Raw genomic sequence first — 144,179 nt, forward strand, 5'->3', positions numbered from 1 at the left:
TTTCTGTCTCGATGTGCCCTGTGATAGACTGGCGTCCTGTCCAGGGTGTACCCCACCTCACACCCAATGTCAGCTGGGATCGGCTCCAGGGACTTGCTGTTGCAGATGATGGATGGATAACCGCACTCCAATGGAGACTTTTTTTTCCATCTAAAAAACATACATTTATAGCATAATGATATAGAAAAGAAAAACCTACAGTCTATAATAATTTTACAAGAGAAAAAAAGCTGGGAAGGAATCTTATGAACTACACAAATTAAGATGCTGATTGAAATCAATTTCATTTTTAGGTTCTGACTCCTCTGAAAAACCACCTGAAGGACACTGGGTCTGCTGCTGGGTGGACATATTGATCCAACCTGACACTTTTGACATTTGAAAATTTGTCCCAAAAAGAAGCCTGTAATATGTGTAATTAAAATAATTAACTTAAACAAGTTTTGTCTTAGTATTAAGTCAAACAGCTTGAAACTCCCCATGGCAAAACCCTGCAGTATACATATTGGGATAAGCACTACTTACCGATATGTAACATGTCTTAAACCATATGTATAGCAGATTGTGTGATGCTCATATATATTTTAAAGTCATTTTTCATTTAATGTTTACATTCTCACTGACAGATATATAACGGATAATGTAGAGACAGTGGGTCATTATTATTACACAGCTTCTCACTTGACCAGTTTCGACAAAGATTTGGCTGTTTGTAGCAGCTAATATACCAAATTCTCTTCAAAGCAATTAAGACGCCATATCAACTGGCTTTTCATGAATAACCAAGCCGAAGTGTTTTGTACATTGTAGAATTGTGAAGGGAATAAAGAAAGCTTTAGCGTAGCCATCTCTAATATGAATAATCAAAACTTTTTTAATTCTAGTTTATTTATTTCTAAATGGAATAAAGCAAATTATTAAAATATCAAAAATACCAACTTCCCAACATGGATTTTTGTTTAACAGGATATTTCCCATATAAATAAAACAATGCATCTGAATGTATAATGGTAACTGGATTAACAGGGAAATATTGAAAACCCATCAACTCAAAAAAGGGGAAAACATCATATAATTTTATTCACATCTTTTATTGGGTTAGGTTGTCATGGAAATCATGGAACCATGGAAAACATGGAATCATTTATTGACCGCCCCTCAGACGCAGGACAAGATGGAGGGTGGACTCCTTCTGGATGTTGTAGTCGGAGAGGGTGCGGCCATCTTCCAGCTGCTTGCCAGCGAAGATCAGCCTCTGCTGGTCAGGGGGGATGCCCTCCTTGTCCTGGATTTTGGCCTTGACGTTCTCAATGGTGTCACTGGGCTCAACCTCCAGGGTGATGGTCTTTCCAGTGAGGGTCTTGACGAAGATCTGCATGCCTCCCCTCAGACGCAGGACAAGATGGAGGGTGGACTCCTTCTGGATATTGTAGTCGGAGAGGGTGCGGCCATCTTCCAGCTGTTTGCCAGCGAAGATCAGCCTCTGCTGGTCAGGGGGGATGCCCTCCTTGTCCTGGATCTTGGCCTTGACGTTCTCAATGGTGTCACTGGGCTCAACCTCCAGGGTGATGGTCTTACCAGTGAGGGTCTTGACAAAGATCTGCATGCCTCCCCTCAGACGCAGGACAAGATGGAGGGTGGACTCCTTCTGTATGTTGTAGTCGGAGAGGGTGCGGCCATCTTCCAGCTGCTTGCCAGCGAAGATCAGCCTCTGCTGGTCAGGGGGGATGCCCTCTTTGTCCTGGATCTTGGCCTTCACATTCTCGATGGTGTCACTGGGCTCAACCTCAAGGGTGATGGTCTTGCCAGTGAGGGTCTTCACAAAGATCTGCATGTTTTCACCTGTGAGAAATGATGATTCCACGTTACTACCAATATCCTTTTAATCACAAAGTATACTGAAGTCTAAATGGGTGTCATTAAATTGACCAGTCTACTATGAATTAGTGTCTCTTATCAGCATCTCGTATCTACATTTTAATATAATGACATTTAGTTAGACTTATTGCTGTCATGATAACATTAATTATTAAATCGTTTAACACGTTTTTCATATAAATACACCATCATTGGTGACATTAACGTTACTTGTTGTTTTAGCTTAACCATGAGCGATGAAATAGAGTCCTGCACTGATGAACACACTGATGAACATACCGGTAGGAGGCCGGTGGTTCCAGCACTAGCGCCATTTTGAAACCAGGTATTGTTGTTTTGCCTTCGTTTTGTTAAACTAACGTCACCCGCTAATGGACGATCTGACTAGAAATGTACCATTGTTACGAACTAGGTAGCGTTAGCAATTGTCTTTAGAGCTATTGTTCATCTTGAGGGTTGATACATAAAGTAAAAAAATCTAGCAAGGTATTCGCAATGTAGCGTTATGTCATCTAACGTTAGGTTAAAGATGACGTTTAAAAACGTTATTTTAAGATTGCTAGCTAACGTTAGCCTTTACGGTCAGTTTACGAAGCGGTGAGCTAACGTCAGCTGTTAAAAAAAACTAACAAAATTGACAGCAGTTAAACTGTGTGGAGAAAAAGACGGCAACCTCAAATATTACTGGTAATGTCTTTTAAACGATCGATTGTACTTACAATGTGTTTCAGTAGCTTATCTTGTCCTGCTGTCTGTCTGAGTCACCTCCCTCTGACTGTGCGCACTGCTGCTGTTGCCAGGGGGACCGGGTCATATATACTGGAGACGCGTCATCGATGGATATTCATCCGCAATTGAAAATAGTTCCCATTTCTAGCACACCATATAGTTTAAACATTCATAGTTTATGTCTGTAATTCATTTTTCCAACTCTGGGGCTGATAGTCACCCAGTGTTTAAACGAAAGGCCTAGATAATATGCTAGGTTTTTATTAAGAGCAGGGGTCTTCAACATTTCTTGAGGCCGAGGACCCCTTAGCTGAAAGAGAGACAGATCAGAGACCCCCTAATACAAACAACAGAGTCGCACATTAAACTGGGCCTAACAGCTAGGGCGGCCTAAAGCCTATACACACAGCTTTTTATGGTGCATACAACACTTAGATATTACAATGATCATTATTAACATATTCATATATTTATACATCCTATGTTAATGTTAAACATACACCATTAAGGCACATTGAATCCTTCAGCTCAAGTGTATCTGGGCATGGCAACCTTAGTGGCTTCCTTGCCAATAAGCCAGTAAGGCTATCATCAAGGCTGTGCAAATGTATTTAATCAGTTTCCCCGGATTTATCTTTGCTAATCATATGTTGCATTCATGTTAATGTATATTTTCAGAGATATTTTTGCAGAACATTGGAAAGTTTATCAAAACAATTTGGCCTGGGGGTCCTGGACCCCATGTTTAAGATCTCTGTGGGAGAATATAGATCCTTCTGATCTTGATGCACAAACTTAAGCTGATCGTCAAGTCAGAAATTCTATAAGATACATGCCTTTGGTAAGAAAAACAACTGACACCCGATTATCCAGATAACAGCATTGAACTGCTTTACTTTTGGATGAGATGGTAAATAGCACAGCACTCTCCCTGTGGTATCAATAATCCCCACTCCTCACTGGAGACATCTCTAACATTAGCCTGTCTTGTGGGTTCAAATGTAGGCAACATTCTCAGTGCTTGAGTGCCAGTTTGTAACTGAGTTGTTACTAAATGCACATGGTCATATAGTCTCATTTACATGTTAGGATACACATTGGAAAAAAATCATGTTTTTTCTGCCATTGATTCTTACTAATGTCTTGACCTTTTAGCACATTACGTTTTTATTTTATTTTATTCCATGTATGTCCAAACTACCCAACCTCTGCCTAATAAAGGCAAGACAGTCTACAGCGTGTTTGTACTGATATCTGATGTGAATATGCTGCATATTTTATACCTTAGTAATACAAAATGGTTCCCTCTTCCTCTCATGGAACACACAAGCTCACACTGTCAGATGTTCCAGGTGAGGACATAAGAAAACCCTGCAAAGTTAACCACATGTTCCTGTTTCCTTATGCTGAAAATAATGTTGGTCATAGTAAAGGAGTCTTTGTTCTATTCAGTTTGCATATGCCAAGTCCTGACTTTTAATCTCATCTCTTCCCTATGTCTATTTAAATCATACTTTCCCCCTGGTATGCCAGCACTTTTGTACTGACAATATATCTCACTTTTTTAAATTGATTTTAGTATTTTTCCTCCTAACCAGTTGGTTCTTGAATTCCATTTTTGGATCTATTGGTTAATACCTAATCTGGTTTATTTGCCTTTTTTACATGTCAACCTCTTGACAGTAGATGGCACCATATCCTCAGTAATAGAAATCCCTTCTACCGTATATGACTGAGGTTGGCCTCAAGCTCTACACAGACCCTCTGCAGGAGCATTACAGTTCATTTACTGAGTAGGAGCCTGATTATAGTTTTTATTTACCCACTATTAATCCATTTATATGGCAGATACTGTGCTTGACATGGACACTCCTTAATATGGGCATTAGGGAAATTGTAAGACTACTGGTTTGATTACCTTTCTACCCATTATGTATCTTACACCATACAACTAAGGCTTTGTTTATAAATGGAATTAATGACGGAATTGGATTGCAAGTCCATGCTATACAGTGTATGAGCAGGAAAATATTTTAGATGTTTTTTTTCAGCTTTTAGATTGGCTGATTAACCACAAACTTACAGTCAGCTTAGCATTAAAACTCATTGCATTTCCTTTCATAACAGCTTCGTTTTTACATTTTCCAGGTCATATGCTTTGTGTATAGAGCAAGAGTTATAGTGACAAATGCTACTAAGAATTACTGCATGTTTGAGTTTCATAAGAGAGATGCCTAAGGTTCAATTATGTATCTGACCTCCCTACTTCATTCAGAAGCATGTACCAGGGCCTTTATTACTGCAATGTCTGCACGTTGAATGAACACCAGGAAATTAAGTTTAATCCTTTATTAAGTGATGTGCAGCAAACTTTTGGTCATGTAACAGTTAACACATTTGACTTGTGTAACAACTTTAAAATACAGCATGTATAGCACATTTAATTGAGGGAAATAAGGTCAAGAACATGGAATCACTTTACTGCCCACCCCTCAGACGCAGGACAAGATGGAGGGTGGACTCCTTCTGGATATTGTAGTCGGAGAGGGTGCGGCCATCTTCCAGCTGCTTGCCAGCGAAGATCAGCCTCTGCTGGTCAGGGGGGATGCCCTCCTTGTCCTGGATCTTGGCCTTGACGTTCTCAATGGTGTCACTGGGCTCGACCTCCAGGGTGATGGTCTTACCAGTGAGGGTCTTGACGAAGATCTGCATGCCTCCCCTCAGACGCAGGACAAGATGGAGGGTGGACTCCTTCTGGATGTTGTAGTCGGAGAGGGTGCGGCCATCTTCCAGCTGCTTGCCAGCGAAGATCAGCCTCTGCTGGTCAGGGGGGATGCCCTCCTTGTCCTGGATCTTGGCCTTGACGTTCTCAATGGTGTCACTGGGCTCGACCTCCAGGGTGATGGTCTTACCAGTGAGGGTCTTGACGAAGATCTGCATGCCACCCCTCAGACGCAGGACAAGATGGAGGGTGGATTCTTTCTGGATGTTGTAGTCGGAGAGCGTGCGGCCATCTTCCAACTGCTTGCCAGCGAAGATCAGCCTCTGCTGGTCAGGGGGGATGCCCTCCTTGTCTTGGATCTTGGCCTTGACGTTCTCGATGGTGTCACTGGGCTCAACCTCGAGGGTGATGGTCTTACCAGTGAGGGTCTTGACGAAGATCTGCATGCCTCCCCTCAGACGCAGGACAAGATGGAGGGTGGACTCCTTCTGGATATTGTAGTCGGAGAGGGTGCGGCCATCTTCCAGCTGTTTGCCAGCGAAGATCAGCCTCTGCTGGTCAGGGGGGATGCCCTCCTTGTCCTGGATCTTGGCCTTCACATTCTCAATGGTGTCACTGGGCTCAACCTCCAGGGTGATGGTCTTACCAGTGAGGGTCTTGACAAAGATCTGCATGCCTCCCCTCAGACGCAGGACAAGATGGAGGGTGGACTCCTTCTGGATATTGTAGTCGGAGAGGGTGCGGCCATCTTCCAGCTGCTTGCCAGCGAAGATCAGCCTCTGCTGGTCAGGGGGGATGCCCTCCTTGTCCTGGATCTTGGCCTTGACGTTCTCAATGGTGTCACTGGGCTCAACCTCCAGGGTGATGGTCTTACCAGTGAGGGTCTTGACAAAGATCTGCATGCCTCCCCTCAGACGCAGGACAAGATGGAGGGTGGACTCCTTCTGGATATTGTAGTCGGAGAGGGTGCGGCCATCTTCCAGCTGCTTGCCAGCGAAGATCAGCCTCTGCTGGTCAGGGGGGATGCCCTCCTTGTCCTGGATCTTGGCCTTGACGTTCTCAATGGTGTCACTGGGCTCAACCTCAAGGGTGATGGTCTTACCAGTAAGGGTCTTGACAAAGATCTGCATGCCTCCCCTTAGACGCAGGACAAGATGGAGGGTGGATTCTTTCTGAATGTTGTAGTCGGAGAGGGTGCGGCCATCTTCCAGCTGCTTGCCAGCGAAGATCAGCCTCTGCTGGTCCGGGGGGATGCCCTCCTTATCCTGTATCTTAGCCTTCACATTCTCAATGGTGTCACTGGGCTCAACCTCGAGGGTGATGGTCTTACCAGTGAGGGTCTTGACAAAGATCTGCATGCCTCCCCTCAGGCGCAGGACAAGGTGGAGCGTGGATTCTTTCTGAATGTTGTAGTCTGAGAGGGTGCGGCCATCTTCCAGCTGCTTGCCAGCGAAGATCAGCCTCTGCTGGTCAGGGGGGATGCCCTCCTTGTCCTGGATCTTGGCCTTGACGTTCTCAATGGTGTCACTGGGCTCAACCTCCAGGGTGATGGTCTTTCCAGTGAGGGTCTTCACAAAGATCTGCATGCCTCCCCTCAGACGCAGGACAAGATGGAGGGTGGACTCCTTCTGGATGTTGTAGTCGGAGAGGGTGCGGCCATCTTCCAGCTGCTTGCCGGCAAAGATCAGCCTCTGCTGGTCAGGGGGGATGCCCTCCTTGTCCTGGATCTTGGCTTTCACATTCTCAATGGTGTCACTGGGCTCAACCTCAAGGGTGATGGTCTTACCAGTGAGTGTCTTCACAAAGATCTGCATGTTTGCCCCTGTGTAAAATTAAGATACAATAAGTAAGGATATAGAATAACATCTTAATTGGTAAAAACAGGTTACATAAAAATAAAGACTCAGTTATGTATGAATGAATATGAATGTCATCTGGATCCCTTTAATTACTCGTTGTACATTTTTAAATGTTAAATATAAGATGCCCGAGTCCAAATGAGTTATCTTTAAAGCTCAAATACTGAATAATTATAAATAAGACGATAGTGTGAAGCGCGTAACTACCGGCAGTTCAGCAGCCATTCCGGGTAGAGGCGCCATTTTGAGCTCATATTGACCTTCCTTTTGTTCAGCTGTCGCTATTCTCTAATGGCCGATAACGTTACTGGAAATGTTGAGTCATTGCTGTAGCTAACATCAGCTAACCGTGAAATCGACGGCGAAAGTCGTAAGCAATCTATATAATACTAAAAAAATAAAATAAAGTGTAACACCAGCTGAACAGCTTGAACGTACTTCATCGTCAATTCGTCTTCTACATTTTTTTGTAAGCGAAGCTGTGAAGCAAAGGCGCTGGTCACCGAAGCAATTAAAAACACCCACTGTGTAAATAGTTCGAAATATAATAATAGTATAACTTCAAACAAAGAGAAAAGGTGTACTTACTTTGAAAAACGTAGTTGATAGTCTGTACTGTGGTCGCGTTGTGCCTCTTCCTCTTGGCTTCCGCTGTAGAATACTGCAGTACAGACAAACCGTGTATTATATACCAGTCTGCATACGTCATCCGTTAATATCCATCCGCCCTTGAAAATAGTTCCCGCTGCTCAGAAGCGCACTATTTCAATAACCGTTATTCATTTAACGTTGTTATTTGTATTTATTTATCATATGTTTATTTATAAACGTACGCGTTTAGTCAAAATGGCATGCTTGAAGACGATATTTGACATATCCTACGCGGCGGAATAATATCTCAGTGCACTACGGCTCTGGCTGTAGAATTTGCTAGAACCACCGTAGCAACAGAAACCTTCCCCGAGCTTCTGATTGGACTGCACGGTTGTTTGTTTGACCGGCGATTGGTTGCTGTGTTACAGTAAGTAATGTGTTTGATAAGTGGTGGTTATGACTATGGGTTTATAACACAGGTCTATTTAATAACTGAAGACCTAAATAGATCAAGTTTTGTGTAATTCTAGACTATGATGGTATAGCCTTACAATGACTTTCCCCATGTGCACTATTTATATACACGAAAGAAGGACGTGTGCAGACAGAAACGTGACCGTTAACAGACGGTAACGTGATCGGTAAACATGTGCTACCAGCTGCTGGAGCAGCAGGGTGAAGCCTTTGAGGCAAAGAGAGACATACAGCTGCAAACTAACCTCATTTGCCCACCTCATTTCATTAAGTCGCAATCCTCATCCACACCAGGCTTCATACTACACACAGACCATTTAAATAAATAATACATTCATGAATTATAGCAATGCATTTATAGCCTGGTTTTCTGAATAACCATGACCTAATTACTGATCTAAGTGAGGTTTGATATCCAGAGTTAGCCTACTGTTTCTAATTTAGATAACATCAAGTGTTCTTCCAGAGTGAATGCAGTGGGGTGCTACTTTTCCTGCTTATCAGGGTGTGCATACTGTACAAAAAGGAGATTGTCAAGTCACCAGTCCCATGAGCAAATGTGTAAGGCAGAAATAAAGAAAACATTCACAAAAAGACCATGTACAGCGTTAACACAATTCTCACACGAAGCCTCCAAACATTATGTCTCCTGACTAGACACATGATATCTTTTCGCCTTGTAGGCATATTGTTATTTTAGTCTCTCAAGCTGACTCACTACATCAGTTCATAGGATGAATTTAATGTAAAGATCGTTGTATAGCTTCCTTGTTATAGTTTTAAGCAATGTATCCCAAAGAATAAAGGTAATGTATTATTCAGTTTATTGTTTAACAGGAAAGGGCTTGATCTTATTCTCTTGAGCATGAGACCAAATATTCCTGCTGTGATGCCAACGCCCAGGTGATACTGGAAAACAGTACAGAGTTTTTGTGTGATGTTTCTGGGAGTGAAGTCACCCAGCTCATACAACATCTTAAACATAAATAATTTCCCAGTCTGGGATCATTAAAGTAATTATTTTCTATTCTATCTGGGAATTAGGTTAGTGGTTTCCAAAGTTGGTTATGGGAACTAACACAGGGCCCTGACAAGATATTAAAAAGTTTTAAAATAACGTGGTGTTAATTTGACTCCCCACTTTTAGCTCCCACCATTATTTCAGGCTACTGTGGCGCTGTAAACTCAATTTAATCAAAGAGCAAATGCTCAGACGGGGGTCTGTAGCCCACTGGGATCCTATTCTTGGGTCATAGATATGATACAGCTGGGAGAGTCCTAATTTATGTATTTGGGTCACAGCATTCCCTTACCCCACCCCTCCTGCACCCTGTCATATGACACCTAACTCGTGATGTATTACGCCAGTGCTTTCCAGCACAGAGCTAGGCTCTGGCTGAACTAGTTTAACCTCTAAAGAATGTGTTTGTGCAAGTCTGCAGTACTTTGCCCTGCCCCTTGCTTGGAAAAATTATGGACTGCCTCAAAGTGTTCCCGGAAAAACAATCTTTAAGTAGGACATAGGCCAAGCTGAGCACTGTGGGAGCTGACACGATTATCACATGAAATAAAAGTGTTGATGGGTTGGAGGAATAAACTTGAAGGTATCTTTTCTTATAGATGCCCAACTTTAAACTGAATTGACGTGTTTAATGACCACATCACTTGCTGTGAATGGGTTAAAAGCAGAGAGGCTGTCAATGTAAACGTGACTTGTATCAGTGATGGACTTTGACCGGGGCCATTGTGTTTTCTTCAGCTGGGTCATTGGATGCGTTTTGGGTTGGGCGTTCAGTTCCACGTCAACAGGTTTCACAACTAACACATCACACCAGTTTCACCAGCACTTAAACTTAGATAGTTTTATCTTTATCTTGTTGACGTCAAAGTGACTACGGTAAGGCTTACCATCCCAGAATACACAATTATTAACATATAGTACATCCCTCATGATTATTATTTATTTTTGTACCCACAGAATGGATATTGTGAAACACACAGGCAGCTGCCACTGTGGGGCTGTCAGATTTGAGGTCCTGAGCTCCCCAGACCTCCATGTTTTCCAATGCAAGTACGATTATTAAATGAATGATATTGTGTTTAATGTTTGTATGACAAAGAAAACAGGGTTGTCCTAGAAATATATCATTTTAAATCTAAATTTAATTGGTAGTACATTTTTAGGTTTGGGTAAAACAAAACCAAAACTATCATGTAAAAAAAAAATTCAAACAAAGTTTTGTGGCATATACACTAAGTGGCCATCAATATATAATGATTTATGTGTGTTTCTCCAGCTGTAGTATTTGCACAAAGAAACAAAACCATCACTTCATTGTTCCAAAAGATCAATTCACACTTGTACAGGTAAACTCAAGAAAAACATTAGATAAAATTTAAATAATAATAGAAAAACAGATCTGAGCATTTCTAAGTGAATTCTTTTTTTCCCCTCCTTACCAGGGGTCAGATAATCTGACCACATACACGTTTAACACTCACGTTGCTAAACACACCTTCTGTAAAACCTGTGGTGTTCAAAGCTTCTACTCTCCACGCTCCAACCCTGATGGATATGGTAGGACCGCTGACACAAAACACTCTCAGTATTCTCATGTGTTGTAAACTTACATCCTGCTGTGTTTACTCCAAACTAACCGCCCACTCTACTCTTTAATGCCCCATATTTACAATATTTGTTGGAAAAAAAGAAATGTTTAGTTCATAATGAGAAATAAATGGTCTATGTTGGATAACAACTATAACAGGAAACCACCTTTTGCTTTGTTGAGCCCCTGAGACAGTTTGTTGTTTTGGTCATAAGCAAATCATTGAGTTGTCCTTTGTTGTGGTTGTTCTCTCCCCAGGTGTTGCTCCACACTGTCTGGATCCAGGGACTGTCCGCAGTGTCACAGTGGAGACGTTTTGTGGGGAGAAGTGGGAAGAAAGCATGCAAGCTCACAAGAGCATCAGAGACATGTCTAAGCCTGCAACAGACACACAGCTGAGGGAATCTGAATAACACCACTGCGATATAAGAATCAAGATTTTTTTTTTAATCAGCAGTATTACAAAAATACTGTACAGTATATTCAACAATCTTTGACATTATAAGCTGAAAAGAGCGTAGTGTTGTTTTATACAGTGTAATGACAATAAAGACATTTCTGGAGCAAAAAGTCATAAGAAGTTTATTCAAACTTATTCTCAGCTTTATTAAAGCAATTATTACCTTTCTGGCGCACAGCACTTAGTAAAAACTGTGAACCCTCGTCCCCCTGCCTGACCTCTGACTTTAGTGTGTCATACACTTATTAGGAGCATTTTAAGATTACAAAAGAAAAGTGTATACATGCCAGAAAGGTAAGAACTGCTTTAATGGAAAGTGCTTACAAAAAAAAATATCCTGGCTACTTTAGCCACTAAAGTACTGAAGAAATCTCTGCTTACAGTTAGCAAAACAGCTCATCAGATTTGTAAACAGCTACTCAATTCACTCTCACCACAGTAATCGTGTAGTTAGGCAGCGGGACACCTAAACAAGGGTAACAATCAGTGCATTTGGAAGAGCTAAACCTAATAGATCTTCAGGTTCTTTGGTCCTTGCGGGATCATCTGGAATGTATTGACGAACATGTACCTAGAGAAGGTTATGTAGAGGTAACGAAACCACAGGAGTTGAGTGCGGTGACAAAGCATGGCATCCTAAAGTGAAAAAAGGGGTTATTGAGGTACCATGAACCCTAACATCCCAATGAATTAATGTATATATTTCTTTATATAATATAAGCTGGATGAGACATACACGATTCAATCAACTCCTCACTTTGCTGTAGTTTCTGTAAAAAATATTATCTCTAATCCTGCTACTTCAGCACATATACTGTATATAGCCTTGTTCAAATGTGCTAAATGTGTGCCCCCTCTAACAGTAGACACGTCTTGGCAACAGACTGTCTATTTCGAGGCTTACTTTGGCTTGCCTGTAGCCCTGTGAGCCTATAATACAGTGGAGGCATGAGGGCAGCAGCCAGCTGAAGGGAAGCTCCAGGAAGGACAAGTACTTCCTGAGGAGGCCAACAGTCACCAGGGAGAGCAAACAGCAGTCTGCAGGGACAGACAGAGATCCAGTTAGCTCTTAATATGTTACACAGTTAACTAGGCCATTCTCATTCAAATGTTCTTAAGCAATGTCATGTCGGTAACATAATGCAATACAATCCTCCTATGTTATACTATTTTTTTCCCTGAGCTGCTTCTGTGTTGCAGTATGTTGGAATTAAGAATATGAGAACAACTAGTACTGCTGCATGGGAGTTAAAGTGGTTGTGTGAGATATTGTCAGGGAAAAAAAAAGTACAAATAATGTACAAAAAGCATGAGGTTGTGCGGCACAAGAGTCCTTAAGTTGTTGGTACTGAATGTTGTTTTGTTATAAAGCCGGGTGAGGAGGCTTATTGCAGTCACGTTGGGCCTAATTCTCTGCTGCCTCCCCTCGAGGCTGCAGTGAGACCAGTGGAACAGGTGATGCGTAAATACTTGGTAACAAATAACCAGTGGGCGTGATTAATGACAAAACTGCGGACTAAAGATGGGAAGGCAGACTGAAGTCCTAGAAAAAGAGTGTGTTTGCTGTGGCCCCCAGGACTGACATGATAATGTCTCCCTGCTGAGATCTCATATATGATTAACTTCTCTGGCCTGCTACGCTTGTTTCTTATCAAGCTGTCTGCTCAAACTTTAATGTGGGTGTGCTCCGAGGGCCTTAATGTTTGCCTAACTAGCAAAGCAATGACCTCCAGGCTTGTTGTAACATGTTTCCCTCTCTGTCCTACTTTTCCCTTCACATCCCCTGTGGGCATCATCATGAGATCTTTCAGTTCAGTCCATCTGGGCTGAAATGAAAAGACAATTAGGCATACATTTTGATCACGCCTAGACAGATGTAGAGACATCACAGTTTGAAACTATGAACATCTGGAATGAAAGTATGTGTATCATATGTAGTTTGAGGTGAAAAACAAGCTGTTTGTATTGCAACTGGTGTTTCTAGTATCTAACTGGCTTCATGCTGCCACCAGCAGACCAATATGTATACACACAAAACTCATGCAACCATGGGAACAGAAGAGGGCGCTGTTCATTAACAAAATACACAGTGTGACGGATTTTCTATGGTGCTTTACAGTATATGTGCGGACTGGAGAGGGGATGTTACACGTGAGGAGGCCATTTCTGTCTTGGCTGATTTTGAAGCAGTATCTTTTATTAAAGTGTCACTTGGAGCTTGAAGTTCCACTCAGAAATGTTTTCTTCTTGTTCCGACTGTTAGATAATATATGGAAAATGTACTTTTTTTCAGGAAAAAAACACATCAGACACACATTATTGTTCTAGGCAGACTATTTCTATACATCTGGAAGGGGACATTTAATAATTAATACAATTTCCTTTTCCAGGCTTGTATACTCATCATCATCATACTTCCCGTATCTAGTGAAAACTGTTTCTGGGATGAAGTTGTAAAAATAAAAAACAATGTAAAGAAAACACTCTTTAGCAGGGCTCGGGAGTTTTTACTTTTACTGACGACTTTTCTTGATTGACCAGTTCATCCAACCCATGAAAGTTTTCTTTGTGTCACACCTACCATTGGGTACTTGTCCAGTGGAAGCCAGATGGCTGTAAGAGGAGAAAAGAACAATGTTAGTAACACACTGAAACATCAAGGATACCAAATTATTGTCAAATACTAACATGGTTTGTGTTGATAACCTCTACAAAAAAATGGCCACGGTGAGATGTTTCTGATGTAACAGAGATCAGAGTTTTGGTTACGCTGATTACAACACATACTTGTAAGAAGTCAATAACTGTAAGTCCACAGGAAAGGCCATGCAGTAAGCACCCATGCTACTGCTAAATATCTACTGTCATGTTGTGAGTACTGGAGTTTTTTTTTTTTTTTTCCAGTGTAGCAAAAACATAATTCTCCATTTCACGTTCCTCTGTCACTACAGTAAGTCGCCTTCAAGTCTTGGTACGAGCACAGTCCAAAAACCACAACCCAACAGCACACCACTGAGACTCTGTGAAACTAGTGCTCAGCCCCTCTGGGTTCCAGTCTAATGGGAATCATGAGATGGGATTTGGAGAGCTCACATCTTATCAACAGATGAGTCCCACAGATTGACAGAGGTCCGTGAGGAAAAAGACTGTGACTAACACGGCAGACAATCAAGGCATCAGTGCAAAATGGGGACAGGAATGTAGACTTCATAGTGCAAAACACATTTTTTTAAACCAAGTGTCTGATGCAACTTGCTCGGTTGGCCTCTCCAAACCAGAGCTGCCCTCCTACCTCACCACTTCAGGGACAGGATTTACTGCTGCTCTCTGGGAGCAAAGCCGAGTGCCTCTGAGGACTCTGTTTGGATGACCTCTCAGCTATGTAACAGGCCGATTCTAAAAAACACGGTGTGTGTGTGTGTGTGTGTGTGTGTCTTTGTGGGGAAACATTTGGAAAGATGGTTGTTGATGTGAGTCTAAATGTTCTGCATTTTCCTGGACAATGTTTTATGGTTGTGGAGTGGGCTGGTTTCTGTGTGTGTAAACCACATAATATCCCTGAGGATAGCATCTTTAAATTAAAGGATTTAAAAAAAATAAATCTGTTTTTGTGATGGCAAAGCCTTAAAGTTCAGTCAGTACCTGACAGCTTTATGGATGGCTACGTGATTGGCGTGGCCGCTCACTCCGCTTCCATCGAAGGTCAGCACCTGAAATAACAAAATATCTCATTGTGTGGGTGAAAAGCCAGAATCTGGGTATGTGAAAGTGGATTTAAATAATCAGAGGCAGAAGATTTTTCTTGGGTTAGTTGAGGGGGTTCAGTGTCTGACTGTGGAGCAGCTTGGCAGCTGACAACTGATATTTAAAAGCCTTTTTCTGTGTGCATGCTTGCACACCAGAAGAAGCAAGTGAAAAAAGAAATCAGGTCAAAGGGAAAGAAAAAGTGCTTGACTTGGCATTTGCTATGCTCAGGCATATTGTACCATGACTATGTCTTTGCAATCAAACAGAAGTTGAAGCTCCCCACCACATCTAAGTAACTAGTGAATCTTCTCTTCATTCTTGCTGGCTTGTGAATGGAAAAGAAAAGGGAATGAAGTGGTGTCAGACCTAGGGAACAAGTTATTCAGTTTAAGAGCATGAACAGTAACAGCATTTTTACATTTAGATGTTTATCTAATTTTTGCTGCATTTATTGGAGAGAGAACACGATTCTATAGCCTGCTTTTTGGTCCAGAGGCATTTTTCGCTGCAGAGCCCGACAGGATGGGAGGAGCCGGTGTGTTTATTTGTCGTCTTTGATAACAAAAAGAGATCAGTGACTACAGCACAGAAGAACCCAGCTGTGTGTAATCATTTTTCCCGAAAGAAGTGTGTTTAGTTTTTCCAAAGCTGCTGTACTTACTGTTTGTCAAAGCGTTTGACTATTTTTGCCGTCGAGATAGACCAGATGAAACTGCTTTGATTCTCAATTAACCACATTCCCATTTGCTAATAGTGCTGAACTTCACTGGGGCAGATGACAATCTCTAGCTGAGCACAGACATTAAATACAAACTTTCTACTGCAGCAGAGGCCATTTCCCCTCACTTTTAGGGAGGTTCAAAATACAGTCCGAAAGACGCTGGCTGACTGGATTATCACGCAGACCACAGTGAAACAGGGATAATGAGCCAGAGAGCTGCTGCGCCAAAACATATGCTCAAAACAAGACGAAAAAATCTATTTTGTACACAGAATGGCAGGGGAATTGTGTGTTAACATCAAACAGGAAATGACACAAAAACGACTGAAAGGCATGACCGTACCATGTTGAAGGAGTGAGCTCTCATGTGCTTCACGATCAAAGAAGAGACCAGTGAGATGCTCCATTCTGCTTTGGGATCGTCTGGAAGTTTTCTGGAGGGCAAAAAAGGGGACTCTGGTTATTTAATTACAGTTAAGTTACAGTAATATTACAACAGCGTTTTAGTGAGAAACAGGAGTGCGTTTGTCTGTGATGTAACCTCACTGTGACTAAAAGTCATTTCTACACAACATGCTGGGTGTTTCTTAGGCTGAGCAGTACTATTCCTTTCCGAGCAACAGATTTCTACAGTGCAGATTCAACCCAGCATTGGAAAAAGCGCCGTTATGGAATGCAAACACAGGGGAGTGCTGGGAAGCCGGGGGGTTAAGGGTCAGGCGGCCTGTAGCATCGTGTTCATCTGAAACTACAGCCTGGAGAGAACACAGAGCACATCAGAAACATCACACATGGTCAGCTCAAGCTCTTGGCCTACTAAACATGCAAAGATTCCCCTTTTGGCACGAGTAAAATCATTTTCTTCTCAGTTTAGAAAATAAAACACGTTTCTTTCTATGGTTGTTCAACATCCCCCTTGAACTCAAGAGAAACCAGCCACAAAAATGCTTGAAAACCTACTCAAACATGCTCAGATATGAGTTTGGCCAACGCAGTTCATATAAAAAACAAAGTCCTGAGGGTTGCATGAGAAGTGGAGTTTGTTCACCAGTTATGATTTCTCTGATTAATTATCAAAAACACAACTAACAAGGGAAACTGACATGACTGCACAACAGTTTGAAATACTAAAATAATAAATTGGTTTAATGAAATAAGCAGAAAGATCAATGACGTGATGTGTTGTTCACTTGGCGTATCACATAGGTAGCGTGACAGTGCATGCATGTGTGTATATAAGTGCATACATAAAGTGGGGGTTAGGTGCAGGGGTGAGACAACTGTTGCTCCCCTCCCCTTTGTTGCAAACAATGAGTCAGGACAGTTAAGCTGGTTGAGGGAAGTGATGGATTAGGCCACAAATCTATTGGCTGCCAGTGATGTAAGGGTCAGGCTTTGGTGTGAGGGGTGATGGGGGTGGGGGTCACAGGGAGGAAGGGTGGAGGGTTGGGGGTTCAGAGATAGTTTAAAACGGTCTGTCATCGCGTGAATGCACTGCTGTCACGCTTTGATGCCAGTAGCATATCATAAGGACTGTGTGTGTGGGTTTTTTTGGACTACAATTGCACAGTGAATTTTTTTATTTTTTTGAAATTCGGTTAATATCTTTTTTTAGTTTGTGAAAGTAAAATATACAGCCATATAGCTTAAAACATCAGAATAAGCCAATTAACTAGCAAAAAAAGGGAAAAGGGAACAGTTACAATAAAAAAGAGACTGCGTCATTATTGGGACCTGGTGAGCAAACATGGCTGTGTGTGTTTACATCGAAGGCAGCTAAGCCCTGGGTTTGTCTTTAAGGGTCATAAATGCAGCAAAGAAAATATTCCTGTTTCAAATTATACTGTTCTGTCCTGCCCAGCAAAGAGAAGGACAACTGTTAAACGCTGAGTTGACTTCCATTGTTGAACAAGCAGTCTGTCTCAGTGAAATGAATCTTGTCTAAACCAATGTTAAATGATACCTAAATGAATAAAACACAGGCCTAGTGTTCTAATTTCTGTCTGCTTTAGACCGAAGGCTGATGCAAATAAGAAGAGAATATTGTGGGAGTTTGAAAAAAGGGTGTGGATGTTCAAACCATCGTGAGTTCGCAGCAACACTCTAGTACTATTTGTTTTTTAACGTTGCACTTTTTTCTCTCACCGTTATATTCAGTCATTTATTATTTTAGACTTTTTTTCTTGCACTGAGCCTGCATTGAGGGGGAGAAAAAAAAGAAAGAAAAATGAACAAAAGATACAAGATACCTGACCTTTCTCGAGCAGGATGCGGGCTGAGTGTCAGTTTCGCCATGGCAACGGTGCAAAATGTCCTAAAGTAACCTCCCCAGCTCCCCTTGTTTAGCTTTGCATGTGGATGTCTAATTGCTTGCAGGCATCTGTATGCAGTTGTTGAATTTTAGCCCAGTGAGGGGATTCAGTGTGTGTGTGTGTGTGTGTGTGTGTGTGTGTGTGTGTGTGTGTGTGTGTGTGTGTGTGTGTGTGTGCGCGTGTGTGTGTGTGTGTAGGTGTGTGTGTGTTAGAGAGGGCTTGTCTAGTCTGGTCACATGGACCACAGGCCTGTGAAACTACCAGACATCTGTCCACACAGTTAGATTATACGTCCTGCTGGGTGAGGCTGAGATGCCACTACATAGTAGGCCCACAATATCACACTGTAATAAGGCAGTTACAACTATTAACATCAATAGACATGCGTGTTTTCATGATTTTGAGACTATTGTTTTTGCAGTTTATTGAAAACATTTACTCAAGTTGAGGAAATGATTGTTCAAGACAATAACCAGGAAAAAATGCTCTTAGTTAAAGCTGCTTGATTATGGCAAAAATCCTAATGATAAAATTGAGATCACGATAATTTAAAATGATTACACATTGACTTTGGATACATCATGCATTTATTGAACTTTCAAAAAGAAGTGCCTTATTAATGGTGAATATTTTCTTCCACTTTAAATATAGTTCAACTAGAAAACAAAACAAAAAGTAAAAAAATAGATAAATAAATACAAAAATATATATGTATGCATATATACATTTAAATAATATAAAAATACATACAAGTAAATCAGATCAGCTGTATGGTTAGAGTATGCCCACAACCTATTGAAAAATACTTTTGACCAAAATAAATTAGATCAAATTTGTTCTAGTGTGCACCCACATCCTACTGAAAACTACAAAATATAGTGAACATTTTGGTTAACTATATTCAGCGTATATTCAACAAAACAAGAGCATCATTGTGAATCGGAATGCGGCTCAATTGTCTTGTTTTCAAAAAAAAAAAAAAAAAAATCGACCAATCGTCCAGCCCTAGTCTTGTTTTGAAAGTAAGTTGTGCTGGGAAAGAGCTTTCTAATGTAACTAAATTACACTTTGTTGCTGGCTGCAGCATAGTAAATGGGAAAAGCAACTTTTTGACTCTGCAGACGCCAGTGTGTTCCTGTGACCAATGTATCCAGGATAAAAGAACAACCAGAGCTCAGTGGCAAGGCTGGAACATCTCACCACTATTCACCACGCCTTGCCATGTGCTTAGAAATTAGCGTGGGCTATTTTTACCACTGATCAATGTATAATTAAACCTTGAGTGGGGATAAGGTGTTACTGCAGTGAATACAGCTCCCCTCTCCAGAAACTAGTGATGAGCTCTATGCTTACATCCATACTGAAGAAGGGAAACGGTTGGATTTGTGCAGTGAGCAGCTATAACTGAGTCCAGGGAGTAGACAGAGGTCAAGCTAGAGCAAGTGGAGGGGCAGCAGAGCGTGCTCAGATCGAGCTTGATCACAAAGGCTCCAACATGCACTGGGGCCCCAGATACTGTCAACACAGCTGTCCTATTCAGTGAGCATTAAAAGGGAAAATCCTATTTTAAAACAGAATTCACGTGTTATTCCTGTTATTCCATAGGCTACAGTTGAAAAAAAGACAGGATTTTAAATGCCATGACAAGACCAAATGACTCATTAAGATTGATTTTTTTTTAAACTGTAACAACAAAGAGAACTAAAGTCCAACTTAACAGACAGTGACATGTGTCAAGACCGACTTTCCAAGGTATGGCACACTTCCTGGTAATAGCCAGCTTGGCACAAACTCAAGGCAAATATGTTGAGCCCATAAACTGAGGATGTGCTCTGGGTTTTGTCCTTTGATAGCATCACATGAAAACCTCTGGTCTTATGCCAAGGTGCTCAGTTTCATAGCTAAGGTGCTTGTTTTAGGCTTGATATTATCTTTCATGCTAAACACTAGAGATCAGTACTGTCTGCAGCTAGGATACTGTATATGAACTACACTCCCTTTGAGTCGTCATCTTTTAACTCTTATCAAATTGATAAGATGCATAGGGCTTTTGTTTCAAATTCAAATGTTCTAGTTAATATTCTATTTGAGATGTAAACACAATCAAAAGACTGTAAAGTTCCGATACCAGTATTGGCAATGCCTCCGATACTGCCTAAAATGCTGGTTCCGGTATCGGTGACGGACATGTGCCACAGTTAATACGCAGAAAATACTATACAATGTGTCGTTATCAATTTACCAATTTTGTAACTGAAATGTGATCAAATCGGGTCCCAGTTTCAACCCCTGTCTTGTGAGGTAAATGTATAATATATAAGATATAAACATGTACTTTTTTGTACACAATAAAATGACCAGTAAGAAAAAGGGGGAGAGGTCAAGTCAAGGATGTGCATCTGCACATATTTGGGCAGAAAAGGTTAAGACCAAAGCCAAAGTGTGGCTAGCCATGTACAGACACACAAAGAGAAAAACAGTTCGAAATGACCTACATTAGCAGCGCTCAGAGCATCGCCAGAATGTATCCCACAGTCCTTGGCAGTTGACTTCAGTAGACAGTGGACAAGAGGAGGAGGAGGAGGAGGAGGAGGAGGAGGAGGAGGAGGAGGAGGAGGAGGGGATAAACAGAGGGCAAGAGCAGAGAGAGAGAGAGAGAGAGAAAAAGAGAGAGAGAGAGCTTGGTTGTGAGTGAGTTGGGCTCTAAAAGTGCTGATTAGATGTGTGTTTTGGGCAAACAACAGAATACACAGAAAGGGAAAATGGGCTACACTCCAGTTCAGCAGAAGTGCAGACAGCACTAAGATCAAAGTTCAGCCATATTCTGTGTGCACAAGATGATAAAACTGTGAAGTCACACACACACACACACACACACACACACACACACACACACACACACACACACACACACACACACACACACACACACACACACACACACACACACACACACACACACACACACACACACACACACACACACACACACACACACACACACACACACACACACACACACACAGTGTTCTCTAGGGCAGACAACCTGGGCAGGCTGCCAGCTTATTACTGTGAGTTCCAGGTTAGTGCCAGAGTGCATACAGCTCTCCTGGTGAGCCAACATGTAGAGACTCAAATGCTGGCAGCCCTCAGTTTCTTAGAAACTCAAAACATTTTCAAGGGAAGCTGCAGGGTTGGGGGACAAAATCCCCCTTTTCAACATCACCTTAAACCACGTCTTTTCCGTGACTTGACCTTGCCAATAGCCAGAGCGGGGAGACTGAAAGTCTTACAGCTGCATCAACAGCAAAACATATACAGAAAGAAAAGAAGAGTGAGTTCCCAGTAGATTTTGCCAACAGTACTGTCCAAAGTTGTGGCTCCCAGTTCTGCCCCCTGCTTCGAGTGTGAAATGACAATGGTTATAAAAGAAGTCTGTTTTAACTTGGAGGCATTTACAGACACGCTGAAAGAATTACAGCTGTTCCTATACATCAATTATTCCTTTTCAATTGCTGTCAAAAATCCTTTTCATGCATTTTGACTAATAGTACTCCAAAGCTAGCCTGGAAACCAGACAAATATGCCGAGCTCATTTCATATGTCTGGCTCCTCTACCATTCAGACGGATTTCCAGCAACTTGAGATCTGACAGGATCGAACCGCCTATCTCTCAAATGTTGGACGACCCACTCTCCCACTGAGCCACAGTCGCCCTGTGGCGACTCACATCAAACTGTCAAACTAGGCAGTGTCAATCAAATATGAAGCAATATTATGTGACTGTACTGCCTATTTCTTGCCTAAAATGTTTTCTGAAACACATTTTAGTGTACTGAATTGAGAAAGTTTGTGACCTAGCCACCATTTTTTCCCTAGTCAAAAAAAGGCCAAGCACCGTTTCAACTTGCATATGTCACTCAGCACTCAATGTTTCATTGCTCTGACTGGTTTTAGGTATATCCAATTATATGCAAGGCTAATCTAAAAGCTTCTTTCACACATAGATGAAATGACTGGATTAACTATTCAGGCATTGCTAGTGATTTTCACTGTTCACACATGCAGCCACTTCGAGAAACATTTTTGCCCTTTGAATTTTCACACTTGCCATGGCAATGCAAGAATCGATGGGGGAAGGGACAGTCCAACGGTGCTTATCCCTGCAAGGTTCCTGCTTGCATTCACAACACAGCCATACCAGCAATCTCCCTGGAATGTTACTAGGTCCTGAGGCGGCAAAAAGGTAATACAGATTTCCCTGCACATCGATCCCTGCTCCCATTCACACACGACTCCATGCAAGGAATGTCCCTGCACATTTCAGCTTAAATTGAATAAGACTCAGTGTTAACTTAGCCAAAGAGCGTGGTGACGTTTGTCAGGTCGAGGTTCATGAGACGACAGAGAAAGGCAGCCAAGCACACAGCATCTGAGCTGTACAGACCAGCGCAGCAAAAACAAACGCTCGTCTTCTATTTTATTAAAGTAATTCACATATAGCATTGTTATGCATTTTACTCTGCTGACGTGTGCCCCAGTAAAAATGGATCTGGACCTTTGAGAAAGATCCACTTAGAAAACCATTGGGGAACCACAAACACATAGCGGCAGCTTGTTAGTAACAGATTGGGGAAAATGTATTGTATTTTGTGTGCCATGGATTTTTTTTCTTTTTTAGCCACAGTACTGACAGAGGTATAGAGTACATAGTGTGTTTATTGACAACTAAACTAGTTAGTCAAGTAAATTTAGTTAGTCAACTAATAAACATAGTTTCAATTTGCTTAATTATAATTGAATAACTTGCTTTACTATACTTTAGTAAAATATATAAACTGTAGATAGATAGATGGCCATAGATAAGCATCATTTTGGAATTCAGAAGCTTTTTGGGGGCCTAGTGTCCCACAGTGAAGCCCTATCACTGCCTCTGAGGCCTACTCTTTATTTCCCCTGTGACACAGACGTGGTAATACATCAGGTCAGGCTGGGCCTTGTTTCCGTTGACACTGGGTGGTTAGGAGGGATGGCTTCCAACAGGCAGACATGCAGAGACTTGACTCCTGAACTGAGGGCAGCATAAGTATATTTTTTCAAATGATGTTTCAAGCTAACAATTAGCCTCAGCTTTAAATCCCATTGAGAGTCAGGACATGGACATGTACAGTACAAACATGTTGAACACACAAATCTGAATATTGAACTGCACAAATTGTTGAACGCCAACACAAACTCAGTGTTTTCAACATTGAAGGCACACAACTGAAATGCTGTAACTTGTATGTGGTGTGTTTGGTGCAGACGGCTGCTTACTTATGGTCCACTATGGTGATTCTGGAGTCTGGTATCCCCAGCACGGCACAGCTGTTGAGAAGTTCTTGTTTACGCTGAGCTCCTTGTTTGTAGTAGTTTCCTGTACAATATTTGGAGGACAAATCAGGTTACAGATATACCGCAATGAAAGGAAAATCGATATGTAAGCAATCAAACATTTTCAATGATTTTGAAATAGAAATTGAATAAAATAGAAAAAGAGAAAATATAAATCCCATCTTGATGTTTGGCTCTAAATGAAACACAGTGCTCCAAAGATGTGTTTAATTAATGTTTAATAGTTTTAACCGGCACTACAATGCGTTTAGTTTTTAAAGATTACATTTTCACTTCAATGCTTCTATGGAGCTCATAATTTAACATGCAACTACTGTAGATGCCTTCAGTTCATCCAAGAAATGCTTGTTTATTTAATTTTCAAGGTGATGACCCCTGTTCCTGGAAAAATTGGTTGCTGTTGAAAACTGTAACTCAATGTGATTCTCGAATGTTTGTGCAGCCTTTACCTTATTTCTTTGATTTTCACATTTTACCTAAAATTCAACCACTTTTGGTCTAATGAAGTCTCCCCAAACTCCAGTGGAACAAACTGCTTTTCTTAACTTTAACAGTAGCTAGGTTGTGAATAAATGATTAATCACATGTTACAACTAACTGAATCCTGATTGTTTGAAAGGTGGACAAAACATGGTATAATTGTTGTTTTCATCTCTGTATATTTTCAGTATTCATATGATATGATAGGAAAGATATTTTTACATTTAAGGAAAAATTACAAAGTGCTTATGCTCAATCAAAACTAGGTAAATAGATAGATCTTTATTGTCATTGTTTTTTCAGGACATTGGAACACAGTTTAGCAGCTTACAAGTACTGGCAAAATAAATAGCAAAATATAAAAAATAAAATATCGAAATCAAGATAAATATATACACGTATAAACGATGAGGTAGTACAAAAAAGGTGCAAAAGTAGGTGGGGGTGTTTTAGCACTTTGAGTTCTTGGGGTGTGGGTTTCTTGGTCTTCGGTCTCGACAGGTGATGGATGAAGGGGAGGAGGGTCTGTGCATTTTACGGCCTGTGTGAAGAAGCTGTTTCTCACTTACATTAAGGCAAGATATTACATTTGGCCACAGCCCCTCATCTGTTATTGCCAGATATTAAGTCAGACACAAAAAACAAGAATTATGCATCTGTATCCTTACAGTGATTCATTAACGTTGTGGTGCAAACAACAGTGTGCTTCCAGCCTACCTTCAGATAAACACAGCAAATGAACGCTGGCATCTGATTCAACGAGCCGTATGATCGTCGGCGCGAAGAACATGCATTCATCATCCGGATGCGCAGTTACAAGCAGAGCCCTGACGCCGGCGCCGCCTGGTTCTCTGCTGGTTAAAACCTTCACTACATGTTTTAACGACGTCCCTAATGTTCGTCTGTGTCGACAGTAAATGCATCTTATCCAAATCAGATAGAATAAAACTATGCAGACAACCAGGCAAACACTCATTATTTTTGACCGTTACCGTAAACAATCCGTGTACAGACAAATGTCGAACAAGCAAATGGTTCCACGTGTAAAAAAACCCATAAAGCAGTCTGTTTGATTTATGATCTGGTATATTTAACGTTACCTCGTGTTTGAAGAATTGCAATAAGTATTATAAGAAAGTAAAAAAAAGCAACATTTGTCTACTTTAAGCCCCACAATAGTGTGTTTCACTCACTTGGAGTCACTAAATTAGAAAAAAATACCCAAATGAATAAATGAATACGATACAGAATATTTTTCAGCACATTTGAATAAAGATGACATAGACAAATGTAAAAGTAAATCACACAAATTAAGCGAAAGGTGTTTTTCTGAAAAGTGAAAATTACAAACACCAGGAACGTTACTGAGTTTGAGGGAAAGCTTTAACTGTCACACTGCATTATCCTCGCAGGTGTATACAAATAAAAAAATAAAAAAATATCAAGTATTCATTCAAATAGTGACATAACAGTCCACTCACTTCCCAAATTTAAATAAGATAGTTTTATTGTACATACACATTGTCGAGGAATGCCAGCACCCCATGGAGTCAACTGAGTAGGGACACGTTATTTTCCGCTGTCAGGACATCGACCGACAAATGCGGCGCAGCCTTCAGTCTGCCCAGTCGTCCACAGCTCATAACCCGCGGATTTACAGTCAACAATTGACACATAGTTCTGCCCAGGGATACCATTCTCCCCCATCGGTATATTTTCTAAATATGAGGTGAGTACAAATTGCTAATACGCAGCAAAGCAACACGTGTAATTAGCACGCAATTTAAGTCCCCGGTCTACGATGAAAATCTGCCTTGCAAGATGGCGACGTGGTTGAGAATTCAAAGGTGAAATACAGGCTAAGTTAGCTAGCTAGCGACAACAACAACAACATCTTAAACGTTGTGTTACTACACTGAAGTGCTAAAGTAGCATGTGCTCTTAAGCTGACGTTTATTATTGTGCTTGTTTTGTGAGGGGGATATGCGGTAAAGCTCTCAGTTTGGGAAATAGACACATCCCCCAAGCTTCAATTCCAACTGCGTTTATATGACAGTGGGCTGTAAAAAGACAACAATAACAACAACAACACAGAGCAGCAGTATTTCTCACTGCTAGGCCGTGTATGAGGACACGAAGTTCACCATGGCTGCTGGGTTTGCATGGAAAACATTGCGAATGCTTTCTAAAATTAACTTCACAAAGAACTCCATCGTGAAACAACTAAAGCTAACCCTCAGTATGTTTATTAGCCTCACTTCGCATGTCTTAACTCTCCTAATGCCTTGAAAAACACGTCGAAAAAAGCATTTAAAAACGGGTTAAATTGAAATGATAGAAGAAGGGGAACACCAAGGAGCAAATGTACTGCAGCCTCAATTTATTTTATGTACTTACATGCTCCATGCCAAAACTGATGAGACAGGGATACATCAGTTGTATTTTGAAAAGGTCCAAGAAATGATTCCTATCATAGATTTCTGCAGAAAGTTATACAAAAGCAGTGATAAAACTGAGAAACAGGTTATTGATAGTCAGGCCACTCACCAGGACTGCAGCTGCTGATTCTGGTGATAAGCATATTAATATCATCCTGCTTAATCATTAGCTTTGTTAATGAAAAGGATTCATGGATTTGATGTATTGGTAAACAGGGAGGATGCTGTGACACAAGTGGGAGCACAGAGGAACAAGCCCTCCCTAGCAGCATCCGTGCACCAATTTGTTTTGTATATTAAATCAAATCAGGCTAGATGAAATTATATAAGAGTAAATCAAGTTCCGGAAAACAGTAGAGCAGTAAATGTAAACAAAAACAGCTAGTTGGCAAGGATACTGTTTTGCTGCTGGGTGCTCTTTGAGAGTTTTTCTCAAAGACTTTTGAGTTTTTCTTTTGTTGTTTCAATACGTCTTCCTCTCAAATTTGATCATTTGCCTTGAGATGATTTACTCTCCCTTAGTTTGTCTCAAAGCCAAAAAGGGCTGCTGAAAATGAGACTTGGCTTCATACATTTAAGAACTAATTCATAGCCTGTCTGGTGTTGGCATTGTGTAAAAACATGGAACACAACAACCTTTGTTACTGCTTTTATGGTTTACAAAGGCATACCAAAAAGTTATGTTTATATATATATATATATATATATATATATATATATATATATATATATATATATATATATATATATATATATATGTATGTTTATATAAAAACAGCACTCTTTAGTTAGTTTTACGATCAGCAACTGAAAACAACAAGACCCTGGGGATATTTTTAGTATCATTTTTGAAATTGTGAAAGTGTATCTGGCATTAAAAGACCCACCAAACTATGTGGCCTGCGGATTGAAATAAAATAACAGCGTCCCACCCTGGTTATGGTGGCAATGGTTGTAGCTTTTCCATCCCTGAAGTTAGCATCATAATGTCTTGGCATGGTGGCCATGCAGTAAATCTTGCAGAGCTATAATAAAATTGCTAGAGCCAGCAGAACACAGATTCATGTGTTGGATCCTTGTGAAGATGGACAAAAAGGGCAACAAAAAAAATCAAGTGATGAAACAGTTTCTGTGTGTCTGCGTGTGTTTGGTAGCATGTTTTTGTTGCCTGTAAATGATCCAACCAAATACAAAAAGTATTTGTTTTTTCAGTTGAAAAATACTGACAATCTTTGCTGGCTCTGTCCTCTTCTCTGTAGATTGCTTAACTGATCCAGGCCAACATGACTTTGCACAGCTAAAACAAACGTGATCATTTCCATCCAACTAACATGTTTGTTTAAATTCAAATCAAGGATTGATTTATTAATCTTAGAAGAAACTTGGCTACTTAAAACCTGAGGAATCTAAAAAATATTTTAACTGTGAAATGACACACTATGACAATCCCTTTTAATAAACAACATATTCTACAAAAGATGAAATTGCAAGGTCAATTGATAATAATATAGTATATCTAAGTAAGTATATCTGACACAACAAATTTGCTATTATGTATAAATTGTGTTACCGGAAACTACCTTAATATTTGAGCAATTGGTGTACATATCTTTAGATTACATTTGGATTGGTTGTTTTATTTTTATTTTCAAGTCACACAGGGATTTTGTTAATAATGGTAAATGGACTGCATTTATAGCGCGTCTTTCTACTAGGGGTGTTGATTCTTTGGACGACAATATGATATTTGCTGATATCACAAAGTCTGTCATGATGCGATTTAGGACGCACTCACACTGTCCTTCTGCACTGGGCCAAAACCGTTTTTTCAGCTAAAGCCTAGTGCGTTTGAGCAGTGTGAGTGCACCTGCTCCGCGCATAACTGCGGACAGCGGTACGTCCACGTCCTCGCCTGAGAGAGGTGGGCTTTTGTAGAGCCCGTTTGCACATGCACGAGCATGCGCACGTGTACGAGCACGAGGCCTACGGTGGTTCTGACGTCCTTTATGTTCGCCTGTTCGGACATAGAAAATGGAAGACCATGCGCGGACATTTAACAGCAACAACAATGGCGGCGAAAGGTTCACGTTGGTGTGATGCAGAGGTGGAGTGTTTACTGCAGATTTGTTTGGATGAAAATATTAAAAAACAGTCGGACTTTGTAAACAAAGCTACGCATCGCGATGACGTCAATCAATGCGTGTGACGTGTTACGGCGTGATGACGTATGGACAGCAAGAAGCATTTGCGCGAGGCCCAGGTAGTGTGAGTACAAACGGGCCTTGGGCGCGGGGGAAGAGGGAGGGCGGACAAGTACCCTAAAGCACGGGGCACGGTGCGGAAGGACAGTGTGAGTGCGCCCTCAGTTCGGGCTTGCAGTTGATACGAGACTATATTTAACATTATCAGTGAGATGGGTTTATATCAAGTCAAAAGGCAACTAAAATATGAATTTGATAAAAAAAATAAACAGATCTATTATTTGCTGTAAAGTGCCACATTTCTCATATGCAAATGTTTTTTTTATCAGTTACCTTGATGACCTTTCAAATAGTGCCATGGGAATTTAGAAATAAAGGTTTATCTTAAAGATGATATGTATCGATGTTTTCACTTTGCATTGATAAAATGGGATGTTTAATTTACTCGAGGGCTGGGTGATCTGGCCAAAATCATTCTTTAGGTAATCTCATATCTTGATAACGATATATATCAAAATATAGCAAGTTTTCTCAGAATCCTAATCTCAATGAGACTGCCTGATATAAATAAATAGATAAAATCATTCATAAAAAGTCTATATGAAATGTGTGAATTAAATACTTTCAATTATAATACTTGTAATATTGGAATTCTCTCATTATATCAAGAACTTTAGACCAAAATTAACATATTCAGTTTCAAGGGAAATTAATGTTTACATGCATGAACACAAATAGTGTGATGTAAAAATGCTAAATTATTATATTGAATTATTGTCCAGCCGTCATTGGATCATTGCACCCCTACGTTTTACCTTGCTGGACATTGGACTTTGCAGTTTGCCTCCTCACTCATTCACATACATTCATACACCAGCAGTGGCGGAGCGGCTATGCAAGGTGCTGGCCTGCTCATCAGGAGCAACTTGGGTTCATTGTCTTACTCAAGGACAAATCAAACAAGCCAACAGGTTGATTGAAGGACAACCCGCTTCACCTCCTGAGCCACAGCTGCCCCAAATTATGTAACTAAACCTGTGTCTTTCAAATACCAATGGTTAGTGATTCTTCAACGGCCTACATTTTCCCTTTTGAAAAGCATAATCTTTTTTCACAAGAAAGACATTCATTTGAAAGTTTTTTGTATACATTGTCATCAACAATACCCACTTGTAGCAGACGGCCTTCGCATTATTAAGGCATTTCAGGGTAACACAAATTAACCAGTTAAGGTTGGGGAAGATCTGAAAGTTTGATAGACGAAGGGAATCTGGTCTTAATAATGTTACAACAGATCCACTCCACATGTTTTTTAACAGCTTTAAAGAACATAATAGTCCAGGCTGATAAATTCAACAGCAAAGTCATGTTGATTCAGTTATTTGTTTTCGAAGAACAGCTCCTTGTTCCTTCCAACCATCGAAATATTGCTTTGTTTTTTTTGCAGACCTGCAGCTGCACAGCCCAATTTTCTTTTGCACAAGTGGTTCCAAAATCATCCTTCCACTTTTGGATTAAAAGCCTTGATTTAAACAATTATCCCTGTGAGATAAAGTAAGAGCTGAGAGCTAAGCTGGTTTCTTTTGTAATGATAGATCTAAAACAGACAGAATCAGAAAACAAAAGACAGACATTTTGAGTCAATCAGCATCTACATTGAAAAAAAAACATAATATTGACCGACCAATAGTATTTTGGATTTGATTCTAACCTTATTACTCACACTTGCAACAAGAGTTGATATCAGCAGGGCAGATCAGCCGTTCTTTTGGCCTATATTGGCCGGTATGGAAGCTGGAATATTCAAGAAGTGATACTGGACACTGGACAGCACTGATTTTCTTGGTAAAATAAGACAGTGTTCAGTGTTTAAACAAAGATACTATCATAAGATATTTGGTGCTCCCTCGTGTTGTGTCTAGTGTTTACGTAGTGCACACCCCATGCTCAATAGACCACATGATAACTCATCACTGGCTCTACACTCTTAGCGCTTTTCGACTGACAGGGAACGGTTCTTGAACTGGTTCCGTTCAGAGTTATATGAACCTTTGGTGCTATCTAGCGAACAAGCCCGCATTTCCATCAGTTTTGTGTGGAACCATTCAAATGACGGATGCGTCAGCAACTGAGGATGTTGCACCATGCACAACAGCAGCAAATGTAATATTTTGTGCAGTGAGCCTGATGGGTTGTGTGTGTTATTGGGGTGCATTGATGACCTTAATGTGCCAAAATGCAGCACCATTAATGCGGAGTGCTACTTATTATTAGGTTCCATGTAAAAGTTATTTTGAATGTTGGGTGATTTTCTCAACCAGTCACATTGTGTTGTTTACTTCGGAGGATTGCAACAACACAGTGGTCTGCTGTGTGCAGACGGAAAACTGTTTCCCTCCTTCATCCTCAACAAAAGCAGCGCAGGTAGCAATAGCTACACTACATAGTTAACTGTATACCAGAAGGAACTCAAATCCATTCAGAGCATTTCACTAAAAGGAAACTCGATAAAATATCTGAGAGTTGTTCAGCTTTTCCTCGTCAGAAAAAAACAGGAGGAGACACTTTTTATTTTGTCTCCTGGCCCGAGTCTCCAGAGTTAACCTCTGTCACTTCACTCCGCAGCAGAAACAACGCACGGGACTCCTCCTCGGGTCTTTATTTGTTCTCAAACTGAAAACTGGAGCTGCTGTACACTTGATATCTTCACACATATCTTGATAAACTTTATCTCTCCTCTGCTCTGATCACTCTCTCTCATCCATAACATTTTCATGTCATTTATTGGTCACACCCACAGAGAAGAAGGCTTTGTTGCTCTATCTTTGAATGATACTCCCACTGATGTTGAACCGGTTCACACTGAAAAAAGCTTTTTTCAGTTTCCAGTTCGGAACAAACTTTACAGGTTCTGAACCAGATTATTTTTGTTCAAAATGCTCCGGCCGGTTCAAACTTTAGTGCGCGAACCAGAACTATACCTGTTCCCTGTTAGTCAAAAAGCGCTACCAGGTCCCTCAAAAATGCAGTATTTTTTGACAAAACCATCCAGTTTTGTCCATCTGACATATGATTTAACCATAGTTGGACAATTCTTTTTCTTAAAAATGCTCATCATGCAAAACTATATTTAAGATGTCTTTATGTATTCATCTTAATGTCTAAAATGTGACTTATGCATTTCTGTCTTGGTGCAGGTGGTTTGTGACTCCAAACATGGTGTAGCTAAAACCTCTGAAGCAGCAGCAGCCCGCTAGCACTGAGCCAGGATGTCCAGTAGCTCGGGCTACCCTCCCAGCCAGGGGAGCTTCAGCAGCGAGCAGAGCCGGTACCCACCACATTCTGTCCAGTACACCTTCACTGGCGCGCGCCACCAACAGGTAAAACCTTCCTTCTGCGTTGATTATTTGAGACAACCATTGTCTTTTTCATAATTAATTCAATTTTATTTATAGTGCCAAATCCTAACAAAAGTTATCCCTACACACTTTACATATATAGTAGGTCTAGACCACACTCTATGACTTTATAATTAACAGAGACCAACAATTCCCCCCTGAGCAGCAACAAGTCAAACTCATCTCATCTCATCTTCATCTGCTTATCCGGGGTCGGGTAGCGGGGGCAGGAGCTTTAGTTTGTTCCTTTAACAAGTCGAACTCTCTTTAATAATAATAATAATAATAATAATATTTCTATACAGTATTAATCCAGCAATCTCGTGTACACAGTGGCTATGAAACCCTTCCTTTTAACAGACAGGAACGTCAGATAGACCCAGCTCGATTAAGGACGGCCATCTGTCTTGACCGGTTAATTAGGCCAGCACTCTCTCACTGGAGGCCTTTACATGTTGATTTTACTCTAATATAAGGCATGAGTGCAGGTTAACATATAAAGAATGTCAATGAGTAAAAATAATACTATATAGTATAAAACTTTTCCTAAAGTCACAAAGGGCTCTAAAGGGAAAGTATTGACAGTGTCCTCCTAAAAAAAGAGTGATTTCTTTCTGTTGATGAGTGCATAGCTTCTTTCAACATCGGGTTGTGTTGTTATTGTCGGCCTTCCGGTTTCTCTTTGTGAATGATGAATACCGCCTTCCACCTGCTGGTAACGAGGGTTATTTCCTCCCACTTGAGACGATGCAATAGTCAGCCTTTGTTGCCTCTAGTTCTTAAAAATTGGCTTGTGTCCCTGCTTTTTAGGTATCTAAACTATTTTAATGTTTTAATTTTTCAGCTTAAGTGGTACTATACAAGGAACACAGTTACTAAATACAATGACATGGTTACATTTGCAGTATGGCTACTTAGAGCCACCTTTTTATTTTTCAGATATAACAAAGAAAAAATACACAATTCACACATGAAATAGTCAAGTCTAGTTCCTGTCCATACAACAAACAAACCTCCCAGTTCCCCCACCCCAGGTACTGGACCCGAGCCGATTTTAATGCACCCAGCATATTCAAATATGAGTTTGCAGATTCATACATTTATAATTAATATATCTAGGTTAACAAAAGAAAAAGATGACTAGCCATAAATAATAATAATAATAATAATAATAATAATAATAATAATGATAATAATGATAATGACAATAATAACAATAATTAAAGAAAAAAACAAACATAAGATACGTAAACACATTGGGTTGCATGGAAATGTCAGCAGTTTGCCATGCCTTCTACAAAGGGAATAAATGGCTGCCAAATGAGATAAAATTTACTAGTGGACGCTTTTACAGTGTATCTAATTTTTCTAAATGAAAATGACCATCCATTGGCCAAATGTTGGGGGGAAAGCATCTTTCCATTTTAACAGGATAAGCCTCCTAGTCTCCAAGGAGCAGAAGGCCATCATGCTTAATGGTAAATGGACTTATATACGTACTTATATAGCGCCTTTCTAGTCTTCTGACTACTCAAGGCGCTTTCACAGTGTTTGTCACATTCACCCAGTCACACAGACATTCACAGTGATGGCAGTGGACATCTACATACCATCTAATCTAACCATTCAAACCACATTCACACACCCATGAGCCGCACGAGGAGCAATTCGGGGTTCAGTGTCTTGCCCGAGGACATTTCGACATGTGGACCGAGGGAGGTGGGGATTGAACCACCGATCTCTCAAATGTAGGATGACCCACTCTCCACTGAGCCACAGTCGCTTAGAAAAAGGGACATCCTCGGACCCACACCAAACAGTGAAATCAGAGGAGATGGGTGTGTGGCAGGAGCCTGCCTGCACAGATCACGCGTAGTAGAGCTACCTTTTTACTGTAGGTTTCTAACCACCCCTGGTTCAGTTCAAGGTGATACGTTGTAATTGTTGTGTAGGAACTCGATTTTCTAATAAGCGTTGGGTGCTTTGAGCTTGCTGGGTTAGGTTCACACTTACACAGAGCGTCACTGTTGAATGCTTACATGAAGAGCTTGTTGAAGTGAAGTGCAATAACAAACTAATATGTAAAAAAAAAGCTAACGGGACTACCCAGAGTTTATTTCCATGCTACGATTCGCTTCGTTACAATACAATATTACTTTATTGTCAGAGCAAAGTCTAAAATTTGTTTCTCATCGCAGCAGCTCCATTTACAGCATCACAGAGAATATATCTTTGACTTTGTCGAACAAAGCCCTTGGGCTGAACTCTAAATCGAATAGGTAACGTGTCTGCTGACCGGAGGTGACAGCTCCATCTAGGTCGCCTGGTTCTGTGTGGTTTCAGCCCAGGTTCTGGCTTTCACAAACCCATCTGCTGCAGCAACAGTGTTTCCAGTCTGCTAGTGACTAGTCTTGCTGTGGTGGCATTATTATTAATGTTAATATTTTGTAATGATTATGGTTTATTAATATTTCAATTCTAATAAGACTAATTCCATGTAAAGAAATTCATTAAACTATTAGTACAATTTCAAGGGTTTTCAAGTTTATAAAGTAAACTAAAACAAAGTTTGTCATCAAATTAAAATGTATTAAACGAAATGAAATGAACAATAAATCACAATAATCATGGTCTCAATACTGAACAAATATTGTATTTGTGATATTAAGTATAAAGATTGTATCGTATTTTATTGCAGCTCTCTTAGTTCCCAGTTACATGTTCATTTGACTGTTTTGAATATTGGATAATGTTTGTTGTGTTGCTGTGGATGGCATACTTAGAAGCTTACTTTCACAGAAAACTGTCAGCCGTACAGTTCTGGACATTTGGATTGTTTGCTTAAAATCTGGGACAAAGCTAGAGTTATGAAATGTTTCCTGTAACTGCATTTGCGGGTTCAGGTTTGTTTGGACACGCTGTGCTGATACCATGTATGTGTTCTTTACCCAATAGCTTTTTGATGAAGACTTTGGAGTATTAAAAAAGTTTTAATAAATTGTCTTAACATCAACACAATTAATTTTAGTTAGGATAGATAGATAGGAGCAGCCCTACTGGTTTCATTAATTTCATTGTGCTCTGCTTAATGAGATGTTTGTACGGGGGGTGAAGTCTCGCACCACTTCCGGGCCAGTCCTTGTTCCAGTGATAGATGTGCAAGCCTAACATAATATTAATGAGGAATAAGCATCATTAATTAGTTTTATAATATTTAGCAAATAGACCTCCAGATGCTGTCATTGTGTCTATTTACTTGAACTCAAAGCTGAAGTTGTTGAGTGGTAAAAATGCCAATACAGTTCATTAAAAACCTTTTTCTTTATAAGACTGAGTAGAGCTGAAAGCTTACAGGAAAGGAAGGGGGGGGGGGGGGTTCTCCGGCCGGAATTCAGCTGGGGACGTTGCTATTAAATGGTGAGTGCCTATAACCCCCAGGCCTCCAGGATGTCCCTCAGACAGCTTTTAATAGCACTCAAAGCCCAATACATAATCAGTGTTGTTACTTGAGAAAGTTGAGATAAGTAAGACTTGACGCCATAAATGATGCTTCAGGTCACAGTTGAGTGAGTGTAGATAGCTGTATTGATTGAAACTGAAGTGTATCTGTGGCATAAAATGGATGTGTTGCCCGGTGTTGACATGTATTGTACCTTAATCCGATTTCTTTATAAATTTGTTTGTGGTGTGCCTTCAGGATTTCACCGTCCCAGACTATCGGACTCACATGCAAGATCCACAGGGTCGGAGGAGACCATCTTTACTGTCTGAATTCCACCCTGGTACTGAAAGGTAAGGCCTTACCTTAAATTCTTTAATATTAGCGTTTGCATTGTAGAATACTTTATCCCTTTGCACTCACACAGCAATGCCATGGATGTCCACAGATTACAGTTTGGGAATCATCTAGTCAGCCAGATGTAGCTTCTGATGCGTCTGTAAATTTCTTGTTTGCTTCTGTTCCTCAGGCCTCCAGAGAGACGCCATGGTTACGAACAGCAGTTTCACTCCATGTCAGCCCAGTCTGAGCATGAAGCCTTGGAGGCTAAACGCCCTCGCATGGAGACTGTTGCTGAGGCCCACATCACCCGCACGCCTCCCAATGCTGGGGGTATTGTGCTTCCCATAACCCATACAGTACAAGACAGCCTAAGAGCCAGTGTGGAGGTCAAAAAGGTGGGCCCTGTTCATCTTCACCTATTTCGTTTCAGTTGCATTTTTGTTCTTAAAGAGACAAACCTGAGTTACTCACATCCGGGAGAACTTAATTTGTTTATTTCTTCATTTTCTGTAGTTGCGCACTAATGAAAGACACCGTGGTTTATAGCACCTTTGAACTTTGTGTTTGTGTATACCAAGGATCCAGCCCGCGAGGGAATATTTACTGGCCCTTTGAGTAGAAGCCTTTGTAAAAAAAAAAAGTAATTCATGGCCGTAGTGGCCGATGTTGACCGCTGTCCTCAGCGCGTCAAATACTGGTGCTCTGGGAGACTTGCCCCATGCTCTCCCTGTAGGTGCACAACCCCCATCACTCCATGCGCTCCTGTTACACTCTTCACCGTGGGTTTCTGAATCCTCTTGACAACAGTTTGCCAAGCTCTGCTCTGTTGTTGTTGTTCTTGCAATCGTTTCAGTCTGGTTCAATCCATGGTTATATCACCACCATAATGTTTCTTTCTACTCTGAAAAAAAGAGGTTGTCACAGAAAACCGGCAATTCACCAGCGAATGGACAGAGAAGTTTTTGTTTATAGCTGTCACGGTGAAGCCTGTGTTTACTCTGCAACCAGTGTATATCGGTGTGTAAGGAGGAGTATAACTTGATAAGGACTTTTAAGAAAAATCATGCTAACTTCAACACCACTTTCCCACTGAACTGTAAAAAATACTATTAATCAAGAAAGTTTAGTTTTAGAGTATTAAACTGGTAAAGTAACTAGTAACTAAAGAAATCCGATAAATGCAGTGCAGTAAAAACTAGAATATTTCCCACTGAATTGTAGTGGAGTAGAAGTGTAAAGTAGCATGTAAAGAAAATACTCAAGTAAAGGACAAGAGCAAGGTTGTTGCACTTTGAGTTGGTCTATTACTACTTCTTTTGACCAGTTGTTATGCTGTTGCACTTTGAGGCCTATTACTACTTTTTACATTGATAAAATAAAGAAAATATATGTCACTGTAGTGTTTTACGATATCCATTAATGTGGTGCCCATATTTTCCCGGCCACTCATTTTGGATCATTTTTGTCAACTGACCCCCATTCCAAATTAATTGAATAGCCCTGGTGTAGGACTATTCAAGATAGATACAGTCACTATCAAAAGGTAGGATCTTTTCAGACACCACCTCACTGGCTGCATGTTGAATTTTAAAATTTGCAGACTAGAATTCTTTTTTTTGGCATTGATATAGTGTTATTGATATCGGTATCGATTCTTGATCCATTCCCTTATTGATTCCTGATCGATATTCCTTGTGGAAAAAGTCAGCCTACAAAGGTTTAGTTGAACAATTTTACTTTTCATTTAGGTTTTCTTGGTCAAAGAAAGAATTTGCTAAGCCTGCCTGCTTGGATGTTATTATAACAGAATATTTTCCCTCTGTAATGAACCTGCTACTCAGTTAGGAAGCACACTAGTGCATTGAGTGTCAAATACATAGCATTCCTGGAATTTAAGCCCATGTTGATTAGAAAGATTTTTCTTCGTCCTTACCTTCTTGTTTCCAGCAGTGTATGAGTTTCGTTGATGTTACTGTTTTGCAACACGGGCATCAATAAAGGGAATTGATAATCTTAGTGGCATATGCTTCCAATTCCAATTTGTTACTGTACCTCGATTCCCATCCCTATTCAGGTTTGTACAGATCTTGACTTGTAGCTTTTTTGAAAACTCAATAAATTATTTTGTTTTTGGCAGGATACTCAGTTTACTGTGAAAGTGGAGTCACCGTCCTCAGTAGGACCGGCACTACACCTGGGTGATGAGCAGGACGCTTCTCCTTCCAAACTATCCAAGGAGGAGCTGATACAGAGTATGGACCGTGTGGACCGAGAGATTGCTAAAGTGGAGCAGCAGATTTTCAAGCTGAAGAAAAAGCAGGTTGGTTCCAGAGTAAAACTTTTTGTCTCTGAACATGCATCCAGTGCAATGGATTTTGTGTTCCAAAATTTGGCACAAGCAATGATTTCACGTTTCCATTAAGCAATAACCCATGAGAGACTGAACTACAATGGTAGTTGTAGAACAGCAGTGAGGAGTTGTTTACAGGGATCCAGACTAACCTTTTTCACTAGGAGCACTGTGGCCCCCAACTGAGTGCAACCAGACATTTTGGGGGCGCAACCAAAAATTTTAGGGGCACAACCAAAAGTTTTAGGGGCACAACCAAACATTTTAGGGGCACAGACTATACATCAATTATACATGCAGAAATTATAATTTTTCAAATTCAGTGGCACAAATTTTTATTGTGCTCTTTTGAAGATGCAACATAGAAGGTAAACTGGCAGCACCATCACTGTCATGACGGTAGCTACAATATATGTTTATATAAAAAAAAAAAATCATCCATTCAGAATAAGGGGTGTGAGGCGACGATACACGATATTATGTCCACGAGACGCGACAATATTTTAACACTTTTTTTAAATGTCAGTATTTTTCTTACAGTGGGGTTGCCGTCTAAAAGGGCCCCGCATGTCAACATACGGCACTGCTCCACAGAGAGCGAGATAAGAAGCGGTGTGACAACCGTCACTCGCTCATCTCACAGAACAGATGCGTTTCCATTTTATTAAGTTGATCGACTCACCCAAGTTTTCTCCCGCTGTACATGTGTTTTAAACATATGAACCGTATCTACACTGACTGATCAGATCAGTCTGTGTGTCACTTGCTGCCTCACTCGCTGCGCTGGGCGGAGAAATAAAGTCAATGAATCGGTTAAACACTGTTGCTTTATTCCCATAGAGTCGACATGAAAACTATTTTGGTTCAGTAAATTTCTGCTGTCACTCTGCTCGGAAGGTGCCGACAGACGGCAGAGACAGTCTGTCCCAGCGGCACTGTGATTATAACTTGTAGCCTGATGTTAATGAAGCTGCGGGGGCTCACATGTTTTGTGTTTGTGTCATGGTGGTAATGGCACTATCTTACAGTACTTACATATTGTTAGCCTCTTACGTATTAATATGGAGAGACATCTGGTTGCAGTCGCGCACACTCAAATGTTGGTCGCAAATTGCAACCATTTGCTCGCAGTCTGGAGCCCTGGTTTAGCAAAATTTCTTGTTTCTTTTCACAAAATTATTTGTAATTATAAACCACCAAGAAGAAGTTGTAAATGCCTTACAGTTGTTTTTATTTAGTGTAATAATTACATTTTGAAACAACAGTATTGACAGTGACGGCACCTCATATGGATTTTACTTACACTGCCATGAATCTGTTCTCTTTTTTATTTATTCTTTAAACTGTCTGTGTGAAAGGTACAGAGATGCATTAGGGGGACAGATCTGTTGCACCTCAGAGCTGGCAGCAGAGGTAGTCACAGAGCCGCAGAAGTGACGATCTGACGTCTGTGTGAATCGATCAACTGGCAGGGCAGAACGACACACAGTAGTGATGCGCAAGTCGACCCACAGACAGGTTAAAAAGCGTCAAAACAGCGTCCCCAGTAGCCTAAATCATTATTAACATACAAAACAATTATAGTCCACCTTCTCTTCCCCTCTTTTGTTTGTTTGAAAGCAAATTTTCCTTTTTTGTTTGTTTGAAAGCAATTCACCTGGGCTATAAGATACTTTTACATATTTAACAAGCTTGTTACCATCATCAATGTCTCGTTCCAATAAGGTAAAAACTGAATTCTAGAGCGACAGGCTTATTTTTTCTATCTAGTTTGTGGCTTGTTTTCTCCTGCTATCTTTTTTGGTGTTCTGTCTCATTAGATAGGAATGTAAGATGAGCTTTGCATGGAAAGAGTATCAGTTTTTCAGTACATTGTTTCCCAAGATTTTCAGGGATTTATTTGTTTATTTGAGGTATTTCAGGAACTCCTAATCTCTGTAACCTGGTAGTTTACATAACCTTTAACTTGTAAACATTGACCCACCAAACAATCACCAGTTCAGACCTGCAGTTCTGTAAAAAAAAATGTTATACTTGAACAAGCCTGTTGGGAGTAATCTGATAATGCCTGCATGGGCCTTGGGTATCAGAAGCTGAGATCAGAACAACACAGTGCAGATGCAGCTGTGCTTTCCACCATTTTCTCCTTCTGAAAACGAATCAGGATAAAAACCATACAAAATGTTTAATTAGGTCGTGAATAGAAGGAAGGAGGCTATCTTTTTTTCTCTGTGTATTTTGTGTTCTGTTCTATTGGTCAAAATGTTTTGTGTTGGTGTTGTCTCTTAGCAACAACTGGAGGAGGAAGCAGCAAAGCCAGTGGAGCCAGAAAAGCCAGTGACCCCTCCCCCAGTGGAGCACAAGCATCGCAGCATAGTCCAGATCATCTATGATGAGAACAGGGTTAGTCATCTGCTCACACACCAACAACACGCATTAGTTCTCCTCTGTCATTTTGTTTGTGTTCTAAACAATTGCAGCTATTATTTTATCTAACATCTCTGCATTCTCAAAGCTTGAAGAAGCTTCTTTTATTGTTCCACCAGCCAGGGTTAACCAGCTAAAATTGTGCGGAGCCACGCGAAGCTGAGAACACATGCATTTCCGCTGTGTCCTCACAGCAGGGGATAACCATGCCGATCATGGCCAACCGATGACAATCTCCTCCCCACAAACCAATCCACTTTTCCCTAAACTGATGGCTGAACATGTGTCTTTAAGTCTGTCTGTGATCAGCTCTAAATGCTCTTGTTGCTTCTAACTGAATCTCTGTGGTTTGTAGTTTAGTTTCACTCTTATGCCAAGTCTATACTGCCAGACTGTCATAGTACATAAACTGTACTGTTTAAACCACACAACTAGCTTTCTTGTAACTGGGACTCTTGGAGTCGTTGTGGTTTTCACACACTACATGACTGACCTCTGACACAGGGTCACACACTACAAGATGTTTCACCAGGAGGAATCCCTGATCTGATCTCTAGTCTCTACACTACGTTTTATCACGAAAACACATGTTAGAGGTGACACAGCACATGACATAATACCATGTGCAAGACAGGATTTATCTGTTCTAACAATCTGCTGGCTTTCATGTAGCCATGATTTTTAATATGTTTTTTTGCACACGTTCACAAGAGCCTGTTTCACTGCGTATGTACTATTTTCCTCTAGGTTCCTATTGTTACAGATGACCTCTCACCAGATTTTCCCTCAACCAGTGTTTTGCACTTTCATGGGTTGTAGCTCCCGGTGAGACTCCCCGACAGGTTCAGATATTTAGCCAGGAATATATCTGGGTTTCGTCTGCGATGACTCTAATCTGAGGCTTTTGTCTGGGAGCTCCAAAAAGTGTTGGCGAGTTGAAGATCAGGGCTAAAGTTGTGTACAGTGCACTAGTTGGTCCTTTTAAAGTATCAGCCTTATTTTACTGTGCAAGTGAAGTTAATGCAGATACAAACTGAACATTTTTTCTTGCTGCTGATTTACATTGAAGTTGTCCGCCGGCTAACCAGCAGGAGGCTTTTACTGTGGAGCAACTACAGGACATTAATTAGTAGAATTAACATCTCTACTTATAGTTTTATAGTTCTATTTTTCAATAAGAAAAGAGGTGTACATGACCAGATATGGCTAAATCTGCCTCCTGTCAACAACATATATTGGAATGTATTGTGGTTTATGCATTCTTGATGATTTGTAGTAGTGTTAAAGTTTACAAACTTGCACTACATTAAAAGATTGTTAGGTATTTCCTAATTTATTGTATAGCGCAGAGGCAGGCCTCGTTATCTCTATGCGGCTGAAAATGGGGGAATGAGTCAGTTTGTTTTTATGGAGGTCACTGTAGTTCATGTCTGTCAGCCAGTGTTGTGGTAGGAGAGCACTGAGACACGCCCTCCTTCTCAGTCAGTTATTAACCCTTTGGGCTTTCAAAGCTGCTGCAGCATTGCACACATTATTTAGTCTTGGAAGCCGTGCTTGTTTGTCTCAGACTGTAGACGTGGGCTTATGATGATCTTGAATAAGCTGTCTGTCCTCACTGATGCAGGGAAACTATTGTAGCCAACCTAATTAATTATGTTGCAGAGGGAACATTCTTTTCATTTTTTTTCTTGTATCATTTATTGCTAGCTGCTCACTTTTAGATGCAGAGGCAGACTTCATGAGGAAATGAATGCATCTAAAAATGATCAAATAAGGAAATATTTTTTTCTACTCAGGCCTTAAGGTTATTATCTAAGTTTATTTTGAGTTTATGGTTTTCCTGAATCTTTTCCGTTGTATGTTACAAATCACATCCTCGATCAGTAGCTTAACTGGAAAATATGAATTGCTATAATGGGTAATGTTTTAACAAATGCATGGACATGTTTAGCTACTTTATTAACTGAAGCTTCCATTTATGCTGTACCCACAACAACTCTTATAATTATTATATAACTATCAGTGTAACCCACATTTAATGTTGGTCTTCAGATGGGAAGTTTTTCCAGGTGAAATACTTTTTGTAGGCCTTGTAATTAGGATATGATCTCTTTTTCCTTTTTCTAGAAAAAAGCTGAAGAGGCCCATAAAATACTGGAAGGTCTTGGTCCTAAGGTTGAGCTGGTATGTTAATTAATGGTTAATGATATTTTCTGTTCTTGCATGAGCTATAAGGGCAGTCATGATTTTCTCAGTAGCATATTACTGCTTGACTAATGGATAATGATAATTCATCGCCTGTCCCTGATCTGCTTTCTCCCCCCTCAGCCCCTCTACAATCAGCCGTCAGACACAAAGGTGTACCATGATAACATCAAGACGTGAGTATCTACATTTCCTCCATAGATTCATTTCATGAACATCTGTCGGCCCTGAAAAGTTTGAGAACTTTGTAGCAGACATGGTGCTTACCACGGTGATAGGACAGGGACCGTCTCATCTGAGGAAAGTTTCGGGTGTAATGCTGACCTCAGCAAGATAAACCCAGCTGATAATTCTGTCTAATGTGATTGCTGAGTCAACCGATTGAGTTGCTAGACTGGCAGCAAGGAGAGTGACTCAGAAAGGAAGTGAAAGAACATGCGTGTCTGCATTAGGTGTGTTTTAATGTAGGGCTGTGTCGGGGTTGAAGGCCAGTCTGTCTAGATAAGTCCCTTATCTGTGTGTGCCATGAGAGCGACCCATCTGGCTCAGTCTTTTATCAGGACAGAGACCACCTCTGTGTGAATCTGCTATACAGGCCACACTCTGAAGGTCAGCTCTCTCACTATTCTCTCCCCACAGCCGCCATCGTGCATCAACAGTGTGCCCAGTATTTTGTAGTTGCAACAGTGCAAATAAACAATGATGTCCATAATGTTTTTGGTGTAGGTGTTGGAAAATAAATCAAGCTCTAATTTACAGAGGTGCACTTGTAATAGCTGAAGGGACTACTAATCTCTTGCCTTTGTACTGACTGGATCTTTTCAGCTGAAATAAAAGGTTTCCTCTCGACACTTTTTTATGTGTAATGCAAGCTTGTATGCTTTCTGGTAAATATCAAAATAACTTTGCTAATGAATAACATACTTGATATTTCACTGATTAAGTATTGTTCTCTTTTAGCAACCAAGTCATGAGGAAGAAGCTGATCTTGTTTTTTAAGAGGAGGAACCACGCTCGTAAACAAAGGGTAAGTGTCCCTGGTGTTAGAAAAGCATTGTGGAAGTTCCAAGTATTCGTGTGAGTGCACACAGCATTAGAGGCGGCACCTATTTCCCTGGTCAGTGTACGGTCACATCATACCTGACGGTTTGAACTCCGCTCACCTCAGCTGACCAGGGGAAATGCTGTATTATTGGGATTGGTAAGATTTTGATAAGTGGATCTTCCCTGTTCATCGACATACTCTGGGTGCTGTTTTGATGTACAGTTGCAGTTTTTCTGGTGTTAACGCTTGCATTTTTCAGTCTCACACACTCGGAGAGAACAGTTTGTATTACACAAGGCATGAGCAATTTAACTGCAAACTTTTGCTCTAAATCTTGAAACTCAGTTCAGTAAACTGTAGTTGTTTGAATGTTCATGTTGTTAGACAGCTCACAGAACATTTAGTGCTAATTTTGTATAATTCCTAAAATAAGAAACCTTTCTAACTACTAGGTGTCTGTATGGCAGAAATTGTGGGTTGCAGTGTCTACCGCCATGCCAGCAGCTCTGTCAGCGAGAATAATATTGACCATGGTCACTGTCTTAGTTTCGTGCGTTAGCGTGTTAGCATTTGCTAATTAGCACTAAAAAGTACTGCAAAGAATAATGGTCATGTTATTAGTTTGCAGGAAGTATTGAAATTTTTACCTGATGATAAAAGTTACGGGATCCCTAAAGTCTTTACAGTTTATCCAGGAGCGACATGAATGTCTGAACCAAATTTCATGGCAGTTCACCCAATAGGTTTTAAGGCAATTCACTCAAACCACTAACCAAGTTAGTAGGCTATTCCCTGGGGACCATGGATATCTACAAAAGTTAATGGCAGTTGGGGCGGCCGGTGGCTGAGTGCTTAGAGCAGTCGCCCCATGTAAAAAGGCTGAAGGTCCTCAAGGCAGCGGCCGCGGGTTCGACTCCGATCTGCAGCCCTTTGCTGCATGTCTCACCCTCTTTCTCACCCCATGCTGCATGTCTCCCCCTCTCTCTCACCCCATTTCCTGTCTGTCCTATATAATAAAAGGCTTGAAAACTGCCAAAAAAAAGTTCATGGCAATCAAGTTGTTGAGATATTTCAGCCTCAGCCAAAGTGGTGGACCGACATTTCCACCCCTTGAGCCATGCTGGCACATGGGATAGGTTGGCCTTCAGTGCTTTCTGAGAAGAAGAAGCTCTCAGAGAAATCTCTTAGGTTTAGGTGACCAAACTACTTGGTTAGGTTTAGGAAAAGACAGCAGTTTGGGTTAAGAAAACCTTTCTGGCAGAAAGCCCCAAAGGTCTTCCCCTATGTGCTCCATGCTGTTTGCATGGCTAAAAGAAACAATGCATTGATGTATTTACAGTACAGGAAATGCCTTGGTTTCCCCCATTTGTTGAAACTACTGTATGAGCTAAGAAAAGCTTTTATATGCAGTATAATAATAAATATAGTCACATCATAGAACAGATCAGAGAAATGGGCCAGCCAAATGACTGTCTCTCTGTCTCTTCTCAGTAACCTGTGATATACAATACTTCTTAATCACCCCATATTAATACACAAGCTATTTTTTGTATTGCAATGGCTCAGTGAGCCCCACCTTTCACTGCCTGTTCCCCGTCTGGGTCAGACAGACCTTTTGGACTCTGAACAATGGCAGAGTGCACATGGCCTCATACCAAGAGGAAGGTGAATTGTTTTTCCCTCACTGCAGAGAGTGGAAATGAGGCCGTATTGTCCTCCCAATGCAGGAATCTCTCCATATCTTCACTAAACATTTAACTCTTACTACTCCCTTTTGATTTTCGTTTTTCATACATTTAAATTACTAATTTTAGCAGTAAAAACCAAATAGTTTTTGCCCGTTCTCCTGTAGAATTAGAATTGATCAGCCCAATTGTAAATAAACATACACGTGTCTGCTTCTGCAACAGAATTGTAATGAGCTTTTTAAAACTGTTTACGGAATAGTTTTTCAGAACAAGCTGTGCCCTGAGTTGGGCAATGTTAAAGAGACGCAAACCCACAACAAACAAAGCCAGTTCCTGAGCAAGTATGTAGAATTAGAGAGGTCACAGCCATTGTTGCTTGGTAACCCAATTGTTAGATTTTAATAATTGTGTTTTCATTTAGATCTACTTTGTCTCTTCTGCTCAATGATCACCAACATACTTAAATCAGCTGTGCCTCCAACAAATCTGAGAATTTCTTCACCATTGTACAAGTTGCATCATAGCAATGCTCATTTGGCATCAGTTGTATGTACTCAGGATTCTGTGTATGAGAGGCGTGTCTGTGATTTAAAAATGCAGGGTATATATGTTCGCGTATGTATGTTCCCTGTCGATCATTGCATTGGCAGGAAGTTATTTTGTTTTTATTTTGGCTCATACTGTAATGATGGCTGCCCACTCCTGATTTAGCCTTTTCCATGCTGTGTACACAGGAACAGAAGATCTGCCAACGCTATGACCAGCTGATGGAAGCATGGGAGAAGAAGATAGACCGAATGGAGAACAACCCCAGGCGCAAAGCCAAGGAGGGCAGAACACGGGAGTATTATGAAAGGCAGTTCCCTGAAATCCGTAAGCAGAGAGAGCAGCAGGAGCGCTTCCAGAGGTAATAGTCCACATCCCACAGTAATACTAATATCACTTTTGCTTTACAGTTCTCTTTCTCTATACCATAGTGCAGGGGTCCGCATCCTTTTGAATATAAAGTGTTATTTAATTTTCTTTTTAACCAGTGTGTCACATCAACATTAAGCCTGTCATCGTCTACTGAGCCTGCTCCAGCAGTGTTATTATCTTCTATCCTGATATAGGTCACCAATATATATCATAATATAGCATGATTCCTGGCAATTCAATACATACATAGTCTATATGAAATAACCACATGGTAAAGGCTATTTTTGTTTACTCCATTTCAGCAAAACAGTAGTGCCTCTATGCTTCGCTCCCATGTGCAAGGATCAGAATGCGAAACGCAAATATTGCAGAAACAGTTCTGTTTTTTGTCAGTGGGCTAGAAACGATTTTCAGAAATATATTTGATGATTATTTCCTCAGTTGATTTAATGTCTGTAACATTTTGGAAACTTTTGAAAAAGGTTTACATATTAAAACCAGCAGATTTAATTTACCAACATTCGTACACTCTAGAGCAAACAGCAAATATTCACATTTTACAAGCTGGAACCAGTTTCTTTTGGCATTTTCTATCAAGATATTCCTTGAAAATGAATCAATCATGTTTCAGATACATTTTTGTTGATTGGTTAATCAAGTAATTGTTGCAGCTCTAATAGAGACACATCAATGGCTGGTGGACCAACTTTAGCTTGATTTTTAAGGCCACTTATAATCTAGTTCCACCATTACTTGCTGCTTACATCAATAGAAGAACAGAAAAAGTGCTGATCGTGTCAACAAGGGGGTCGTCGAGGGGGGATTATGTTGTTCTGTTGTGAAAAAGCACTTTTAGTCAGTCAACCTGGTCCGTCAAAGGTGCAAGAGAATGGTATTCAATCCCAGAACATATCAGAGAACTTACACATACAAATCCTTTACTAAGCAGTTAAGACAATGGATGATCATTACATGTACTGTACATGTCAGCACTATAACTACATTATTTGTTATGAATTTGGTGTATTGGCTAGCAGTCTCAACATACTGTATATTTCTTTTATTTCTTTTTTCACTGGGACTTTGTATTTTATGCTGTTATTTTTCATTGCTGCCTGTCCTGTTTGTTCTGTGATTTGTTTCTGTTTTGTGCTGTGGAGTTCTGTCCTGCTTATGTTGTTTTTTATCTTGTTTATTTCTATTTTAAAAATATTTTTTCTAACATTGATGCCAGGGGACTAAAGATGAAAATTAACCTTATGGCTAATTTTGGTATTTTTAAAATCAATGTATGATCATGTCTGTCATTCATTTGCACCATCCCTTTCTTAAACAAACAGAATTGAATTAAATTGAATTGAAATGAATTGCATATTATAATATAGGGCTACACGGTGGTGTAGAGGTTAGCACTGTCGCCTCACAGCAACCGGGTACTCCGGTTTCCTCCCACAATCCAAAGACATGCACGTGTTAGGTTAATTGATGACTCTAAAATTGCCCGTAGGTGTGAATGGTTGTCTGTCTCTGTGCGTCTCTATGTGCCCTGCGATAAACTGGCGTCCTGTCCAGGGTGTACCCCGCCTCACGCCTGATGTCAGCTGGGATTGGCTCCAGCACCCCCCGCGACCCCGACCCCGGGATAAGCGGTTGAAGATGAATGAATGAATGAATGATGCATATTGTTACGATTTTATTGCTCAGCACCGTTTCTAGTTGACTCCCAGATTGGACAAAATGGAAGTGGATTATGAGCGTTTGCTTGTATTTCATAGCCTTGTGAGACCATCATGATGCGAGCTCCATTGTATTTTAAGGGCCACAGGTCAGAGTCGGACCCACGGCCGCTGCCTCGATGACCCTCAGCCTCTTTACATGGGGCGACTGCTCTAACCACTGTGTCACCGGCCGGCCCGATATTGTGCCTTTATCTGGAAATCTGCGTTACAAAAATGGCAAATATCCTTTACCGACATGTTGTTTATTTTCTGAGCTTTGTTTGTAAGTTATACGCTTCGTTGATCTGATCTGACCAGTATTTTCGCCCCTTCCCAAAAGATCTCCAAACCAGAGTTCCCAGATGGTTATGCTTAGCAAATGAAAATCATGCGAATCAATTCATCTAGTGTAGTCAGGTTATGTATTGCATACAGTAGACGAGACTTGTAGCCACACCCAGACATTAAAACTGTCTCCACCATTTTTAAAGTTTCTGTTCAGCTATCACCTAAATAAAGAGCACTGTGTGCTGTGTGGTGACCTACTTTGGGCAGAGACCCTCTCTGTCTGGGTGCCTCTGGAAAGGGTGGGACACGGGGTCATGGTCCAGAGTCTTTCGCTGATGTATTGTATTTTCATTGAAAAGTAAAGAGTTTGCCTGTCAGCACTGTTTGTGCAGACTGATAGACCGTGGAGGGGGAAGTACTTCGTAATAACTGATCACAGAGATAATTTTATTCATCAATAATGGGTACAATCAAAGTATGTGTTAACAATGTGACTGGTTGGAAAAGAAACAACTATTGATAAGTCATGGAAGCCTGAAAGTTGTATTTCCTGTAAAAAGAAGTCTGCACAGCATACAGATTTAATGTGACATTTGAAATTCAATTGTAACATTTGTAACACAATGTCTGTTTTCTGCAGGGTTGGACAAAGAGGAACAGGCCTTTCTGCAACAATTGCAAGGAGCGAGCATGAGATTTCTGAAATCATAGACGGCCTTTCTGAACAGGAGGTGGGTATTATCTGGAATGCCTTTTACATTTATTACACCTAGATGTCAGCAGCCTAAATAGAAGGGTCACAGTTTTTTGTTTTCTTCGTTGTGTTTCACTTACTACGTCATCTTGAATACATTTCATCTGCATAAGTCACGAACGCTGGGAGCAGATTCCCATAAGCAGAAATATGGTTGTCCGTTCTCTGATAGAGTAACTGTGGCCACTTTCCCTGACCATGTTCCACAGAACAATGAGAAGCAGATGAGACAACTGTCAGTCATCCCTCCCATGATGTACGACTCTGAGCAGAGGCGGGTGAGGTTTATCAACATGAACGGCCTGATGGATGACCCAATGAAGGTGTACAAAGCCCGGCAGTTCATGAATGTTTGGACCGAACACGAAAAGGAGATCTTTAAAGAGAAGTGAGCTATTTTCTGTTTTGTTGGTGGCATAAGATGTGTGGGTCACAGTTTGTCTTGTCTGAAGTTCAGATGTGATTTATAGACCTTAATGCCACCTTGGACCTGCACAGATATATTTCTGGATTTGACACATGAATAACGACTGGTATCTCCTTCCAGGTTTGTCCAACATCCCAAGAACTTTGGCCTGATTGCCTCCTATCTGGAGAGAAAGGTAAACTACTGCTTGTACTATCCCAAAGTCACAAACACAATTCTCTATTGGTACCTCAAAGCGCTATGAGTTCTACAGGCTGTTATGAAGTTTCCATCATTGATTATTTAAACATTTATTTTAAGACCCCTTAGTGTTTTTTCTTTTGTTCAAAATGGGCATAATAACTTTGCACTCTGTGGGTCCATATGATCCTTCTCCCATTGGTCGTACACATATCAACTCCAAATTTTACATCTTGATGATGACAACTTAACAAACATGACAAAATGCTTAAATATGTCGCCTCCGGTTTCAATGCCATATGTTCATAACTACATACCATTTCTTGTTTCAGTGTGTCGCGGACTGTGTCCTTTACTACTACTTGACCAAGAAGAACCATAACTACAAGACGCTGGTGAGGCGAAACTTTGGAAGACGGAGAGGAAGGAACCAGGTAAACCTGAGCTTTCATTAAATATCTGTTTGCTGTTTCTGTGGTTGAAGATGATGGCCATCTCTTCTTTGTCTTCGAAGCATTAAAGATGAAGACTTAAGTTCAGTTTAAGTTAAATTCAAGTTGTTCAGTTTAAATCAAGAGCAGGACAACTGTGTGTTTAACATCTTAGATCTGACCAAAATGTACAGAGAAACAGATACATAAACAAGGAGTTTGCAATGGAAACAACTCTGCCAGGTGGCTGCGGGTGTGAACGTTTCACATGCTGAATTGCAGCACTGGGCTGTCTGGCTTCTGCCACACCTGTTTCATGTCTCCTCATCAGACTGACAGCACATTTAGTGTTCGACAGATACATGTCTCCCACATATATCACATATGCGCCACACCTCTCTGTGGTATTAAGTGCTAAGGATTTCCCCCCTACAGTCTATTGCTGTTACTATTCATGGTGCAGAGGGAGTGAACAGGAAGCACAGTTGGCACTCCCCACCTTTTCTAAGCAAGTTACACTTTGACTGTTTGACAGTTTCACTTGCTTGTTTGTCAATTCTCCTGAAGACACATTAGCATTATCTGTAAAATATACAATATGTATAATTCATCCAGTACAGTCAAGTATAGATCAATGCACGTTCAGGAAAATGTGTCCAGCAAACTGATGCTGTCGCTGTAAATTATCATTTGGCAAACTTTTGATCTGATGAAAGTTGAACCGAGTCTTCAAATGTACAGTTTGCGTTTCAGAACTACAGGTGAGGAATTTAAACGTCACAGAGATAAACCATATTACGGAAGACGTATCCCTTTCCACTCGGTGCGTTTACATGCAGTTTAAAAACCCGATAATATTCAGGTTAAGGGCATACTCCGGTTTCTCAAACGCCACGTAAAGACTGTACCCGGGGTAAAATCAGACTTCCCATACCCCGGTTATCAGGCGTAGATAACTCCTTTAGTACCCCGATTATTCAAGCATGTAAACAGCGTACCCGCATTACTATCGGGTTTTGGTGTGGACATGCTCCGTGGTTGTTACTGCCCCTCCCCACTCTGCAGCAGTGGCTTTGACACGGAAATAGAATAAACCAGGAAGCAAGGGCGCAGAAAACAACGTAAAAAAACCTCAACAATAGAGCGTTACCTTTTAAACAGAGGGTAGACTTTGTAACGACAAGAAACATCACTACCAAGAAGACCTGTTTCGGTTGTAATTCTGTCCAAACGTCGGACGCTTGTGGTGGTGCCACCTACTGTACCAGAGGTCGAGTTACTCCCGTCATTTTCCCATTCAACCCCTTTCATGTATACGAGGGGTCCTTCAATAATCCGATTATTCTCTTTGCCGGGGACACGCCTTATAAATGTGCGTCATTACCACCAGTTCTTGGAAGACACCAATACGTCACTGTAATTGTGTGTTGCTATTAGCGCTGATCTTTGTGAATTAGACTGTTTGCTTAGAAATGAGCCAGCAGTGTGCAAAGTTGTGCTCTTTTTTTGTCTTAATTTGTGCAGGTTTAGTGGCTGCAAAAGCCTAACGAGCCTTTCGAGACTTTGAATGAAAGGGACTCCAGTTTGTGTCTATGCTTGATATACTTTGACAAATAGATCTTTATGGCCACACATGCAGCAGAGATAGCAATATAGTCAAACAGACAGTCCTGTCTTCTCTTTCTTCATCAAGAAAATAATCAGCAGTTGAATCGATAATGAAAATAATTGTATGTTTTGATATACAGTATTTCAGGGGTAACATTCAGAACATATGGAAACTTGAGACAAATTTATTTCTTTAATATAAAATTTAAAATAAGAAGCTAGATTCATATGTAAGACATGACAATCCGTTTGACCCTAATGCTCTCTCTGCTTTAAATGCTGACTGCATAAAGATTTATTTGTCACAGTATTGTGACAAACTGGAGCCACTTTTCCTTTGAAGCCTCAGTGTGAAATTACTGTCAAACCTGGAATGTGGACTTTGTGGATGCCAAATTGAAAACTACAAAGTGATGGCTGTGGAGATATGTGTTTATACACACATTGTTTTTTAGGGCTTTATATAATTGTTCCAGTGGAAAAATATGCTCCATCTCACAGCTCTATGTTGGCTGACATGAAATATTGATTTCACTCATTCTGATGGATGTTTTCTCCTTGCTGGGCTTTCCCCTACTTCACTGATGCCACTTGCCTTGTACAGGACATTCTGTCTCTGTGTTGGGTACATCTGCCGTGTAGCACAGTGGATTGGTTGTAGACTGTGTCTTTACATGGGAGGAGGTGGAGGGCATGCGAGTTCATGATTACATCTTGAACACAACAATGGTTAATTATACTTTAAGTGACTCGCACAATTAGTGATTCACCTAACTTGGCAGTTTAGTCTTATTTTACTAGCAGTTCAGAGCAATGAGAGAATACGCCGTCATTTCATAAGGTGGATCATTTGTGGCTTTCTGTGCCTACACAGCCAGGATAACAGGACATACAAGTTGCTGTCCACTCATGCAGAGTTTGAAAAGCAGTGTGTTGAAGAACATATTTAACAGCTAACATAATTTTCACGTCTGTCACTGATGTAAAAGTGGTTGTAAGATGGTCTCTATCATTGCCTTTAGATTGAGGTCAGTTGCTTAAATGGCTCCGGTGCTTTTCCCAAACCACCTTGTTGTTGAGAATGTAGTGACTACTGTTTTTTTTTCTCTTTGCCTTAAAGCACACCAGGATGTAGTGTATTACTGCTGGTGTGACTTAACAAATGCAGTTTGGGTGAGTGGAATGAGTCTTTAGAGAGGGAAGGAAGAGGGCCGAGTAAGCCAGAGCAGAGGAATGTAGGGTGAGTGAGACTTGAGTGAAAAAAACCCTGCGTGAGACCAGAGTCAGCGCTGGCAGCTTATCCGCTGAGTCTGTGTGCTGTTGTTTTTTTCATTTTCCATTTCCTCTTTCTTCTGTTCCTCTGAGAGAGTGAGAGACAGAGAGCGAGAGAGAAAGCCACCCCTCTCTGAAATAGTGAGTTGGTACAGCCCAACCATCTGACAGGCCCAAAAACTCACTGGGCTGCTGTGAGTGCCAATCAAAGAGGAGTGCTCGACACGGATTACCTTGAGTGACCCTGCATAGATTAGTGCGTGCATGTGAGATGGACAATTCTTTGCGCGGCTTAAGCGGCCTGATGACACGCTTTCCCGGAATATGTGCGGCGGTGCCGGGGCCCGGCAGCCCTTCTAAGGAGCTCTGCTATGGTGCTGTCCTGCCCCTCTACTGCTACCGTTACCACCGCTATGGAAGCACTGGAGGGTAAACTCACATTTACAACACCAGTAAGCTGTTGATCACAGCACAGCAAAGGGGTTTTATGACCGGCAAATGAGCTTGCAGGTATGTGTCTAGCTTTGAAACCACAGTGTTTGCTTTTTAGTTCATACCACAACTACTCCGTTTGTTAGCCTTGTCCTGTATCTCCTCGCTTTCGTCTGTGTCGTATTTTCTATTGCTCTTTTGCTTGAGCAGCTCACTTCTTAGCCTACATATTTACTTTAGGCTTGTAGGCAGTTAAACTGAGCTTTTTTAGGCTGGCTTTTCTAGGACACATGCAGACATGATTTAATTTAAAGGTCGAGCCAAGACTATGCATGTACATATAAGTAAGGACTTTGAGAGGACAAAATGTAGTAATTAGTTAACAATGTCATATTTTATAGTGCTGCAGTGTTCATTAGGTGACACGTTGGCAGCTTTATAACGTTCCTGGAGCAAATGTGCTTCAACCTTGAAAGTATTTCCCCCCCATGTCAGCTGAATCTTAATAACTGTACCTCTGATTTAAACTGACAACAGTAAACTCACAGTACTCACAATGCACACTAATGTGGAAACCTACACAGGCTACACCCCCCCTCTGTGTCCGCTACCACTTCATTGGTCATTTTCAAAAGTAGAAAGTGCGCCTGACTACCTGGTCATGTCTGATGGTCCTCTCGCTGATATTGCTCTGCTCTGACAAAAACACACCACCTGTATACCTCTGTCAGCTGGCAGCTACATGCATACAACGTTCCAACAGTAAACAAACACTTCAACAAATATTTGTTTCTTTATGCAGCTTTACCAGAATTATTACATGCTGTACATATGCAGGTCGATTAAGGACAAACTGCAGTTCAGTGTGACACTTAATAGTCAAAAGTATTTTCTTATTGCTGTTTAGTGGACAGACACAGCATGTAGGACATGCTGGTGAAACAGTTCCCAGACACAGTCATATTTTAGAGATGTTTAGAGATTATTAGTTGTCAGAATTGTCAATGTTAACAAATTGATTGATTTATTGACGCATTGCTGAGCTCTAATTGCAATGCTGCAAAAATTCAGTTTTACTACAAAGATCCCTTAAATTTGATCTGCTGTCCAAAAAACATTTTTTGTTGATTAACTTGCTAATACATACATCTAAGTCTGTAGTATGTGTTTGTGGCAAAATGCCAGAATGCTACAGCTGATGACCAAGGACTGCCCCATAAGTCAACCTCTAGTTTATAACAGACAAGAGCAGGGGATCCCCAACATTTTCAGCTCAAGACCCAAAAGAGAAATTTAGTGTTTCCCTAGGACCCAAACTTACAAAATATACCATGAACTGACACAAATCGAGAGTGAGGGAATCACAGAATTGGTCCGCAAACCATTTTTGGTCCCGACCTTAACTTTGGGAAAGACTGGTCAAGAGCATTGACACACTTGAACTTACAGATCATTACAGATTACCACTATAATGTTTTATGACTGTTGATATGGTGCACGAGAAAGCATTATTGGTGTTTAAGACTGTAGTCATGAAGTATTATAAATGCATTATAATTCACTACGAATGCACTCATAATACACTACAGACGTGGTTCATAGACAGTGTTGCTGAACTGGTAATGTCCAGTTGTCAGTGCAACATTTTACTAGTTTGTGTGATAAGTGGTAAAATGTTCTATCTATGAAGATGTTATATATGTGTAATAATATTCCTGTTCTGATAGATAGGTAGAGATACCTTGGAATGTAATGTAACCCTCTCCTGTCTGTTGACTATTTTTGAATATTATTTCTTATACTATGTATATAAAGCAAAATGCTCCCTGAGAAATTCTTTCAGCATTGCTTGGCAGTAAAGTTTATCAAGCAGTGAAAGTAGATTTAATTGGTCTGTACAAATGATGAGCAGTTTGACCCTCACAGTGCCTGCAGTAACCTGGGTAACTATGGCTATTTTTTACCTTTCATTTTGACTGTGTATCGTTTCACTATGATCACTCAGGAATCAATGTTACCATCAACTAGATGCATTTTCCAAAAGGAATGCAGTCTACACTATGATGTGAAATGCTGCTGTTAAACATATTTGTTTACATTCATTACCTTATTACCTCATTTTATATAATTCTGTTACTAGATTTGTTTCATTTTTCTGGGTAATTGTGTCAGGTGATGATGGCAATATCCAGCAAAGACAGAAATGATGCATATTTATAATTTGGTGGACTTTTCGTTTCCTATCCCTGGAGTGAAATTGCTTGAAGCAACAGTGAGAGATTCCTCTGGTGGCCTAAGTTCTGTGGTAGGAAAGGGAAGATTGACTTGTGGCTCTGTCATTTCCTAAATCAAACAGCACTTGTGAATCAGCAAAAGAGGGGAGAAATTAAAACTCTCAAAATATTCAAGCTAGGTCAGGAAAGAACTTCATTTAAAAACACTGAAAAACCACAGAACCACAGGGCCTCATTGACTTTTGGAGAACATCTGTGTAGAGGCTCTTTACACAGTGTGGGAGAAGAGGCAGGAATGCCACGGCTCTCTGACCACCTCCAAAGCAAACACAAGCGCTCCCTGACCCAACCAGGACAGCATCTCACTGAAGGATATGTATGGGGAGGATAGCTGATCTCAAAGGGACTGGTCCCCTCTGCAAAAAAGTCTCTGAAATTGTCGAGTGCCAAAAACATGCTTTGCACACTACTGCAGGCAGGAAATGAGTCAAGAGTTTATGTCTCAATCCAAGTTTAACGTGGTCCTCTCTGCATACATGCAGTGCTCTGCAATCTGAGCTCTGAACCTGCAGGGCTTTCCTTAAAGATTTGACAATGCAGCTGAATCAATATAATGTACAATGATCCTCTGTTATTTTAGCATGCATTCTAAATATGGGTTAATATACTTTTAAGATACTATAGATAGCATCATCACAGTAATGTAGAAATTCTGGCGAGTCTCCTAATCTGTATCAAAAAGTAAATGAAAAAGAAGCTTGTAAGCAAAAGTCTTGCCAAATAAAGAGCAATGACATCAACCATGAATCAAAATTTCCAGCTTTGTCTACTCATGATTTTTAGGGCATTAACGGGAAAGCTGTGTGTGTGCTGTGCAGTTTTCTTTCCAATACAATGGATCTGGTATTGCTAGACAGATAACTCCTCTCCTAGAAGGCAAAATCTCTCTGATTATTAGCTGTCTTTGGTTAGAGCTGGCTAGCACAGCCATTTATTCCAACTGCTGTAACGGCTGCTTACTGTCTGTTTTTGTGGAGTTGTCAAGCACTTCTTTATCAGACTTAACTGTATCATATGGCGGGCAGACTCCTCGTGTGCATAACCACGTTGTAGTAAAATAGACAGACGGCCACAACCCTGTTTTCTTTAGCTGTACCCCTGTCTTCCCTCTCTTTTCCTCTGTCCATATCTTTTGCCATTGCCATTGAGCGATGCACATTCCTTGGCCCCATCTGGTACCAGCATGGGATGTTTGGCTTGGCATAGCCAGACTTGTTCCAGCACAGCGCTTTCATGGAACAGGCAGTAGGAAGCATTCTGTGGTCACTGCGCCAGCAGCGATGATAAAGAATGTTGCTCTGTCCTCAATCACTCTGCCTGACCTGTTTTTTAAAAATTCACTTTTGAAGGATGTTTTCACTATGCTCTTGTAGGCAGTATTTATCTGAACTGAACTTCTACCCTTTTTAAAATTAAAATACTAAGATGATCCTCTTTTCTACACAATAAATATTTATAATCTCTTGCAGTATGGTATAGCGTTCATAATGATGTCATGGTAAAGCCCTTTTCACTCTGATGGATTTACTGAGAAATAGAAGGCATACAAAGTGGCCACACCCAATATTTCTTAATTAATTGTAATTAAAGCAGACGGTGAAAAGTATCTGTACTATGGTTTGTTATGTCTCCTACTGTATGTTTCTGCAGATGCTGGAGAATAGAGCTGGGCGATATGACAATATATATCATCAACACAATATCCAAATTCCATAGCATGTATTTCTCTATATCATTTCTATCACAATGCCAGAAAACCAGCAGCTGAACTGCATTACGGCAATATTTACACCATTTGGACAAAGCTTTACGTCCTGATCCTTGCACCTGATGTTCATTTGGCACTTAAGTTCTTAATACAAAGAGAAAAACTCAGTACTACAAGTATTTAGTTCACACAGAAGTATAGAAAAATAGGAATAACCATGTGGTATTTTTTAAATACTATTGATTTGTTTATTGAATTACCAATTCAATTCAATTTTTCAATTCAATTTTATTTATAGTGTCAAATCATAACAAAAGTTATCTCAGGACACTTTACAGAGTAGGTAAAGACCACACTCAATGACTTATTTATGATTTACATAGACCCAACAATTCCTCTGTAGAGTACAGTGGCAACGAAAACCTTCCCTATAACAGGCAGGAACGTCAGACAGACCCAGCTCTGTGGAGGACGGCCATCTGTCTTGACCGGTTGGGGAGGAAGAAAAGGAGAGAGAAAGAGAGAAAAGACACACAGATGGACAGGGAGAGACAGACAGACACACTTCCAGAGATGCAAGCAAAGCCTAACAGTAACTATAATATTTATAGTAATGTGAATATGACGTATATGTTAAGGCAGTTAATACAACAGAATAGTAGAAACAAGCACAGCTAAAGTGACAGAATATGAAAATGATAATAATTATGGTGGCAAACATGATCAATGATGAGTAGTGGCAATAGCAGCTACAATACAGCTACAAATTTTATAGTTTATTAAACTAGTGATAGTATATATGAGTAACAGTGACAATAGCAGCAGGAAGCGTCATGTAGGACCACGGCAGCAAGCACCACCACGATCAGCAGAGACCTGCGAGACGACAAAGCACAAACAGCTCCGGGGAAGAAGCTGAATCAGTAACATGCATTGATGGGACATGAATGATTCAGACAGAGAGGAGAGAAGCTCAGAGTATCAGGAAAAGTATTATCCCCCGGCAGACTAGGCCTATAGCAGCATAATTAAGCAGAATAAAGTCTCATCGTAAGCCCTAGCTGTAAGCTTTATCAAAAAGGAAAGTTTTAAGTTTACTCTTAAATAAGGGGACAGTGTCTGCCTCCCGAATAACATTTGGGAGTTGGTTCCACAGGAGAGGAGCTTGGTAGCTGAAGGCTCTGCCTCCCATTCTACTTTTGGAGACTCTAGGAACGACGAGTAGCCCTGCATTCTCAGAGCGCAGTGATCTAGTCGGGTAATACGGTACTATGAGCTCTTTAAGATACGACGGAGCCTGACCAATAAGAGCTTTGTACGTAAGGAGAAGGATTTTAAATTCTATTCTAGATTTTACAGGTAGCCAGTGCAGAGAAGCTAATACAGGAGAAATATGTTCTCTTCTATTTGTTTTAGTTAGTACACGAGCTGCAGCATTTTGGACTAACTGGAGACTCTTAACAGACTTATTGGAGCAGCCTGATAATAAGGAATTGCAATAGTCCAGCCTAGAAGTAACAAATGCATGAACAAGTTTCTCTGCATCTTTCTGAGACACAATGTTCCTAATTTTTGCAATATTACGCAGGTGAAAATATGCAGTCCTTGTTGTTAGTTTTATGTGAGAATCGAAGGACATATCCTGATCAAAAATAACACCCAGATTCCTTACTGTGGTGCTGGAGGACAACACAACATCATCCAGAGTAACAATGTCTTTAGCTATTGAGTTTCGGAGGCCTTTGGGGCCAAGTACAATAATTTCAGTTTTGTCTGAGTTTAACATCAGGAAATTGCAGGTCATCCAGCTTTTTATTTCCTTAATGCACATTTGAAGTTTATCTAACTGATGGGTTTTTTCTGGTTTGATCGACAAATATAATTGTGTATCATCAGCATAACAATGAAAATGTATGGAGTGCTTCCTTATAATAATTCCTAAGGGAAGCATATATAAGGTGAAAAGAATCGGTCCAAGGACAGAACCCTGTGGGACTCCGTGACTAACTTTAGTGTGCATGGAGGATTTGTCATTAACATGTACAAACTGAGATCTATCTGATAGATATGACTTAAACCAGCTCAGTGCGGTTCCTTTAATGCCGATCAGATGCTCTAGTCTGTGTAGCAGGATGTGATGGTCAATAGTGTCGAAGGCAGCACTAAGATCTAGTAAGACAAGTACAGAGACAAGTCCTTTGTCTGAAGCTATTAGAAGGTCGTTAGTAATTTTCACCAGTGCTGTCTCAGTGCTATGATTTGCTCTAAATCCTGACTGGAAATCCTCAAATAACTCATTATTATGTAAAAAGTCGCACAACTGATTGGCAACTAATTTCTCGACGATCTTAGAGAGAAAAGGAAGGTTAGATATAGGTCTATAGTTGGCTAGTACCTCAGGATCAAGACTGGGCTTTTTAAGAAGAGGTTTAATTACAGCTACTTTAAAAGACTGTGGTACATAACCTGCTGACAAAGACATGTTAATCATATCTAATACAGGAGTGCTAATTAAAGGTAACACTTCTTTAAGTAACCTAGTTGGAATAGAGTCTAGAAGACAAGTAGAAGGTTTTGATGCTGAAATAGTAGATGTTAATTTGTTAAGGTCGACTGTAGAAAAGCAGTCCAAGAATATTTCAGGTCGTACAGTTTGTAAGGTTCCTGGGTTTGATGAACAAATAGTGCCAAGCGAGTTGATTTTGTCTCTAATAGTTATAATTTTGTCATTAAAGAAGGTCATGAAGTCGTTACTACTGAGGGTTATAGGAATACATGGCTCAATAGAGCTGTGGCTCTCTGTCAGCCTGGCTACAGTGCTAAAAAGAAATCTAGGATTGTTCTTATTCTCCTCTATTAAAGATGAGTAATAGGCTGCTCTGGCATTACGGAGGTCCTTCCTATAGGTTTTAAGACTTTCTTGCCAAACTAAGTGAGATTCCTCCAGTTTAGTGGAGCGCCATTTACTTTCCAACTTTCGCGATATTTGTTTTAATTCACGGGTTTGTGAGTTATACCACGGAGCTAACTTCCTCTGTTTTATTATCTTCTTTTTTAAAGGAGCAACAGAGTCAAGTGTTGTTCTTAGAGAGCCTGCAACACTTTCAACAAGGTGATCAATTTCAGAGAAACTAACGTTAGTGCAGGAATCTTGAATATTAGGATAAGGCATTAAAGTAAATGCAGATGGAATCGCTTCCTTAAATTTAGTTATAGCACTATCAGATAAACGTCTGGTGTAGACACTTTTACCCAGTGGTGAGTAGTCCTGTAATATGAATTCAAAAGTTATTAAATAATGGTCTGATAAAATAGGATTCTGTGGAAAGACTATTAAGTCATCAATTTCCACACCATAAACCAAAACAAGGTCGAGGGTGTGATTAAAACAGTGAGTAGGTTTATGTACACTCTGACTAAAACCAATCGAATCTAATAGAGAGATAAACGCGATACTGAGACTATTATTATCGCTGTCCACATGAATATTAAAATCACCTACAATTATTACTTTGTCGGATTTAAGGACTAAATTTGACAGAAACTCTGAGAATTCGGACAGAAATTCAGAGTAGGGACCGGGAGCACGGTACACTATAACAAATATAATTGACTGCACAGTTTTCCAGGTTGAATGTGAAAGACTAAGAACAAGACTTTCAAATGAATTATAATTTAGTTTAGGTTTAGGGTTTATTAATAGGCCTGAATTATAAATAGCTGCAACGCCTCCTCCTCGACCACTGCCTCGAGAAATATGAGTATTAATATGACTGGGAGGAGTGGATTCATTTAGGCTAACATATTCTTCGGGACGCAGCCAGGTTTCGGTCAGACAGAGTAAATCAATATGGTTTTCTGATATCAGATCGTTTACTAATACAGCTTTAGATGAGAGAGATCTAATGTTTAAAAGTCCACATTTTATTTTCTGATATTGTTGCATTGTCGCAGATTTTGCGTTGATTTGTATCAAGTTTTTCTTTATAGCTCCTCTTCTGTTCATTTTTGATCTGTTTAATTTAAATGATCGTGGGGCAGACAGTGTTTGTATACTAAACTGAGCTGGAAAATGCTCCACAGGGAGCGCAGAGAGGTGTGTAAGACTGCCACTCTGCTTCCTGGGTACCTGCGATAAGGGCAGCGCAGAGAGGTGTATTAAACTGCGACTCTGCTTCCTGATCCCAACACTGGGTTGTCATGGTTTTAGACCGCTAACAACTGCGTCCAGGTTCTTAGATATGAGAGCGGCACCCTCCAAAGTAGGATGAATACCATCTCTCCTAATAAGACCAGGTTTTCCCCAGAAAGACTGCCAATTATCTACGAAGCCCACATTATTTACCGGGCACCATCCAGACAGCCAGCGACGGAATGATGACATGCGGCTATACATGTCATCGCAAGTCAAGTTGGGCAGGGGACCAGAGAAAATTACGGAGTCCGACATAGTTTTTGCATAAGAACACACCGACTGCACATTAATTTTAGTGACCTCCGATTGACGTAATCGGGTGTCATTACCGCCGACGTGAATAACAATCCTACCATATTTACGTCTATCCCTAGCCAGAAGTTTCAAATAGGATTCAATGTCGCCCGCTCTGGCCCCTGGGATGCATTTTACTTTTGTCCCTGGTGTCACTAAGTTCACGTTTCTCAAAATGGAGCTGCCAATAACCAGTGTTGTTTTCTCAGCAGGTGTGTCACTGAGTGGAGAAAACTTGTTTGAAACGTGAACGTGCGGATGGTTAACCATGGGCTTCGATTTAGAACTATGCTTTCCTCTCACAGTCACCCAGGAGGACCCTGGCTGCTCAGGGATTGCCGGGGGAGGGCTAGCAGGAGCTAACGCTACACTATGTGGCTTCGCACCGGCTAAAGTTGTAGGTGGCTGGCTAGCTACTGTAGCGTAAGACTGAGCTTCCATGGTGCGGAGCCGTGCCTCTAACTCACTGAGCCTCGCCTCCAGCGCTACAAATACACTACACTTATTACATTTACCATTATCACTAAAGGAGGCAGAAGAGTAGCTAAACATACGACACTCGGAGCAAGAGAGAGCAGGAGAGAGAGCGGGGGAAGCCATCACCAGCCGTGAAGCTAACTGCTAAGCTAAAGTGGCTAACAGCGTGTAACGATTAATTTAGCCAGAAAGCGGCTGAAAGAAGGAGAGCTGTGAGTGCTTGAGTAGAACTAGTGGATGTTTAAATGTTAAGCGGTAGTTAGCCGCTGTGGTGAATATTATAGCAAAAACAGTTGAATTTAGCGAGAGCAGCTAACAGTGAAACAACAACGAGTGACCAACACACAAGCACCGGAAATAACGTAATACGTCACCGTAACACGTCAGCACGTACCAGAGCAGGCCAGAAGTCTGTGGTGATGGCGCCGTAGTTGCCTCGAATGGACCTGTGAAAGCAATAAATCCACAAAAAGCCAGAATCTATATATATCAACATATATTGATATTGAGATATGAAATCAGTATTGAAGATTTTGGCCTCATCGTCCAGCCCTACTGGACTTGTGAAGATCATCAGTTTGAGTGACTAGGCTTTTTATCTTGTAACTTTAGTTTAATAACCTTTACTCTTTATTTTTGTTCTATTGTATTATATTTTGGTAGCTCACATTTCTTTGTCTGTCTGCTATCACACTGAACATATTCAAGCAGACCATTCCGGCCCATCTTCTGTATATTTTAAGATGGTCCTCTGGGCTCACAGGGCCTATACAAACACTGCTATCATGTGAAGATGTCCATTGCTTGATAGCATGCAGGAAAACTGGACCAGAAATTGTGTAAAAATGTGAGGAAGGGTGTAGTAATGGGTAAAATGATGAGGTTATGATGCATACATAGTATTCCGCTTTAATGGTGCAGAAGGTGACTTTTATAATATCGTTGGATTAGTTAGTTAATAAGTCTTATTGAATTACCACATTACAATCATGGGATGTATAGCATATTTTCTGTATCATAGTAAGATAGTATCGGACTGGTGGTAGATACATAAAGATATTGAAGAAGACCAAAATGAATGCTTGTGTTACTTGTTTGAATGATCTTTTTGAATGTGTCACAGTGAAGGTTTTTACATCTGAATTAAAGCACTAATATCACTAAGGAATGAAAAGTATTTTCTGCTTTGTATTTAAAACCTATATCACTTTTACCAATCTAGACATTTTAACTTTTCCTTTTTGTTTCAAGGAGAAACGGCTAAATATTTCCCCTGTGTTTTGTCTTCAGCAAATAACACGTCCCTCACAAGAAGACAAGTCAGACGAAAAAACCGAGGAGGAGAAATCTGAGAAATCCGAGAAAAAAGAGGACGAGGAAAAGAAGGACGAGGAAGAGAAAGATGAAAAGGAAGATTCTAGGTGAGCTGTGAATAGTTGTTTGTCCTGGTGTCACTTTTGTCCATAAGCCCTGGAGGTAAAGCTCCCATCTACGTGTTGTCATCCTAGGGTCCATATACAGGGATAGTTTTGGTCAAGGTTTGTGAAAAGGTAAATGTATTCTATTATATTTCAGTGTTTTATTTTGAAGGACATGCTGGTATTCAAAAAGCCAAATTGTAAACATTCATCTGTGATAGTCCAACAACCCTGTTCAGTTACAGTTGTTTATGTCAACAGTGTTTTTCCACCATTTTGGCTTTTTAAGAAGCAATCTTTCTAACCTATTGATATTAAATAGGAATGAACACAAGAGTGAATATTTCACAAAGCTTGCTAAACATTCAGCTTAAATGGTGCATGAGGTGACTATTATAATATCATAAGATTCAATTAGTCTTATTGAATTACCACATTACAATCATGTGATACTCAGAAGGCAAATTATGTTCTTGTTTGTGAAATATTTAATGAATATCAGAAAAAAAGTGCAATGATAGGACGGTTTTAGATCCCCAGTAGTGATACAAGTTCATGGCCTAGAGGAGACTTGGAAGGGGGAAGCACTGTCTGTTTTGGCACGTGGCACAACAGTCAAGACTTGTTAACAAGTTAGGAAGTTGTTTTGAATGATTGTAGAGAATTCCTAATTTGCTTTTCATCCGTGTTCAGTCGTGGCGGAAAAGAAGAGATTACAAAAAAGGGACTATTATTGCTGACTCAAAGGGGAATGGATATTCGCTGTACCAACAGTCTCTAAAGCTGTGTTTCCCCCCTCCAAAACCACAGGGACATTGGCAAGGACAAAGACAAGTGTGACGGTGGGGAGGACGAGGACGGAAAGGAGCAAAACACGCCGCGTGGCAGGAAGACTGCCAACAGCCAGGGCCGCCGTAAGGGAAGGATCACCACACGCTCCATGGCCAATGAGGCTGCATCTGTGGCGGCTGAGGAGGCGCCTCCCCCTGCCCCTGAGCCTTCCTTGCCAGATCCTCCGCAGCTCCCCAAGTCTGATCCAATGCAGAAGTCCATGAAGGAGCCTGCAAAACCACAGACTCCAGTAGCTTCAATGGATGCTAATAAAGGTGAAGCCTCTTGGGGATGCGCTCTGCTGACACAGAATAGAGTATATAAATACATGAATATAAATGTAAAGATGTAATTCTATTGGCTAGGCACCGAAAATTACACATTCTCTAACTGACTGTGTGCACAGTCTGTTTATCTTTTTGTAACTGCAACATAGGAAACATATATTCAGTGTTATTCCATGTTTAGAAGTTTAGAAGACTTACTGATTTTAACATTGCCCATTTATTGAGTTGATGAAACATGCCAAAAAGCGTGCAGCAATTTATGCAATCAACATTAACAATTACTGTTGAGTGACCACCGTGTCCATTCTCCGGCATCCTATTTAGCTTCTGAAATTTCATGGTAGGCTGAAAGATATTTTTATTTTTCAGTGTTAGTGTTTTTGTTTACAGTGTTAACCTTTTGTATCATGAGCTGGAAGAATTGGATAGCACACAACAGATATACATTTTAAACAAGGTTAGAAAATGTGTCAGAATAAAGATATTCTGGCTTTCTCCTTTCTTTCTTTTTTTTAAAAAATGTGTAAAGTCAAAAGCTGTTTACAGCATAAAAGTGGACAGTTGTTTCAGGCACTCATTTCAAGTGCCAGACAGCCTCTGTCCTGCACTGCACTCAGCTCATGAAGCTGTATGTAGTCTGTCCATCACCATGGCAATGTGTTCTGGCAGGGCTGTTGTCATGGTACTCAGTCACGCACTAGTACTCTTCCCCCCTTTCAAGTCCATTACTGAGACAAGGCTAGCACAGGTTTTCAGGTATCCAAGTCCCTGTGTGATAAGTTTGTTGTGGCGTTATTCTATATCATTAATTCCGTTTTGTAAGTGTGCTTTGCCTCTCTGCCACCTGCTCCCTCTGCTATCTGAGTGCTACTTCTTTCAGCAGTCTGAGTTATGCCAGGTCTGCCCTATAATGTGATTAACTAACTGTCTGCAGTGTGTCTTTCCGTCCTCTCAACCCTCTAAGTATCATGGTTTATGTAGGACTGAGTCCACTGTAATCTCCCTTAGTGACTACATTGTGAATCTTGTGGCTGTTTGCTTGCTCTGTTGTAACCCCTGCAGTTATGTGGGTTCTTAGAAGTAAGTGGGCTAGGTGCTAAAGGGTAACTATCTGTCAGTTTTGCCCAGTTGAAATGGTGCCAGGCCAGTTCAGGAAGCTGCTGATTCAGTGTCCAACGGTGGGGGTTTGATCTTGTTTAAAGCCGAGGGGAATGGCGTGTGTGTGTCTTTAGGTGAGATGCTACACTGTAGCCAGACACCCTCTCTGTTTTCAAAGCCCCGAGATTAATGACCACCCTTGAGGGGGCCAAACTGTCACAGGGAGAACATGTGGGTTTTGCACCGGGAAAAGGAAGTCTAGTCCAGTAGACATTTGTTTAACTTGGTGCAACAGACTGTGGCCGGGGGCTTTTGGTAGGAGCCGTCTAAACAGTGGGAATTGATCAACTAATTTTCAAGCTTGGTAGGTGCATGTGTGGGGGCAAGCCTCCTGTTAATGTCAAGGGTACATCTGCTGCTATATTAGTCCAAATGTTTACTCAGTCTCAGTGGGTGCCATGGAGGAGAGTGGGCTAGAGTTCACTCGGCCCCCTCCATACGAACCGTGTACTTCTGTGAATTAGGGGGGGGGTTACTGTGTGTGTGTGTGTGTGTGTGTGTGTGTGTGTGTGTGTGTGTGTGTGTGTGTGTGTGTGTGTGTGTGTGTGTGTGTGTGTGTGTGTGTGTGTGTGTGTGTGTGTGTGTGTGTGTGTGTGTGTGTGTGTGTGTGTGTGTGTGTGTGTGTGTGTGTGTGTGTGTGTGTGTGTGTGTGTGTGTGTGAAAGGGGTGGGGGCTGGCTGTCCTGTCTCTCTATTTGTCTCCATCCAAGGCCATTTTCCCAGAGAGGGAGGCAGGGCTCTCAAGTCCTCCACTGTCTGGCGCTACATCAGCTGACCAAGGCCCTCCCCTTGTGGATTAGAGAGGGGGAGGGCTTGCTCTGGACTGTAGGGAGGGGGGGGGGGATAGGGAGGAGAGAGAGAATGTGAGAGTAGGAGAGTGAGTTAGAGCGAGAGTGTAAGTGAGGTAGCAGGTCTCGTCAGCCCCTGAATGTAAACAGATTATTAGATTAGTGGCCATGAGAAAGAGAGGACTGAAGGGAGGACCGTCACTCTCTCTATCTCTCTTTCTTCCTGTGTCCCTCCCTCCGTCTCTCTTTTTTTATGTCAGTGCTGATTGGGCTGTGTCTTTTTTCTTTGTGATTTAGCTGGTGTTGGTGAAACCGGAGAAACTTCTCGCTGGACCGAGGAGGAGATGGAGGTCGCCAAAAAAGGTAGTGTTTCATTTTATTTCTCTCTCTGTTCTCTGCGTTGCTGTGCCTCCCCTGCTTTTTATTATCTTTCCTTATTCTCCCCCCTTCCCTGTCTTCGTCTTTTCTTCTTCTGATTATCTGATGTTGCCTCACCCTGCCTGTTTCTTACATGCACACAGGAATGAATGTGCCCATGCGATCACACAAAGAGAAACTTGTGCTGGTGCCTAACTGGAAGCTGTCAGAGACCCATGAAGGGTTGCAGGGATTTTTTTCTCTCTCTTCTTTAGCTTTACTTAGCTTTACTCTACAGTTGCTGCTTCTTCTCAAGATCACTATCTATTATTCACGTTCAAAAACTTTGTCAGATCCTCTATAGGCCTGTCGCATATGTTACATGATCCCTGATAGCGATTATTTGAGCTGACCGGGATCATTTTGTATAATCCTTAGATTCCACATTTAAGGGAATTTAAAGCCAGTGTGTTTAAAACCAAATAAAGTGTCTTAACTGAGCACAAGGTTTTAAAGTCAGGGAAAAACATGAAAAAAAGGGAGCAACCATATTTGTGGCAAGATGATGACAGAGGGGTCTCTGGATTTATAGCAGCGAGTCCCCCTAAAGCATGCAGTAGTGTGTTTGACAGCTCTGGGGAAAGTATGTTCCATCCAACATATCTAACTAGATAATTCACATAAGAATGTTTGAATGGAAGCATGGTTTTATAACAGTAGTGCAGGTCCTTTCAGGAATATCTCTTTGTGTAGTTTGTGAGCGGGAGAGGGAGAGAGAGCTGAGAGCGAAGGGATGAGCCCCAACTTGAACATCAACTTCGGCCTTCAGGGTATCCCCCGGAAAAGTTACCTTAACTAAGCCTTATGGTGGACTACAGTGGTGCTGCGTAAAACTTGGAGGACTGGCTTGTCACTAAAATGTAAATAGCTGGTCCACCTTAAAGGTTGGTTCACTTTGAGCCTGGACTGTTGTCGCTTGCTTCGGGGCTAACTCCCTTCACTTTAATCTGCCGATAACAAGCAAGGCACAGCGACTTATCTTGGGTCTTAAGGAGCTGAAGCATTTATTCACCGACAATTAAACTGTACACACACTGCACTACCGCGTTACCACTAACTTCATAGGCCACTCTCCATCATACACACACTCCCTCTCACTGTCACTGTCTCTTCTTCTTTTTTCTCTATATTATATTACTTTTTTTTAAATGCCAATACTTAACCCCTGCTGGGAGTCAACTTAGACCAGTATATAGTATACTGACACCCTGTACTTCCCGACCACAGACTGGAAGCCGATGCAGGAACGGTAACCACAGACTCCCTCTTGCATATTAACTTTTAAAAATAAAATCAAGCCTCTTTCACGTGAATTAACGGTTTTGAACCATGTTACATTAGGTCGACCTACACAACAGTTTTTAGAACAGGCATGTAAATTAAATCTTTCAATTTGTAATATAGAAATGTGTATCAGAGCGAGTGGTGAAACTTTGTTTCAGAAGCTATTTGAATGTTAATTACAATCCTTTGCCAAGCATCGCATCCTATGGGCAGATATAAAAATTAACAACATGGATGTAAGTCTAATTTCCAAACACACCAGCACCACTGTGTGGCATAAAATGAACAGAGAAAGATAATTTAATTATTAATCGCAATTATTTGCATGACAATTAATTGTCAACTTAAATTCCATGATTGTTAAGGGCCCTAGCACCCTAAACTAACCTTGGTCTTGTAAATTCTTCAAAATGGTTGTTGCATACTGTGCCTGGTCCCAGCCTTCACTGCTGCAGTTATTAGTCAGGTCATATGCCGTCAAGGGTGCCCCCACTCACCCTTTGTGTTTGGCTTTGTTGGTATAGGCTCTTACGTAGGTTTCCCTCAGTGCCAAGACTCACAGACTGGGGTAAATAAAGGGATTAATGTGGATGAATTAAGACTCTCATGGAGATTTGCGTCCGTCTTAACAAAAATACACTGCTGCTCTGATCTCCTAAGGCATTCGGACCTGTATGTTAGATATGTCTGTGGATTAGTACCTAAAAGAGGCCTGCACGACCTCCTCTAGTCATATGACAAAGCACGTTCAGAAATCACGTTTATGCTATGGCGCCACATATGGCTGGTCACGCAAGCATTGAACATTGTACATTGAACACAGTTCCCCTCTAAGTCATTGCTGTAACCTGCTGATCTGAATAAACCTTGTCGTTTATACATCTCAAGTCTGGCCCTCGCTCTATAAAAAGAAAAGAAACACTTATTTGTTATTGGTGTACTGTTGTGAATGGGTAGTTTTCATTGATTTGGTCATAACAAATTCAATTTAAGCATGTCAGAAATGTAATGGATTAAGGTCCATCTTCCCTTGCAAGTAGATGTGTGAGCAGACAGGATCTTGTTATATCGATCTCAGATTTTCCGGTCTAATTATTATTGGTATTTTTAAGATGGCTGGTCATTGTTATCACCGTGGTTTGTTCGCATGCAGTCACCTTACATTATTAATACAGAACATACAACAGCACCACTAACGTCAAAGTCCATTAACTCCTCTCTTAAAACCTATAAGCTTCGCAAAGGTATCATTTGTACTTATCCCGTAAAACTTTTCCAAAGATTGAATTTGTCATGCCAAGTACAAACAAAGAAAACAAGAATTTTACATAAACAAAAACTTCTTCTCTAGGATGTATGTTTGTTGTCTCTACTTACTGTCATTATTCATGTGACAAATGTAACTGTTAAGATGGTGAATTTATCTGAAGACATTTAAGTGAAGCTCCGGTGCCACAACTTGTGAAAAATATTTCTTGTTGTTGTGTGCTCAGCTAGCATGGGAAACATTTGGAGCACTTTTTAACGAAGTACATTCTTCATGCATGATCTTTCTGTGCGAGAGCATTTTAATGCATATTTTTATGCCTCTAGATGAAGTTGCCATACTGTCTAACATTTCTGGATTGTCTGCAAGTTTAAGTAACTCTAAATAAGATAAGTCATTAACAGTCCCAATGCCCCCATTGCCCCATTTAACTAGTGCAGTAATGGGGCTTTGTCTTTAGCTGTGTGGTGATTTGTCAAGCTGTCTGAATCCCTCATCTCAGTATGGCATGGATGGAGGGGAGGTCACAGGGGTAACAGGATTAGGAGAAGAAAAGCCCTAATGTCAAAGGTAAATGGCAGTCTACCAGTTTACTGCAGCTTGGCAGAGTAGGTTCGAAGTTTAGCCAGCCCGTCAAAACTGATTGTGTCAACAGCTCAGAGATAATCAGGATGGGAAAGACCAACAGCAAACCATAGCAACAGAGTACTGTCATTTTGTAGCAATACCGAAGGTTCATTAATAAATACTGCAGCAGCGTTTAACTCTGAGGAGAGTTAAGAATGCATTGAGATCATCTTCCTGAATCATAGTAATGGCACTTGCACTGTATGATTTGAGATAGGGAAGCATAACACGAAGTATGTCCATGACAAACCAGGCTTTGATGGCTTGGCTGGCTCTGCTGTGTATTTTAGATCCCTTCAGTTAAATCCAAGTCAAACAATGCATACAATTATTGTATATTGTCGAATATAATATAATAAATTCTGCTTATTGATTTGTATTCTTTAAAGCATTTAAAGGCTGCAGATCTTTAATGCAGAATTCTCTCTTTGTTCGGCACCAGGGCTAGTTGAGCATGGGCGAAACTGGACCGCCATTGCCAAAATGGTGGGCACTAAAAGTGAGGCACAGTGCAAGAATTTCTATTTCAATTATAAGAGACGTCACAACCTGGACAACCTGCTCCAGCAGCATAAGCAGGTAAGCTATTTGCTCTTTGCTTCTGCTATGGTTTGTCATTGAGCTGTTGTTAACAGTAACGTGTGAATGCAAAATGCTGCTCTTTGTTTCCCAGGATACACGACGGGCTCGTGCTGATAGGTCTCAAGGTGAAGGTCTAGCTACAGCGTCACCTGATGATGACGATGACGACGATGACGATGATGAGGATGATGATGACGACAACGTAGATGACAGTGAAGGTCAGAGAAATGGATGATAAGAAGCATATGCTCAACATTAAAAGCACAGACACGCACATGCCCGAACACATTTATTTTGTACTTTTCCTCCCGTTTGTCTGAGACCTAGGGCAACCTGGTTAAGGGTACGCTGCAGGCTGATCAGTTTTTGTATCACAATTTTTGACCTTTCCTACGAGTTGTGGAGCTTCATGCTTGATATTATCAAGTATAAACCTGATCCAGAACGCCCTCGGAATTGTCATGTAAGGATTTAATTTGCGTCGGTGGCAATGTGCTCATTCTTTACAGCTTTTAATGAGAAAGGGAAAAAAAGGATCACACGAAAAAAAAAGAAAAGGGCGGGGGGAGCTGGAGATAAAAGATATGAACTTATTCTGAGTACATGGGCGCCTGTTGCATAACAATTCTTGGCTTTGAAGACTCAACAAAGCTTGCTCTTTGAACACAAAGTGCCGGTCCACTTGTTTGATCCAGCAAGCCTGACTGTCTGCCCGCCCCTGTCCTCCTCAGAGGTCTTTATCTTTGCTGGCATTACATCGTAAAGGCAGCCCACTATAAATAAGATACAGTACAACATACATAAATAGCTATTATGATTATATTATTATTGTGAATATTGCCTTATTGGCAGTGGTGGAAGAAGTATTCAGAGCTTTTACTAAATTAAAAGTAACAATACTACCTTGTAAAAATACTCTATAGCTAGTCCTACACCCCCCCCCCCCCCTTTTTTTTTTAGATTATTTTTTTTGGCAGTTTTTCAAGCCTTTATTGTATAGGACAGACAGGAAATTGGGTGAGAGAGGGGGGGCGGGCATGCCTCGAGGACCTTCAGCCTCTTTACATGGGGCGACTGCTCCAACTGCTGTGCCACCGGCCCCTCAAAAAATATACTTTAAGTACCGAAAGTAAATGTCTTCATTTTGCAGATTTGCCAATGTCAGAATCATATTACTAAATTATAATTGGGTGACAATCATATTTATGCATCACTGCATTTATGTATTTGTCACTTTAATGTTGCAGCTGGTTAAAGAGGGGCTTATTTAATCTATTTTATATAATATTGAGTAGTTCTATAATATTACATCTCAATTTATTAGTTGATTTTTAATTTTACTAGTAATTTGAATCTGCAACATAACTAAACTGTCAGATAAATGTAGTGAAGCAAAAACTATAATTTGCCTCTGAGATGTAGTGGAGTAAAGGTACAAAATAGCATAAAATATAGATTTCCAAGTAAAGTACCTCCAAATGGTGCTTAAATGTATTACTTGAGTAATTGTACATAGTTACTTTCCACCACTGCTAATTGCTACTGAATTGTGCTGGTTTGTTTTCTTAACAGTAAAGGGATTCAATATATCCTATTTGTTGCTCAGTAGACTTGCGTATATAATTTAAACAGCCTCCAGTTCGCAAGATAGCAGTGACGACAGAGGGAGGTCACAAGATTTTCTGTCATGTTTATTTGACTTTGTCTGTGTCCCATGGAAACCCAAACTGCGTTTTAGAGGTCTTAGTGATCTGCAACCTGTGGATCTCATTGTATACATCAGACAGGGCACATAAAGCCAGAGGAGGCATTAGTACAGCTCTATTAAAGTTTACTGATCAACATTGTATTTTTTTGCCATTTGGATGTTTAGGAATACTTCTTCTCTTGTTTTGGTTTGATACATATTGTGTATCTGCAAAGTTGTTCTCGCATATGCCATCTGGACTACCATCACTATGGCAACAACTGCAGTGGTAGACAATATGCAAACCAACAGAGACAGATATATTTTTTTAAACACAGTTTCCATCTTAAGGATGTATGATTTCTCTATCTAAAGTTCCATAAGATTTACAGTTCAGGGTCTTGTTTTTGACCCTCAGTATGTTGATGCAATTGGCATTTAAGATACTTCAACTCAAGTATGAAATTAGCAGATTATTAGATTTATTATTATTAGATCATTGGAGTATTTTGAAAGTCTGTTTTCTTGTATCTGTGCAGCCTTGGATTTATTTGAATAAACAAAAACTGTTCATAGATTAGATTCAGTATGAGCGGGCAGATATGTGTGTGCGAGAGCAAAATATGACAATAATTAAATTTCAGAAGGATAGGGAAGAAATGTACGAGGCATAATGTGGACATAACTTTTTGGATTATTCCACGGGGCTGAATGATCGGGGCATGTTTGTAGTTTTTGCTGGGTTATTTTTAGATCATTTTTTTGTTTCACAATCAAGATACACTTGGTCTTCCAAGGCTTTTGAACCTAATAAAACACCCCAGTAGGTGTATTTATGTCATGACAGGCCTACATTTAATTTATTTTATTTTTTTAATTTTTCCTTATTGTTTTGTTTGGGTTGTCCCTTAATCTTAAAATGCATTCAAATTGGCTTGAAGTCTTGTGAGTTTCAATAAGTTTCATGCTTTGTTTGACATCATCACTCATTCATCCTCTCATGCTTCCTCAGGCGGTGACAACAGCTCTGATACAGAGAGTGCTCCCTCCCCCACTCAGTCTGCCGACTCCAAGAGGGCAGACAGCGCTACAGGAGATGCTCATTGCTCTGACCAGGACAAAGGTCAGGCCAGTAATGGAAAGGCCCAGGAGCCCTTATATGGAGAACTCTGTGTCAAGGAAGAGAAAAGCCCAGAGAGTGAGACTGGATCTCAGGAGGAAAAGGCCAGGATGACTTCCTATGCCGACTCAGTGCATCCCAAAACTGAACCTCAGGATGTGGATATGAAGACTGGAGAGGTTGAGGTCAAGATGGAGCCGGAAATCAAGGAGAGAGGAGAAAAGGGAGAGTACGGTGAGAGGCATAGGGAGCTCCACTCAGATAACGACTCCAGTGCCACCTGCAGTGCTGACGAGGATGTGGAAGCAGAGCCTGAAAGACAGAGGTGTGTTTTCATGTTCATGTACATCATTTCGGTTTACAAAAACAGGGGGTTTATGGTTTTGAGTGTGACATCTTGGTTTTTGCCTCTGCAGAATATTCTCCATGGATAAGCCTATGTTGCTTAACCCTCCAGGCACGGTGCTGGTGTCCTCACCCAAGCAAACCCAACTCAACATCCAGCAGATGCAGCAGCGGGCAGCTGCCATCCCACCTATGGTTAGTCACAGTTTCAGATTTAGACTGGTACTGGAAGTTTCAGGTTTAGACTGGTACTTGAAGTACGCATCAGGTTGAAAGCGTGCCCACATTTCCCACATCACCCATTCTGAGCAATGTATTAGGCTCAGAAAGTCCGGGTGTTTGTACTGTCAGCTTTTTGATTTTGTATGTACTCAACAGTTCTATTGTGTGCTGTGCTGAAACTGTGAACTGTAAATCTGGATCATTTATCTACCAAGGTCTTGATTTAAGTGTTATATGTAAAGTGTCTTAAATGAATCAAATGTGTCCTAAGTCCTTTGAAAGCAAAAGTTACAAGATATAGAGGGAATGCATTTCTTAAGGTTGGCCAGTGTTCTGTATGCGGTGTGTCAGTGCTCAAACAAATTTCTCAAAATCTCATTTGGTTAACATCTGGATATTTTCCCTCCTTAACTTATCTAGGTGTCTGGTCATTTTGGCCCCGGAGGTGTGCCCATCAGTGGCTTTGCGATGTTGCAACATCAGATCAAAGCAGTGCACGAGTCAGCGCACCAAGAGGAAAGGCAGAGGCAGGATCAGGGAGACCTGGAGCGCAGACAGCCCTTCAACACCCGCAGCCCGACTTTAATAGACAGAGACGGTAAGAGAACAAAAACCATACTTCTTCTTTCCTCATCTCCCATGATCCTGTTCATCGCTCCTCAGCCTCGTTCCCTGCCGTCGCTGCTCACAGTGGACTATTTATAGCTAATGCATTTTGTAGGCCCCATTCATTCTATTTTTATTTTTTTTTCACTTTCAAAAAAGGAAACGTTTGAGGGTAATCTGGACTCGTTATAATGTGGACCACCGTGCCAAGACAAAAAAACGTTAGCTGGCCCTGTTTTACATTTGATGCAAGCTCGGAGCTGAAATCTGTGATGATGACTCACTTGAAATGCCTTTGGAAGAAGAAGGGGATTGTTGTTTTTTGAAGTTGTATGACTGGAGCGTGTCAGAGTAGGACACTTGCTGCCTCTGGCCAGTCAGACATAGTTCAGCCTCTTAGCTTCAGAAGGGAGAGTGGTAAAGTGACTTGGCAGACTGCTTTAGGGCATGATTTTTGCAAAGCTTTTAGCACCTTTTAGTCTGTGAAGAGTAGAGCAGCTATCAGTAAGCTGCTGAGCTTTCACACCAAGATATTTATTACATAGGTTTCAGCGGGTTTGTGTCCAGGTGGCGGTTTTAGTTTGTACAGGACCATTTCCATTGTAAATCAGCTCAATGCTCGTCAGCATTGAGTTCTTGTTTTAATAGTGGTTGTCTTCCCTGTGTCCTTATGCCTGTGTACTGCAGGTAAGCCCCTACCCTACATGCCTTATGACATGAAGCTGGTTCTGGACCAGGAGATCCACTCTGGTCGGCCAGGCTCTCCCTACAGACTCTCCCCCAGGGAGCTGAGCAAGGCCTCACCCCAGCCTGACCCCAACGCCCCCAATGCCTCCCGCTACAGTGTGCCACCAGGTAAAAGCACACATGTTCACCTCCTCCTTCCCTCCCCTCTTGCCTCCTCCCTTCCCTTGCTGATACAAACTAGCCTTGCTTGACTCCCATTGAGTCTTGTGTGTTTGACAATGGAGGCACTTCTTTGACTCTGTTGGCAATAATCTACTTGCAGTTTACTTTAAGTTTGAGCCACCCTTATATTTTACCTTGATGTATATCTTTATTTAACACTCTTAAGGCAGTTATTATTTATATTATTGATGCTTGATTGTCTTTATTTGGAGTCAGAATTGTGGAGAACCTTTGTGGAGCTTTTAATCCTGTCGTAGGTTGGGGTTTGGCAGTGTTTTAGAGCATTTTTGCATTAGATAAGTCAGGTTGAATTTCCTCTTGTGTAAACACATTGGGTTGTATCATGGACTGGATGTATTAAATCAATTTTTAATTGACATGAGAAGTACATTTTTGAAACCTTTGCCAAAGTTTCCACTGAGGAATATTAATCAGGTGAAGCTCTAAATGCTTTTGTAGTAATGTTATTCTGACACCCCAAAGCAATTTCAGTCAAATAACGATAACGATGACCTGGACAAATGAGAACATACACAGGGTTATTCTGACAATGTGCCGTTTTCTCTGCAGTCTGTATTTAGTTTGTTGATGAATAACACTTTTTTTATAATAGGAAGGCAGTCAAAGAAACATGAGCCAGCTCTTTCAGGTACATTCACATACGAGAGTATAGGTTGTTGATTTTAAAACTGCAGCGAGTACGTCAATGCATGAGTCAGATTTTTGGTGTGTCCACCAATTTACCAGAAATAACCATAGCACCTTCTTTCACCCCTTTGTCCTTGTCCTACATTCTTGTCCCACAAAGAGGCTGAGGTGGTGTGTGAATCACTGCCAGTCAAAAGTTGCCATCATCACCCTTTTTTTTTTGGGCACACAATAATGTAACATTGCTCTGTTTAGGATAAAGTGATTTTGCATTTATATGACTAAGAATAACTGAGAAAGTACCATTTTTGTTCGTTTTGGCTCAATCAATCACTCACTGCAATTTATTCCCCACAACTTCTGATCACCGCTATGAATGTTTTCATTTGTGTCTGTCATGAGCCAATATGTTGGGATCGTGTTGTGATCTTGTGTCAATTTTCATCAGCCTGGCTTCAGCAGACTAATTTGCAAATGCGTATTTGTCTCAGTTAATTTTCTATTTCCAGGGGATGTTATTAATGGGTGCAAACCAGAATGCCTCTCGATGCAATTGGATAGTCCCACAACCAATCAGAGCAATGAAACGTTAGGGCGGTGCTTCAAGCAGGGAAAAAATGGATATAATTTACACATATTGTTTATTTTGATGAAGGTTTTTTTTGTGGCTGTCGTGTTCTAGCTCGACAAAGCTCATAATGGAGCACACATAGGTGGAAATACTAGAGCAAACAGGGTATGGCGGGAGTTAATCAAAACTACAGTATAAACAAGTTTAATGTTGACCCTGCTGGCAAATTAGTTTCTCTTGAGTCATGCATTCACTACCTGCACTATCTATAGTTATGGCAAAGGCTTGCTTCTCCTTTAGGAAGGCAAAGGGGTGCAGTCCACCAAATTCGGGTGCACGGAAAACATTTCCTGTGAAAATGTCTACAGCTGTTGTTGTGGGAAAAAAAAGTTTGACTACAGTAGCTTTTCTTGCTTGTCATTTGGGGCAAACATTTCTCTTGCCCTGACAAATTAGGTTGTCCTTGACGGTCAACCGCAGCATTAATGTTAATGTTTGACACAGTCCCCCTGCAACAAGGATTTATAAATTTGTCATAGAGTTGCTTATTTCCTTGCTCTCCCCGTATGAGCCAGGGTGACATATATGCACGCTGAAGGTGCTCTTGCACAGGTTTTTGCATTTTTGATTTTGTAGAGTGCATAGCATGAGGTGTGCTCCTTGTATTGAGGTTACCCTCGGTCTTGTGTTTGCATGTTGTGATCCATTTTGTCTACTCGGCTTTCCCAGGAGACGGTAAAGCAGACAGCAGGGATGGGTCAAGGTTACCTCAAGATGAGAACAGGCTATCAACTGAGGTCTTCATTCAGTGCTTAACACTAATACATCACCACTCACTGGAGTCTGTCAGAATTAAGCAGAATATATCATGCAGTCTCTGATGGGAAATGGAGCTTAATGGAAGCCTTATGTTGGGTGGGTCGAAGTTTTCGTGTCTGGGAGGCAGAAACATTTAGAGGGCTGACCTAGGTTTCTGTGGGAATTGAGCTTTGTTGTTTTTGTATGAAAAAAAGTTATTTGATGCTTTGCTGTTAAGATCTAATGTCCAATTATTGACCAGAAAGCACTCATCTGTAATTTGTTTTTTTATTCCCACCAGTTCTCCAACCTGCTCCCAACCAGCTGGTCCAGACTATGCCAGATGGAGTCCGTGTGACGTTCAGCAGACCCAGTCGACCTCCCAACATTCCCTCTCCTCCTCCACTCATTCCAACCACCAAGCCCACTGACAAGCCTTCCTTCATCCAAGGAGGCTCCATCTCCCAGGTAAGACATCCAGCAGAGAAATCATCGTCTTAGATCAGATGTATCCTGACTGTAACAAGGCCTAAAAGATATATATTAGTCAGGAAAAAGAAGACTTTCTGTTTATTAGCTGTTATCAGCTGTAACTAGGGGTTGAACGGTTCGCAAAATCCACTGTTCGGTTCATATCACGGTTTTCGGGTCACACTTTTTCGGTTCAGTTGTTTTTTTCGATTTCTTTTAGATTCTAAAAATACCATGTATCAGATTTGTAGCCTAAAACATTTTAATCAGATATTTTTAAGGACATATCATGCAATCATGCAAAAACTGAAATAATGAGGCAGCTTGTTTAGGGATTACTGTAACAATCTTAAATGAAAGTGAAGTGAGATTTTGAAACAGTAGGAGAGACATTGCTACATTTACGAGTTTATATATGTAGTTGGCAAAAAGGTAAACAATTGTTTGCCTTCTAGGTAAGAATATAAAGACACGCTTCACAGTGACAGAAACAAAAACTTCTCTGTCCATTCTCTGGTGAACTGACGGTTTTCTGTGACTACCTTTTTTTTTTCAGAGTAGAAAGAGACATTGATGTGATTTAACCACAGATTTAACCAGACTGAAACGAACAAACAGAGCGGAGCTTAGCGAGCTGTAGCCAAGAGGATTCAGAAACCCACGAAGAAGAGCGTAGCGAGAGCGTAGCGAGAGCGTAGCGAGAGCGTAGCGAGAGCGTAGCGAGAGCGTGCGCAGCGGGAACGTGCGTAGTGAGAGCATGCGTTGCGGGAGCGTTGTGGCCGTGTGCCTACAGGGAGCGGGTAGAGCAAGTCTCCCAGCATGCTGGGATTTGACGCACTGAGACGGTAGCGCTGAGATGGATACGAGAAAGGACAGTGTTAATGAAGGCTTACGCTACGTTGCACCTCATAAACCGAACGGTAAACATGTGTACCGAACCGTGAGAAGCGTACCGAACGGGACAGATTTTTTAATAAACCGTTCCACCCCTAGCTGTAACACATAATAGACTATCAATATCACTTGACTTTACTTTCTCATCTTCATTGACACATTAACCTGACTTGAAATGTGTCTTTCTGCTTTTCCAGGGAACTCCTGGCACATACTTGCCGTCCCATGCTGTCTATGGGCCAGAGGGGACTAAGAGCGCTGTGGGCTCCATCTCTCTGGGCCTGCCTCGGCAGCAGGATCCTAACAAGTCTGGTAGGATGAAAGACTGTCACTTAACTAAAAGTATGCTTGTATGCAGCTTTAGACAGACATTAAGTCCCAATCCCACCCAGTTTAATGACACCTTTGTTGGATTACTGTATTTCGAAGGCCATGAGGTTTTATATCTTTCAATCATAGCATTTTACAAAGGCAAGCTTTTAATCTATAATGGATGTTTTGCAGGTCATTGTTCAAACATATAAAAACAAATGGATCACTAATGGCACATAATATATATCCTGCATGCTTTATGACAGCTGTTGTGTTGGCTAAATAGTAAAGTTCAGCGAAAAAGCATCCATCGACCTGTAAAGAGAAACAGACCATGACAACCAGAATAACCTTTTAACTTGAGATTACATGTACGTTGTTAACCAACGTTGTATAATGTATTGCGAAGCTGTGCCTTCACTGTCATTGAACCTGAACTGCAGCTGTTACTGTTCCTTGAAGCTGTAAACAATTTCCCCCTGGGATTATTAAAGCATTTCTGATTCTGATTCTGTAACCATTGTATAAAAGCTATTCTCCTCCTTTATACTTATTTTGCATCTCGCTACTTTTGCTGCAGTCACACCAGAGGGGTGTCTCTTACCCACTCTCTTAAGAAGAGTACTTGTAACTAACAGAAGCCTCCACGTAAGCCTGTGATTCCCACTGCTGCTGAAAACATAACTGCCAGATATTGACTGAGACACTTTTCATTATATGTCATACACAATGTTCAGGACAATTAGGGACACATGGAAATATATTTTTGTGGTTTCAGTACTTCTTCTGCTACTATATATTAGAATTTAAATCTTGACACTCACTATTGCTACCAAAGTCAAACGTTTGGTTCAGGTCCACTAGACAACACTAACCATGCATGACTTAACTCTCCTCTTTTCCTCTGTGTAACTCCAGGAGCAATTCAATCCATACAGGATGGCAGAGGCAACCCAGCAAAGATGGGCGAAGGTCTGACTATGAGAGGATCAATCACTCAGGTAGTAAATGGGTTTTTTCCCGTTGTCATATTTATGAGTATGTGTTTTTTTGCTTTTTATGTTGCATTATATCTTTGCTCTTTTCTACCAAATAGGGAACACCAGCTCTGCCCCAGTCCAGTATTGCTGCTGACCTCCTGAAGGGCACAATCACAAAGTTGGCCACAGAGGACCTGAGCAGCCCAGACAAGGCGAGGGGGGAACAGCTGTCTAAAGGTCATGTCATTTATGAAGGCAAGCGTGGGCACATCCTCTCCTATGATGGTAAGTGTTTTGATTATGGATACACCAATTGTTGAGTATTCCTTTACCAAGCACACAAACTTGATTGTGTGTTTTTGTGTTCAAAAGCTATCAAGAACCCCAGGGAAAACACCCGCAGCCCCAGAACAGGCCATGAGCTGAAACGCACCTATGACAGCATAGAGGGACCCATGGTCAGGGGACACCCTGTCAGGGAAGGAGCTCCATTTGAGGGTAATGCTTGTGTGTTAATTCATTTAAGCAATGTTTTCTGGTTTGTTTGTTCTATATCAGCATAATGTTTGTGCTTGTTTGTTTCTCAGGGTTGATTAGCAGAGCCTTGCCACGAGAAGGTGTGCATGGAGATTCTAAGGAAAGACCAATGATGACCGGATCCATCATGCAAGGTAATTAATTGTAATACTTGCCACATTCCTATTAATCTTTTACTGTTAGTAGTAGTTTGAAATACTTTTTCAAATGTTTCCAGGAACACCTAGAACCGCCGCAGAGACTTATGAAGATTCAATGAAATATGGAAAACAGCTAAAGCGAGAAAGCCCACCGATCCGTTCCTTTGAAGGGGGAATTGGTAAGGGCAAGCCCTATGAGGGAGTCAATACCATCAAAGAAATGGGACGCTCCATTCACGAAATCCCGAGACAAGATCAGTCTGGTCAGGACATCTGCAAGACCCCCGACATGTCAGACAGGAGGATGATGGAGGGCTCAATGTCTCAGGTAAGACATTTTGACTTTCCCCATAGAACTGTTTTTTTTGTTGTTGTTGTTATATTGAGGGTTTATTTTACCTTAAACCTTTTCATATTGAGTATACTAAATCAACAAATGTACATAACAATATATAACAAATTATATAAACATATTACGTAGAATCATCCTAGATACAATACTAGTGAAATGTAATTCTGCCAATTCCTTACATTTATGCATTAAAACCGTAATAATAACACATAAATATTGCTTATAAATTGATTACTGAAATGTTGTTGTTGCGTTCGATTACCAGATTCACCCTCTTAACCAGTCTACTATCAAGCACAATGTCAAGTCCCTGATCACCAGTCCCAATAAGCTTCCCCACAACATGCCCCAGCTCGAGGCCATGGAACGAGCCAAATACGAAGAGAGCAAGGCTGTACGCCACACAGTGGTCAACTCCACTGCCTCTGTCCTGCGCTCCACACACCAGGAGGCTAACAAATCCCAGCTTAGCCCAAGCATGTATGAGGACGCCAACGCTCGCAGGACGCCTGTTAACTACAGCACCAATCCCGTGTCCAGAGGATCGCCCATGTTGGCACGCACACCTGAGGGTATATTCAGAACTATTCCTGTACTATAAATACAACAATTATAGAGTCAGATCAAATGTAATAAGACATTTATCTTGCTAAACCAGGTCCTCTTATTTGCTAGAATAAGCATGTTCAGAGTAATACATTATTTTCAGTCCTGATTTTGTTTTTGGTGACGGATATACTGTCATGAGAGATTATGTCGAAATGTTGTTTAACCAAGCATTTACTTATTAGAAGAGCAATGTGTTTTCCTATCTCCTACAAAGGTGTTATGAGCTCTTCAAAATCTGCAGCCCATGAAAGAAAGAGTGCCATGACCCCAACACAGAGGGACAATGTTCCAGCCAAGTCCCCAGTGTCGGGTGGTGACCCTGTAGCCTCTCACAGTCCCTTTGACCCCCACCATCGGCCTGTTGTTCCTGGGGAAGTTTACAGACCCCACCTGCCTCCACATCTCGACCCCGCCCTGGCCTTCCACAGAGTGCTGGATCCTGGTACAGTGTTTAAACCCTTTCCACTGTTTTCCACCATAACTACAAAGAGAACAATAGTAGCCTTGATTCTGGGTAAACAGACGAAAGCACCTCAGGCCTTCTAATACATAGGCACTACATGGCCAGGATCTTTTTCAGCTATTGACGTCAGCACTTGCGATCACTATCTGTGAGCCTTCTGTTCATATGTTTTGCTCTGTTTTTTTTTTCCTCTTTTTTTTTTCTCCTGCTGTCGTCTGCTACAGCGTTCATGTTCCCCAGGCAGCCCTCTCCAGCAGGCTACCACAACACCTACCAGCTGTACACCATGGAGAACACGCGGCAGACAATCCTCAACGATTATATCACTTCCCAGCAGATGCAAGTCATCCGACCTGACATGGCCCGAGGGTTGTCACCACGGGAACAGACCGTCACTATCCCTTACGCAGCTGGAGCTCGAGGTATGGACCTCAACCGGCTGACCGTGCCTGTCCCACCTCGGCTGTCTGTGGGCGGGAGGGGTGGTTGTGTGCAGACTGTGTGCTTGTGCAGTAGTGGCTACCTTTTCCAGACGCCCAGAAGCAAATGACCTGGTCAAATTTAGCTGATTTGCTTTTAATATTGGGGCTGCAACTGATTCGGCTAATACTCAGTTTATTAATTGGGTACGGTCATCCAAATCTCTATTTGCTTAGTGGTTGCCTCTTACAAGTTGACCACTATCCCACTCCCTTTGCAGCCCTGTTTCTTACTGATCAATTTGTATTTGTAAGCACTAACAGATGAAGGTGATGGGTTACAGCTAAACGTGTACGGTGTTCATACATTCAGAAATTGATGGATCGGTTCTTGTTGTTCACCGTTGGCCCTTTGCTTCTGTCTGTAAAAGGGATTATTGATCTAGCCCAGATGCCTCCAACTATCCTGTTGCCTCACCCTGGGGGAACAGGTACTCCCACTTTGGAACGCATCGCCTACCTCCCTGGAGCTCAGCCCCCTTTCCCTCCTAGGGCTTTCAACCCAACCTCCATATCGCCAGGTGAGGACCCCTCCCTTCCCCAGCCCTACAAGTGTGCCCTTAACTTCCCTGCCACCATCTTCGTGCTCCCTCACACCTCTGCACTGGCCTGAGGTGTCAAAGGTCACTTCTGCTTGTCCAGTGACGGATCAGGTTGACTGCAATCACACTGGGAATGACTTCTAAAAACATTCTCTGACTGTTGCATGACAATTGAGTGTTTTTTTTCCCTTTTTTAACCTAAAGAAATTGTTCTCCTCAATAGATCCTTTTAGAGGCACAAAAAAATCAAGGTTTGAAATAAATTATTTACACCCTGCTCCTCTTTTTAATGGTCTAGTTTAGTTTTATGGCTGCAGTTGAATCTGTATGTCGTATTAATATGCAGACTGAAATTCACTAAAGTAAGATGCATCTTACTTCATTTCCATATTAGTAATTTTATGTTTCGCTCCAATTAAGATCATTAAATATATACAATACATATATAATAATACATTAAATATTGTATCAGATTTCAATTGAGACTTTTTAAGTGTATATGCAACTAAATTAGCAGCACTGTAATGATACCTGGGTGGTCTGTTGCACTCCTGCTTTTGTCTGAAATGGCAAATATGGTAATATTCCTTCCTGAGACAAAGTATTGCCATGAGGATGGATTCAGTACTTGTCGGCCATTTGCATCAGATTTCTAAAGGAATTCTTATCGATGCTGTGTCTGTGTGTGTGTGATGTCTGTCATTGTTGTCCTCAGGCCACCAAGCCCACCTTGCAGCTGCAGCTGCTGCCAGTGCAGAGAGGGAACGTGAGAGGGAGCGTGACCGGGAGCAGCAGGAGAAAGAGAGAGAAAAGGAAAGGGAAAGGGAGCAGCGAGAGAGGGAGAGGGAACGGGAGCGGGAAATGCGAGAACGAGAGCGGGAGAGAACCAACGAATACATGCGTGGAAGTGAGTTGTTTTGTTGCTGTTTAAAAGTTGAGAAAATCTCAATTCAAAATCATTATCTTTATATCCCTTTTAATATGGGAAATCTGTGTATATTCACTCTACTAAGCAAATGTTTACCAATTCCTATAAGACTGCTGTCAGTCATTACCACAATCACATAAACAAGTAAGTACGTTCCTGATAAATTTCCTCTTTTGCTCACTTGCTCGCGCACTCTCTGTTATGCTCTCTGATTTTTTCTCTGTCTTTTATTAGGTTGTAGGCTACTCAGTTACATAGCATAAAAAAAGAAATAAAGAGCAATAAATGTACTGTTCTTATGTTTCATGGATATAATTTGTTAAAAATAGCACATTCTGTGTATACCAGGTGGACCAGAGCAGCCAGGCCGGCCAGGGAGTCGAGGTTATCTGCATTCCCCCTCTCCCTCCCACAGGCAGGATGTAGTGGTTCAGCAGCGGCCTAGCATCTTCCAGGGCAAGAGTGTCATCACATCTCTAATGTAAGTCCCAACTTATTCAAACTCTGCATTTACTTAAACTCTTAATTTATGTCTGCTCGTGTGTGCATGATAGTCTGTCCTCAGTTAATAGATGTTTACGTTTTGGGCAGCAGTGTGTTTGTGTGTGTGTGTCAGATATGTCTTCATTAAAAGTCTGGAGAGTAGACTTCAAATGCTTTAGTCTGGCAAAAGATGTGAACTGAACCCACCCATCTGGAAAAATAGTTGATACCTTCATCTCTTTGTTTCCTCTTCAGGCCTCATTCAGCAGCAGTGACAGCAGCAGCACAGAGCAGCTCTCGCTACAGTACTGCAGCTGATGCTTTAGCTGCTCTGGTGGATGCTGCAGCCTCTGCCCCGCAGATGGACGTGGCCAAGGTGAAGGAGAGCAAACATGAACGGGATGAGGACATGTCTTCGTCGGCTATAACTCGGCGTGCAGCCAGCATCTCCGAACAGCAACAGCAGCAGCAGCAACAGCAGCAGCAGCACCACCTGCAGCAGCAGCAGCAGCAGCAGCAGCACCACCACCAGCAGCAGCAGCAGCACCAGCAGCAGCAGCACCACCACCACCAGCAGCAGCAGCAGCAGCAGCAGCAGGAGGCAGAAAGGCGGTCCATGCACTCACCATATAGTGCTATGTCATTGCCAGGGGGTAAGCCCCATCCAGTTTACTCTGAGGGCTCTGGAGTAGGGGTTAAGGATAAAGGCCCTCAAAGCTCAAAGTCCCGCATTGAAGAGGAGCTTCGGACTCGTGGAAAGACGACTATCACAGCCGCTAACTTCATTGATGTCATCATCACACGTCAGATAGCCTCGGACAAAGACTCAAGAGAGCGCGGCTCTCAGAGCTCAGACTCCTCTAGCAGCCGTGAGTTTGTTGGATATATGTGGATCAGGAATAGGCTGATATTGTTCAAACAGCTCATAAGTACTCTGCAACACAGTGACATCATCAGTTAGCTAAGTTAAACCTAAATGTAATCTTTTTCTAAGAGTAGAGCTTGACCAAACCTTAATATTGTGCTCCTTGCTTAGCAGCAATACAAATTTTTTGTCTATACTTGTCCTGCAGTGTCATCCAATCGCTATGACAGCACTATTGGAGGAGCCATTGAGGTGATTAGTCCTGCTAGTTCCCCAGTCCAACCCCAACAGGAAAAACCAGAGGAAGGGCAACAACAGGCAGCAGGTATGAACACACCAGCTCAGTTTGAGCCTATACTTTTTGGAAGAAGTAGAATACTGAATAATGTCTCATGCTTCAGTTTAAAGATGACATATAGTAGACTGGCTGTGAAGGCTAAATTTAGCTGCTTGGCAAGTGGAGTAAACATACCATAACTTAAATGACTTAACTGACTGACCTTGTCATTTGAGATTGTCATGCACCATTCTTCTGCACCAGTCTCATCACAAGACGCCACTTGAAGTTATTCCTGTCACCTGCAAACAATTGTAGACCATCCACTGTTTGCATACAGTGCATTAGCTCCTCCCTGTCCTATCTCTCTACACCTCACCCAGACTTTCTCTCCAAAACAACAATGCTCTGTTCCTTGTCAATCTTCACCAGCTGGCATGCGGGCTTATGACATGAGTCGTTTCCGCCCATCAGGGGAGCTACAACCCAATCTCCAGCAGCCCCCCTCCTCCCAAGTTGATAGCTACTCCCAGGTTCCCAAGACTCACCGGGTCATGACCTTGGCAGACCACATTTCAGTAAGAAATGCTGGAGAATCTAAAAAAAATAATGCAGCCATACCAGATTTACATGTGCATCAAGCATCATACCTAACTAACCTGTTTTTATGGTCACTCTCTGTTATGCAGCATATCATAACCCAGGACTTTGCCCGGAATCAGGACCCTCCTCCTGTGTCCTCCTCAGCTTCGGCCACATTCCAGAGCGGGGTGCCATCCATGTCCTCTTCAGGGCGAGCCAAGGTGCCCAGTCGCTACAGTCCTGAGAATCAGGTCCAGGCATCACACCACCAAAGATCCTCCAACAGGGTTTCCCCAGAGAATGCCCCTGACAAGCCCAGAGCCAGGTACATGGACCAGGCATTTAACCCTGACATGTCTATTACCCATCATCTGCTAACATTTGTTTCTCTTTGCTCCCGGTCTAGGCCTGGTAAATCTCCAGAGCGAGGCGGTAGGCAGATGGAAAACTATGAACCCATCTCTCCACCGCAGAGCTACCCAGGCATGGACAAGCAGGAGGTGGTGGGGCCCCCTCCCCAGAGGAGAGATGCTGACAACACCGAGATCAGGTGTGGGATCCCCAAAGTTTGGATGCATTATATTTTAAAGATGCCGGCATAACAAGCCAGTACAACTCATAATAACTTAAAATGGATTGAGAATCTGTATTTAGTAGACAGTAGTGGATTACGATAAAATGTAGTCTGCAATTTATTGGTATAGAGATATAAACATCTCGTCAGCTGTAATAATGATGTAATTATAATAAATAAATAAGTATTTCTACACTTGATCTGCACATTGCTAAAATTAGTTTTCTGTTAGCGCTCTGACATTTGATGCCTGACTGCATTAGACTGTAACTCAATTTCTTGTATTGATGCCAGCAGGCAGAACTGTCCTGCCTGTCAGCAGTCGTTTGACATCCCAGTGTGGTTGTTAGTGCCTTGTGCCAAGAGCTTGTTGCCCCAGTTACCCCTTTGCCACTTGACTTTTTACCCTTTGTCTGGTTCAAGAAATGACTCACGGTCCCCGGGGAATGTCAGTTATCTGCCTTCCTTCTTCACCAAGCTGGAGAGCACCTCACCAATGGTGAAATCCAAGAAGCAGGAGATCTTTCGTAAGTTGAACTCCAACTCTGGTGTCGGTGATTCTGATATTGGTAAGTGGGTCTTCTCTTGTCCTCTTCCTTCCTTCAACATGCATGCATCAAATGATGGAGCAAACTCTGTTCATATGTTTCTGTTAATGTGTAACATTTCTGTGGAACTAATTTATTCCATTGAAATTTTTAAGCTCATTTAGCATGTGATAACATTGTAAAATTTGACTTACTGTCATGTGTAACCGTTCATTGTCTTGCAGGAAACGCACAACCAGGCACAGAGATTTTCAACTTGCCTGCTGTTACCAGCTCCAGTAAGTAGCAGTGAGACTCGCTCAGACGCTTCACGGTTTGATCCAGCTGGTGGCTCCTTTTTCATTGCATGTTTTGTTGTGTTTTGTAGGCAGCATCAACCCCAGGAATCACTCATTTAGTGACCCAGCCAGTAACCTGGGCCTGGAGGACATCATCCGCAAAGCCTTGATGGGCAACTTGGAGGAGAGACCAGAGGAGCACCAGGGAGGATTAGGGGCTCAGTGTGCCATCAACAGCACATCCGGCACAGGCAACGACGCCCGCCAGGAGGCCAACCTGTCACCAAGCATGGGTAGGCATGAATTACAATACCAAAATTACACATGTTCAGAATGCATCTTATACTTAATATGTTGCTGATTTACACATTATTCCAATTTGAATTTACAGGGAAGCAGAAGCAGGGCAAAGCCAACAGCCGGAAATCTAAGTCACCTAACCTGGGTCAGGCTTACGCTGGAGGGGAGCGTCCCTCTTCAGTGTCCTCCGTCCACTCCGAGGGAGATTATCACAGACAACCCCAAGCCCAACCTCAATGGAGCTGGGACGACCGACCTTCATCCACAGGTGAGCTTTCCAGCCTATGCTGTCACTAAGTACAAAAACTGTCTCCTGGTAAAAGTTAGAGTGCCAGAGTCAGTATATCTACAGTGAAGATCAACATTAGAGGACAAATTATTAATACTTGATTTTCTTCTGAAAGTTCGGTAACTGGGAAATCCTTGGCAACAAAGTAATAAAGAAACCCACTGCAGTTAGTGAACTGTGGAAGAGACTGAGTCAGAATGGACCAAGATCAAAGCAGAGCAGTGTGAGAAACTAGTGATGTCCTGTGGGTGCAGATGTGCTGCACACTTCCTGTTCATTTTTGAATCCTAGAGAAGAAAACATTGATGAAATCTTCTCTTCTGACACAATAGTTACTGTTCTCTAATGTTGCTCACTGTTTTTTTCACATGATAAAGGTTTTTGGTTGAAGTGCCTTGGTTATTTTAAAAAACATTCTAGTACAGCAGTGGTATAATCACAGCAGATATTAAATATATCAAATTCTGAACAATATAAAAAAACAATATTTCAGAATAAATCAAGTATTTATAATTTGTTCTCTAATTTTGATCATTAGTGTATACATATTTTTTCACTTTCTCTTCTCCTGTTCTGCCCAGGATCCATGCAGTTCCCATTCAACCCGCTTACCATGCGCATCTTGAGTAACACGCCCCCCACCTCCATAGCGTCCCCCTCCATACAGAGCCAGCAGCAGCAGCCGCCACCACAGCAGCAGCCACAGCCACAAGCTGGAGCCCCGGTGGCCCAGCAGCGTGTGTGGCAGTCTCTTCTGTCCGAGCAATACGAGACCCTGTCTGACAGCGACGACTGAGCCCTGCTCACTTCTGCCCCAGTAACAAGAAGAGAGGCCTGCACTAAGGCTTTTCTTATCACCGAACTATCCTCGCTCACTGGCGAGTGTGACAAGTAGATGGGGTGGTGTCCTTTTTATTTTTGGTGCTATCACGCCCCCTGGCTGTTAGCTAAGCGTACAAGCAGCAGTCTGTGACAGGCAGGGCTCTCCGGAACAAGACTGGCTTCGGTCTGGAAGCACTCGCCCGGCCTGTTGTGGAAAGAAACAAATCTCGACGGAGGAGACGACGTGAGCTATTGTCAAGATGAAGAACTTAATTTGTAAAAAGAAACAACATAAGAGACTATTTCTGAACTTTTTTGATTTCTGTAAAGATATTCCTTGTCTTTAAGAAACCCATTGTATGTAAATAGAGTAACCTTTTGCAGTGTTTTTCTTAACTTGATTATTTCTTATTTTAATGTCGCTTTTAAATTGATCCACTTTAAATGAAAAGAGTAGGGGTGTAATCTTTAGTATCACAGTTGGTCCCTCCCAGTGCCCCCCACCCAATCCCCACGTGACCTGACACTCACTCTGATACTTTTCCCATAGTGACGCTGAGAGATACTGGACATTTGGTTTGTACTTGACCACGAGTGAAGCATAGACATTGTGCCACTCTGCGCGCCTCCACCAAGCACCCTCAGCCTGAACATGGTGGATATTCAAGGATGAAACGAAACACAGATTAACATTTCAAACAGCAATGCTAATTGATGCCTGTCTTCACTACATAGTGGAGATGATGCATGGATTGTAACTATCAGATGGCAGAGGTAACTTCTCACCCCGTTCTAGACAAAGAATTGTCTGAAACAAGTTGAGAACACTGGTGTCATAGCAGAAAGGTGAAAAGTCTCATATAAGCTTAATTTTGCCGGAAAAGATATCCTTATGACTACTCCTGGACCCAGTCTGAATTATGAAAGTGAGCCAATGTATTTTTGTTTTTATTTCAATAGAGCTGACCATGGTGTGTCACATGTAGCTGTCTCTCTGCAGTTTCCAACCTGTCCAGAATGATCTGCTCTGCAATTTTGTCATGGTAAAAAAAAAATAGTATGTCAGGTTTTGCCATGCCTTGTGACTTGAGAAAGAAGGCAGCTTTAACTAATTTTCTCAGAGATATACGTTGGTGTTTGATGTTTGTATTTGTTTCTGTAGTCCCTCTTTTTTTCCCTTTTTTTTGATACTGTCCTGACAAAAATCTGAACTCTGTAAATTGTCTTTCCATTACACAAAAAGACAAAACTAACCAAACATAAAGAATGGTCTGCACCATTGTTGCACTTTTTTGCTTTGTAGCTTTTGACAGAAAAAGCATACTACCTGCTGTGTAACTTATTCAACCTCCAGCACAGGAGTATACTAAGATGTGCTTTAACTTTTTCCCACCACTCAGAAATCTGGATGTTTTGACTTCCTGTCTTTTCTTGTAGCTGGTACATGATTTTGTAGTGTGACATGTGCATCACAGTTACAGTTTTAAGTGTATGGTACCGTTATATGTTTAGCAGTTTGCTGTCACGGTGATTCAAAACCGTGACTAATTAATCTCTGCTTTCATTGTGTCAATCAACAGGCATAAAGCTTTGAATATGAATTATTATACTGTAGGTCAACTTCATAAACGGCAGTAATGTTCCTTTGCAAGTATGTGAAAAAATACCATCAGCTTTCACTTTGCTTCGTTAACAAATCCATTCTGCTCTAAACTTGATATTTCCTTTCTTTCATTTTGGTTTTGAATCATTTGTCATAGCACATGTTCAGATTTTTCTTTCCTGTCATTTTCAACATCTTTGTTAATCATCCTGCTTAGATGGGATGTTATGTGTTTACAAAGGCAATGAGAAAAAAAAGGTTTACAAACTTGAATCTTAAAGAAATCCGACATGAAGCCGAAAAAGAATTGGAGCATCTTTTCAGCTCTCTATCAAACACAGTGGTGACTTTTTTTTTTTGTCTTTCTGAAATTGAGACTTGAAAACCCATGTATCCTATGATGTTGAAATGCAATGTTTGTATCGCACAATGTCTCTTAGTAGGCTATTACAAGAGTTCAGACCAATCAAATAAAGTGGATCAGTTCTCCACCACTGAAAAAAGTCTAGATTCTTAATAAGTGTGATTTTCTTCTTTGATTGTATCCTAACTGCTGTCGACACGTGCGCCAAAACTCTTCAGATTCTTTTTCATTTGAGAATCGATGCGATATATGAAATGAAAACATTATGGCTTCGGAAGTTTCAGCTTGTGGTTTATAAAAAAAGTCCATCAAAATGATTAATCACATCAGAGCCCCTTGTGGTGCAGATAAATGGTAACGTAAAATACAGGTTTTGCTGCGTCCCCATTTCTCCTGCTTTCAGGTCAATTTTTAAAGCCATACAGTTAAAAACGAGCCATGTTAAAAGTCAGCTGTTGAGGTAAATGTCTTTACTTTGCAGCAGGCTTACCGATGAATATTATTCTATGTGTAAATATAGATGATGGTGGTGATTTACTTAACTCGTTTTCATGGAGCTTACTGCAGTGAAGTAGATGGTGTGTGCATAATGTCATCCTGTCAGGAGCCCTTTTGTCTGAGGCTGACTGTCATAGTGCTGGATAATCCATAACAATTTTCTAACGGCAGACATTTTCCATTCAGGTGAGCCAGTGCCAGGCCTCTGGTATAGGTCTGTTTCACAGCAGATCACATAACAGTAAAAGCAAAGTTGTAACAAGTAACATTAATTATGGTTCTGTTCCATTCAAATGTTAAGTGTAAGCTGTGTCACCTGATGTGTTCAGTACCAGGATCCTGCGATAGGCACCAGTTTTACCACTTACAGTAGTCAGTGTGCTGCTATGACATGTTAAAATGTCTTGCCAATTCTGGTGTTCTCTTAAATGCCATCAAGCTGCACGGTGCTGCTATGAGCACATGTTCCACTAGAGGATGTGGAGTGGAGTCTGTTTCTGACAGTGGGGTCAGAAACATGCACACCAGCAGCCTGCAGGAGGTAATTTTGTAAGGCTCTGGCAGAGATCCTTCTATTCCTCCTTGCACAAAGGAGCAGATTGCAGTCCTGCTGCTGGGTTGATACCCTTCTACGGCCCTGTCCAGCTCTTCTCCTGTAACGGCCGTCCTCCTGGTATCTCCACTGTGCTCTTCAGACTGACACAGCAAACCCTCTTAAGACTGCACATATGGATGTACCATCCGGGAGGAGCTGGACTACCTCAGCAACCTGACTGAGCTGCAGGTACCACCTCATGATACGAGTTGTGACGAGGACACTAGCAGATCACAAAACTAGGGAGGAATCAGTCAGAAAGGATGAGGAGAGAGCAGCTGTGTTTGGCCACCACATGCAAAACCATTCACTTGGGAGTTGTCTTGTTTTTGCCTCTCCATTGCACCTGTTAATTTGCATCAAAGCAGGTAAAATTGATTCACAATCACTTGTGCTTCCTAAATGGACAGATTTAAATCCCTTAAGTTTAACTGACTTGGTGTTATACTGTGACAGTTGAGTGTTCCCTTAATACGTTTTGAGCGGTATAGGAAGTGTCAATACCAGATACACAGCAAGGAATTATTGTTCTTGACAGTTTTGTTTTCTCCCTAATGTTATTACCTCACAAAGAAAAGGGAATTGGAAAGATACATACCTGGTGTTTGATAGGGCAACATAAGTGGATTCAAATAGCATGACAGTATAATATAAGGTGTCAGGTGGAGCATTAATAGCCTTTTCCTAAATTGGTATCGATATACACCTGTCTGCTTTAAACACAAGCCTAATTAGACTACTTTGGGTTTAAAGGCAGGTGATATAGTCAATTTTCTCATCAGTTCCATCTCAAACATGTCTAATGGTACACAACAGTGTCCATGGCCTTTTATTTTGTAGGAAATCGAACGTTCAAGCCGGAAGCCGTAATATTTTGGTTGCCCCTGATTGGCTACCGGAGCCGTTGACTTCCTGCAACAAAGCGGTCAGAAGATGCGTTCATTTTTACCCGCGGTGGCCGAGCAGCTCCTCAGAGATGTCCAGAAAACATACCAGGAAACGTCCCGAAGTAAGTCGACGGTGGTAAAGGGAGATAAACAGATGAGGGCCGTTTTAGTGGGAAATTAGCTGCAGCATTAGCAGCTAATGTAGCAGAATGTGACTTTCTGAGCAAACGTATCCTTTGTTAGGACGGAATACTTAACTTTCCGTTCATTAAAACACAGCCGTCGTTACTATACTTTAGAGTCACGTAAGTGTAGTGTTTGGTACATTTTGACTTAATGTTGTTCCAGAGTTTTTGCAACAATGTAGTTTGACATTTGGGCTGTAGGAGGCGCTGCTGTAACACACTGTGCAGCTTCCATCTCCTACTAAAACACAGGCCCTTTTCATAGCAGATGTGTTGCAGGAAGAATACAGGTGTAATTCATAATATCAATAATAGGTTCCTCGTATAGGCCTTTTTTTTTTTCTTTTTACAGCAGATGACAAGCATTTTCTCTCGTCCTAGATGGGAAATGTCAGGTAGTAATGATGTTACTAACAATTGTTCTGTCCATGTGTCCCAGTAAGACCCGAAACAGAAGCATCTAAATTCGACCATCATATATTTCATTATTTACACCTGTGCTGTGAAGACGGCCTATGGTGCATGCTGGCTCACCGGGATACTGAGATGAAACTGAGCTGTTATTTATGTTATCAGTTGCCATGAAAAAGGCTGACTGGTAGCATTACAAACAACACGTCCAACACGATGAGACTGACACCATTCACATGTCACTAACACATCTTCATCAGCCGGCTCTCAGATCCACAGACGACATTACATTGGACATGATCAGTTTTGGTCTGACAGGATATAAAATATGGGAATGTTATGCCACAAAATACTACAACAAGGTTTTGTGTATATTGTCCATAAAGGATTACCTCCAGCCCTAAATCCCAGTATTTCCCACTGTGCCTCACTGTCAGTGGTTGTGGTTTATCTGTACTTGGACATTTTTTACTACACAGCTGAAGAGCAGCTTTTGGCTTCTGATTTAAATTGTATACTGAAGTCATGCCTAGGGACTTAATAATACGGCAGGTTTTAATAGTTGACACAACATCTCAACAATAGTTTTTACCCGTATAATCTGAAACGGTCATTAGACTTGAACTCACAACTGTTTGGCCACCAGCTTTCCTCTCTTCCCACCAGACTGTTGCTGCGGATCAAAACATAGTAAAACATTTTCCAAAATGTAACAGTATAACAATGTAAAAATATATAAAACCTTAATTGTACCTGAAAAGTAATCAAAAATTGCACAAATCAGATGATTGTGAAGTATAATGGAGTGAAATGTGCATTTCTTTCTGTGTAAATGTCAGCGTAGAATATAACAGAGTCAGAAAGCAAGCACTCATGTCTGGGCATTGTTCTCCTGTGGCTTATAAACATGTATTATGAAGCAAAGTCAAGCCAAACAAGTATATACAAGAAGTAAATGTTCTGTCTCATTATCTTTAAATAGCATCTTTACCTCAACATCAACACAAGTGTTCATAGTTATAGCTTTTTGGGTTGTTTATGAAATAGGGATAAGTGTTTATATATGAATTATGATGAATAGTGGATAAGAGGGTAGTAACAAACAAGCGTAAACTTCTTCCTGCTCCTTTTCAAACAATTCATTTAAAATATTTAAATGTGTGTTGCTAGTATATTGGATTGCAGTATATTGTATATATTGCTTGCTTATTGAATACATTCATTAACGTTTTATCACTTTAAAATCTTTGGCATTGATTTGTTTTGTAAATATATGAACACACGTTAAAGCAATAACTTAATTCTCTCTTTTTTTGCAGTTCCTGATGACCTGCTTATTGCGTAAGTGACAATGTTATTATTCCCCTTATTACCTTTTAACTTCCATCACAGAAATGTAAAACTAAATCTGCCACCAGTTACATTAGCATAGTTTTTACTTTAAGGCGATCTAGGGCTGGGTAAAATGTCCAAAAGTCATTTGGACATTGCAATAGAAACCATATCGAAAAATATAAACAATAGACATTGTAATACCATTTTTCTCCCAGCCCTAAGGCTATCCAGCAATGTAGTAAAGTAAAAGGGTCGGCACAGGGCTGAATGTGAGTAGGTGTGAAGTGTAGAAACCACACTGGATTTGCCACAGTGACGTAGCACCGTGACACAGTGTTGTGATGCTGCTCTGTGTCGTAGCTGAGAAATGTCCTGGCATCGTGGTCTGGAGTTACTGAGAGTGAAAGGGTGCTCACTGTCTGGGTCAACACAGCCACATCCTGTCTGTTCTGTCTTCATCATACTCTGTGGTAATTCACCAGCAGACATCACTATACTTTACATTTGTCTCCTGGTTTCTCCTATCTCTGACTCATAGGAAAATACATTTTTCAAAACTAACAAATTGAGCAATTGAAGTTTTTTCTTACATTAGAAGAGTTCTTTCTAATATAATGCATCACAGGAGCATTAATATGATTGAACATCTTATTTTGCATCCTTTTGCCATATCATATTTATAGTCAAATAATATTATATTACATATATTTTGATTTTAAAACAGTCGTAGAGTGGTCTACAGTTTTAGTGAAGGATATTCTAATTTTTCATTTTTGATTAATTGATTAATAGTTTAATCTATAAAATATGTCAGAAAATACTAGTGAAACATGTCCATCACAGTTTTGATGTCTTTAAATGTCTTGTTTTTTCAGTCTAAAACCCAGAGATATTCTGTTTAATATGATATAAATCCTCTAAGCAGTTTCAGTCAAAAGCAACTGGACTTGCTTGTTTGTCTATGAAGACGTTTCACCTCTCATCCAAGAGGCTTCATCAGTTCATGTACACACCTGACCAGGCTGGGACTGGTCCAACTAACTGGTGTAAGATCCAGGTTTTTAACCTCTCACAAGGGCGATGATGTCACTGAAACCCTTTGTGCTCCAAATGCCCACGACCGTCCTTGGAGTGACAGTCGTTGGTGGGAAGTTGGTTTGGACTTTGTTAGTGCTCTTTTGAGTCTGAACAACCGTCATTGGAGTCACAGGAGGTCATTTGTGAACAGTTGTTCTTTGAGGTTAGATTGTTGAATCTCCTGGGAAGGGATGAAAGGGCAGCATTGTAAATTGGAGATAAGTGGTGTCTCAGCCCTCCTCCTCTGTTTAGCGATGGTTTCTCTACTTTTGCATAGATGGCTTCTTTTACTCCTCTTTCAAACCATCTGCCCTCTCTGTCCAAGATCTGGACATTGCTGTCATCAAAGGAGTGGGCTTTCTCCTTGAGGTGTAAGTGGACAGCCGAGTCCAGGCCTGAGGAGTTAGCTCTCCTGTGTTGGGTTGGGTTGTTTTGTTTCTCCAATGTAGAGATCTTTGCATTCCTCGTTGCATTGGACAGCATAAACCAGATTGCTTTTGTGGGTGTGTGGTGTTCCGGCCTTGGGATGTACTAGTCTCTGCCCTCAGTGTGTTACCGCGTTTGAAATACACAGGGAGGCAATGTTTGTTGAAGACTGTGGACAACTGTTCACAAAAGGCCTCCTGTAACTCCAACGACGGTCGTTAAGACTCAAGAGAGCACTAACGAAGTTGAAACCAACTTCCCACCAAGGACTGCCAACGACGGCCATTGGCACTTGGAGCACAAAGGGTCCCTGTGACATCATCAGCCTTGTGAGAGGTTAAATACCTGGATCTCACACCAGTTAGTTGGACCAGTCCCAGCCTGGTCAGGTGTGTACATGAACTGATGAAGCCTCTTGGATGAGATGTGAAACGTCTTCCTAGACAAATAATCAAGTTCAGTTGCTTTTGACTGATATTGCTTTGAGGATAACAATGACCTGGACAAATGAGAATATTCACAGGACAATATGATAGAAAACAAATACATGAAGGGAATCTCCTTATAGAGAGACTACACAGCATTTTCTGCCATTTTTGCATGAAAAATTACTTTAGACTTGGACTTCTCTCTTTTTATATTCAGTGGATGCATAATGTTCACATTTAGACGTGAATAATAATATTTTGAAGCCTGATCTTTAGACGTAAAGTTTTGGCATTAGTCTCTTAAAATGAAAGAGCAAAAGCTTCACTCTAGATTCCCGACAGTCGTACATGGAGGAAGTGGCTGTAAATGTGGCAGAGATGCTGCTTCTTCGACCGACAGTAGCCCTGACAGTACACACACACACACACACACACACACACACACACACACACACTGACACACACACACACACACACACACACACACACACACACACACACACACACACACACACACACACACACAAACACACACACAGCACGCTGATAAAACATGCTTATTTAAATGGAACCACACCTCCACCACAGGCACTCACACACACACTGGCTGGGACAAGCAGTTTGTATGTAATACCATGTACAATGTATTTTAAAGGGGAATTATTATAGTTATTATATATACTGTACTATATTAAATATATTATACTACAATTATTATAATATATATTTGATATGAACATATAAGTAATACATTTTATTTCTAGAAAATTATATATTTGGATATGTTAAATATATATATATATATATATATATATATATATATATAATAAGTAATAATAAATGAAAATGTTAATGATAATTATTATGAATAAGGAAGCTTAATTAAAATGAGTGATGACGAAGGGGTGTAATTAGATATGTGTCATTTTCGAACACGTTTGTCATTCATGTATCTAATTATGTTTCTATTCTGTGAAACGTTATTTCCTGTGACAATTTCTTTTTTCTTTTGTTTTCACATGTTCAAAATAAAAATTTGAACACAAATCTCAAATCTGCATAACTTGTGTTGCACAAACCACATTTCCATGTTGCCGTGTTTTGTTATTTAACTTGAGTGCAAAAATACAAAACATGTTGTCTGTGTGTCTTTCACTCGTTTTCTTCCTCGTGTCTTTCAGACTGAAGTTCGTGTTTGGGCCTTGTGCGCTGCAGGCTTTGGACCTTGTTGACCAGCATTCAGTCACCTGTGTGTCTTCTCCCAGTGGACGCAAAGCATTCCAGGTCTGCAACGCTTCTGTCTACTGTGAACCCTCACTAACAGTAGCCCGTTTATATACTACAGATTAATGGTTGGCATCCTAACATGAAATCATTACCTAAGCAAAACAGTTTCCACCTTGTAAGAGGTACATAATCAGTGTGAGCAGGAGATTTCTCACTTCTAGGAAATTAAACTAATCGTCATGCTTTTCTCACCAAAAGAGTATATATTAAATTTGTAAATATATATATGGCCATCTAGATTCATACGGTAATCAGCCCAGTCGATCGTAGAGCTTTTGTGTTTTTGTTTCTTTTTAACTCTTTTTGGGGGGTTTTCAAAGTTCAGCACACAAATGAAAATAGTATGGGAGTGAAAATAGAATTTCACAAATATATATATATGGAAAATATCATTCAACAAAACAACAAAAATACACTGAAGAAGGAGTTGTCACACATGCTTAGAAAAAAAATCCTCAACTATGGCAAACAGGTTTGCAAGATATTTAACCGATTTTCTTCTGAATGTTTATTTTTAAAAAGGTTAAAGAGAGAAACAATAATTACGAGATAGAAAGAGGGTGGGGGGGGGGAGATCAAAAATAAATGAAAAACTGGAGGGAGTCAGAAGGATGTCAGATTGACCAACGTTTTGCGACTTCCACTTAGGCCAGGCTGTGTCGGGGAAGAAGTGAGTGCATTGTTCCTAAAGTGGTCTATAAGAGGTGCCAGATCAGGTAGAATTTGTTTTCACACCCTCTCAATGAGAATTTAATCTTTTCCAAATGCAGGTGATGCATAAAATCATTCAAAGGGGCGGAATGGGTTGGAGCCTGTGTTTGCTTCCAATTTAATAAAATCAGCCTGGGTGCTAGTCAAGTTACAAATAATATCATGTGATGTTGGAAGCTGGTAAACACACCTGGGCTAGTGAGGCTGGTGACTGCCCACAACTGTCGCATGATAAATGGGCACCCAATAATTTGGGTACATTTTTACAGACCTTATTTCTTGATAAATGAAGTCAATGCAATGTTTTAAATTGCAAAAGTCCAAAAGCCCAGATTGAGGAAGAATGGAGATAGCAAACCCCAGGTTGCTTGCCCAAGCTACTTTTAGATAATATAGAGAGGCGATGTCTAAACTTGAAAGTGCGTTATAAATAATGGAGGTACCTCCTTTGATCAGTGGATGAGCTTTTGTTTTTAAAGATGTATCTCTATTATACTTAGTTTTTGGTTCAGCCTTGTTTTAGGCTTGGGGTCCAAAGATCTGCTATCACTTGCCCTGTGAAGCACTTTCTCTGTTAAAATCCTCTCAATCAGCTGATCACAGCATTTTTCTAATTCTGGTGTTTGACATTTTATAATTGTAATACATAACTACCATATATATTTACAGTATATTATAATATCTCAATATAAACATTTCACTACAAACCTTAAAAAAGGAACTGACCTGTGTATTTGTTACATAATCGAGTGGGTTTCTTGATTGAGTTCTTAAATCATAAAGCACTTTACAAATACAGGAATATTACCAAATTGCTTAGTTCCAAAGAAGAAATGCTATTACTCCAACCTCAAACTTTAACTGACCTGAGTCACCCTGTCCTCAAAGTCAAAAGTCAATCCCAGTAGGGATGTAGAGTGACTTATGATGGGAGAAACAAGGCAGCCCACTGAGGCTGTGGTCATTGTGACCCAAATTTCCTGTAGACTCCTTCAGGCCTCTGCAAAAACAGTTTTATGAAAGGAAATGTAAAATACAATGCAGCTAAATAAAGACATGGGTTCTGTTCTGTTTGGACACTTTCAACTGTTGTTGGTGTCTTAATTGTTCGCTTACGGTAATTTCCCTCAAGGTTCTCTGGTATGTGTGGTCCAGCATAATCGGAAATGATTAATGTAATGGTCTATTTTTATTCTCTTCTCCTCTGGAAAATACTTTTTGCCCCCAAAATGTCCTCTTGCTCTGTGATCTTCTGTGTTTTCTCAGAGGACAAATCTGGTTTGTTCTTAGCCGTAAAAGTACACAGAACACATTATAAGCTATATGTGTAACTTATATTTGATACATTTGTTTGAGTTTCCAAGTATCGTTAGCACTTTGTGATGTTTAGATTTTAAGTTTTGACCATTGAGGTCTGTGAATCCAAAAACACGTTGTTTGTACTAACTGAGGGTTTAAGAGTATATTCTAGGGATACACATTTTTTTTTGTTTTTTACCAACTGATACTGGTAACTGATAATTACCAGCTTCTCATGGCCAATACCAATGAGATAACTGATGATTTCACATTTTTTATTTTAAAGAAAATGCGCATTGATTGACTTCATCGCGATGCGTCGCTTTGTTTACAAATCTTTCCATAGACCTCAGAGTTTTTGTGCGTCTTGTTCGACTGTTTTTGAATATTTTCATCGACCAAATCTGCAGTAAACACTCCACCTCCGCATCACACCAACGTGAACCTTTCACCGCCATTGTTTTAAATGTCCGCACATGGTCCGTCCTTCTTTTTTTCTATGGCCGAACAGGCGCACATAAATTAACGTCGGAGTTGCCGTAGGCCTTTTGGTCGTACACGTGCGCACGCTTGTACACATGCGCACGCTCGTACACGTGCGCACGCTCGTGCTCGTACATGTGCAAACGTGCTTTACAGAAGCCAACTTCTCCCAAACGGGCTGTGGCCGGCAAGCGCGCGGCAGCTAGGCGCGGTACGGTTGCACTCACACTGGTCAAAGGATCTAGACTTTAGCCGTGAAACATGCTTGGGCACGGTACTTATGGACAGTGTGAGTTCGCCCTGCTTCTAAATCTGATAAATTTGCAGAATCATTTTGGTGCTTCTTATATATATATATATATATATATATATATATATATATATATATATAATATAATATATACTATCACTAGTTTAATAAACTATACAATTTGTAGCTGTATCGTAGCTGCTATTGCCACTACTCATCATTGATCATGTTTGCCACCATAATTATTATCATTTTCATATTCTGTCCCCTTAGCTGTGCTTGTTTCTACTATTCTGTTGTATTAACTGTCTTAACATATACGTCATATTCACATTACTATAAATATTATAGTTACTGTTAGGCTTTGCTTGCATCTCTGGAAGTGTGTCTGTCTGTCTCTCTCTGTCCATCTGTGTGTCTTTTCTCTCTTTCTCTCTCCTTTTCTTCCTCCCCAACCGGTGCAGACAGAAGTCCGTACTCCACAGAGCTGGGTCTGTCCGACGTTCCTGCCTGTTATAGGGAAGGTTTTCGTTGCCACTGTACTCTACAGAGGAATTGTTGGGTCTATGTAAATCATAAATAAGTCATTGAGTGTGGTCTTTACCTACTCTGTAAAGTGTCCTGAGATAACTTTTGTTATGATTCGACACTATAAATAAAATTGAATTGTATTGAATTGAATTCTTGCTTAGACTTTTTCAATTACTGATCAAGACCGGAACTGAGGAAGCTACCAGCATATTGGGCCCCGACTTCTCCTGGAAAACGTCACAAGTGCAATCCGTCCTATAGCTTGAGCCTAGCACATATCTGTTAGAACTTGCTTATTTTGCACACATGTAACTCAATGTGCTGTACTGTTATCGGGCTGTGGAGACAAGATGATTCTGCTGGGGTGGGGCTTCTGCATGTCGTGCCTTTCGGCGATTTTGCCAGAAGTGGATGAGGACATTTGCGGCAGAGGAGACAGTGGGTCATTTGAAGCATAAAACCTGGGCGTAGGGCGAGGTGTGAAGTTGGTCCGAGCAGTGACTAGCTCTTTCATCTGGTCAGTGAACTCCAAGAAGAGAAGGGTGACCTGGATGTGGTTTGGGAAGGGGAGGAAGGGGAATTTGTTGGTAAGGTGGAGACACTTCATCTCTCCGCTGATGTCTGTCATGGTCAAAGCTCTCTTCAGGTGGGGGCTGAACAGGCTCCCTATCAGGGCTTGTGCCATGTTTTATTTTGGCTGCTTGATGTTTTGATTCCTTCTGTCTCGTGTCCCTTGGCAGAGGGAATGTTGGCGATCCCAGAAAAAGTTTAAATTGTCAATTAAGCACAGAGCAGTCTTCAGACGTGCAGAACACAGGGTGTCTCTCGAGGTGCAGGGCTGGCAGAACCAGGTCGTCAGAGGATTCGTCAGAGGCCAAGGAGTGGACGGCTGTCCAACAGGGCGGCATGCGACAGCCTCTCGATAGGGCAAGCCTCACCCTGGCAATGGATGTTCAGCGTCAAGGGTCACTTTCGTTGTGAATCCTAAATCTTCAGCTTTAAGCCAAAAAGAGTCTTTCTGGATTCTTCAGCTTCGGCAGCTTTGAGTTAGGTGGATGAGTGTTAGTGAATAAGTGGAAGAGAAGAAGGAAGAAGTGAGACGTCTGAGGAGACAGCTTGGGTTTACTATCTTTAGGTCCAGTTCTAAGGTGGGGCCTGGATAATGAGATGCATTCATTTTCCCGCCTAAAGTGGGGGAACACCCTCTTTCCTTTGTCTCCAAAGACAAGAGATCAGTTTTCATATAAACATACAAATCAGGCAAAGTGTAGGAATTTAACAGTGAATACAAACACATTAACACATAATGTGAACGTTCCTCTCAATAATTAATAATCCTGTGGAAGTGTCAGTGACGCAGTAACATCAAATAATTACATTTTCGTTGTGTTAAAATAATCATTCTGTGATAGTAGTGTAAATGTAATTTTGATAATGTGAGTCTCTGTCTCCTTCGATCAGATAAGGAGTCGTAAAAATGGTCACAGGTTTCTGTGCGGGGGTCTTGAGTTAGAGTCAGGGTGCAATAAACTCACCTCTTGAGAAAGAGGGGGGAGAAGTGGGACTTAAGCCTTTCTCCATTGGTTTACAGATACATTTCACTTTTTGACAGTGTCTGTTTGTCTAACATAAACTAGTCTTCAGTGCGTTTCAGCTTCACCTAAAAGGTCAGAGGGTCCTGAGAGTGGTGAAGCAGTTCGTAGCTGGGCCGAGGAACAGAGATAAGGCCCAGACAGGCCAGGGAGAGAGATATGAGAGACAGTTATGATAAGGATGAGGGATTTTTGATCAGACTGGCATTAGGGGCGTCATCACAAATTGTGTCCCCATTCTTTGATGACGACATACTGTAAAGAGGCAATGTCTCTTACACTAAGCTAAGAGGTTCATCCAGTCTATGAAATGTATGAGAACATGAAACAGAACGTCGCTGCGTAAATTGTCAAGTTGTGCATAAGATGGAGTATTTTCTAAATTAATCTTTGAGTAATTAGTGTTGATTTTTACCTGTCAACCTACTCCGATTTGTTCAAGTTAAACATGCCTGATGCTTTTCCATTGAACTGGAGGTGCAGGCTTCTCTTTTGGGAATAGTAGTGTTGCATCATATGCTAATCATCATCACAGGTGATGGTCGACTAGCAAGAATTAAGAAAAATGACGCAACCGACACTGCTTTGTCTAAACAACAAGGCAGTGGACTCTTCTAGTGCTATGTTGGTATTTAGCCTTTCTCAGGTTAATGTATGGTTAAATCAATGAATTTTACTTTGTGGAAAAAATAACCCCTCAGCCCCCTTATTCACTTCATAATAGCGCCTGTTCTTTTTACAACATGAATAGCATGTTAATAATCACATAACATTCTTCTTTCTCTTTGTCATAAATCTTTTGAGTTTATTTTGTGGCATTAGCAGTAGTGAGTGTTTCTGCTGTGATCTAGGCAGGTCTTTTATTTGTTTTAACCGTTAGTGAGGCATTAAGTGAGACTTAAGTTCAGACACAGTGTCTGTCTCAAAGCTGTGTCACAAATATTTATCTTACGCTGCTCTCTGACTCTGTCGATTTAAACTTCAGTAAGCAGCTGTTGGAAAACTAGCCACTCTCTCCCCATACGTATCTGAAACCACAACATGGGTCGAATGACATTAAGATATGATATAAGTCCTGGCTTAATGTAATCACAGCAGCGCTCTTACTTTCAAGAAATAAAAGCTGGAAGAGAGGAGGTGAAGATGCCACTCTGAGGATCAGGCTCTGTGTTTCCTCTCAGGGCAGACTATATTTGGGCAGCACACTGTGACTAAGAAGAACGTTGTTAAACCTCGGAAAGAGAGTGAAAGCAGTGACGACATTTATCTTAAGGAGCGGTGGCTCACTTAAAGAATAGAGACGCGCTGCCGCTAGTCCTCCTCTTGTCAAGAGTCCTTACACATTTCCTGTGTGACGAGGAGAGAATGAGAGGGCAGATTTCTCTCACCACATTATAAAAAGTAATCTTAACAAAGCAGAAATAAGTTTTCTCAAACGGGAGTTTACTGGAAGCACGCTGATATAGTAGATAAATTAATAAAGTCCACCATTTTTGTCATTTCCCGTTAATATGTTGTATCTGTGGGACACTTTTGAGTTTCTCATGTTGTTGAGGTTATTTGGTCTCCTCGTTCCTCTAAAGAAATGAATAACATGACATTAGATCGTGGCATTTCACTGCTGGGATTTTTCACCCTATCTCCTTCTTAACGTACAGTGACCTTTTCATCAGTGAGGCTGTAGTGAGTCATCTATTCATTTACAACATTAAAACATTTGGAGGCTCAGGCTGGATCAAATTTGAAGATTTTCCCTGTTTTGTAAAACTGTAAATTGAATATATCTAGGTTTTGGAAGTTTTGGTTTTACAAAATAAGTAATTTGAAGACTTTTGAAATTTTAGTATGAAATAACTTTGGGGGTCTTCACCAGACCTCAGATCATGTTTAACTAAAATTCAAAATAATCTCTACCTATATGGACAGGCTCTCTCCCAGTGGGTCTGGGGGCTGTTCAGGATGGGTGAAGGGTTGACAGAATACAACCCTTGACAGCCAGCTTCCTCCTCAGGGCTGGGGGCAGCTAAAGGAGGGTAAAAAACAAAAAGGCTAGCAAACTTGGAAAAACAAGGAACATTAATTAATGCAGATAAAGATGAAACAAAATATAAAATGGTCAGACCATCATAGCATGAGCCATCCCACATCCCCATCCCACCTTATTTCTTCTTCTCTGTCTGTCTGTCTTTCCCTCCACACTTGAAGTAAACAATTGACTGACGGGCGGTTCCTGAAGCACTTGTCAGATACATGTGTTGTGTGTCTGTGACTTTCCAGAGTTTCGACATTTCCCTGGAGCCCTCTTTGTGGTGTGGAACCAGTGGACAGAGGGCCATCCAAAGCCCCGGCCCTGTGGCTCATGACTGCTTCCCGGGAACTATTCCCGTGAGAGCCAGCATTTCAGGCAGAGACGGAGCCAGAACTTTGCGGAGGCTTTAACTCTCACCGTTCCCTCTGAAGCGACTGAATGACAGATCTTGATGTATAGTATGGTATATTTGAAGGAAATCTGCATCCTTGCCAGGCAGTGGAAGCCTACAGTTTGTGGTGTGTGTTGAGCTGCCAGCTTTGCAGTGTGAGCTGCGGCAGAGCCACATTATCCACGATGACAGCAAACAACAAAAAGGGCCCAAGTGTGAGCTGGTTTTCAATAAACCTGGGTCTTTAGAAACTGTTGAGGTCCTTGGCCTGGTCCCCACAGTTGTACTGTTTCTATCCAGATCCTGCTGTGCATGGTGTTTTTTTCATCTTTACTGAGGAACTTTAAGCCCATGTAATTGTCTCCTTTGTGCCTTATTTATAATGAAGTGTCACGTTGAGGAAATGGGAGGTTTTTGCTTTTGTAGGTCACAGGGAAAGGTAATTTATTGAAGCTCTGGAGAATAATGGAGCCTGCTCTGCCATCTTGGGAGGCATTAGTTATTGTGAAGTGTCAAGCTAATCCACCGACTTAATGTCCTCATGTGTCATGTGCATGACGACGAGACTTAAATCACTGTCTGTAGCTGGAGAGAGCACCAGCGTTGTGGACAGGAGGTTCTGTCAGCTGACGCCATTAGACCCCCACATACAGTACCAGCTTAAAAATGCATCGTCTCTGTCTCATCTCCTCCAAATAACTCATTTGAAATGATGATGATGGCGGTGGAAGCAACCTCACCTTCGACACAGCCACTGGTGACACACCAGTGCGTCCACCCAAAAACAGAATTCAAGTCATTTTGGACTGCAAAGTCAGTTTCCTAGCTATAAATCCCAGCATGGAGACTTGAACTCATGATGTCCTCAGATGACATTAGCTGGTGGTGTAGTAACACTGAAACAATGACCGACTCTGTGGGTCACTCAAATCAGTTTATTTGATGGGATGGTCTACAATTGTTAGGTATTAGAAAAGGTGCCTTTATCCCAGTAAAATGCCATGCCAGTTTGATTTTCATACATGAAGCAGCTGCAGGGCTTGTCTCCAGGTGATATCATCATCAGCCCTGTCTCTCTGCTGTGTAACTTAAAAGAAAACGTCACCCTAAAAATGGCCATTTTTATTATCAATTACTCACAGAGTGTTGCCTTGAATTCTCGAGGAAAACATTGTTTTGTTGCATGCCTCCACAGTGAACGGAGTATCACAGCGTGAAGAAAAGTCTTGATGTATTAAATAAATAGGGTTTCACAATAACAACATCAGAACTATATGAAAACATCTGTTTAGAAGCTCAAACAGCTCATGCAGTATAATATACTGTATATAGATATAGTTTATCCAGTCATATGTTCAGTTCTTCCAAAACACTTCTGCTACTGCCTGCGTAGCTTGCTCAGGCGCACTGTTTTGACTTGGATATTTAAGAGACATGAAAATATCTACGGTGGGTAAAAATGACAGCCAGTCATGTCTGGACTAGTTGAGGGACATTTGGGATCCAGGAAAGAGTTTGTTTTCCATCATGCCTTTACTGTCTCCACTGCTGCTCAGCCAGCGACTCTGCACGCAACCTTCAGCCAATACAAACAGCGCTGTAATCATATTTGATTGGAGGACCCACTCCCTCATATACAGTAGAAGCAACTCACACTCATCTCAGTGTATGATCTTTCAAATGAGGTGAATACACACAAGCTTTGCCACATATTTAAATGTACTTTGCATGAATCTGTTGCAGGTAATTGGAGGCTCGGGGCGCTTGTACACTTGCTTTGTGTCCGGTCACTACTGCCCGTGCCCGGCCTTCGCCTACACCGTGCTCCGCAGAAATGAGGGCCCGCTGGTGAGTGTCAGACAAACTGTTACAAGTCAGGCCACGTTTCAAACCACAATACTTACAAGTACCAGAGGCTGGCACTGACTGCTTATTCAGGTTGATGTTATTTTTTATTTAATTTTGCCACCTTTAGACAGTAGCTTTGTTTCTATCGTCTTCAAAGAAACAGGGCTGTAGGTTTGGTTTCAGGGATGGGGAGGACACAAAGAAATGCTGTGTAAATGACTGTGTTTTTAATGCACTAACCTTTTCTATAATCACATTTAGTTTTTGTTGATAACAGTGTGCATCTTTACTAAAGAGCACTGTCCTATACTTTAATACCTAATGTTTAAGGCTGTAATCCTTAAGATTTCATTTAGTTAAAGTGTAATTCTGGTGCAAAATCATCCCATGGTCTTTTTCGGCACTAACATACATCAAATAAGCCATGGAGACAGCTTTTTTTTGTGTACGAACTATTAACGGAAAAATCCGAGAGACTCTCTCCGATTAGCTCGGATTAGCTCTGTCCCAGAGGCTCGTCTGCAGTTACATCTTACCGCCAAAGCGGCCGCTAGAAACAACTATCTCAACTCTTACAGATTACAACTTTAATATTCTTGTTCTTCCTGAATGTTCAAATGTAGTATCTTTTTTGGGAAATTATTGACTGAAAAACACAGAAAACATGCAGTGGACTTTTATTGTTTATTTAAGCCCTGAGTACTACCTGCAGGTCCCATCTCCACACATCTGACAGTATGGTAACCTTTATGTAGCCAGGCGAAACCCAAGTGACCAGAATAACTCCCAAATACAGGATTTTGGATCCTCAGTGAAAATTGCGCCACTGCAGATATTCAAGAAAAAGTTTAACAAGAATACCAAACCCTACACAGAAGAAGAGAAACCACAGAGATGTACATAAAGGTGTCCTGCTGGGGTTCGAGTCTATATGAAGACCAACTCACAAACACACATATAGCACACAGTGAATACAGCAGCATATTTACACACAGAGACAGCAAAGCTATTGTTTCTCATCAGTCAGGCTTGTATCCTGGAGAAACCGTATTCCAGTCAAAAGTGAGACATAGCACACGTTTAAATGTGTGTAACAGATGTGCTGTGGTCAGTCGTGTTCTTGTCTGGTCACTGAGGGGTGTCTCTACTCTGACCGGCTGTTTTAGCTCTAAATATCTGCAAGCAAACGGCCTGTGCTCTGTGTCCGAGGGTCAGGAAAACCCTGATTCCCCGGAGGATGCTGCTAAACTCAGTGTGAGAAACAGAGAGCTGCAACATAGAGCACAACAGCACCACTGATTTCATTCCTCATGAAAACACACTGGAGACAGAAAAACAACTATTCACTGCCTCATAGCTAACTTGTATAGTTAGCTATATGAAGCGGGAGTCGATGTTTTTGCACGAGTGGGAGTTAAAAGATGGCGCAAGATAAGACTCATCGTGGATCAGATTATAACATAACCCTCCAGTCCCAAAGTCAAAACTATATGACCCTCAAGAGACTGTGAGTTTAATGATGCAGTCTGCAGTCCTGTGTGTTCATTCAGGGGCTCTGTAGATCCCTACATGACTGGATAAGACCAAACATGGTCCATACTGCTCTTGACATGTAGGTCAGGGGACAGATAAGGAGCGCTCCCTTCAAAAACAGACAGACATGTGTTAATCAACAGAGTCGATAGGAGAAGCTGGTAAACAAACTTCTGTATTTTTGTCCTTTCCAACACACTTTGCCCCCTTGTTTATGTAAACCACTCATCCACAGGCGTGTTAGTGAGAAGGACATCTCATTTATAATGCATGGCATAGGCTGAGGGTGAAAACAAATCAATGATTAACATGTTAATGTTTATAAGAATGAATGTGTTCAGTGACAAATGCACACAAATGCAGAACTGGGGGGCTATTTGTCATTGAACACACATTTAGCTACAGGAGTTACATCTTATTCATCACACAGATGCTCCATTTGAAAAATAATACACGCTGAAAAGCAAACTGTGCTTTTAATTTATAGACATGTTTATAATTTGATATAAAAATTGGAAATTGTTCTGGCATTGGCTTGAAGTTTGGATTGACGCTCACTCAGTGGGGAATTTCCAGCAAGTCAGTGCCAAGCAGTTCCTCTCCAGCTTGGTTTTCAACCAAGATCTTTTAATCCAAATGATTGAAGCATCATTACGGCTTCAGATTTGTGTTATTAATCACATCCCTGCCCATGTTCATGCAATGAATCAGCATCTGCGTTCTTTTCTCCCAGTGCAAACACATCCTGGCCATCTACCTGTGTCAGGCCATGGCTGTGACTCAGCAGGAGAGTGTGTCTGATCAGCACATGTCCATGCTGCTCAGCGGGACAGCAGCCCTGTGACACACACCAGGTCCTGTATGTGCGGTACAGCAGGGGGACCAGCACACCTTTATGGACGCTCGTGGATGAGAGCTGATGTTTTGAACAGACACATTGGGGAACTGCGGAGGGGAACTGAGCCTCGGTTTCTGCTCTTTCACTTGTCTCTCTGAAAGACACCAGATGTTGCTTATTCATTTTTTCTTTTGAAAGAGTTCTTGATCTGTTTCCAGGGAAACGACATCTTTATTCAGCTTTATTTTTAGGCTCTTGAAGCTGAAGCTGCCTCAATTAAGGAAGAAGTGAGCGTCTGCGTGCTGAAGTGACTTCAGAAACATTTTAAAAACATGAACGATGTTTCCAATGTGTAAATTGTAGATATAAATTGTCAGATGATATAACGTTTGTTTGTTTTAGCAATAAAGACTGATCTGCAACAATATAAACATTGCCTTTATTAACAAAATAATTCACCATACATACAGTTTGCATCATGTTAAATAGAAGTATCAGTTGCAGTTTTGTTGAATGAAAGAAAGAAAGAATTGCCTCTGGAAAGTTTGAACATCAGCTTAACCACAGTGGATGTTTGTCCTGATTAGTAACAACACAATAGCACACGGACAGATAGGTACTTCGGAATGAAAGGCAGGAATGTTGAACTAGATCAACCTGTTATTGTCCGTCTTACCTTTAATATCGTAAGGAAGAAATAGAAGGCAATATTTTGACATCAATCAATAGCTTGTAGAGAGCCGGACACCTACAGTACTTATTTTAACACATCAGTCAACAAAGACAATAATACAACGTTACAGTGCAGTTACAGTATAGATGTCTCCATTGGAATGTACTAAAACTTTGGCACACTCCTGTATTTAGCCCTTGAAGTTAGTCAGAGGTACACGGGACACAACGGCAAATGAGGGGTGACAGTGAAGCAGTGGAGGCAAGTGCTCAACTTAAGAACACTTGTTAAACACCAACACAACATGGTTCAACACCACAAATAAAGCACGCCAAACGGCAATAAATGGAAAATGTCAGTGCAAGGTGTTTTCATTTGTGTAGTGATGGCGCTCAGGTGACCAAATTCACCCTCTTCTTCTTCTTTCACATGAATAACGATACTCCATAAAACTCAGCTTTGCTCTGATTTAACTCACCAAGACCTTTTTTTGGGATTCATCAGCCCTCAACCCCGTCTTCATTTTTGATAAGCTCAATGGGAACATGCACAATAACGCTAAGCCCTGCAGAAAAGAGGCAAAGCATCAGGTGGAAAGACGTGCTGCAGCTGCGTTGCCTCACAGAACAAAGGAGACGCTGCATCCGAGCACCGTTGAGTGCAAAGAATATTATGATATATGTTATTTATATCATAATATGATATAAATGATAATATAATATATTTTTTGGGGGGTTTGTTTGTCAGCCGCCTATCTTTTCTAGAATGGAAGAGTAAGGGGTGTTGGCTCATTAGGAGTTTGATTAAACTGAGTCCTCAGTGCAGCATATTTGAGCGGTGTAACCCTTTAATCTGTATTGTTTTCTCAAATGAAGGGGCTCCACTCAGCAGCTTGTGAAGGACTGACTGCGCTAACAGGGCAGATGGGAGCCTCAGGATCTCAGCTGAGACTGTCTGAGGGAAGAGGGGTTGTCAGTTGGACTCATACTTAAATGTCTGGACTTGTATGTTGAAAAAAAGTCATTAAAAAACTAGTGTATAGTATGTTGAAAAAATAAAAAAGTCAGTATACAATGTCAAAAAAAGTTTAAAACAGTAATGTATAGTATTTTGAAAAAAATGAAAAAGTCATAGTTTAAGTATCCAGACAGTTTGACATAAGTGACATTCATATTCTATACACCCAACTGAATCGAAGCAGTGGTGCTTTATGTGATGTAAGCCACTAAATGCATCTGCACCAGAAGCTCCAATGCTAAGGAATTATGAATTGCATGGGTTTGAAATATCAAATTTGACATCAGCTTGTCCAGTTGTCTTGGCTCAAAACAAAGCAGCTGTGCAGATACCATATTTCTATAAAGGGTACAATCAGTTTCCCACTTCCTGAGCTTTTTTTCTTGTGAACAATGTTAACATGGAAATCATACAGAGCACCACCACAGGTGTGTTTTTTACTTACGTCTGAATGTGCGTGACTTCCTGTTCATGTTTGAATTTCCCCCTTTTCTTCTAATTCAGTTGTTGCCATTTTCCAATATGTGCGAGAGTCCCTGTTGTTTTCGATCCCTCTGTAGACAACTATGTCCCTCCGCCAGTATATACATGTTGTTGTGGAGGATTCACTTGAGCAGCAACAGGACAACATCAGCACTTATTTGAAGCAACAGCTCAAGAACATTTCTGCTAAACAACAGAAACTGTATTGATGTATTTTGAGCCTGTGATGTTTATGAGTATGAAATCATTTCAAAGGGCCACGAGCCAAAAATAACCACAGATGTAGACTTCTACCATTGTACCTTTCAAGGTCCACAAGTACAGATCCAGCCGCACAACGTCTTGTGATCTTTACATTCTCAAAGATAAGGTCTTGTAATAAATAAATTAACAAACACTGGCACTCAATGTTGACAATATAAAATAGCAGGGCAAAAAAAGAGTGTTTGAAACAGGGTGGATTCAGTATGATAAATAGCATTAATGAATGTAGTTTGGATCCTGTTCACAGTCCTACAAATCCAGTTAGCTTCAACATGTTTTTAAAAAAATCTGAAATCCTTCACAATGCAAAAGTTACGTAAGACTCGCCACTCAGCATTTCACTGCTTGACCCCTGATTCATAAATAAATGTCCACATTCAAAGCGCGTTTGACATCGGTTCATCTTCACATATACCCTTGTTCTGTAAACATTAGAAACCTCAGTGAATCAACAGAGTTGACACAGATAATACTCCCCCTCGCTCACGACTCTCTATAGCAGAGGGTCGATGGTCATGTGGATCTGGTCTCTGTTCCGTCTGCTGCCGTTGGAGCTGAGGTACAGCTCCTCCCTGCGGCACAGGAAGTGTTGGGCCAGGATCTTGCGGAAGGTGTTCCTGAAGTCCTGGATGCGGTAAGCGTAGATGATGGGGTTGACAGCGGAGTTGGCATGAGACAGAATGATGGCCACATACATGACAAGATCCGGCTTTTTCAGCTCCTTGTAAAACAGCGTGAGGCAGTTGAGGATGTGGACGGGCAGCCAGCAGACGGCGAACAGTCCCACGATAATGGAGAGGGATTTGGCGGCCCGGATCTCCTTCTGCAGCAGCCCGTGGTGATGGCTGTCCCCATTGCCCACACACTTGAGCTCGATCTGTCTCAGCTGCGTCCTGGCCACAGTGAAGATCTTCAGGTAGATGCACAGCATGATGAGCAGCGGCGGCAGCACGCACACAAAGAAATTAAAGTAGACCATGTAGTGCATGTCCACCACACTCTCAAAGAAGCACTTGAGCTGGCAGCTCTTTAATAAGTCTCCTCCGCCCCTCAGCCCCTCCATGAAGCCAGTGTTTGTAGTGTTGTCCGCCCCAGAACTGTTGTGGTTGCATCCCGAGGACTTCAAGTTCCAGCCAAAGAAGGGGATGAGACCAATGACAAAGGAGAGGATCCAGAGTATAGCAATGATCTCTCTGGCTTTTTTTCCCGTCATCAACTCCTTGTACCTGGAGAAAAACAACAGATGTTAGCGTCTTAATTGTTTTTAAGTTTTGGACACTTAAAATAGGCTCTAGAGATCAAGTTCAGCCCAGCTATAACAGATACATCAACAAACTTTACGGTACACGAGCAAAACTAAATGCTTTTTCTGTGATCTAATCATTTTATTTAGCCATGTACCTCTGATGGTGGTAACATACCTGCATCTTTAACACATCAAAATTCCAAGCTCAAAGCTAGCAGACCGGACTCTTTTACAACTTTGTGACTTTCAGAAGGGTTAAAGAAAGTTGTTTGACAGCCCTGAAAAGGATTTGAGCCAAAATTCACACCACAGATTTTGAAAAAAAGAAATATATGTATATATATATATATATATATATATATATATATATATATATATATATATATATACGGTATATATAATTGAAGAGAAGCGCCTATAGAGAATGTTGAACTTTGTTTTGGTTGCAGAAAGTGAGCTGGTGTTGGCTTTTGTTTGTGAAGTTTGTAGGAGCGGCCTGACTGACTCATCATATTTTCTTATGTAGCTCCTTCTGCACACCAGGATGCACATCGGCCTAATGATGGCTGAGAATCATGCAGACAATACACATGAATGATGAAGTGTGATGGGGAATTGCTGTAACTCGGGGCCTTCAAGTGTTGTAGGAAAATATTGTCTTCACAGTGCTGTTTTTCAAACCAAACAACACAAACACAAGAGCAAACACAAGCATTCAATCCCCCACCTACATCCACAACAACAAAGCGAGTTCAGACCCACTTTAGCCATCATGAAACAATGCAGTCTCATTCATTCTAGTAGAGCCAGTCCGGGGGCGCAGCAGGAGTGCCAACGCACGGCTCCGACAAAATAAAAAATGCAGAGCAAAAGTCTACAGCCAGGCTAGCAGCACAGGGAGGCTGCACTAGGCACAGAGGCGCTTTCAGCTAAATGCTAACATCTGCATGTTGTTTAAAAACTATAATGTTAACATTATCACCACCTTAGTTTGGTGTGTTAGAATACTAACATTTGCTAATTAGCACTCAACACAGGAATGTTAAATGAATAAACACAATTATTTTACCAACCCATCCAGTAAATGTTGAGACATTTCATTTTGGACTAAAGTGGACCAACTGACAGACATCAACATCTATAGAGCCACGCCGCTAGCATTGCTAAAAACATACACAACACAATAACGTCAATAAAACACATCCAAACAAGGCCAGCAGAGATCAACTTCAAAGTGCTGGCACATATTTTTTTATTAGAAAAAGCTACCAAATGAATTTTATCAACGCTGTCACACGTGAACATGGATGCACCTCACGGACACACAGCAGTTTGTGTTCAGTGTTTGTTTCCTTAGATGAGTTCAGCAGGACTTTTATCAGCCCAGTCTCACCCGGGGAGGGTGTACTCTGGAGCCAGTGCACCCACATGTGTTCTGTGCAGATACTGTGAGCAGGCCACACCCATTGAGCATGACGACTTAAAAATGACAGAAATAAATCCTATTCTGTCTTCACTTTCACTTTTATTGTAATTTGATGCCCAATCTGTTCCACTAGTTTTCAATTCAATTCAATATTATTTACAGTGCCAAATCATAACAAAAGTTATCTCAGGACACTTTACAGAGTAGGTATAGACCACACTCCCCTTGTTTTTCAATATTGACAAAGGTATGATTGTTGCGTGTTAGAGTAGTTTCACACTGATTCAGCACGTTTCCCATAAAGCTACCGCCTCCCTAGGATGTGATATGAAAATATAGAGGGCAGGTGCACAGAGGCTGCGTAGGGAGAGTCAGGGCTGACTCACATGAGTGTCGACCTGACGGTCCTCATCATATGAACAGCGCTTGAAGCAAGATGAGCTGTTTCCTTAAAGTGATTCAGACGAGCGACCATGGTCGTGACTCACACGCACACACACACGCACACACACACACACACACACACACACACACACACACACACACACACACACACACACACACACACACACACACACACACACACACACACACACACACACACACACACACACACACACACACACACACACACACACACACACACACACACACACACACACACACACACACACAATCTGATCTCTGCAGCTGCACAGTACACGATCAAACCATTTTTTCAGTTGTAATAATGATCCGTCATAAATCATCATTAAACCATGAGTTAATGATGAAACAATAATTTGTAAATTGTTGATAAATAAGCTCCTTTATATGAATCTCACTTGAGCCATTAGACTAGTTATAGTTAAATCATAAATCAATTGGTAATGATAAACAAATATGTCATTAAAAACTTACAAATCATTTAATTGTTAACATTGTTTACTCGTTCACACACAATTTTTTACACAATATTCACATCCCCATATGTTCATTCAAAGAGTTATTGTTTGCTGTTATCATTTCTTGCGTCCACAGTGGCTGTGAAAAGATCTCTTCATGATGCAATTACAATATAAGTCCACAGCCCTCGTTCTGTCAAAATGAACTGAAGCTGATGCAAATATTGGAGAATATTGTCGTACGACAGACTCCAAATAACAGAACTTATCCTTCCACACATGCAACAAATGGAGAGCACACTGTGGTTCTTTATGAACAATTTTTCATAAAGTTTTATAATAGGGTTGCAAAATTCTGGGAATTTTCAAAGTTGGAAACTTTTGACAGGAATTGACAGAAATTTAATGGAAATAAACGAGAATAAACCTGGAATCGACAAAACTGAAGGTTGAAATACAGTGTGGGAAAATATATTTTTCCATAATCTTAGCCACCAGATTTCATGCAAGTACACTTGGGAATATCTTTGCCTTCCTCCATCACATGCACAGATGATTTATGTTGAATGTTTAATGTATTTTTGAATGGTCGGGGTCTGGGGTATGAGTAATATTTTACTCAACATTCATGTTTTTGTTGTTCAATAAAAGAATAATAAATAAATTAATAATTAAAATTAAAACTAAAAATAGTTCAACTAAGTTCTACTTACAAATAAATCTGTTGAAATGTAATGTTTTTAATTGTATTGTTTTGCAAGGATGTCTGCCTATGATGACTAAACAAAATGTTTATATTTATGTTTGGATATGAATCAGTTCGTTTAAATGACCGACCATTTCCAGTTAATTCCCATAATGTCCCATGGAAAGTTTCTGGAGTTTTCCGTAAATTTGCCGCCCCTTTGCAACCCTTAATATGATTACCTATAAAACATGGCTGACGCATGAAAAGTACTTGCAATTACCACAACACCTCAGTACTCCTCAGTCTGACCAGCTCTGCGTCACCTCGTCTGTTTCACTTCACTGTACTTTATCACATCCTTTCACAAAAGGTCTGGTAGGTGACTGGTTACAGTTTATGCCACGTAACCACACCATCAACGGTGTCGTACCTCCCTTGTTTCCTGTGTGCCCCTTCACTATCAACAGGCAAATAAAAAGTAACAGAAAGCCAGATTGTGCAGACGCTAACGAAGACCATCTAGGAGCCATAAGTAACCACTGAGTAACAGCATTTAAATAAACAAGTTAACCTCAAGTACTCCGTTTATAAATACTTATTAATGCACACTTTCAAATTCTACACTTGACCATGTCAAGTGTTCTTTTATGTTGACAAATGATTTGTATGCATAAATATGAAAATCGCATTTATTGAGCCAGTGTATGTGTTTTTCTAGGTATATAATCCTCACCACAAACAGTGCAGGTAGTGCTGTGTTGAGTAAGGGAGGAAGAAGACAGCGTTAATCGTAATGAAGGAAAAGTCCCCCAGTGTCACAGTATCACTCTTTTTGATCGGTTTGTACCTCTGTTGGTTGTTGGTTTGAGCGTCTTTGTGGGATAATATCTATAGAAATAATATGGTAATATAAAACCACCAAATAAAAAGCTACAAGAGATGAGAATGAAGTCGGGCTATGAGGAAGTGGGTTCAACTGACAACTGATTTTGATAGCACCGCAGGCAGGAAGTGTGTGTCATCTGAGTCTGCTTTCAGATGCCAAGCATTTGTTAGTAAAATCAAAGTCATATTACTGGAAGGGCACTTCTTAATCATTAGCCTGGTCTACCTCTGAGGGGACCCTTCAGAGCCCTTTGTTATAATAACTACAGTAAATTATTCATCAGTGGTGTGCCAGCTCCGCCTCTGTCCTGAACCCTCATGCTGGGAGGTGAGTGTGTGCCCAGGGGGGGCCATGAATAATACAGCACTCTGCCCACGGAGGGAGGAGAGGAAGCTTTAGAGCTCACGGTGACCACACACTTCCACACCTTCTCTCAGTTCCTCTCCATCTGTCAATCACAAGTCCAGCAGGCCGCAGAGTGTCCATTTCCCACAGGGTCCATGTCCCGCACATAGCCCCCCACCCTCTGTTTGTGTTCGGAGCCAGGGAACAGGCGGGCGGCTGAATGGATTAGTTCTGGCATGACGACAGCACGCTGGCATCTATCTTTGTTTTGCTTTCTTCCCCCTGCTCCATTCTCCATACATCCCCTTCTCTTCTCTCTGTCACTGTGTTTCCGCCCCGGGGCCACGGGCCTCTGCCAGGCCACACGCACACTCTGAGCGCTCACTACATCCGCTTAAATGTCCGGCAGTGTCCACAGCCCTGCTGCACACACATTCTAACAGGTGGCCGTTCACACTGACTACACAGTCTGTCTGTCAGCCTGTGTGTGCTAACACACATGCATTATGAAGTGTATATGTAAGTGTCTCTCTAAAAAAACAAGTTGTGTAACATGTTGAAGGCACACTAATATGATCCTGTAAACACAGATCTGAATTTGTAAAGCGTTCACGGTCCAATTAAGATGTGATCATGCAAGAATTGTTTTGACAGAAGAGGGAAAGGTAAATATAGATGAGATTTCTACATATTCAGGGTAAAGGGGACTTTCTTTGCTCAAGTGTAACAGCGTGTTAACAGCTTCACCTCTCGTTTGAGTCTTATTTGGTCCAGGTGACTCATTACTAAAGTGACGTCTCAAAATCTATTCGTAAAGTATGAAATATTCAGCCCCTGTAGGCTTCATAGATAATTTCTTCCTCTCAAAAAATGCATGTTGTGGTCATCTCGGTTCCACTGCAATAATACAAACAAATACAACCTCCTGGCAGTAATCATCATGGATATTACCTCCGACACGTTCCAGTTCAACAGCTCTCAGTGTAAAACATCCAAACACATGTTCTCAGACGGCTCTAACAGACATGTAGACAGGAAACAAATGAAGAGATAACCTTGAGTGAATGTGTGGAGAAACATAAAACAACTAACTACGTGAAACCGTAAGCTCATAAGCTCATGACACTTTCTATGAAGACCACCACTGTAGTGCAGTATCAGGCCATTCATAGTGAATTATAATGCATTTATAATGAGCTAATAACCACATAATGCAGATCATCAACATCCTTACACTTGAACTTAAACAGATTTACTGTTTAAGTTCAAGTATCTTATGAATGCTCTTGACAGTTCTAAACTAGAGGTTGACTGACGGGGCTTATAATACATTATGACTACCTATATTCACCTATATTCACCTCAACAATCAGCTGTAGTAACAGAACAGCTTCAGTTCCCCCTGCTAAAAGGCACTGTTCGCAACATTCAGAGCATTAATATAGCAGAAAACAACTATCTTCTATGTAAAGATATAGTGGAGTAACAGCGTTCTGAGCCGAGAATGAAGTCACTCTCCCTCTGTGTGTGTTGTAATCTGAGTTTCTCTGTTTTTATTGTGATAGGCGTCTGGCAGGGCGTACATATTAGTAGAGCTCCTTTAAACTTAAACTCGGCTGTTTGACAGTGTATATAAATAATTAGAAATATAGTCAACACTGATATTATTCTTTCTTAGCAGTAAATTGCTTACTCCTGATTGTTTCAGCTAACTGGGGGCGTGCCGTAGTGATATACTGACTGTGGATAAGTAATTTATACGGCCACACTTCAAAACATCCAAACTATCCCTTTAAGAGACGCTGGTGAGTGGATTTAGTTACTTTTGGATAAAGCTAGGCTATCTTCTCAGTCTTGTTGCTAAGCTAACTGCCTCTTGGTTGTAGCTTCATATTCAGTGTAGAGACATCGTCAGTCTTCTCTATCTCAGCAGATGGGGTTGAGATAAATGTCTGTGGAAATCTTGACATTTTATAACCATGACTCTGCCTCCACAAATTTATAACCAATAATAACCTTCTTCATCAGACATGTTTTAACATCACACTGGACTTGATTCACTAGTCCCCACAGCTGATCATTTCAATGGTATTGTTTGCTTCACTAAAACTGAGGATGACGCATCTCTCACTGTGTGTCTGCATCTTGAAGCGTATTTCCACCTGGGCTCTGCGCTCTTAACTTCCTGTCATTTATAATGCCGATACATATGGATCAGATGTGAAGTCCAGCCATCAACGGAGCCTTTCCTGGTTCTTTAACTGTAATACCACCTTAACTTGGCAACATTTTCCATTATTTGTGAGACACTAAAGCAGGATTTACACTGTCCATGCCCACTACACCCCTGCATGTGCTTGAACAAAGACAGGAAGACTCTAAAACTGTCTGTTAAATTAACGTGCCCACTGTTCCTGACCACACTGAGGCCGTGCTGTGGGTGCGGACGTTCCTTTAAGGTCTCTGATACGCTAAAAGTTATTTAAAAGCCCCAACAAGACAGAGGGACAAAATAACGAGAGGGTCTTCCCCTGAGAATGGCAAACAGGGGAGACGGGGGCTTGAAACGGGCATTGAGTTGGTGTGTAGCTCTGTCATCTCATGGGGTATAAAACATCTGGCTTTGGCCTTTCACTTCCACTAAAGCCATCTGTGAAAACACTTTCATCTGAGAGCCCCAAAGGCCTTCAGACTGGACAAAGTCACACACACACACGCCAGGCATTGCTGTGGATATGTAATTTGAGCTGAACATACACACTGTTCTTATTATCACGTGTGTTGTGAGGCTGGGCTTTCAGAGGAAACTATAAAATATAACGTAAGAATGTTTTACAGAGAATATTTTGAGCGTGTCGCTGGATTAGAGACAGTTAAAGGTTTAGTTTTCTGTGTGGGGAGGTAGACTGAGGTATGGTTTCTTTCCGTGGGTCAAAAATAGAAGCACAAATTAGTACTTTTTACAAGCCACTTGGTTGGTGGAAGACAACTTTTATCCCAGACAAGTGTCAAACCGTCCTTTCTTGCCAGCGTTTGAGCCAAATGGAAATGACAGCACATCACATGCCCATGGCACGGACAGCCCTCCAGAACCACATCCAGAGCCCATAATCACTGCAGTGAGTGTTGCCTCGAAGAAAAGAAATAACTGACAACTCTCCGACGTGATGACATGCTAAAAACAACACCCCCTAGAGACAGGCAATTCCCATCTGATAATAAAGTGTGTATTCCTCAATTCACAGAAATACCAAGCAGCACTTTGCTGTCTCTGCCTGTCTGTCCCCTCAGGCGGACTGTGGACACGCTCGGTGGCCTTTGCCATCAGGATCAATGGAAGTGACACAGCGTGGCCAGGTATTGATCCGGCTTCATCAAACAGCTGCATGGCAAATCTTTGCATCTTTCTCTACGAGCTGCAGGAGGCTTCAGATGAAACAAAAACATCTTGATTTCTATCTGGCAGTCACCGCCGTACTATGTGTAAAGGTGGCGTTCCCTAAAGATGATTGAATCAAGGTTCTAAAACAGTCACTTCAAAGTGTTTGCTAAGTCTGCTCTCTAACACCAGATTCAAATAATGTGTAGAGGCATTATCTGATTATCTGTCCAAGTTTAGATATTAACTGTGCTATGTTTACACAACTCATTGAGCTCCACAGGAAGCTGATCATGAGATAACAGCGCTGATACTGATCTGCATGAATTCAATTATTTTCCATAGGGAACACGGAAATATTTAGGAGCTCTTTATGAAGACATGGGAGGAACTCAATGTTTGTCTACCCATTTGACCCACTGTGTATTACCAAGTGATTAAACAGGCGGGACACTTAATGAAGTCACTTTAATTGATTAGAAGAAAGCAAAATGAATGTTAAAGAGTGACTCTTTTAGTTTGAGGTTTCATTATCTTCACCATATCCTTGCCAGAAGAGAAAACAAATAACTTTCATCAGCTAAAGAAATATGAATTCAGTGATGAAACACTCACCTCAGAGGGATGTTGATGGCCACATATCTATCAATTGCAATAGCTAGAAGGCTGAAAATAGAGCTCTGTGTCAGTATCAAGAGAAAACAGGCCAGGAAGAGGCATCCGTAGAAGTCCAGATCAATGCCGAGGCTGATGGTTATGGCGAACGGGATGGCGAGGCAACCGACCAAAATATCAGCCACAGCCAGAGACACCAGAAAATAGTTGGTGGCGTTCTTCAAAGTGGTGTTGATCGCGACAGCCCAGCAAACCAGAACGTTGCCGGATATGGAGAGAACAGCAATTACTACTTCAATCACGATGTAGAAATGATTCATCTCCGCAAAGTGTGTTAAAGGACTAAAACCTGCAGGCTGAACATAACAGGAGACGGTCACCCTACAACACTGCTTCTAGTCCCAGAGGAGTAACGAAGTCTTTCTGCTGTAATCCAGGAATATTCCACAAGTGTGAGCTGCGGAACCAGCCATCTGTTGGAAAGAAAGGAATTTACTTCATATTCATATTCAGAAAAAAGCAGGAACATTTGCTGTTTTTTGCATCACAAAGTTGACAAAAGCTGCAGTAGCTGCGTAATAATGCATTCATCCTTCCTGCCGGCTGCAGAAGTGTGCACATAAAACAGACAGAAAGTCACTGGACAATGTTTTCGCTCACCTTAATGAACCTGTACATCGTCTCTGGATGTTTTCACATCAACAGTGACCGATCAGTGGAGCGCTTAAGCGGCATCAATAGATCTGTAGCGCAGGGAGTGTGTCACACAACTTCCCCCGACAGCGGTTTTGAAGTGAAGAGGGAAACGTAAGATAAAAAAGAGGAGAACAAAATCTATTTCAAAGAGAAGCCACGCCCCAAACACACACACACATACACGGTTACAAGTAGTGAGATATGGGTGGAATCCCAAGTGAGCGTCACCGGCCCGCCGTGCGTAATTACGCGCCAATTAAACCGCATCCATCGACGCCTCCATGTGCTTTCCGTGTAATGTAAATGCGGTGTTGTTTGTATAGCACACACACACGCACGCGTGCCCGCACTGCTTACAGACACGCTGCATCTGGTTTCAATCAGGCCGAAATCGCGGAGTTTTTGTCCCCACGCCAGGGACTCAGTGGAGGCAAAAGCAACCAAAAGAACTTGATTTACTCACGTTTCGCAGCGTTGGTTGAACATGGTTTACCTTCCGCTTCTGGCTGACGCAAACGCTTGAAGTTAGAGTAGAAAGTAATAATCATAGTGTGTAATCAGTTTTAAAGAGGGGAAAAGCACAGAATATTTCTGAAACTAATGTAGCCTTCTATTTGGACTGATCTTGGTTTTTAATTGTCTTCAGACCCACTTCATCTGGAGCTACCTGCTTCTGTAGTAGAAAAGGTGTCAAGTGTCAAGCAGGGAACCCTTTTCTACTCAGTGTTCCCACATACCCAAATGTTTCACAACCCTGTCACAGGGCTTTAATGGGCAGTGGAAAAGCAGTTTAAACTCCACTAGAGCAGCACAGGAAGAGTGCTTCAAAATTGTGTCAAAACATAACCTGAAGAAGAATAAAAAAGTGAACAATTGAATATAAAACTTGACAATTCTTTATTGAGCAATATCCATCCAACAGGCTCCAAATCTGACATCCGTAAATAGAAAACTGCACACACTTCTGTCCACATTCTCACCTCTCGATACAAGTCTTGTAAATAAATAAATAACACTTTTATCTTCGAGACATTAGGGCATCTGCTAATGGAGGCTTGTCTAAATCATACCGCAGAGAGTGTTATGCCTCAACTCTTCCATGTAAAAGTCACCCTCTCCTTCATGCAGTACCATAGTTGCTGAGAGAATCTTGGTGGAAAGTGTGAAGACACAAAGCAGGCGCTCACGGCACGATGGTTGATTGAATCCTTAATGCTGTAAACAATGCAAACAGAGAGATCAATCTGTTCTCATAAAAATATCTCTTAAAAACTATCCAGCAACTCTTATAGTGTTAAATCATTTTTAGTGTTGCACAGACGGCAGCTTTGTCTACTTCCTATTCTTAAGGACGCACACGATTAAAAGTGGAAAGTATAAAGGCTTCCGTTCAACTCCAACCTGTCAGTTAATACTAAAATACTCAACTCTTGCTCGTTCACAATAAGCACTCAGTATGATTCTTTGATTTCTTTGAAGCATAAAAAATTGACCAGAAGTTTCCCGCGGGTTATCTCGTGGCTGCATGTTGTTCAGTGATGTCACGTTGCACACTCAGACAGAAGGTTACACTTTCACCATGCATAGATAGCCTTGGCAGAAGATTTGGCACAAAACGACCAGAACCAGAGCATTTGATTCACAAACAACACTGATAACTAGCAAATAATGGAAAAATATATTTTCTACTGAAAGCCAGTGTGTATGACAATAGTTCTTATGTGTTTTTGTCAGTATAGAGTTTTGTCAGTTTTGTCAGTAAACAGTTTTTAATGCTCTCTCAGTTGTGTCGTTACCTGCTACAAGGCTTGAAAAGTAATTCGCACAAACAGACAATCTGTTTGTCTGCTTTCGTTTGTCAGTGAATCAGATGCTCGGTTAATTTTAAACCTGTAAAAATGAACAATGTGTTTCCTGACTGCAGTCTTTGTTAATTAGGCCTCGGTGCTCACTGTAGCACCCCACTAAAAAAATGAGGAAAACAACAAAAACAGGTGGCAGCATTGGGTCTGTCTAAACGGTGAATGTGGTTCTGACGGATGGTGAAAGAAAAGTGCTGCAGTGCCTTCAATTAATCAGCTCCTCTTTCCCCCGTCGGTCAGGTCTCAAAGTACTTGTAGATCTGGGAGAGGTACTGCATGACGCTCTGCCAGTCCGGCCTGTCCGTCTTCATCAGCTCCTCGATGTCCTGTGTCGGACAGAAAGAGGAGTAAAAGAAAAATTAGGTGTAGGAGTTGTGGTATTTTGGTCTTTACAAGTGGAGTGGAGTAATCATGTCATCGTTTGCATTCTTCATTTTTGATTGAACCGGAACCAAGATCAGATGAGGCGTTGTTTGTTTTTCATTCAAGCACTTAAAGGTTTCTTATTTACATGCTTTTTGTGGACTTTGATCCCCCTTATTGACTAACTGATACATCTAAAGTACTGTGAGTGAGGGTGAACATTGACAGTGAAACCTGGGAACAGACTGTTGAAGCTGGTGTTTGTCACAGTCGGCTGTTCAGAATATATGACTCTATTATTGAGTATGTCCCAATGGGAAATCCCACAAAGAAACATCCTTTTAGTGTCCTTAAACCTTACCAATGAGAAAGGGGCGTGTCAGTTTGCTAAAGGGGATGAACTCGCTGATGAAGCTATTTAGTTTTGACACAGGAGTTAACTGTTTTGAGTGAGTGAGAGGCCGCAGGACAAATGCGCGTGCTGCTCAGTACACAGTGGTGGAAGAAGTACTCTGATCTTGTACTTGAGAAAAAGTAGCAATACCACAGTGTACAAATAACAGAAGTCAAATTATGCACTCAAATATTTACTGAAGAAAAAGTAAAAGTATTCTTAATGTCCCTAAGGTAAAAGTACTCATTATGCAGCAATGACCCATTTCAGAATTTTGAACAGTATATTGTGTTATAATTATTAATGCATTAATGCAAAGTGAGCTATTTTATAAACTGTATCTGCTGGGAAACTTGTGAATTTCTCCTGGGTATCAATACAATCTTATTTTATCTTAAAAGTACAATACTTAGCTCTGACGTATAGTGGAGTACAAAGTATCAGAAAATTGAAAAACTCAGGTAAAGTACAAGTCCTTGAGTATTTAGTTACTTTCCACCACTGTCAGAATACAATTGTGTGTTTCAAAAAATTTGAGGAAAACTGTAATCTACAGACTCAAGACTGTGATGAGCTGCGTGAAGCTCTGCTGTGTGTGGGGGCAGCAGCATCAGAGCCAGTGACACCAGCAGACTTGGTAAAATCATCAAGAAGGCTGGCTCTGTACTTGGTCTCAGGCTGGAGTCTTTTGAGTCCGTGGTGGAGAGCAGAGCGCTAAATAAAATTGTATCCATCAGTGACAGTGGACAGCCCCCTCTCCATCACACAGTGGTCAGACAGCGGAGCACCTTCTCACACCGGCTGCTCCAGCCCCGCTGCCCAAGGGACAGATACAGGAAATCTTTCCCGCTTTGTGCCATCACACTGTACAATAACAGTTCAACTGTTCAGAACTATACAATCAGAAGCACCTTGTGTTTTTTCTCATAATCTGTCCACTGCACCTTAGATTATTATATGTTTACATTTACACTACATTTAGCCAGCTTATTTATTTTTCAGGTATCTTTTATATTGTATTTCTATATTACTGTGTTGATGTGTCTGTGTGTAATGCTGCTGTTACACTCCAATTTCCCAGCTTGGGATTAATAAAGTATTTCTATTCTATTCTTTTCTGCGGGGGACAAATCCAGGCTGACAGTGCTGAGTCAGACACTTTCACATGACTCCATACTGAGCCGGCGTCACAGCAGTTTCCCTTAGCTCACATTTACACAGAAGCTTGAGTCCAGTCACTTCCATGATGTCTCAACCTCCTAACGGGAGGATGCTGCTGCTCTCTGGGCTGTGTCTGCCTAGTCTGTTTATGCAACGGAGAGAGAAGCCGTTGAAAAGTTGAACGTCACTGATGGGAAGAAGTTTTCCATATCCAGTCTTGTAACCACAAGCACGCAATGGAGAATTAATATGACCTTTGGTCTCTGTGAAACATTTAAGCCTATTTCACTTCCTAGCTGACATCCAGCTGGCTCTTCCACATTAAGAGCAAATACACTGATTTGTGTGTTTTATAAGACCCAGAGCTTAGAGTCTCAGAGAATCTCAGAGCAGTTTACTTTTGGTTGGACGTGAAAACAAATATCCAGCTCCACACATCTGTTTTTATCATGCTCCTCAAAACATCAAGCTGTCAACAGCAGTGCAGAGAGGGGGAGAGAGAGAGGTGATATTAGATTAAGCCTTACATGTCCCCGATACTCTGCCACCAACTCTAACATATCTAAGTTAAAGTGCCATCAGTATGTACAGCATCAATAAAAGAACAGGGTTTGGACACCTTTTCAAGTGTCAAATTCAAACACTTTTCAAGCACTTTCAAGGTCTCTCTCTCTCTCTATAAACAACTAAAAATTGTGTTTGGTAATTTAATTTCTATTCTATAGCTCTTTATTGAAAAGAAATGCGGGTACAATTTCAAGCATTTATAAGTACTTTATCCACAATTCAAGCACTTTTTTCAAGGATTTCAAGCACCTGTAGAAACCCTGAAAGTATAGGTCTGAGGAGGAAAACCTCATCCCCACTGGCTGCAAGATAATTCATCCGTTTGCAATGAAAGACGCGTGTGTGATGATTTCACTTGACCTGGTCAGCATTAAACTATTTAGTGTCCACACTCTTACCGGCAGTGATGAGAATGAATGAATGAAAAAACATGACCGTATACAAGCATGAAGGCTGTGTGTGTGTGTGTGTTTGTGTGTGTGTGTGTGTATGTGTGTGTGTGTGTGTGTGTGTGTGTGTGTGTGTGTGTGTGTGTGTGTGTGTGTGTGTGTGTGTGTGAGAAAGTTGAGGATGCCTTTATGACCTGATGGCAGTGAAGTGACTATTTTAAACAAGACAACTGACTCAGGATCTGTAATTTTTTTCAATCCACCTCGTAGTATGAGCGACTGGGATCCTACATGAACATGCTTTTTTCCACCACATTTCCCACCAAAATGTGATGTCATGGACTTCTAGGATTTAGTCCAAACATTTGTGTTTTGAGGTTGTTTGCTCAAGTTGCTAGGCAACTGTCAATCTAATGTGACCAGCCCACACCAAGACAGTCCTGATGAAGAAGCTATTTAAGATTTTAATAAAGAATAACTAAGGATGTCTATTTCTAAACCTTGAATTTGCCTGTTTATTATTCGGTCATTAATATTTAATGTTATAGAGAAATATATCATAAAAGTTAAACCATGTTTTCAGTGGCATTAACAAAAACTAAAAAAAGCTGTTAAAAGAATAGCTCAACATTTTGGGAAACATTGTGCATTATTCATAACTTTTAGAAGGCTTTATCTGAAATGTGGTACACACAAGCATTGAAAAATACAAATTTAAATTTGCTTTTTTTTTATGAACAAATACCTGTAAAACTAGTGCACTAACATTCCCATCAGCCTCAGCTGTACTTTGTGTGTAGTGCCAATTAGCAAACGCTGACACGCTAACACGCTAAACTACACATCTGTATGTAAACATGCGGATATTAGCATTTAGCGCAAAGCACCTGTGCTTGAGTGCAGCCTCATAGAACCACTACATTACAGGAACGTCTTATTACAGGAAAGTGTCTGTGTGGATTACACAAAACGAGACACAGCATGTTAATCTGTGAGCTTTAGAGTTGCTGGCAGGAGGATTTCTTGTAACCTTTGGACAGTCAAGCTAGCTGTTAGCCCTGCAGCTGGTCTTTATGCTAAGCTAATCTAACCGTCTCAAGGCTCTAGCTTGTAGATATAGATCTACGTCCTTAGACAGATATGAGAGTTGCATCTGTTTCTCATCCAACTCTCAGCAAGAATGAAAACAAAGTGTAAAATGTTCAAACTTCCTTTGAAGCTGTAGCAGGTAAAAAACAAAAAAACAGAAATGCCGTAATTTGAAACAGAAAGAGACCTTTCCTGCATCTCTCCCACACCTTTCTTTCCTGAGACAATAGGAACACACGAAATGAAATGACCTGTGATTGGCCAAAGTCTCCCGCCTTGGGCTAGATTTTTTAAAGTCTGAAAACAGCCAAGAGAAGGAACAGAGGTCTAAGTTTCTCTCAGAACACTTGAATGCAACTTAATAAAAGATTATTATGGATGTTTTGCCCAAACATCACCTAAAATAAACAGCAGGTTTGACAGAAAGTCAGTCACTCCACATTTGCTACCATATTAAGAGTGCACTGCTTCACTAGCATTACATATGAGCGACACTTTGTTTACGACAAAACATGCAGGGGTTTTGTGATCACTAAGTCTAAATATTTCAGAGGAGCAGCTGATGCTAACTCAGCTATTTCTAAGGAGAGCTGCTAATGTTTTCACAAACCAACAACCAAGCTAATCAATATCTCACATCTGGATCATGTATTAGGTTAGCTTTTATCTGGATCTACAGTGTCTTTCCATTTCCAGCGCAGTGCTAGAGCACAGGCTCGAGGCAATCCAACAAGGAAGGACTTTGTAACCCGTATGACACAGTTAAGCATGAGACTGTCAGGAGAGGGAAAAAGTTCTGGGGTATCTCTGTTCTGACTCTCCACATCCTAAAAGTTTAGCGAATCAATTTCCAAACATTTCCAATTTGTTGATGAATGTGTGAGGTCTGTGGCACCTCGACTCACCAGAGAGGGTTTGATCCCAATGCTCTCTGCGGCCTGGAATGCCAGGGTCAGATTCTGGACCTGAAGAAAAAACAAACCATTGGGTGCTGAGACATTGTGAAATTCCCTGCACCCCGTTATCCTGCAGCACCACACATGGAGGTTCAAAAACAGCAACAATAAGCCCACAAATGCATGTATAAACCCTTACAAACACCCTGGAGACTAAAACATAAATAAGCTTTAGCGTGTTTGTGTGAGCATTCCTGAGCCCTGTGTTTATTTAATAAGAGTAAAGCTATACTGTGAGCCTAATTAACATCTACCATGAACTGAATTCCTTTAGATTTAGCTTTATTCTTCTTTTGAAACTGTAGATATTTGTATAGTCACTTCTTCACAGAGAGAACGTGAGAAATCAACACATCCAAGCTGTCCTCGCACAAGTTTTTTGCTTTTGAGTGCAGGTCCTTGAGTCACCAATCATGACTCTCACAAGCACGTCACATGCCATTTTAAGTGCTTCTAGACATCAGCGCAGCTGGGATGACGTGTTATTAATAAATTATGAAATCTTAAAAATGTGTTCTGCAGCTGTGGACTGCTGCTTGAAAGAACAAATTTCCCCTCTTCCACTTAAGAATATAAGGCCAACTATAACATTGTTTTCTTAAAAAAAGGGGTGAATGAGGGCAGTAATGGGTTAATTTGAAGGACGGATTACGCTGGGAAGAGATTTGGTGTTTGGGCCTCAGGGAAAGTCACTCAGCAAGAGTTATTAAAGCCAACACGCTTCTATTGAATTATTCAGAGAGATGTCTCTGTCATCATCTCAGTGTTACACATTCACCGCGACACGACCACACACACACGCCTACATGATTAATTTGTCACGTAGGATGTGTCCGGCCTGGTCGGAGGTGTCTGTCTATTGTTTTAAAGTCGTCGAAGGCTGAAAGACCTGCAGTCCCCAGAGAGGAACCATATTGTTTGTGCAGCTACTGAATATACCATCTGCATGTCCACATTACAGAGCTGTCAACATCGAGCTATACAGTAGCTGCTGCCCTGTGCTCAGGATCACGTACAGTCTACACAAATGCTACATTCATAATTCACCTTCAGGTTGTACCTTAATGTTGTGTGGACAATATGGTAGACCTATAAAATATCTACAACTTCATAAAGGAAGTCTGTAATGCACAGCTTAATGGCGGAAAAAATGACTCCTGGCAGAATGGCTTCAGAGCAATGCAGGGATTTTATTTGCCTCTTGGCAAACATGCATTTTTTCAGACCATTTTCAAAGTTAACAGGTTTGCTTTTCCCACAAACAACCTATGGTGGCTTTTTGTGCGGGGTTATCTGGAGACACAATTCTGCAAATCTAAGCCTGGGAGAGGACGACATGAGAGTGAACGTGCAGTTTGTTTCCTCTACAAATCAGAGAGGACATTCACTGGAAGTTCAAATGAATTAACAAATATACTCTCTTTAAGGAAAAAACAGCTGTGAAGAATTAAACTAAACAAATGCAGCAGCATTCTCTGAAATAAACTCAACCTCATACACAGAAAAAGATTTTGTCAGCAAAGCTTTCGTGGAGCTCTGTTTCATACACACTGTATAGTACATGTGAGTGACCTCACTGTTCTGGTGCAATCCGGCACGTAACCACAGAATTGCTCACATATGGAAGTATGTGTGGGTCACGTCCCACCGTTGACCCAATCCAAGTATGTAAGTTAGTCGCCATTAGATCGAGGGGTTGGAGGTGTACGTGTGAGGAAAGACTGCCTTTAAGGGTATGAGGAGAGATGCTCTTGAGCATCGCCTCTATAAATACACTGATGTCTGATGCGATTAGTGTGCTAAGGTTGCACTTCTTATTACCTGCTGGTAAGGTACTGACCTACCTGTTAAGACTCAGACTGGTTTGAGATTTATAGTAAAATGCGTGTGTGCAGCATCTCTGTAGTTTTTTTTACCTTATCTTGACTGATGAGTTCCTGGTAAGGGATGTGGGCGGGCAGATATGTGTGCAAGAGGGCACAGAAAGCCAAACCGTCACTCCAACTGCTGCTGAAGTTGGTCACGTCAATATTCTGTACATAAAAAACAGGAAGACAAAGAAAAAAACAAAAACATAGACGTTACAAACAAGTCAATACCACGTAATGGTAATGAGCTGAAAGTGCCTGTAATGTGTGTGAGTGAGCAAAGAGCCTCTTTACAACATGAACACGGGCCATGAAAGAGAACCCATTAAGTCATAGAACCACAGGAAACAACATGGAAATTAAAAAGTAATGCTATTATATGCTGGGTCGTTCAGAGTCCATTAATGCCGTGGCCATGTTTCCACTGGAGGATCCCCTTCTTAGATCCTATTTAAGCCTCAGATGCTCTCTCTGATGTCTCCTCTGGGGGAAGAACGTGCATAGCAGCACATCCAGACTGTTGTGTTTGTGTGTGTGTGTGCGATTCACAGAGCGTCGTCACCTCATACACTGTATTCAGAATATTCAGGGTCTGATAGTATTAGAGCGTTCAGAGGAAAGACTTCCTCCGGGCCATTGTGTTTGGCACTGCAGGCTCCCTGTTGGATAGATTAGTTATTTCCGGTGTCTTCCTCTTTTATCCCTCTCATGAGCTTTTAGGAATAGAGGTCACCGCCAGAGAGACTCTCCTGAATCATGGGTATGTGTCTGTGTGGCTTCATAGGCCTCCTTACACCCCCTGTACTTATACGCGTTCACACTCACTTGCACATGCCTGATTAAAACTAATGAGTTGATTCTCAGTGATATTGTCAGATTTTCATCGTTTGCTCATGCAAAAATAATTAATTCATTCATTCATCTTCCATACATATCTAGGACATGGCTTGTGATGTCTGCTAAGATGGCAAATGACCTACTAAGTGAAAGTAATCAACTGTCAACTAGGAATCACAATGAACCACCAAGAAGATGAGAACATGTAGTGTTACTGTGATGCGGTATAATGAGTGTTTTTTTACTGAACAACTGCAGGGTTTTTTCCCCATTGTTCCAAGGTTTGTTTGTTTTTGGCATGCATGTCAAATGGGCAAATTTTCTGACTATACATTAAGATCAAATTTGAATTTTGGGTTTACAGTACCACACATTGCTACACAAATACGTTTATTGATAACAACCAAACAGGCTAATCCTTTATCTGTGTATTACAGTATTGTACAGTAAACTTTTACCTGCTGTCTAAATGAGAATCTGAAAAGCTTAGTGCGTTACACAAAAGCATCGAGCTAGACAAATGACTATCTTTTGTTTAAAGTGGAGATAATGGCACACATTTCCCCCTGGAAGGTGAACTCAGTTGTTGTGAAAGAAGCGGTTGTGTCACGAATGATAAAAATGAGAGAAGTTCAAATTCTGGCTTCCCTTTGACCTCAGCACGGTTGGCCAATCATCGTGTGACGTGGATGTGAATGTTGGATCAATGGTTTCAGTACACCCTAATCCTGCGTCAGAAGGCTAGATAGATGAATAGATACTGCTCAAAGCAGAAAGACATAAAACACGTTATATGTGCAGATGCTTAAGGAAAAAGGGAATAGAAACACAGTTTTTTTTATTGTCTGGAATAAATCCCTGCATTTGATATCTATGGGTAGATCTGTGTGTCTGTACACAAAGCATTAGCTCCAGTGAGATGTTAAAAATAGGACACGCAGCCATGTGTTTGTTAGCTGTTGCTCTAAGCCAGTGGTCTTCAGTCCTGGCCCTGAGGACCACAGCTAATCCAACCGGTGACTGATCCATACATGTGACGCCAGGGGAATGTAATTAACTACCTGATAGGATAGAAAAACAGCCGAACACTGGGTCCTGAGGACTAGCATTAAAAATAACAGCTCTAAGTCACTGCAGTAATGAATATGCCCTAAGCTCCTATGAACCGCTGACAGATTTATTATATCTGATTGCCTTCACTTGTCTGCCCTGGCGTTATGGATGCCAGTTACCTCAGCTTAAAGCAAGCTGTAGTTTCAAGGTGAGAGGCATGTCTTGTCTCAACAACAGACAGTGGTATGTTGGTTTAATCTTGTGACACTGACGTAACCTGGTGATCGCTATGGTGATTACTGGTCATTCCTGGTCACTGGTATGAACATGTGCCATTCGCTCAATGTGATCCCTCACAGTATTTATGTTCTTTAAATCAGATTTGTGAAAATGCTAAATATTTCACAGAGCAAGTTTAAAGTGGCCTTAAAGAAATGGTTACAAGTTACATGAAGAATATTCATTTTTAAATTTAACTTATTATGACAAAAAGAGCTATTTCTATGTTGATTATGTTGCCTGCACTTGTTGTCTCGATGTGTTGTTTGATCTTGTGGTGTGTTAAGTGTTATAGAGGACCACAATGGAAATAAGCCTTCAGGCTTTATTGTGTTAACATATGTAATGACTGCTAAGCATATGTGTGTTTTTTAACCATCAAACAAAAAACAATCAATCATCCAATTATTGTTGTCCAACTTGAGTCATCAGGGAAAGCCACAGAGCACGTGTGGTCACATTGGGATCTGACGGAGCAGCTGCTTCATCTGTATGGAGCCAAACAGGATGCAAAGTCCTGGGCTCAGGCTTTGTTAATGTTCACTATTCTTGGTCATGAAATACAGTCTGAGTGTGATCGAGTGTGATCATCCAATCAGTCGATGTGTTTTCAAAACACTCCCATCATTGTATACTTCAACAACCACTTTGACACTACTCAGCACGTTCTATGAATTAATAGAAACATATTATATCACTCCCAAGAGTTATCTCTATTTTGCAAACAACATTTTAATCATCTAATGCTTTGATGGTATAACAGAGGCTGAGAGTGAGCGACTTTGGATGCACCAGTCTCCTCCTCATCAGTCACTGCCTTTCTATTATGTCTGGAGGGCAGACCTGACCTGTGCAGTCATGTCAGCCCACATTCCTCTCATAACTCCCCCCTTCTCTCTCTTAGTTGGCCACTGTTAGCACTGGGTGGGTGATGTATGTGCAGACACACACACACACACACACATGTGCAGACACACACACACATGTGCAGACACACACACACACACACACACACACACACACACACACACACACACACACACACACACACACACACACACACACACACACACACACACACACACACACACACACACACACACACACACACACACACACACACACACACACACACACACACACACACACACACACACACACACACACACACACACACACACACACACACACACACACACACACACACACACAGAGGGAATGATGGGCGTTAATCAGACCCCAAAGACTCTGAGACCAAGATAGACAATGAAAGATAAGCTGATAAGGGTTGTAGGTTGTAGAGTGCAGTTTGTATGTGTGTGGGGGAGTGTGCGGCTGGGTGAACACATGTAAACACACACATGTCCTAACCCAGGCCAGGAAAAGCAGGTATGTTCGAGTTGACGGTGGGAGTGGGAGAGGAAAGTTGTGGGGTGGGGTGCGGGGTGGAATCATTCAGGGTAGAAAGAGAGGGAGAGGCAGCAATGCTAAAACAGCAGCAGACAACAACAGCTCTCTGGGAGCCGGCTCACAAAAGCAAACACAGCATCAAGCGACAGGAAGTGTCTCGCTCGGCACAAAAGACAGAGCCGTCGCTTTTTAGAGCTTGGAGAACAAGAGTATGAGAGAAAAGCAGGGGCTCGTACAGAGAGAGAGGACTGAATAAAGAATAAAAGAGATAATGTCATGTTGATCTGTGTATATTTGCTTTGGTCTGCCTCCAAGTTGGAAGCAGATAATATCTATGATAGCATCAGGATTTAAATTACCAGTGAAAATGAGCCTGCAAAGTTTTATCAGGTAGACACAGCCATGTCACACATACACGTCTTTTAAAGGTGCACTGGCAGCAAAAATATTAGCAGCTAGAAACCACTGGTGCAAAATTGGAGAAAAAAACATGGTGGAAAGTTTGGTTGCAACTAAAAGAAGAGGGAAAAATGTACCAGAGCCCAAGTTACAAGTAACAGTCTAAAATATTCAGTTTACAGTTATAGAAAACAAAGAAAAACAGCAAACTCTCACAGTGGAGAAGCTACAAACAGTGAATGTTAAGCATTGTCCTTGGAAAAAAAGGGCCCCCTACTTCGAATATTCTGATCAAACAATAATTTGGTTCCCCCCCCTGAGCAGTTGCGGAATTCACAGAGGAGCCAGGCACCACACCGACCGCAGTTTAACACTGTGTGCAGCAATATATATCTCTGCTGCCACATGTAAATGCTACTGGACTGGTGTCACATCAACTTACATGGAGAAACCCCCCCTTGACACCCAGATGTCAATGTGCCATTATTGCAATATTGAGCTCACAGATCAAGGATGTTAAAAGACCAAAGCACAATGTAACATGCAGCAAGCAGGCAGGGAGGGATGGGGGATAACTGTGACACACACGTGCACACACGGTTTGTTAAAAAGCCATCAGTCTAAAGGGTAAAAGCAGGAGACGTCAAGCCTGAGAGAGTAGTCTGACTGATGAGCTAGTCTCCGTATATGTCCTGTCACAGAATCTCTCCACTGAATGAGTAAGGCAACAACAAGACAAACGACTGAGAATGAAATGTGAGAGAAACAAAAAAGAAAGAAAGAGGAACAGAGGAAGAGAAGGCAAGAAAAAAGAGATAAGAAAGAGGGACAAAGAGAGAGAGAGAGCGAGGGGGAGAAGGCCCTAATGAACAGTGCAATGAATCATAGTCATGAGCATTGACAGGCTGAAAGCAGAGGCAGGCGGGACCATGGAGATAAAGACAGGACAACAGGGAAGGTCACATATGATTTAATGGACTTATTCTGCACACAGGACAGGATAAAGAGTGGGGAGGGCGACACAGGTCAAAGAGGGCACAGGAGCACACAGGTCAACTGTATTGATGCTTCATGGTAGAGCTGGTAATAAAGAAAAGACCAGTGTTTAACTTCCTTGTTGCACTGTAAGATGTAATATAATGTACTATGTTTTGTACCATGTCTATTCATATGATCTAGACACATGAACTATGATGCACTTGTGGTGTAAAAAGTGGTGGTGTAAAATAACTGTGCATGCCGGTTTTTCTGTTAAATTGTGCTAAAATGTATGGCTCCACAGCTATCGCAAAAAGAAATGTCACTTCTCCTCACCTTTTCCAACATTCTTCCAACTTCAAAGAAAGGAATCTCTGTCAGCGTGTCTGGGGAGCTCGAGAACACTTCATCTGATCTGCTTCACACTTGGCGGGTATATTGCTGGGGACCTAAGCACGTGCCAGATAATGGTGCTATAACAATGACCTTTACGTTTTGGTCTGAGACTTTTGACTCTCAGAAATTTTTATTTAAAAAATCCTGGATTCTGTAGAGGGACACGCGGTTGAAGATGGATGGATGGATGGATTATGTGGGTCCAGACCAATCTATCCATATAAATCACTCTCATTTGTGTCTACATCAATTTTCCACCCTTTTTTATTGTATCCAAATCAGTTTTATTGCTACTCGTCCTACTCATTTTGACCAAATGTGGTACAGAACACTTCTGGACCAAGCCGGAAAAGATTATTCGTCTTGGTATTTTTGATGTTCTATACAGTTTCTTTTCCCTTGAAAAAATGTGATACTTCCATAACGCTTTCAGTGGCCATGACAGATTTGGAGCCATTTGGCCGATAGGTGGCGGTACATTACATGACATCTGTAATGTATGACTGTCCATCGCATATCTCAAGAAATGTTCATCCAATGGACTTCACACTTGGCAGGTGTATTGTTGAGGACTCAAGAGAGTGCAGTGTTGAGCAATCGACCTGCTCTGAACAGGCACTGCACTAGTTATATTTAACAGCCAACCATAATCATAGCTGTGCCACTGATTTAATATCACTCAAAATGTTCTTTTTAATTATATAACTTTGTTTCTTTGGTTGTCCACTGTATTGTGTTTAAAAAAGTTTAAATTTCTTGACTTTCTGCAGGTTTCCCCTTGCCTTTAGTCCTTTTAAACATTCTGGGTCTTAAGTTTTAAATCAGACCGAACCACCTCAAGGCCTTCAGTCTCATGCATGTTTCTATTCAAATCTGACCCAGATATTGTTTAGTTATTATGATTATTGTTTATTTGAAGAAAAAAAACAATACTGCACAGTTATTTAGATATTGCAGTTAGTTTAAACTGAGGTGAGCCCTATGATCAGTTGTAATCTGTAATTTTACACTGATGATCTTGCAGCGCTGTTGTTGATCCTACATTATTAGAACTTACAGTAATGGTTACTCTGAACTGTGACCCTCTTCCCCTCCTCGATGTCTGACCTCCATTCCACACTCGCCTGGGGGTCCATTCCTGTTTCTTCAATGGTTTGTGCGCGTGTGTGAGTTTCCCAGACGTGGCCGGATGAGCTGTGCTCTGTCAGGCCCAGCTGAGACTAATGTTCAGAGCCTTTGCTCATTGTTCCCATCTTGAACAAATAGCTTATTTATTTTTGTTTGGCTTCTATGGTTAATTGAGAAAAAAAAGTTTAAAAAGTGTCCGGAGCTGTCCTAAATTAAGACATCAAAGAGCCTGATAAATATACATCAAGGCTAGAGTGTTTTCCAACAAGAGAGCCTCAGCTTATACTTTTGTCAAACTAAAATGTGTAGACAAATAATGTAATGTGTGGACATTTTGCAACTAAGATGTCAAAAGTTGACACAAACATATGAGATTTTGCTGTTGAAAACATCTAAATTCGAAATAAAAACAGTCCAGCTTGCTTTGTGATCACAATGCTCTGTAATCTGGCTGCTATCCAACCACAATGTGAAGGATGGATAGCAGGGAAAGATACACACATAGTATCTAAGTCAGAAAACATCCGGTTACAGGTACAGCAAACTGATCATTTAAGTCAGATCTTACAAACTGCCTTTAAACCAGTGTTGGATTGGTGAAGTTATATAAAAGCGGTCTTTTGTTTCAAGTCTGTGTCCAGTCCAGCGCTGACGTGCACATGGTCCCTCGTGAATACCAATTTCCTGTGAGAGGCCGCTTCAGTCTCTCCCAAGGGGCAGAGTCAATCCGAATGAGCTTAAGGTCCTCATCGATCTGTGCTTCTCAGAATCTGACATTTGAGGTGTTGGAGCCTGTCGGGGCTCATACCTAATCCTCTGCTGAGAGTTTAACACAGGTTAGGTATTCACTTGCTCCAAGCACCTCTGCATTACTGGGGTATGGATGCAGCTGGTGGGTAAACACACTCCTTCACACAATATTCTCCCCCAGGGGTTCAAGGGCTCCTCGCCAGGGTGAGAGCACGCCCATCCTACTCTTGTGTATGTGTTTATGCATTTGCCGTGTTGTCCTTTTACTCTCTCTAACCGTGTTAGCGGTCACAGTCTGTCCAGGGACAAGCTCCATATGGCAGACTGTGTACACATAAACACACATCCATACATAGACACACACGTGGCTCCGACTGCATGCATGATTTAAGGCATGTACGCCATGGTTACTGCTCTGCTATATGCATTAAAACACAGAATAGCATGCATTGGCAGAACCACACGTAACCTGATATGAAACAACGAGATGAGGATTAATTCTAGTTTTAGTACATCACAACCTACACAGAGATCTAATTGAATCTTCTGCCTGTGATGATTACATACACTCATCCCTTTATTGATCACAGTAAACGCGCTAAGTGTGACATCAGGCTATATCGCACAGATTTACTGTGCCCTAGGCAGCTATTTGCACCTAAACATCAAATAACCTCCCGGCATGCTTACAATAGCTCCCGTTTTCTGTTTCACTTTAATTAGACTGCTGTTTGACCAAAGGTCTGCTGACAATAGGACTTTAATAACAACTGGCACAGGGCTGACCCGCCCATGGGCTTTGTCACCTCCTCACACAGGCTGCTTTCTGGCTCCACGCTGGCAGATGAACATGATATAAGAGCTAGTTAGCTTGAAAGTGAACAGCGCCGGCCGAAGCTGCCTCTTCAGAGTGACCATTAATTATGTAGCCTGAAGAGGCTAAGCATAAATTACAAGTAGGCGACTATACTAGAGAGCCAATTAATGTTGAGTTATTACCTCTGTGACCTTAGACTACAGCAGAGAAGAGAGGTGCCGCAAAATGCATGCAGATGTATTGAAACTAAACCTAACCAACCTTTATCAGAGCAGAAGGCGAGCATGACAGAGAGAAAGAAGGACAAAGCATGTGATCTGGATGTGGTTGTATTTTGTGCGATCGTCATAGTTTCTGTCCTGGAGCTACAAATGTGTGACAGATCAGTCAGTTTCTTGGCATTAGATCTGTAATTAGTGTCTTCTATGTGGACAGGCCCCATAACGCTGTCTCACAACTTGACCTTTCACCAGACATATGAAGTGCAACAGGTCCTCTGACAGTAACCTTTCTCCTCAGCTCGCCATGAGACTCAAGCAGGGGCCGTGGTCACAAATGTTCTGGTTCCTGAGCACTCAACTGGGGTCCACTTACTGTAACTGATGTACACACACAAGCATGCATATCATTATCCCATGATACAGTAAAAAACAGAAATCCCTGTGTAAGGTAGTGGAATTCAAGAGAAAAAAAACTAAAAACAAAAATCCCAAGAGGTGAACAACAGCCGCTCTCGTATATCTCTGCTGATGAACTGAAGTGAAACGCCAAATGTGCAAAATAATGGGAATATTTGAGTGAACCTTTAATTCATCTGCTTCTCTGGATCTCCCCCTTTGTGTTTGATGCCGATGTACAGTCGTATAGTGTACATTCACATTCTGTACAGTATATTCAGTGAATCACATAATGTTAAGACGTTCCATGGAAACTTATGGACAGACAAGAACACTCTTGTTCCCTTCAGACATACTAAACATTTATTCTAAACCGGTTTGTGGAAAAACATCCACAGGTTCTCTGGAAAGCATCGGATCATGATCAAATGCTCTTAAGGCAATGCAGCATAGGTCAGTCACACTTGTTCTAAAAATAGACGTTTTTTAGGTTAACTGCCTTATATTCTGCGAATGAATGCGTTTTACGGGCACGTGGCACAGATGGAGAAAATGCACAAACACGAAGCTCGAATCAAGATCAGTTACTCCGGCAGGGGACTGATTATGAAACTCTCCTAGAAGCCAAATCTTCTTACTGCATTCCTGATACTTGCAAATAATCACACTGTGTTGCTAAGCTCTTTGTGAGAGGGGATCATAGGTTCCATACTTAAATGGGAATGAGGCTCCTGTGAGGGTTTTGTGTCCCTGGACCCAACTGTCCTGAACTGAACTGAGATTTACAATTCCATCTGGGTTACTATTTAACAAGGATCCCTTTCAATTTAAGCAGTGGTGGGAAGTAGCTTAGCACATTTACTCATGCACAGTAATACTACTACAGTATGTTATTGTGTAACTTTGGTGTTTTAAAAGGTTGGGAACTAACAGCAACACTCGTGCCAAAGGGATCTGGTGGCTTTGGAGAGAGCATAGATAACGGCTTCAGTTCCCCGTCATAAAGGGCTGTTTTAAAACAGCTGCATCTGACACAGCAGGGAGGGGTACAGCTCTTCATATGAGGGTGTCCCTCCTGAAGACATCAAACTGCTTGACTTTGACTTTGTCTAACCTTTTTAATCCTTTCTAAAACTTGAATTTGTATACAGGAAATATTAGCCCGTCTTTTTGTTTTGCTGCATTACACTACGTTACAGAGACTCCTAATCTCATTAAGTTTATCGTCAGCTGTCTCAGTTTTTATGTGTTAATTACCTTTGTGGCACTTTGAACTGAAGTCCTTAAGTAAATAACCTTTTCTTCCACAAGCACCCAGCCCGTGGTGTAAATGGGTACTGCACCAGTGACCTTCCATTACGAGTGCCAGTGTTGTTAAGCTCGTCATTTAGATCCATGTCAAACAAAGGTGCGAATCTAAAATGTGGGCCATTGCAGTCTGTTTACATGTCAGCATCTTACCAGGCAGATGTGCAGACTGTCTGTTGGTCAGCAGCGGTTTTATCTCATCCGGTCTGATATTTCCATCACAGAGTATCTACTGCGTGCGGTTTACCAACACACGCCCAACCTCAGACGAAAGGAAGGTGACTCAAAGTTCACTGAGCAGCATTTTGCTTGAGAAATAGGAACTATTGATCTGACAACTCATCCAATTATTCACACCATTTATCGCTGGGAAAGCTGGGTCTATTTTTAGCAGCCATCCCCCGTGTCTTTTCATACTTGGTCAAACAAGTGTCCTATCTGTTTCCACTTTAATCTTCTATCACAATGCTGAGCTTTCTCCTAAACTAAAGTTTGCAGGTTGGGGCCAGTCTGCCTGGTGGTAAGAGTTTTAGCATTAGCTAGCTGGCATGCTGGCACACAAACATGATGATTACAAATATTTAATCCCACTGAGCTTAATGGGCTCCTTAAACTGGGTATTAGGGGAGCAACTAAGCCAGGTGATTGTGAGCACTTGGCTCCATGGACACAGGGAACACAGATGGGGACACAACACAATAACAATGCATAAACAAATGGACATGAATAAAAAAAACAAGCAGGGCTATATTAATACACACATGTATAAATCTAGTGTGTCTGTAACACTGAGTGCTTTGCATCATGGTTCCCATTACCTCTGTGTCACAGTGACTTCATATCCCCAGTGTGATGACAGGTGGGTGAATGGTGTTTCTGCAAACCCAGTAATGTGCCAGTACGGTCTAACACCTCAGTGTTGGCTGAAAAAAATACAATAACTAGCAAACCCAAGGGCATAGATAGACCAGTGCTGCATCAATATAAAGGGAGGGAGATGGAGCTGTCATCTCACTTTTAAAGGAAAACCTTAAGTGAGATTAAAATAAAACTGCGAGACAAATATGCAGAGAAAAGCAGGGTGTGAAAGTGAATGGAGCCCGCCTTGTATTTGAGAAAGGTCTCTGGCCTGTGCTCCCTACCGGATAGCCTTGTGTTTTCTTCTGGCACCACTTCAGTAAAGCGTTTCTCTTAGATCCTCCATACTCCCGCGCCAGTGCAGCCAAAGGGTCCTTTCTTTCCACACTGTCACCAGGGAAACATGAACCACAATTAGAGAGAACGTAAGAGAGAGAGACGGTCACAGTATGATGAGAAGGATAAGTTTAGTGTTTCATTACATCAAGAAACTTTTTTTATCTTCACATCGACATACAAACTTCAATGCACATGGAAGTAAGCTTCGTAAATACCATAATTATGCAAGTTTTGTACGACTCGTAGTGTAAGAACGTGTTCAATTAAGAGTTTAATGTCTGAAACTAGTTCATAAATGTAAAAACACATAATTCTTTCCAGATTTCTCATAGTCTCACGGTACTTTAGGAACCTAAACATGTAACTCTTTTCTAAATATTGTTTTTTTTAGATCAGGAAAGGTCAGCAGTCTAGGGTCAGCAGTCCTGTTTACACTCTACAACAGCTAAAAGCAAACTCATAATGCAAAAATACGGTGCAAATCAAATTAGGATAATAAGACCATTAAGTGATTTATGGTTAAATAAGATGTCTTCCTATAACATATCTGCAGTGGAGGAAGTATTCAGATCCTTTACTTAAGTAAAATGACTAATACCACGCTGTAGAAATATTCTATTAAAAGCAATAAAGTTAAATAAAAGTCCTGCATTTTAAAATGTTATTAATTAAAAGTATGAAAGTATAATCACAAAAAAGTGTCCAAATAAAAGTACCTAATGCAGAAAAATTACCCTGTGAATTTTACATTATTAGATTATTAATACTCAAGCAATAATGTAAAAGCAAGATTTTACTCTTGTAATTGGTTGAGGTAGAGCTCATTTTTAACTATTTTGTATAAGAATAGATAAGCTCATTTTTTTACATTAATTGACTGATTGGTTGCTTTGTAGAATTTATAAAAAAGATGGTGAGAAATGCCGTCACAATGTTAAAGATTTAAAGTTATCTTTGATACTCCTTTACATTCCTACATACTTATTTTAATTTTAATTGTTGTTTATCTAATTGTCTACCATGTCCCCTCTCTGAAAACCGGTCTTTCCATCAGCAAAGTGAACTCCTTTATTTGATCTTGTATTATCATTGCTAGATGGAAGCGTCTTTGCAGTTCAGTGTATTTGTGTTGGAGTTCAGAGCTGGCTCAAGATTACTTTGGAGTGAAGCCAACAATACACTACATTTTACATTTGACTTGAAGTATGGGATGCAAAGCTTTAGCACAGGCTTTTTTTGGCATCCATCCTAATGTTCCCATTCTATCACCATGCTCATGCTCACATATTTATATACTGATTGCACTATTATAGGACACAGAAAATGCAAAATGGTGCAAAAGATTGGTTAAATGCCTATCC

General features: G+C 41.2%; 8 protein-coding genes across 14 annotated transcripts in view; 3 read left to right on the top strand and 5 right to left on the bottom strand.

Moving 5' to 3' along the window:
• Window positions 1-1,072: 1,072 nt before the first annotated feature.
• Window positions 1,073-2,674, bottom strand: LOC310956751 (polyubiquitin-B). The gene is made up of 2 exons (XM_083927114.1): window positions 2,598-2,674; window positions 1,073-1,842 (listed from the first exon to the last, which is right to left on the bottom strand). Exon 2 carries the CDS (start codon window positions 1,832-1,834, stop codon window positions 1,145-1,147), a length of 690 nt encoding a protein of 229 aa, XP_083783240.1. The 5' UTR covers window positions 1,835-1,842; window positions 2,598-2,674; the 3' UTR covers window positions 1,073-1,144.
• Window positions 2,675-4,941: 2,267 nt separating this feature from the next.
• On the bottom strand, window positions 4,942-7,854 carry LOC310956702 (polyubiquitin-C). The gene is made up of 2 exons (XM_083927037.1): window positions 7,777-7,854; window positions 4,942-7,151 (listed from the first exon to the last, which is right to left on the bottom strand). The coding sequence occupies exon 2, from the start codon at window positions 7,141-7,143 to the stop codon at window positions 5,086-5,088; it is 2,058 nt and encodes a 685-aa protein (XP_083783163.1). The 5' UTR covers window positions 7,144-7,151; window positions 7,777-7,854; the 3' UTR covers window positions 4,942-5,085.
• A 285-nt stretch (window positions 7,855-8,139) lies between these two features.
• On the top strand, window positions 8,140-11,790 carry cenpv (centromere protein V). Its single transcript, XM_083926889.1, has 5 exons — window positions 8,140-8,209; window positions 10,235-10,327; window positions 10,554-10,623; window positions 10,720-10,834; window positions 11,124-11,790. The coding sequence occupies exons 2-5, from the start codon at window positions 10,236-10,238 to the stop codon at window positions 11,276-11,278; spliced, it is 432 nt and encodes a 143-aa protein (XP_083783015.1). The 5' UTR covers window positions 8,140-8,209; window position 10,235; the 3' UTR covers window positions 11,279-11,790.
• A 29-nt stretch (window positions 11,791-11,819) lies between these two features.
• Window positions 11,820-24,955, bottom strand: pigl (phosphatidylinositol glycan anchor biosynthesis, class L; the record flags this gene model as incomplete). Its single annotated transcript, XM_083926888.1, has 7 exons — window positions 11,820-11,961; window positions 12,230-12,363; window positions 13,907-13,938; window positions 14,968-15,035; window positions 16,137-16,227; window positions 23,422-23,521; window positions 24,697-24,955. 7 exons carry the CDS (start codon window positions 24,953-24,955, stop codon window positions 11,833-11,835), a joined length of 813 nt encoding a protein of 270 aa, XP_083783014.1. The 3' UTR covers window positions 11,820-11,832.
• Window positions 24,956-25,586: 631 nt separating this feature from the next.
• Window positions 25,587-91,897, top strand: ncor1 (nuclear receptor corepressor 1). Of its 5 annotated transcripts, none has more exons than XM_083927647.1 (47): window positions 25,587-25,708; window positions 31,816-31,998; window positions 35,714-35,808; window positions 35,985-36,192; window positions 37,935-38,117; window positions 40,437-40,550; window positions 42,702-42,758; window positions 42,903-42,955; window positions 43,740-43,806; window positions 46,247-46,419; window positions 49,077-49,167; window positions 49,400-49,578; window positions 49,738-49,792; window positions 50,130-50,231; window positions 63,799-63,929; window positions 64,737-65,032; window positions 67,287-67,352; window positions 71,027-71,163; window positions 71,258-71,384; window positions 73,866-74,298; window positions 74,390-74,513; window positions 74,961-75,138; window positions 75,834-76,001; window positions 76,669-76,704; window positions 78,374-78,540; window positions 79,635-79,749; window positions 80,668-80,750; window positions 80,846-81,014; window positions 81,102-81,227; window positions 81,317-81,400; window positions 81,484-81,734; window positions 82,024-82,330; window positions 82,582-82,809; window positions 83,055-83,252; window positions 83,681-83,830; window positions 84,567-84,758; window positions 85,128-85,260; window positions 85,518-86,131; window positions 86,336-86,452; window positions 86,837-86,982; window positions 87,094-87,311; window positions 87,393-87,536; window positions 87,984-88,129; window positions 88,333-88,386; window positions 88,476-88,679; window positions 88,778-88,954; window positions 89,557-91,897. In XM_083927647.1, exons 2-47 carry the CDS (start codon window positions 31,888-31,890, stop codon window positions 89,769-89,771), a joined length of 7,422 nt encoding a protein of 2,473 aa, XP_083783773.1. In that variant the 5' UTR covers window positions 25,587-25,708; window positions 31,816-31,887; the 3' UTR covers window positions 89,772-91,897. The 5 variants fall into 5 exon arrangements, with proteins under 5 accessions (XP_083783773.1, XP_083783775.1, XP_083783776.1 ...); XM_083927649.1 differs by having other exon boundaries at window positions 87,984-88,087; XM_083927650.1 differs by lacking the exon at window positions 83,681-83,830.
• A 1,887-nt stretch (window positions 91,898-93,784) lies between these two features.
• Window positions 93,785-110,629, top strand: zswim7 (zinc finger, SWIM-type containing 7). The gene is made up of 5 exons (XM_083927128.1): window positions 93,785-93,866; window positions 95,660-95,681; window positions 98,788-98,890; window positions 107,923-108,027; window positions 110,294-110,629. Exons 1-5 carry the CDS (start codon window positions 93,791-93,793, stop codon window positions 110,402-110,404), a joined length of 417 nt encoding a protein of 138 aa, XP_083783254.1. The 5' UTR covers window positions 93,785-93,790; the 3' UTR covers window positions 110,405-110,629.
• A 2,277-nt stretch (window positions 110,630-112,906) lies between these two features.
• adora2b (adenosine A2b receptor) lies at window positions 112,907-122,624 on the bottom strand (the record flags this gene model as incomplete). Its single annotated transcript, XM_083927655.1, has 2 exons — window positions 112,907-114,061; window positions 122,305-122,624. 2 exons carry the CDS (start codon window positions 122,622-122,624, stop codon window positions 113,329-113,331), a joined length of 1,053 nt encoding a protein of 350 aa, XP_083783781.1. The 3' UTR covers window positions 112,907-113,328.
• A 1,497-nt stretch (window positions 122,625-124,121) lies between these two features.
• specc1 (sperm antigen with calponin homology and coiled-coil domains 1) overlaps window positions 124,122-144,179 on the bottom strand; it is a 77,194-nt gene continuing 57,136 nt past the window's right edge. For all 3 annotated transcript variants that reach the window (XM_083927652.1, XM_083927653.1, XM_083927654.1), the window contains 4 exons: window positions 142,764-142,866; window positions 131,698-131,814; window positions 129,731-129,790; window positions 124,122-125,188 (listed from right to left, as the gene is read on the bottom strand). In XM_083927652.1, the coding sequence (XP_083783778.1) occupies window positions 125,099-125,188; window positions 129,731-129,790; window positions 131,698-131,814; window positions 142,764-142,866 (370 nt within the window). In that variant the 3' untranslated portion in view covers window positions 124,122-125,098. The remainder of the gene's footprint in view (window positions 125,189-129,730; window positions 129,791-131,697; window positions 131,815-142,763; window positions 142,867-144,179) is intronic.

Source organism: Echiichthys vipera (assembly GCF_963691815.1).
Source record: "Echiichthys vipera genome assembly, chromosome: 14".
In the NCBI taxonomy this organism is placed as follows: domain Eukaryota; kingdom Metazoa; phylum Chordata; class Actinopteri; order Perciformes; family Trachinidae; genus Echiichthys; species Echiichthys vipera.

What these genes read in the sequence shown, in the direction of transcription:
- LOC310956751 (XM_083927114.1), bottom strand. Translation starts at nt 1,834, where the DNA reads ATGCAGATCTTTGTGAAGACCCTCACTGGCAAGACCATCACCCTTGAG.
- LOC310956702 (XM_083927037.1), bottom strand. Translation starts at nt 7,143, where the DNA reads ATGCAGATCTTTGTGAAGACACTCACTGGTAAGACCATCACCCTTGAG.
- cenpv (XM_083926889.1), top strand. Translation starts at nt 10,236, where the DNA reads ATGGATATTGTGAAACACACAGGCAGCTGCCACTGTGGGGCTGTCAGA. An exon ending in ATCAATTCACACTTGTACAG is followed by an intron (nt 10,624 to 10,719) that starts GTAAACTCAAGA and finishes CCTCCTTACCAG; the next exon opens with GGGTCAGATAATCTGACCAC. An exon ending in CTCCAACCCTGATGGATATG is followed by an intron (nt 10,835 to 11,123) that starts GTAGGACCGCTG and finishes TTCTCTCCCCAG; the next exon opens with GTGTTGCTCCACACTGTCTG.
- ncor1 (XM_083927647.1), top strand. Translation starts at nt 31,888, where the DNA reads ATGTCCAGTAGCTCGGGCTACCCTCCCAGCCAGGGGAGCTTCAGCAGC. An exon ending in ACATGAGCCAGCTCTTTCAG is followed by an intron (nt 76,705 to 78,373) that starts GTACATTCACAT and finishes TATTCCCACCAG; the next exon opens with TTCTCCAACCTGCTCCCAAC. An exon ending in AAGGAGGCTCCATCTCCCAG is followed by an intron (nt 78,541 to 79,634) that starts GTAAGACATCCA and finishes CTGCTTTTCCAG; the next exon opens with GGAACTCCTGGCACATACTT.
- zswim7 (XM_083927128.1), top strand. Translation starts at nt 93,791, where the DNA reads ATGCGTTCATTTTTACCCGCGGTGGCCGAGCAGCTCCTCAGAGATGTC. An exon ending in ATACCAGGAAACGTCCCGAA is followed by an intron (nt 93,867 to 95,659) that starts GTAAGTCGACGG and finishes CTTTTTTTGCAG; the next exon opens with TTCCTGATGACCTGCTTATT. An exon ending in CCTGATGACCTGCTTATTGC is followed by an intron (nt 95,682 to 98,787) that starts GTAAGTGACAAT and finishes CGTGTCTTTCAG; the next exon opens with ACTGAAGTTCGTGTTTGGGC.